This window comes from Nilaparvata lugens, chromosome 7, assembly GCF_014356525.2.
Source record: "Nilaparvata lugens isolate BPH chromosome 7, ASM1435652v1, whole genome shotgun sequence".
Taxonomy (NCBI): Eukaryota; Metazoa; Arthropoda; class Insecta; order Hemiptera; family Delphacidae; genus Nilaparvata; species Nilaparvata lugens.
Window position 1 is genome coordinate 43,951,521 of NC_052510.1, and position 133,827 is coordinate 44,085,347.

Here is a 133,827-nt window from a genome sequence, read left to right on the forward strand (position 1 = left end):
CGTTTCATGGCAGTTAAAAACCTTTTGCTCACTATTGCTGCAATAGAGGATAAATTCCGTATAATATCCATGAGAAAGTATTCAAGGAATATTGTTACAACTTTTCCATCACTGAAGTCAGCTCATGATTCTCTGATGAGTTTGTCTGAGATTCTGAGCTTCCAATTCGGAATGAACAACCTTTTGATGCTTATCATGTCTTCTGTTATACTAACTTCTTTGTATTATCACATCATATACTGTATTTTACTAAGTGATAACTTTGGTCAGCACCTGTATGAAGTGGTCTATTCAATTGTGTGGATTTCATTCTTGACCGCTGATATAATAGTTCTGGTTACAACTTGCTCTTCTACCAGTGATGAGGTGAGAAATTCCATATTTCCTCTTAACTATTATATTCAGTTCTTATTTACTAGTAATCAACTTATAAAACTTATAAAATACTCATCTTACTCACTCACTCACTCACTGATCACGATTTCTGGAAAACTACTGGATGGATTGCAATAAAACTTGGAATATAGCTTCCTTATACGTCCTAGGTGCTCACTAAGAAATCTTTTGGCGATATTTCAAATCTAAGGATGGTTTTTAAGGATTTAAAGTTCGTCTTTTAGCATGTATATTCTTCTTCTCCAAATCTCTCAATTATAATAGAAATGTCCATATCATTATGTTACTATAGAACTATAATCTAGAGAGAGTACCTCTTCGAAACAGTTGTTAACTGGCAACTAAATTAATAATTTTGTCAGGTTGGCATCAAGTTGAGATGACTTCATTAGGTTGGCACCAAGTTGAAGAACTAATTAAAATGCATTTATCGAGAATAAATTGATTGGGCACTGCTGCTTCAATCAGAGCTATTCCTGGGAGTATAGATAATTTTTATTTTTATAAAACTAACTTTTGTGACGGGAGTTGCTTCTATCAATTGATCCTATTCTATCAAGACTAATTTTGATAGTATATCCGACGGATCGCGAAAACTGCTTAAACAATTCCGATGAAATTTTAATAATTCAGTATGATAAATTTTTTAAAATTTTAAATAATAATGTTTGAATATTAAAATATTTTTAAAAATATAAAGTATTTTTAAAACTTCAGAAGTGTCCGTTGTGGACTCTCCAAAGAATGAGGAAATTCGACCAAAATTTAACTTGGGCGAAAGAAAGGGGTTATTTATTAAAACGGCCAAATAGCTGTTATTGCTTTTCCCAATGTAAAAATATCGTCTATAGAAGTAAGGCGCTTTTCCCATGAATCAATTATTCTCAAACATTGATTGTTGAACATTAAGATTCTCAAACATTGAGAAAATAGAAGGTAGCTTTCGAAAAAATATTGGAGTATATGCATAACAGTTCGTTGACTGTCAGTATTCCTCATTAATAGCATCAATGCTCCCCATTCAAACAATGCATATTGATGTGAATCTTACTATAATTTGGTTACTTGAGATCAGATGAAGATAATAATGCCGATGATCGCTACTGTTTCAATTTCAATCATGTTTGACATTTTTACTTTTGATGCCAGCTGTTATTATGTAAAATAAGTTCTCATTGAAGTTAATTATACTAAGAAAGCGATTTCTGTTTGAATATGTGTGTTTGTGGATATGTATGTATGTCGGACGGATCTCGAAAACGGCTCTAACTATTTTGATTAAATCAGGAATATAGTGGGTTTGCGACAAAAAATAATTCTGGAACAGGTCTCAATTCTGGGAAGATTCGCTGAAGTTCCTTGAGAAAGGATTATTGGTCCCTCAAGTAGCAGCTGATCAGAAAAAAGTTGTCCATAGTCTGTTGAAAACGTAAGAGGGTGTGAGCAAATGAAAAATATTATAATAGCTGTAGTTGAGTTACCAAATTTGGCGACCTTATTTTAAAACATTGCAGTATTCATGGAACATCTGGAAGAATAGGTTCAGAAAGTGATCGGATGATAGCAAAAGAAATTTAAAATCGATCTTTCCAAACATATGGTAGTTGAATGTAATGTTCATTGTGAGGTGATAGAAATGCGATTAATTTCTTCAGCTTCTGTTGTATTGGTTCCTCTGTTGATCCATGTTTGTACGCATCCATGGCCTTGAGAGAGCCAGTTGCACTGTCTGTTAATTCATAATCCGGACTGAATACCACGAGAACCAATCAGAGAAGCCTTCTATTAAAAAAAACCCTGCTCTGATTAATTCTCATTAAGTTTAATCCGGATTGAAATTGAACAGGCTTTCGTGCTAATGGGCCTGATATTTTCATGTTTCAAAATCAGCTAAAAACTAAATAAAAAAAACATGACATTCCATCAGCTGCTCCTATTTCCTTTCATGATGTCATTACATGGCACATGACAAATCTATTGATAATAGATCACAAGTAAAAAATAAAGTTGTCAATTTAGATAGAAATTTAATTGAGTTACATGTTAGTTTACATCTAAATTTTCTTCCCTAAGCTTTTGGTTCAAGCTAAGATCAAAGAAAGAAATCATATAATGGTAGTTAATAAACAAAGTGATTGAATAAACTCTATTCAGATTCATGCAAATTCACATTAAATTGATCCCACTTTAATATTTATGATAGTAAAGTTTATTAGGACATGAGAAATCAGCCACAATAAATGTTATACTAACTATTATGAATGGACTCTTATGTATGAATGGAATTCCATGTAAGAAAGAATCAGTGGATTGGCTGTTTTTACACTTTTGGATACGGTAAGTGAAACGAAAAGTGAGCGAAAGGCTATGCCAAAAATTCCAGAATAAGCAAGAGATCCATGGATACCAGAGTCATCAAATTCCGAATCAACTTAATTTGGAATTTATTCTTCAATTGCATCAAGCAAAATCAAAAATAACATGATCACTGCTAATTTGATAACTGTCAACGGGAAATATTAATTGCCAAAAAATAAAGTCGAGGTTGACTTTTAAGCCCCGCCCAATATTCTACAAAATTCGCTGCAATCAGACTAATATTCTACAGAACACTTCCAACACATCAATTAATTATTCGAATGATTTGACTCAATAATTTTCATGCCAAGTTGTGGCCTAATCTCAAAAACTATTATAACAATTTTGATAGAATTTAGATTATAAATGTTTCATAAAAATAATCTTATCTTTCAATTCCCGTAGCGAAGCACGGGTGCCCTGCTATTAACTAATAAGAATGTTGAATACAGCAAAAATTACAGCTGATAGATTAATAACATGATTTATTTATATATAAGGAGACACAGGTAGAACAACCCCATTTTGACTCCTTCACACAGTACAATAATGTTCAACATAATACAATTTTCAACAAAAAGAAAACGCAAAATATGAAAAAATAAATATACAGCCATTTATAAAACTATAAAATTGAAATAAGATGAATAATAGAAGAAATATACAGTCATGAATGAAAGAATAAGAATACAGTGACTGAATTCAAAATGAAAAATGCACAATATTACCTAGTAAAGTATAATAATCACTAGTATATTAAAGACAAAAGAAAGGAATGTCTGTATAATGTACCACCACATTTATATGAGGATAGTTAAAAAAATAAAAATGTAAGCACGAAATGATGGACCACATACTACTCGACCAAATCATATGAAATCCTTCGGAGTTTTGAAGGGGAAAACCAGAAGATGTCCAAGTGCTCCGAACTAGTGAGTTATTGATTTTAGTGTGTGTAGAAAAATATATGTGTATTCTGAGATTCACTGCAAACCATCAGCAGTCAATTCAATTCATACTGACAGTTCTAAGTTAATCTCACTATAGTTCATGTTAAGAGGCACATGAAGGAAACCTTCTGGGTAGTAGATTCTATACAATTTGTTGATTATTTTTAGACTATCTCTTGAATTTTCCAATTTCTATTTTCTTGAGGAACTTCGTATTTCAGAAACAGTATTGGGCTTTTGTAGCATGGTTTTCATACCGGTATTTCACTAAATAAATGAATGGACCTACTACCTATTTTCAAGCTATCTGAAATGATACTTTTCAATAAATTTCATGTTATATCCGAACTACAGATATTTCATCTAGCCTACTTTTACATAGTTTCCATCTTCGTTTCAGGCAAACAATGTATATTCGACAATACACGAAATATTGACTCGTTATGGCGAAATAGAAATCAAGAAAGATGTGAGTAACACTTATAACTCATTAATTCTTCTATAAATTAATATTATTAATTCTTTTAAATCTTAAAACTCGTTAATTTCTATGAATTCTATTATTTTCAATAACGTTTGCAATTTCGAGTACCTAATTCTAATTATACATTCGAATAAGTATGCTTCTCGTTTGTTCTACTCATCTATATATTCAGATTAACTGAATTTGTGTGATAATCTATTTGTGAATATCATGTATTTTAGATTTACATTAGTTCTCTTTGTTTCAGTTGAAGTACTTTTCTTTGCAACTACTTCACCAAAAACTTGTCTTCAAAACTTGTGGTCTGTTTGATTTGGATTATCCTCTTCTCGGATCTGTAAGTATAAAATGATATTATAATCTTATGAAATAATTAAGATTTTTCCTACTAATTCTTGATAAACGGAAAATTCAAATCATTCAATTATCAAAATATGATATCTAGTTTCATTTATAATACTATCCGATCGTAGAGTCTATTAGATACCTACTTATTATTTTAAAACGTGATCATTCTTATTCACAAAAATATATACATTCAATGTCGTTGTTGGTTATCATCTTGTTTTCACTATTATTATTACTATTGTATTTCATAAAACTTTCAAGTGAAAAAACACTCACATTTTTTGACGTGCTGGTATTGCACATTTTCAAGCCAAACAGAAACAGTTTCTGTTTCACAACTGTTTCGTCGCCACATCAAAGAATGTGAGTGTTTTTTCACTTGAAAGTTTTATGAAATACATTCAATGTTTTTCAATGATGAAGTATCAGCTTGAATTTTTTTCAAACTAATACGTCAATGTGAGTATATATTATACATTGAAAACTATCAAGGAATGCTACACTTGAATGCTCTGAATGTTTCAACCTTTGTAACAAATGCAAGTTGAAAATTGAATACCGGTATTGTTCTTTCCAGATTGGTGGAACAATTGCTACCTACTTAGTGATTTTACTACAGTTCAAAACTTCCTAAGTCATGATATATATAGGCCTACTAGCTCATGTTATGCCTTTAGTAGCCTACATGATGTCCATCAAAATTACACTAATAGACTGGTGAGTTTTTCTTAATAAGCAGATTTAAAACACTGCATGGTGCATGGATAATTGAATTGTACCAATTTATTTATTGGCTCCTCTGGTATATAACTGTATTTGAATGTATATGGAAATTCGATATTTCAGCAATTTTCATCTGAATTATTTTCTCTTTTATATCTGGCATGGATGATTCTCCATTTATTTTCTCAAAGAAAATATATTCAGAAAAAGTGAATTATAGAAAAACCTTTGCTTGATGTCCATGTCATATGTTGTCAATTTGACTCTTTAATGTTATTTGGGAGCTTCTTCTCACAACTATGGATTTTCACTAAAAAAATCTAGTCTATATATGCCTTCAAAAATACAGTGAATATGGTAGAGCACATTGTTCTGAATATCACATGCTTTTGATAGTATATTTGATGTAATGTAAATGGATTGAGTATTATTGGTTCAAACTCGAGACATACCGGTATTATTAATCAGTAGACCTATTCAGAGAATATGTCCATGTTGACCTATGAATTGATTTTTATGAATATTATAATAGTGTTAATGATTATTAGAGGGAATGTATTGATGCATTTATTTGATAGTTATTGCATGTATGGCTATAATGGAATAGAGAGATTCAATTCAATCTACCCATTTAAATAACATCAATGACTAATGTCCATTCAACTAATGCTGATAGCTGCTTATGAAGCATTCAATAGTGTAGGCAATATAATACAGTGTAGGCTATATTGTACGAAAACCTATTGTAGTTGCTGTCCTTGATAAAGAAAGTGATATTCTATTCTATGTCAGTTGTAGAATAAATTCTATTGAAATGCCAAAAGGAGGACCTGAAACATTTATCAATCTTATTTTATTAGTTCAGATATTCAATCCCCTTTTTTCCAAGAACTAAAGCATATAAGAACATTCTCTTGAACTGGAATAACTAGAACATTGTAAAAATACTTTTCCTGAAATCGTTTCAAATAAATTCTGTGACCATAATATTATATACACGTCCTAAAAGAAAAATGGTCGGCTTTAAGCTTGGTGGTGATTTCAACGTAGAAAACTTCCCCGAAACTTTCATTTTTATGGAAAAAAATCTCGCGTTCCTGGGTCTTTATGCTTACACCAACCGTGACAAAATTTCTGTTAAAAGCACTGCCAGACAATTGATATTCCTCACCTATGTAACTTTGTTTCTGTCCTTGTTTTTGACAATTATTTCTTCCACTCAAATGTTCTCACCTAGTGAATGGCACGAGAGCGATCTCTACCATATACTGTTGTTTGTATTCGAATCTCTATTCTTTTCCTGTACTATGATCGATTTCTACACCAACTCTAGCTCTGTTAGAAAGTTGTTCAATTTAAATTACGAAGCACATGGTATGCTGTTAAACCTGGGTTTAAACCTCCGTTGTTATGGGTTGAACAAAGTTGTAATCTACTACTATACAATTTTATTTACCCTACATACAACCACATCAATCATAGATTACCTTGTCTGTTTCTATTTCTCCGATAACTCCCCTCAAAACGATATAAATATTACTATCTATGAATGGTTTTTCATCATTGTAGTAACTCTCTACAATCGTCTGTACGTTTTGCATTTTTGTACCCTAATGTTCATGCTGCGTCAAAGATTTGAAACCATCAATGAACAAGTTGTATTTTTGAGTGAAAAAAGCACAAATTTCCTCCAGATCAAATCTATGTCAAACGGGGCTAGACTGAAGAATCTAATAAGGGCGCGTAGGAAGCTGATTCTGTTCTGTAAGGACATAAATAAGCTGGTCAACAAACTTTATTTGATGTTCATTACATACTCGGTGATGATGCTGACTTTTGATCTGTATGTGTTGGTTGGAATAATTGCTGACAGTGCTCTAATTGAAATGCTCTTCACTGTTGTGGAAATCACTACAAATTGTGTAGTGATGATACTTCAATTGAGTGTTTTTATCAACATTCATACTAGACTTGCACAAGAGGTTGGTAAATTGGTATTATTCCTTCAAGTTTGAATAATAAATAGTAAGGTTGATCCTGTACTGAAGTAAAAATTACTTTTAACTGTTGGTATTATATATGTTTGAATGGGAAGTATTGATGTTATTTATAAGGAATTGTTGGATTGATGTTACTGCTGTTGAGTGCTTTTATAAAAAAAATCACAATTCATACTAGACTTGTCACATGAGGTTGATATATTGGTATTATTACTTGAGTTTAAGTAATACCGTGTGTCCCACGAAGAGGCTTGCACGTTTAATTTTATATTACGTGCCCATTCTTGCACCGGCTTTTTTTAAATTTTACACAGTTTACAAAGTAGGAACTGAAAATATTCTGGGAAAATTTCAGCTCCCTAGCCTGCGTAGAAACAAAATGGTGGCATGTTGAAAATTTTACCAATTCGCTTACTACTCTCATGAGCTATTATCTTATTTGTCTACTACGTTGCAGTAGTATTGCCTCATTTGATGGTACCAGAAATGGATCAAGCAATCTTCCAACAAGATAGTGCTCCACCTCATTTCGCAAATCATGTTAAGCATATTACTAAATGACAAACTTCATGGCCGTTGGATTGGTCGTGGAAGTGATTTTTTAGATTGGCCACCCCGATCACCAGATTTAACTGGGGGTACTTGAAGGAAAAAGTTTATACCCATAAATTCAATAATGATGTGGAACTAAAAGGATCAATATAAGAGGAACTTCTCCGGATACCGCGGAGTCTCTTTGTAAGAGCTTACGAATCATTTCTTAAGCTCTGTTATCAGTGTGTTACTGTGGATGGGTTTCAATTTCAATAATTTTGGAGTTGTATTATTCAATAGTTATATTGCCCTAAAGTGCAACAATAAAAATATTTTATAAAACCAAAAACACCTTTTTAATGTTTTTAAAGTATCGTTTTTCAATATGCCGCCATTTTATTTCTACAAAGGTTAGGGAGTTGAAATCCTCCCAGAATATTTTTAGAACCTACTTTGTAACTGTGAAAATTTAAAAAAGCTCGATGCATGAATGGGCACGTAATATAAAATGAAACGTGTAAACCTCTTCGTGGGACACCCGGTATATAGTAAGCCTGTACTGTAGTGAGATTACTTAGAACTGTCAGCATTATATGGTTCAATGGGAAGCATTGATATGGCATTGGGAAGCATTGAACCATTTGTAAATAGGAATGCTGACCGTTTGAAGTGAATCTCATTAAGTATATATTAAGCGTTTCTTATATTTAATAAAATTTTATTTGCCTATCTGGTTATTAAAAGCTCATTACCAAGATAAAAATGACGTAAGATTGTTGTCAAACAAAATAGACTAAATGGTTTTTATAAGTACTCATTAATGAATTGTAATTGTAAAATGCACTATGGCAGTTTACTCAAAGAGAAGTATTAATATGAACTTTCTCTCTATAATATTTAACTTTTCATAATTTATATGTTTTATACAATTTTATAATCTCTATTGATGAGCCACTCTGTGTCACTGTGTGGCATTGAGCCACTCACCGATAAATTATTGTAAAATGTTAGTAAATCTTCTATGACAGTTTCAGTGAAGAAAAGTAATCAGAATGATTATTTCTCCACAATATTTTATTCTTTTTCAGATAAATAAAATGCATGTAATTGTCCATACCGTGCTAAACTCAGATCCCCTAACTGAAACAATTCAATTGGTAAGTATTGCTAACTTAATTTTCAAATTAGAAAAAAATAAGCACCTGAGACAATTGGTAGGTATAAGATTTCGTTGAAAAAGCGCAATAGATTAAATAAATTATCAGTAAAAAGTGAACGGTACTAGGATGTGTATTGTGAGATATACTTTTAGCATTGGTTTCATAAATATATAGAGATTGAGTAATACCGGGTGTCCCACGAAGAGGCTTGCACGTTTAATTTTATATTACGTGCCCATTCTTGCACCGCCTTTTTTTAAATTTTACACAGTTTACAAAGTAGGATCTGAAAATATTCTGGGAAAATTTCAGCTCCCTAACCTGCGTAGAAACAAAATGGCGGCATATTGAAAATTTTACCAATTCGCTTACTACTTTCATGAGTTATTATCTTATTTGTTTACTACGTTGCAGTAGTATTGCCTCATTTGATGGTACCAGAAATGGATCAAGCAATCTTCCAACAAGATGGTGCTCCACCTTATTTCGCAAATCATGTTAAGCATATTACTAAATGACAAACTTCATGGCCTTTGGATTGGTCGTGGAAGTGATTTTTTAGATTGGCCACCCCGATCACCAGATTTAACTGGGGGTACTTGAAGGAAAAAGTTTATACCCATAAATTCAATAATGATGTGGAACTAAAAGGATCAATATAAGAGGAACTTCTCCGGATACCGCGGAGTCTCTTTGTAAGAGCTTACGAATCATTTCTTAAGCTCTGTTATCAGTGTGTTACTGTGGATGGGTTTCAATTTCAATAATTTTGGAGTTGTATTATTCAATAGTTATATTGCCCTAAAGTGCAACAATAAAAATATTTTATAAAACCAAAAACACCTTTTTAATGTTTTTAAAGTATCGTTTTTCAATATGCCGCCATTTTATTTCTACAAAGGTTAGGGAGTTGAAATCCTCCCAGAATATTTTTAGAACCTACTTTGTAACTGTGAAAATTTAAAAAAGCTCGATGCATGAATGGGCACGTAATATAAAATGAAACGTGCAAACCTCTTCGTGGGACACCCGGTATATAGTAAGCCCCCTGTACTGTAGTGAGATTACTTAAAACTGTCAGCATTATATGGTTCAATGGGAAGCATTGATTTGGCATTGGGAAGCATTGAACCATTTGTAAATAGGAATGCTGACCGTTTGAAGTGAATCTCATTAAGTATATATTAAGCGTTTCTTATATTTAATAAAATTTTATTTGCCTATCTGGTTATTAAAAGCTCATTACCAAGATAAAAATGACGTAAGATTGTTGTCAAACAAAATAGACTGAATGGTTTTTATAAGTACTTATTAATGAATTGTAATTGTAAAATGTACTATGGCAGTTCACTTGAAGAAAAGTATTAATATGAACTTTTTCTCTATAATATTTAACTTTTCATAATTTATATGTTTTATAAAATTTTATAATCTCTATTGATGAGCCACTCTGTGTCACTGTGTGGCATTGAGCCACTCACCGATAAATTATTGTAAAATGTTAGTAAATCTTCTATGACAGTTTCAGTGAAGAAAAGTAATCACAATGATTATTTCTCCACAATATTTTATTCTTTTTCAGATAAATAAAATGCATGTAATTGTCCATACCGTGCTCAACTCAGATCCCCTAACTGAAACAATTCAATTGGTAAGTATTGCTAACTTAATTTTCAAATTAGAAAAAAATAAGTACCTGAGACAATTGGTAGGTATAAGATTTCGTTGAAAAAGCGCAATAGATTAAATAAATTATCAGTAAAAAGTGAACGGTACAAGGATGTGTAATATATTGTGAGATATACTTTTAGCATTGGTTTCATAAATATATAGAGATTGAGTAAAATCCTTTCAAATGTTATCATGCTGAAGATTTCATTAAAGGCAACAGAATTGGAATTTGTTAACAGCTAATTTATTTGTCGATGGACGACAAAAAAATGTTTGCAGACAAAGTGTAATTACGTTATCTGTGGGTTCAGTCTCCTTCGATTACTATGAATTCCTCATTCATTTCTACTTAATTCCCTTGAACAAATCTTTTCACCAAAGTAATTTGAATGAAATGATAAGAATATAAATTCATTCGAACCTATACAAAGCTATTGCTGTGAATTAGCTTGGTTTAACTTTCTATTCTTTTCGAAAGTTATTTCATTCTCTGTTTCATTGCTGTTTTCAACAATGGAAACTAAGGTAATATTTTTTTATTCAATATATTTTGTTATAATGCTATTGAAATATTAAAAATATATTAAACAAATTAACAAATCACTATTTGCAGTTGGAGCATTTATCAGTTGAGCTGTTGCACAGTAAATTTTCATTTTCTGCTTGTGGATTTTTCAAAATTGATTACACTCTACTCAAAACGGTAAGTAGTGGAACCAAAATGATTGTGAAACATTACATTTCATACAAATTCAAAAACGTTCCCTCAAACAGCTATTTACATCAACAAAATATTGTATCACCCATTAATAAGCATCACCTTATATTCTCAAATATTAATTGAATTGTTTTTATACTCAGTTTTTCTCCACTATGAAGTAGCTCTTTTTCAATAAATTCTTATGATTGGCTGGCTATTTATCTAATATGTATTCAAAATTAGAAGCGATAACTGTATTTCAAGTAAAATAATCTGCATTAAAATACGATACTATCATCCTATTTTTTGAAATATAATAATTTGTTCATAACATTATCTTGTTTGTATGTTATACTCTCCTCAATGTTTGTTTTATCACATATTTAAAAACGACACTCAAAGCAACACAACTTTAAAAAAAGTAAAATGTCACTAGTAGCCTCAACTCTATATTTTTCAAAATCACTTTTTGCAAGTTGAATTCTGACAAGAAATATTCGAACTATTGTCAATTCACAGTAATTGTAATTCTATTGATTTAAAGTAAATTTACAGTTATAATAATTATATTAATGTATAGTCAATTTACAGTAATTCTAATTATATTAATTGATAGTCAATTTGGATTACTTGTAATTCTGTTAATTTATAGTCAATCTACGGTAATTATTACTCTACAACAGCAGTCAATAATTTATACTAAAACCAATATTATTCTACTTTGTTACAGGCATTCAGTACAGCAGTGACTTATCTTGTGATTCTGTTCCAATTCAGACTTTCTTCGAGTGCAAACGATAGTGGTAACAAGAGAAACTTACAATTACAGTAATTTTATCAAGAAAAGGATAGGGAAAAGTGAAATGTTGAGTGAGAGTAAAAATTTAAAGTTCAATATGTAAGTAAAATCAAGTTAAATGTAAAAAGGACTTTAAAAAAACTTGTTTGAAGCTAATCGTGAACTAATACCTGTAGCCTTTCAACTGTATTTCAATTACATTTTGAAGATAGTACTAGACACTCGATGTATCGACTTGTTAATGAAAGTTGGCTTGAATTAGCGTTAACAATAACAATAAAACTTGATAACTAATTCCTCGTGTGTCTATACAGATGCTTGTCAACACTTGATAGATAGGGTAACGCATTAAATATATTGTTTGTATCTTCAACTGAAGTGTCTCAATGTCATATCAGTTCGTTCTCAACAAGTTCGTTTTTTTAATCTCAGTGAGGACGTTTGTATTAATGTTTTAATGTCATAGATACATTATCAGCGGTAAAAAATTAATTACTTTCCTTTCTTGTCTATTGGCTCAAAGCGAATAATTTGTAGGATTAATCTGAGATATAGCCTATAGATTTCCAAATTCTTTGCTAAATTACACATTGTTCTCAATAAGAATCATAAAACTTTGTTGATGATTAGGATTCTGCAATAACTGAAGTGTAAAATATACGAAGAAAATAGTTATTTTTCAAATTGAGTCGGAGTTTCTAGATCATGAAAAAAACTAGTAAGAAATGATTGAAGATTCTGTAGTTATCTTCTTCTATGCAGTTCCACTCATCAAGAGAAGTTGATTTTTCCTATGACATTGTGTTCTTAAAAAGTGTTGATTTTTCAAATAGTATTGTTTTGTGACATTTTATAGTGGAAGTTTTTGGGTTGTTACCTGTTTTAGCTGTACAAGGTAAGTGAAACCATTAACATTTATATCAACTCATATTTCTAATTTTTCCTTTTTACATTTTTTTCTAAATTTGTTGAGAACTCAAAATAGAAAACAGTTAGTTTCGAATTTTTAATTAGTTCAGAGTCGTATAAATGATGTTCTTGGTATAAATTAATTGAGCCTATTTTTGTGATCACCATAGACTTACTCTTTTGGGTAGGCCTACTGTACATTATCACAATAAATTCTATCCAGATTTATAATTTTATTTAATAAACTTAATAAAGAGAAGGAACCATCAATTAAATTATATCTTATTATTAATGAATCTAGAGTTTCAAAAATATTCATAATCAACAGTCTCTTGAATTGACACTTCAGAAAATATGAAAATGCATTTTGATTGGTTTTTTCATTATAGATTTTATAACTACTATAAAATAATTGCTTCCTTTATCATTCTGTTTACTTCAAACCTATTATTGCTTATAAATGTGTACTTGAACTATCTATTCTGGGCATAAACGCTCCTATAATTTTTGTTGTTTTGCTGACGTTCTCCTTCAAATAAGTAGAAATTAATTTTCCAATACTGAAGGGTTATTCATTTTTATATGATGTTGGGCTGGTATCTTGTAGGATTTGTAAAATGGTTGCACCCATATTTTCTTTACAAAAAATTTGTTTCAAAAAATAGATTCTTTAACTCTAGATGCAAAAACGATTTAATACAGTAGCCTAATATAATTTATATAAATCTAGCAGAGTAGTATTTGTGAAAAAATTATTATTCTGTATTTAATCATATTAACTGAATAGTTTTAATGCAAATTCTGTCATTGTTCGAGAATCAGTTATCGAGTTGGTAAACTTGTAAATTTTGCGAATTAGCGTATGGTTACTTATCAGAAAGTAGAGTGCAAGTGTTTTTAGAGACTTCAATTGGTAAAATTTGATAAATAGAACTTGAAATGAAAGTAGGCCTAATATTTGAAGAGGGAATTGCACTAACGTAATCCACGTTGGATTATCCGGAAGATTTCATTGAGAGGCAACCTTCATTTAGAATTGAACTCTCCTTAAAAGGTGTTTCTAAATTTTCATACAGGCCTATACTGTATGTTCATATAGATAATAATATTATATTATATGTTCATAGAATTTTACTCATTTTAATCAAATACTTTTTCAATTTTCTTCAATGAATTTTTCCAGTAAATCGAACTGACTAAGATTATTATTTAACAACTTGTGAATTCAAGAGCCGCGGAGCCCTATCTCTGATGTTGAGCTACATAAATCAGTTATAAACCTTGAGCAAATTTATCATAAACTTATCATATAACTCAACTTATCGTCTAAGATAGCTTAGAGAATATGTTTCGAAGTATCCAAATAAATTAAGATCTACAAGATCAATCAAATGTTGATTTTGAAGATACAGTAATGCAGTAATTAAATGCTTTGTCACATACTTGTATGATGCCATTTTTCATGCATCCTGTTGAAGACCATAGATTCTACATGAAATTTGCAACAAAAAATAATGTCCTGTAAAATTTTCTTATATCGACCTTAGATACCATATATATATTGATTGTTAGGTTCTTTGAAAAACATCAATGACTAGAAAACTGTATGTCAAAACCGATTTCTCAGGATATGATTGGAAAGAGGAAGAAATTTCCAATAAGATTCACATAATTTTTCTCTTTGTTTGACGTGTTAACATTTTATGAGCGCTCAAAGTTGAAAAAATTACATTCGTTGAGTTCAAAGCCAAATTTTTAACATTTTAACAGATCAAATAGTTTAAAAACGTCAATCAAAGGAACAATTAATTTGAATCTCCTCTTACTCTTTTCTACCATATTCTTAGAATTAAATTTTGACTTACTTTTCTAGTTATTGACGTTTTTCTTTAAATATCGAACAATCGATACAACAGTATATCTCGAAAACTAAGCAAGTCAATATAAGAAAACTTTACAAGACATTATTTTTTGCAAATTTCATGTAGAATCTATATTCTCCGGCTGTTACACAGTTCGTTTGACTCTCTGTATAGATAACTTATTTATTCATTTTACATTCATTGGGATTTTAACTCTGATGTTGTGTAGATGCGTTCAGCACATCTGATACGAGTGCTGACGCGACGCAAGACCGACGACCGATGCGAAGACGCCGGGACGCCAAAGTTAGCACGCGTACTGGGTCTGTTCGACCTATGCGCCCTGGGCGTCGGCTCCACCCTGGGCGTCGGCGTCTATGTGCTGGCGGGCGCCGTCGCTAGGCATGACTCTGGTCCGGCCGTCACGCTTTCATTTCTCGTCGCAGCTATCGCGTCTGCGTTTGCCGGTATCACACCAATAACCACTCTTTATCTGTTATTTTCTATTTTTAATTATTTTTCTGCGCACTCACTCTCTCTCTCTCTCTCTCTTTATCTCTGATATACTTCTCTATCTCTATCTCCCTTTTTCTTTCAGAAAGATACTCTTTCTGAGAATGGACATCTAAAGGTCCAAACTTCACCGTTTCATGAGAAAACATTACAGTAATACCTCAATTTTCGCATATTCCATCATATTTCTCTGTTAAACGTTTTATATTATTGTGAAACGCTTCAGTCTATAATTCATCAAGTTATTTTACTCTTACTGGTAATTATTTTTAACGCTAGAACGTATAAGTTGAATTTTGTTTTGCTAAACACATGAATAAAGGAATCTGAATCTTTTTTAGAAATAGAGTGTAGTGTGTGAAAAATAGAATGATTACTTTAAAATAAGAAAAAGGCAGCATGGAATAATAAAACGTAATCTATAAAGAAATAAATGAAGCTTAAATAATTGGGCTTATTACTCTCCAACAATGCATCGTAAAAATGAATGCTCATCGTACGTTTGTGTAGCGTTAAATTATCTTTAATGCGATATACTTTTTCACTATTTCATTTTTCCCTACATTGTAATAGCAGCTCTAATGTGGGGGGGGGGGTGAAATTCCCAACTCTGCTACAAATGTCATCTTAGCGGTTCCTTACCTTTAACAGATGGGCTGGAGATGCGCACTTTTGCTATGTTTACCTCCTCTAGTCCAAATTGAGCTTCAAAGTCCGAAATTGTGTTCTAGACATTCGCCTCAAATTTAATTGTTGAATGATCAATTAATTGTTGCAAATTTTTTGAAACTATAGAGTTTTTGCAGACCCATGACAAACAGCTAGTTGACAATTCGATTTCGAAATATTTTTGACGACACTACAGTCTAATTTTTGAATAATAATTGAGTTAACTATTATCACTATAGTACTAGTTTTAAATAACTATTTTAAAAATTAGACTGTAGTGTCGTCAAAAATATTTCAAAATCGAACTATATGGGTATAATGTTCACAGACACAGAATAATGTTCAAAACTTGTATTAATTGTTCACTTTTGTTTAGGTGTATGTTATGCTGAGTTTGCAGCACGCGTGCCGAAAGCCGGTTCGGCGTATGTGTACAGCTATGTCAGTGTTGGTGAGCTCATTGCGTTCATCATCGGCTGGAACCTGGTGCTAGAGTACATCATAGGTAAGTAATGCATTCAAATCATTAATTTCAATATCGATATTTGAATAGAGTGTACTTCTAATCTTAGGAACCTGATCGTATAGTAGTAGTGTAATAGTAGTATTCTAGTGTGATCCATTTTAAACTGTCAGTATTAGTTGAGTAGGAATCGTCATTGATAGCTGACAGATAGGAATGAATGAAATAAAAATGATAAAATGAAAAATTTAAAATTAATCCTATTATGATGGATGAAAATTTTAAAATGAAATCAGAAATTTTAGATTGGCTATAAACCAGCAACAAGTGATTTTGGAGCTTTTAGATTTACTATCCAGCAGGCTCGCTTCGCTTGTCTTATCTGTCTAGCCAGGGGGCTCCACCCCCTGGATCTCCGACTGAATTATCCAAAAATAAGACCAACAGTCCGATTTTGGTCGTATCTTTGTCCTCATTTCAAAGTCCTTCAATGCAATATTTTCAATATTTTGTTCATTTATTCTCAAAAAAGTGATAAAAGGCAGAAAAACGCTGAAAACGCAGATTTTGGCCATATTTTTAGAAATTTGTTCAAATCAGTTCTTAGTGCGCGTCTAGAAGGGAAGAGGGCCAACTGAACATACCCTACTGAATAAGAAAGTTTTTGGTTCAATAACTAATTGCAAATTTTCATTCTGTTGTGAGTGTGTAGTTTACCATTTCGCTTTTTACTTTCCTTGCCCTATTACCATAGGTAAGGAAAGTATTGCTTTACAAAAAAAATTAAGGTACCCCAACTTCAAGTTTTCTATACGTTTCAAGGCCCCCTGTGTCCAAAAACATAATGTTTGGGTGTTGGTCTGTGTGTGTGTAGGTGTGTATGTCTGTGAACACAATAACTCCATTGACTCCGATTGACTTGAAATTTTAAACTTAGGTCCTTATACCATGAGGACCCGACAGTAAGAAATTCAAAAAAATTCAATTCAAGATGGCGGAAAAAATGGCGGATAATTACTAAAAAACCATGTTTTTCACGATTTTCTCAAAAACGGCTCTAACGATTTTCTTCAAATTCATACCATGGATAGCTATTTATAATCCCTATAAACTGACATGAGTCTCATTTCTGGGAAAATTGCAGGAGCTACGTAATATTCTTGAGAAAAATGGCGGATAATTACTAAAAAACCATGTTTTTCACGGTTTTCTCGAAAAAGGCTGTAACGATTTACTTCAAATTTATACCATGGATAGCTATTTATAAGCCCTATCAACTGACATGAGTCTCATTTCTGGGAAAATTGCAGGAGCTCTGTAATTTCCTTTAGAAAAATGGCGGATAGTTACTAAAAAACCATGTTTTTCACGATTTTCTCAAAAACGGCTCTAACGATTTTTTCCAAATCCATACCCTGTATAGTTATTTATTAGCTCTATCAACTGACATGAGTCTTTTTCCTGGGGTACTAATGGGGGGTCCACCCAATCCTTGAGAAATGGACTTTGTAACCTCCTTCTCGTGCATGAGGTAGGTAGGTAGAGCAGTTTTAATAATCTGGTGTGGTACACTCACACAACTTTCCTTGCTCATTGAACTATAAGCCTCATTATCAAACGAGAATAATTTAGGGGAATAACATAATGACGATTGACGGCAACATATTAGCAACTACGATCAGACTACTGTATATGTGTATTTATACAATTGTTTTCAGAGTACCGTACTTTTTCCTCTATGTTAATTGTGAAATTCGATGTTTTTTTTTTTGAAATTCGTCAAAAAAGCTGTTCTAAAGATGAAATATCTTGACTATGACTGTGTTCTTTTTATAAACTGCTCTACCTACCTACCTCATGCACGAGAAGGAGGTTACAAAGTCCATTTCTCAAGGATTGGGTGGACCCCCCATTAGTACCCCAGGAAAAAGACTCATGTCAGTTGATAGAGCTGATAAATAACTATACAGGGTATGGATTTGGAAAAAATCGTTAGAGCCGTTTTTGAGAAAATCGTGAAAAACATGGTTTTTTAGTAGTAACTGTCATTTTTCTCAAGAATATTACGGAGCTCCTGCAATTTTCTCAGAAATGAGACTCATGTCAGTTGATAGGGCTTATAAATAGCTATCCATGGTATAATTTGAAGAAAATCGTTAGAGCCGTTTTTGAGAAAACCGTGAAAAACATGGCTTTTTAGTCATTATCCGCCATTTTTGTCAAGAATATTACGGAGCTCCTGAAATTTTCCCAGAAATGAGACTCATGCCAGTTGATAGGGCTTATAGGGCTTAACCGTGAAAAACATGGTTTTTTAGTAATTATCCGCCATTTTTTCCGCCATCTTGAATTAAATTTTATTGAATTTCTTATTGGTATAAGGACCTTAAGTTTAAAATTACAAGTCAATCGGTTAATTAGGAATGGAGTTATTGTGTTCACAGACATACACACACACACACACACCACACACACACACACACACACACACACACACACACACACACACACACACACACACACACAACACACACACACACACACACACACACACAAACACACACAAATATGTTGCTGCCAATCGTCATTATGTTATTCCCCTAAATTATTCTCGTTTAAGAATGAGGCTTACAGTTCAATGAGCAAGGAAAGTTGTGTGAGTGTACCACACCAGATTTTTGGAGCTTGTATATGAAATATTGTTAGTGGAGCTGGCTTGAAGCGATAACCCTTTCATCAAGATAACCTGAAACACGTTGCTTATCCGTAATCTGTGCAATTGAAGACGGCTTTGAATGCTAGGACAATAACTTCCTATATTTTTGATAGAAGTAATGGGAGATTGCTTCAAATTAATGCCAATAGAATGAGGGTGATAAATTATTTTAGCAGTTGAATAATTATTCTCATATCTACGTGAATCTTAACAAAAATTCCAGTTCTAAGCTATAAATTATCATATAATTGAAGCATGTTAAATGATTGACAGGTACAGCCAGCGTAGCACGTGGCTTCAGCAACTATGTTGACAGCATTATGGGGAATGTGATGAGAGACACCCTCACCGAGTATCTTCCGTTGAACATGAGCTTCCTTTCTCCTTATCCGGACTTTCTGTCTTGCACTGTTGTACTGGTTCTATCATGTAAGTATTTTTTCACAAACAAATATCTACCTTTGGAAAGAAAATTTCCACATTGTCACTAGATTCACAATGTTTATTTGGGCTTCTAGTGACCAAAGTGCATATTTTTCTCTCTGAGAAACTGTCAGTCTGTGAGTAGACACATTTTTTTCGCATTTATAATTATATTAGCAGGTACATCGTGCTTTGCACTTCGGAAACTTGACAAACTAAAAACTTGTCGTACTGGAATCTTAAACAATTTAAAATAGGCCTATAACCATCCTCGGTAAATTAAGAATCTATACACAAAATTTCAAGTTAATCAGTCCAGTAGTTCAGACGTGATGATGCGTCATTAGTGAATTTGCTATCCACTACATATATACATCGATTCTTTACTTTATTATATTATATAGATTAAGCTAATGGCTTCATGCTAGTCTGCTTAAAATAAGAATGGCTTTTTAGTCATTTCAGGGTAAAATAACTAGAGAAAGTAATGCTTTATTTTTTTTCTACTCTAGAAGTTCAGATAACTATTACTCCCTAACTTTCATTGTGCTGTATATCGATATTACACGATATCAAATTATAATTTCATTGCATTATCTTTAAGTAATACATTTTATTGTAAACTATAAATATTAATATTGAATATTATTATTGCAGTAGTATTGACAATTTTGAAGCTAAAACGTATTTTTTGTATTTTTTAGTGCTCCTTGCCTGGGGTGTAAAGGAATCAACGTTGATGAATAATATTTTCACAATTGTGAATTTAATAACTGTGGTTACTGTGATAGTCTGTGGATCTATGAAAGGTGAGTGAGTCTATCTAATACTTAGCTAATTTATTTTTGATAAAAGATTGTTGACTTCGTAATGATGCATTTTATAAACTATCAATCAGAAATTGTAATAATGCACCTCTCGAATATTTATTTCATTAAGGTCCTGGCCGTAGAAATTGCGATCTGCCATCCTATAAATATCGACATCTATATCTTAGATATCTATAATATCACCCTAATGAGTTCTGATCGCAGATCGCTCTCTCTGTGGCCACGCCCTTTATTATTTATTTAAATTAAATATCGATTTTGGATTAATAGATATATCTATCATGAGTGTATTTTATATATCGAAATTGTGATGATGCTTATTTATAATTATTATTGTAAATTATTTCCGAACGTGCAGCGGACTTGAAAAACTGGAGTCTTCATGACGTTCCAGCCAAAGCTGGCAGTGGAGGCTTCATGCCTTTCGGCATATCTGGAGTGATGGCGGGCGCTGCCAAGTGTTTCTATGGATTTATTGGTTTTGACTGTGTCGCCACAACAGGTAATATACAAAAATGTTGATTCTACAGTGAAATTCATTCTAAACTTTCATCATTGATTAAATTGGAAGCAGTTATTTCATCCATTGGGAATGCTGAAAGTTTAAAGTGAAATCCACTAAAATATAAAATTATTTTTAGAATTTTACCGTCATAATTGGTTAGATTAGTTTGGAAATTTTGAAAGTAGTTGATTGTAATGAGATATTCAATTACTGAAACATGATTTGTTTACTATTTTGAACCATTTCATTGGAAGTTTACTTCAGTTTTATACTCCAATTTATTGATTTTTACTATATTTGATCTACTTGAATTTGATTTATTATAAATAAATTTCTTCTAATAATAAACTTGATTTCCTATATGTTTTGTGATTAAAGCTTCATTCTGACTTGAAAAGGTTTTTTCATTGAATAATTTATTACTATATCCATCACTAATTATTATTTATTTTTTCAGCTGAAGAAGCAAAAAATCCTCAACGAAATATTCCGTTGTCTATCATATTTTCTCTGATTATCATATTTCTCTCATATTTTGGAATAGCAACTGTACTGACCATGATGTATCCATATTATTTACAGGTATGTATCAAATACATTAATCAATATTGAAGTTTTCAGATGAAAAAAAAAACTTAATTCACTTCATACTACAATTTTTATGACACATATCAAATTGAAAATATCAAGTGCATTCCTCATTAGTCTAATAAATCTTAGTGGAAGAATCTTTTCAATACTTGACGATTAAAAGAAAATTTAAGTAATTGTGCCAAATGTCATCAATCAGGCCTATTTTTTATCATTCAGCTTAGCGTATATTTTTTAATTATGTTAAATAAGTAATTTTTTCAACTGAATTTTCAATGTTAGTCTTTTTTAATTCTTTCAGGATCCATACGCACCCTTACCCTATGCATTTGAGAAGGTTGGAATGCCTGCTGTAAAGGTGATGGTAACAGTTGGAGCCATTTTTGCTCTTTGTGCTAGGTAAGTGAAAATATTTACATTTTCTCAATTTTCTTCTCTATAGTTGTTTCACTTCGTCTATAGTGCCACCTCCATTTAAGTTCAATGCTAATCTAGGATTACATGAAAATATGGTCGCATTCATTTTAATATTTTACATGCAGAGTTCAAACCAACTGCAGATCTATCTCCGTTTAAACTGGGATTTAAATCCTATTTACCATCTGAGACAATGGCAATTAGGGCGAGACCATATTCGCTAGGAGTATTTACAGACGTTAACACAATCAGCCAATTGGAGAGCTTCCTGTCCTGACGAGTCCGAAAACGCCTGTAAAACGCCTAATATGGTCTCACCCTTAAATTTGTTTTATATCTATCAATCTATCTAACTTTACAACTATCTTATCTTAGTGAATACTTAGGCCCGGTTGCACAACAGCCGGTTAAATTTTAACCGTGATTAATTTCACGAGAACCAATCAGAAAAGGCATTTTTGAAAAGACGGCTTTTCTGATTGGTTCTCGTGTGGAATTAATCACGGTTGAAATTTAACCTGCACTTACTATCAAAATCCTTATAGATATAACATGACTTTGTAAAATTTTTATTACAAATCACAGACAAAAAAAAGATAATTCATGGAATTTTGCTAATTACGTACAAATTTGTTTTTAGTTTGCTAGGTTCTTTATTTCCACTGCCCAGAATGATTTATGCAATGGCAATTGATGGACTCCTGTTTCGAAAATTCGCTCTCATTCATCCAAAATGGCTGACTCCCATCAATGCTACATTATTCGCTGGATTTATTGGAGGTAAATTTCACTCTATTCGTATTTCTTCAATTCTCAACATTTTTATCACATACGGTTCTTTGGCTCCTATTGAAGCAAAAATATTAAAGGTACTAAACTAAGGTGTGATGAAAAAGTCCATGTTGATAAATTATGTAGAACTGAATTATGTAGAACTGATAGCATCTCTTTCTTTCATTCACCTTGATATGAGGAAATTCCACAACATCTTTGTCTCTATAGTTCATTTTTTTTTTTTGTTGAAATGTTGGGAATCTATTGAGCTAATTAGGATTTTCAGTAAATTTTGAAAATTTTTGTATTCATTAACAATAATTTTAATTATATGACGATACCGGTTACGAAAGATAGCCGAGACGACTAAGGCGCTGCAACCTTCAGTCTGCAGTTCAACACCAAACTGTCAGCATTGATTGGAGCATTGCAATGTAATTTATAAGGAATATTAATAGTTAAGTGAATCAGTCAGTACTAGGTAGTCTATATTAAAGGAAAGTCATATTTTATTCTCTAAATTTGAAGTGAGTCTCAATATAACTCCTTCAATATTTCTGTATCCCTTTTTCATATCTGTATCAACCTTTATTATATTTAATACCGTTCGGCAATTAATCTAATTAAATATAAGTTGAGAACCGTAAAATATGATTTTTCAAGGATTATGTTCCACTTTTATAGGAATTAAATTATTTTAAATTTGAGCTCACACTCCAGTCAACAGATAGTAACAGAATACACCAATTTCCATGAAAAAACGAGCAATTACTATAGTGAGGTCCACGTTATAATAGCAGTGAAGGAAGATAGGAGAACAACGTTGCCGATTCTCCAGCTTGTCAATGCCTTCTTTCGACGGTAACTGATACAGGTTTATTGATGTAATATTAATAATTGTTCATTCTAGTTTAAAATAATTAATTATATTTTATTAAGCAAAAAATTATATTTTTCAATAATTTCAAAATGAATTTCCATAATTAAGATGAAATATTTTGTTAATTAATTATCAATTATTATACATTGTTAAAATACGATCTGGCAACAGAGCTAAGCGAGAAAGCGCTATCCGCTTTGTTGACTGATATACAAGGATAGCAATACCATTGCTAATCAAACACTGCCATTATAACGTGCACCTCACTATAGATAAATATAAAATATGAACCCATATTTAAATGGAATAAATAAGGATTATTTTATGCTATGTTGATTTGATAAATTGTAGGCTAATTACTGTTACTTGTGTCAATTACAGCTATAATGGCAGCATTATTCAATCTGGAACAATTGATTGACATGATGTCAATAGGAACACTACTTGCATACACCATTGTAGCTATGTGCATCCTAGTTCTCAGGTAAGTTTTATAAACTTACAGAGAATAGAATTTAGTAAAGCTTATAGTGTGATTTATTTTCTAGCCTAATTGAAAAAATATTCAATTTTTTAGATACTTTATTATTCAAGTTTTAATACCCAGCCTATAAGTACTGTATTTTTCCTTATTTAGAATGTTTTTTTACCAGCCTATTAGGTAGATAGGCATTAGCCGGTAAGGTAGGCATTAGATTGATGGTTCAATCATGAGAAGTAAATAATAAATAAAATTTGAGACTATTCCATTGTATCAGCAACAACTATTTTAATTATTTGTCTACACAAAATGCCTATAATAAGATTTAATTTCAACTTACCTTCAGTTGAAAGGGAAGCATTGATTTATTTATCAAGGATAGTTATTGCCAGTTTAAAATTTAAAATGAATCTCATTATATAGGCTACGTATTATGGAAAAATCTCACAAAATTCATTCACATAATCGTTTATTCTTAAAGATGTTGATCTCTATTCTACTCAATGTATGAGAATAATTTCATCATGTTTTTATGTACAGTATTTTTATTATGAAATAAAAATTTCACAATATTCATTCACATCATCGTTAATTCTTAAAGAGGTTGATTTCTATTCTACTCAATGTATGAAAATAATTTCATCATGTTTTTATGTACAGTACTTGTAGATTTTAGAGACACAAGAGTTGGTTTGTTTATATAAATTATCAACGCTATCTTGTTTCAACACTGTTTTCATAAATGAAAATCAATTGTAGTTATTATCTTTACGTTACCGTAATTAAATAAAAAAATAAAATGCTGTATTGGCATTTATTTATTTATTTGTACAATTGGCTTTGAACTGGAATTTTATTATATTAATTAAACTATATTTAACTAGAACCAGGCAATAATTTTTTGTGTATTTATTTAATTATCTAGCTTCAATTCTGTTTGTGTATGATAACTTATCACACTTATAATGTTGATGATTCAAACACAAAATTGGCATAATATCAATATCAAATTATTTGATGAATTGTAATATCGAATGAATTGCAGGTATCGAGATGTAAACCCAACAGGGTCTTTCGAGCACAACCGAAAGGTCAAATCGAATGTGGCGATGGACAAATTTGTGACCTTGTTCAATTTGACATCTTCGAAACATCCGAGCTCGGCTTCCGAGCAAATAGCCAACTGGTCGATCGCCTTACTCAGTAAGTTTCCACTTGAATCTGTCAGCATTCCTCACGAATAGCATTTCCATTTTTCCATTCATTCAATTCTGACTGTTAACAGTCGACATTTAACCAACCTGACAGCATTCCTTATAAATAACACTGACGCTTCATGTTCAACTAATATGCTCAAAGTTTAAAGTGGATATCATAGTAGTTTATTGACGTTATTAACAAGTCAACATATTATTTCATAGTTTATTCCTAATAAATTAATGTTACATTCTATTTAATGTTATTTATTTTGATGATTATGAATGACTAAATCTTATTTCAAGTCATCTATATCCCAAGATTATTACTTATTATCATAAAATTTCATTCTTCCCATTGCACCGATGGGGACATTTCACAGTGAATTTCACCATAGCTGTTATTAAAAAGTGAGCAGATTTTATTTTACCGAACATTCATAAAAAATATTATAGCGTAGCAACCGTACATTCATAATAAATTATTGCGTAGCAGTCTTAGAGATCCCCGGTTAAGACCCGCTCATCACCAAAAGTTTTTGAACAGGTCACTCCCGTGTTAACCGATGGGCACGTCAACTTTCGGTCCCGGCTGAAGTATGACAGTCGTAAGGCCCATTGACGGCTTAAATGATTCAGGCGAGGTGGAACTTCTCACCAATAAAAGCTATACGAATATTATTATCATAATAAATTATTGTAGTTGCATAATTTTTGGTTGTTCAACTTTATGATCAGGCCTACCGTACCGTCATAGTTTCTTGTAATGTGACTCACAAGTAATAATACACTTGACTATAAATGTTATTGAGTAAAATTTTATACAATGGAAACCCCCCCCCCAAAATAGATGTTTCATGAAGTTTTAACACTAGAATGACGATGTGCAGACTATATTATATTAATTTTGAGAAATATGAAATACTGTATTTACTCACTGACTGGAGCATGCTTTCTAATAGCATGGGATTCATTGTCAACATTCATGAAGAAGTTCGTAATGAATAGATATTCAAGAAATATATGTTCTTCTGTGCACTTGATTCAATATGTATTTAGAACTAGCTGGCCCGGCGAACTTCGTACCGCCAAATAGTTAATGCATCTCATGACAAACTTTAGCTTGATAGACACATGAGGAGGCGCGATGCCGCATTTTGCATTCAGGTGCTTCTTGATTATTGGTTTGGATGGAAGAACTCACTCACACTGAATCGGGCATGGCGTGGAACGGTGTGTTAAGGCAATCTCTGTAAGATCAACACTTTGTGTCACTAAGCCGCGCCTCCACAGGTGTGCTTAGCCTTAGCTTAATCTGATGCAGTATATTTTTATGAAAATCATCCAACAATCAGTATTTACATGTATATCTCAATATGGACTTCCTATTTGCTTAGTTAGTTGTTCAGCAGTTTGTATTTTTAGATATAGTTGAATGCAGCTTGCTGGGAAATTGAATGGTATATCTCCTTGCTGCTGATTTTCCCGTGCATATTCTAAATTTACAGCATTTCGAGTTCTACGACCCAAGTTTGGTCGTCGTTCGTACCGCGTCATTATTATTAGAAATTAGAATTTTGCGAATCAGTAGAAAGAATATAGAAAAACAGATCTACCGACGGCTCTTGAATGACGCAATGATTAAAACAGCTGATTTTTATTTCTGTGTGTGACCAGCTTACAAATATTCTCCCATAAGGATTACATGCAAACTTTGAAGGAACGTAAGAAAGAGTCCTAAAATCGGATTATAAATTTGATATGCCATAAACCTGGTCCTAAACATAACGAACACAACTAAAAAAATCATCAAATTCGGTGCACACATAAAAAAGTTATTGAATGTCAAAATTTGAGGCTAGATTTTTATTTATATAGACTAGAAGGTAACCCGTGCTCCACAAGAGTCTAATTAAAAACTTGACAAACTGAAAACTTGACGTACTGAAATCTTGAAGAATTGAAAATAGGCCTATAATCATACTTGGTAAATTAAGAATCTATATTCAAAGTTTCAAGTTTCAATCTATATGCAAATTTCAAAGACTGAGTAGTTCATTCGTGATTATAATATAATATTATTATAATATTTCATCAAGATTTGACACTAAAATGACGACTAGCAGACTATATTAATTTATTATTTGTGAAAAATATAAAATATTTACTCACTGACTGGAGCATGCTTTCAAATCACATCGGATACATTGCAATAGTTGAGATTTAATGATTTTTGACAATAAATCCGATGTGATTCGAAAGCATGCTCTAGTCAGTGAGTGAATATTTTATATTTTTCACAAATAGTATAGTCTGGAAGTCGTCATTTTAGTGTCAAAACTTAATGAAATATATATATATATATAATTAAGTATTTACATGTATATTTCATCAGTATTTACATGTATATCTCAATATGGACTTCCCATATATATATATATATTATATATATATATATATATATATACATACACATATATATATATATATATATATATATATATATATATATATATATATCATTAAGTATTTACATGTATATTTCATCAGGATTTACATGTATATCTCAATATGGACTTCCTATTTGCTTAGTTAGTTGTTCAGCAGTTTGTATTTTTAGATATATGCTCTAGTCAGTGAGTGAATATTTTATATTTTTCACAAATATAAAATATTTTATATATTATATATATATATATATATATATATATATATATATATATATATTTATATTTATTTGGGGGTTTACATTGTAAAATGTAAAACATAATAGCAGTTCGTAATGAGTAGAGAAATTCAATAATATGCCTATATTTGTTCATTCACTAGTGAGTATTTGTGTTGCAGTTGCTTCCCTGGCCGCTGTTTGTCTGTGTCTAATTCACCTGGAGGGGCAAATAGTGGCTGGCAGTTATTGGGCGATCTCACTGCTGTCCATTCTCAGCGCAATCAGTCTCATCGTACTGCTCGTCATCTACAGGCAGCCTCAGAATGACACTGTTCTCTCTTTCAAGGTACCTACATACATTTATTTCAAATTCTACATATTATCAAAATTATTTATTTCAATAGTTTTAATATGAAACATATAACAGTCATGTCACATAGGAAATAGTCATACTGAATATAAATATTGTATATTATTTTATTGATACAAAACTTGAAAACAGGCTACATCGGTCAGAGATAAGAGCAATTTGCAGAAGCACCAAAGTCTGCAAGTTTTTAAATATAAATTAAAAATTAATCACAAGCGTAGTAAAATAACAATTGTTCTTCGAATTTAATCTTCTTCTATACTTATATAAAATTCTTATCTCACTAACTCACTCACTGATCACGATTTCTGGAAAACTACTGGATGGATTGCAACAAAACTTGGAACCTATAGCTTCCTTATACGTCCTAAGTGCTCAATAAGAAATCTTTTGGCGATATTTAAACTCGATATTTAAGGTGGTTTCAAGGGTTTAAAGTTCATCTTTTAGCATGTATATTCTTCTTCTCCCAATATAATTTATTATAATTGGAAATGTTCATATCATATGTTACTATAGAACTATAATCTAGAGAGAGTACCTCTTCGAAGCAGTTGTTAACTGGCAACTAAATTAATAATTTTGTCAGGTTGGCATTAACTTGAGATGACTTCATTAGGTTGGCACAATGTTGAAGAACTAATTACATTTATTATTACATTATTATTACATTCCTTAATCACAACATCAAATTAATGATTGGGAGAGAATCAACAGGATAAACCCAAAACTGTTCCTCTCCCTAATTTTGATAAAAATAGTCCAAATGAGGTTATGAAAACACTTTTATAAAGATCACAAAAATTTACAGTCCAAATATACATTATACTAAAAATTTTGTATCTTGGTTGATCAGAAAGATGAAATAAATTATTATTACACTTGAAAATGCATTAATAAATTGAAAAATATTAAAAAACTTGATAAATTTGAAGCCAGAAAAATCACAAAAACATTTTAGAGAATTATGTTCTGTTACACTTGAAAATGTTATTACACTTGAAAATGCATTAATAAATTGAAAAATATTAAAAAACTTGATAAATTTGAAGCCAGAAAAATCACAAAAACATTTTAGAGAATTATGTTCTGTTTATCAATAAATGCATTTATCGAGAACAAATTGATTGGGCACTGCTGCTTCAATCAGAGCTATTATTCCTGGGAGTAAAGATATTTTTTTTTCATAAAACAAACTTTTATGACGGAGGTTGCTTCTATCAATTGATCCTATTCTATCAAGTCTAATTTTGTTTGTATATCCGACAGACAGAATCAAACAATGCTGACACATTGATGTGAATCTTACTATAATTTGGTTACTTTAGATCAGATGGAGATAATAATGTTGATGATCGCTACTGTTTCAATTTATATCATGTTTGACATTTTTGATTTTGATTTCAGCTGTTATTATTATGTGAAATAAGCTCTCATTGAATGAAATCATAATCATTGAAGTCAATTATACTAAGAAAGCAATTTCTGTTTGAATATGTGTGTTTGTGGATATGTATGTATGGCGGACAGATCTCGAAAACGATTTTGATTAAATCAAGAATATATTGGGTTTGCGACAAAAACATCATATTGAACAGGTTTCAACTCTGGGAAAATTTGCTGAAGTTCCGTGAGAAAGGATTATTGGTCCCTCAAGTAGCAGCTGATCAGAAAAAAGTTTTCCATAGTCTGTTGAAAACATAAGAGAGTGTGAGCGAATGAAAAACATTATAATAGCTGTAGTTGAATTACCAAATTGGCCGACCTTATTTTAAAGTTTTCATGGAACATCTGGAAGAATAGGTTCAGAAAGTGACCGGATGATAGCAAAAGTAATTTAAAATCGATCTCTCCAAACATATGGTAGTTGAATGTAATGTTCATTGTAAGGTGATATAGATGCGACTAATATATCCAGCTTCTGTTGTATTGGTTCCTCTGTTGCTCTATGTTTGTACGCAGCCATGGCCTTAAGAGAGCCAGTTGCACTGTCTGTTAATTCATAATCCGGACTAAATACCACGAGAACTAATCAGAGAAGCCTTCTATTAATAAAAAACCCTGCTCTGATTAATTCTCATGAAATTTAATCCTGATTGAAATTGAATAGGCTATTGTGCTACTGGGCCTGATATTTAAATGTTTCAAAATCAGCTAAAAACTAAATAGAAAAAACATAATATTCCATCAGCTGCTCCTATTTCCTTTCATGATGTCATTACATGACAAAAGACAAACCTATTGATATTTATAGATCACAATACTAAAGTTGTAAATACTTAATTACATGTTAGTTTACATCCAAATTTTCATCCCTAAGCTTTTGGTTTCAAGCTAAGATCAAAGAAACAAATCATAGAATGTTAGTCAATAATCAAAGTGATTGAATAAACTCTATTCAGATTTATGCAAATTCACATTAAAATGATCCCATTCTAATCTTCATGATATTAAAGTTAAGGACATGAGAAATCAGCCACAATAAATGTTATACTAACTAATAACTATTATGAATGGACTCTTATGTATGAATGGACTTCCATGGAAGAAAGAATCACTAGATTGGCTGCTTTTACACTCTTCGATAAGTGAAACAAAAAGTATGAAAAAAATTCCAGAATAAGCAAGAGATCCATGGATACCAGAGTCATCAAATTCCGAATCAACTTAATTTTGAATTTAATTTTCAATTTCAAAAAACAAAAATAACATTAAAATACTAATTTGATTTAATCTCAACGGGAAATATTAATTGCCAATGAATAAAGTTGAGGTCGACCCTTAAGCCCCGCCCAATATTCTACAAAATTAGCTGCAATTAGACTACTATTCTACAGAGCATTTCCAACAAATCAATTTATTAATCGAATGATTTGACTCAATAATTTTCATGCCAAGTTGTGGCCTAATCTCAAAAACGATTTTAACAATTTTGGTAGGATTCAGATTATAAATGTTTCACAAAAATAATGTTATATTTTAATTCCCGTAACGAAGCACGGGTGCCCTGGTAGTAATGTATGAAACTTCATTAATTTCAATGTTCAAGACATCATCATAATATTTGACATTTCGGTTTCAACCTGTCAGTCTCTACATATCTATGTAGGAAAATAAATCATCCTTACACAAAAACATCTGATTAGGTTTTCTTTTAAATTTATGAATTCAGGGCTACTTTCTTGTATTTATGAAATAGTACCCTTTAAAATTAATAAAATATTAAAAAACAAGAATGCAAATTGTAAAGCTGCGTTTACACTGAAGTTATTAACAAAATTTTAATAACCTTATACTTATAGATTCTATTAGATTAAACATAACTTATCATTCACATGATGAACATATGTATTTGTCAAGTTCCATTCAATCTAATAGAATATATAAGGAAGTTTTAAACATTTTGTTAATAACTGTGGTGTAAACCCAGCTTAACGTAACTACTAGTTAGATTCGGTGATCACACCATCTGTCAGGTTATAAAACCTGGTTAGGTTACTACGAAACTAGTAGTTATGTTACAATTTGTATTCTTGTTTTTTAATATTTTATTCATTTTAAAGGGTACTATAATTCTATTTTATAAATCTGATTAGGTACTTTGTGTTCTTCGATGAATGAATGTACTGGAACTGTAGTGTTTCAACTTTGAAAGAATCCCTCCTTGATGTTTTAGAACAAGCCCTGTTAGGGTCAGTAAGGCCAATAATTATCCTACTCTCACAAAATAGTGGAAATAAGAATTCTCAGATAATTTAACTGAAAGAATGAATAACGATTAAATGCTGTATTAATAACTTTTTGTCGTTTACGAGTCATTGAACATTTGAATTTTGATATATGAATTACTATAAATTGTGTAATATTACATTTTTCTTCTCACATTGGAATCGAATCTTCAATTCGAGATCTATGGAACTTTATAGTAAATGTCAGAGTTATCAATAGACGGATAAACTTTTTGACGGAGAATTTATTATCGTAAATGTTTGTTGCATTGTTCCATGGTGTCACCGAGGCAGGGTTAACATATTACTAGTTAAATGGTTTATTTAAATCGAGATATATATAAAAATTTAAAATAACATTTTCAAAATAAAGTTTTATTGAGAACAGATGTAGAATGTGAATTCTAAACTTATAAGTTATAATTTTTTCGTGACGTGTCTGTAATGTTGGAGGCGTTGGCTTCATGACTAGCAACTTATGTTTTTTCCTGTTCGACCTTCTTCTGAAAAATGGCTGGCTACAAGTATTGTCGTGGAGTTTTGCTCTAAATCATTTTCGTTTATTAATGTTTTAAATTGAGTTTTATATAAATTTTTGTGCATAATTTAGCTATTAGTGTAGTAAAGCCAATAGCCACTGTGTTTCAACTGTAAACTAGATAAGTATTTTAGTTCGTAATAACTCTGAAATAATTAGGCTTAATATATATTCTCCTTGTGTATTTGTGTAAATTCATCTGAAGATTATAAGTTAATTTGCTCTGAAAACTGGATTTCTCATTCATAGGCAATAGATCCATTCACAGTTTATCAAGAATCTATTTTATTGGAGCCGACAACTATTCTTAGGTTGATAGGTGTTAAATGCTATTCCAACCGTTTAAGGAAAAATTGGTAGCACGGCAAATGGTACGCCCTGTGGTGGGACCGAATTACAAAATAAATATGTCCCAAATGGTACACCATGAAATCCCTGGTTATAGAAATTATTAGTAGATAGATATCTTGATAGGTTATGAATGGTTTGTTGCTGAGTGGGAAATCGGTTCAAGAGAGATCAAGTCCTAATGAATATATTATCTGTGCAGACCAGCAAAATGGCATACAATATGAAAAATATTAAAATTGATGATGAGTTAATAGCTGCCTTAACACAACTGTTTGATAAGCAAGATGCTAAGTTAGACCAAATGTTTAAAAATCAAAATGCTAGATTTGATGAGTTAAATGCTAGATTTGATGAGCAAAATGCTAAGTTAGACCAAATGTTTAAAAATCAAAATGCTAGGTTTGATGATATGAAGCAAGAATGTACTAGCATTAGACTAGAGCAGGTTAGTATAAACCTTCTATTGAAAAATGCACATGAAACATTGAAAGATGAAAACAAATTGAAGCAGGATGATAGTAGTGTTAAGTTACAAGATCAACTCATTCAAGTTTCTGACAATGTAGGCCTAGTAACTGTTGTTGAAAAAGTCAACCCTAATGAGATAGTAGAATTGAGTAAAGAAGTAGGTAGGGAGTTGTCTTCACTGAAAGTCAACCATCATGAAAGTGATATTGCTACATTGAAGGTTAGGAAAACTATAAACAAAGTGAATGATTACATGAGACAGGTTTCTGTGGAGGTTAGGAATAATGTGAACAAAATGAATGTTGCTTTGAGTCAAGTTGATGAGTTGAACTTTCAACTGAGAATTGAAAAGGTGTATGCAATGCATTCTCAAGTGAACATGACTAACTTATGCAAGCAAAACGGCTTTGTTGAAACAAATGAACCCATGAATAATAAAACTATGTTCTTGAAGAAAACAAAACGCAAAGTCACCATTGATGTGTTAGTATTCAAAGGTTGTTTCAAGTTGCTTACTTACAAGATGATAACTGTGAATCACATGATGGAAGGGTATTCCCCAACACACAATGATTAGGAATCCTGTGTCATGCCGGGATTTCAGAATAGCAATGACCGTAAATACTACGTATGGTAAGAGTCCATAATTGTATCTTTTTTCTTTCCTGTAGCCTATTTTCTTGGCCCTTAATCTTTTCAATTTTCGATTCTTTCCTGTCTTTGTGTAATATTCAGTAAATTTCTTCTATGAAGCATATCTTAACCAATCTTGTCCATAGTCATTTAAATTTGTATTTTTTTTTGAAATAATATTAGAAGTTGAAATAGTAGCTTATTTTCCTAATCTTTAATTTGTTGATAAAACTTAACTTTTCTAAAATCTATCCATTGTAGTGTAAAGAATTGTGTGCTTGTGACATACTTCTTCATCATGTATCACTTATGTGAAGTGTATCAATTTTGTGTGTTGTTTTAGGGAACTTATTACCCATAATTAATCTTTCTCTTCTTTGTATTGTTTTAGGGAATTTATTTACCCAGTTTTTTTTTTCTCTTGTTTGTATTTTTTAGGGAACTTATTTACCCAGTATTCATCTTGATCGTCTTTGTATTATAATCTTGAAATGTTTGTACTTATTATACAGTCTTTAAATTTTAAATTATTTTAAAAAATATATGGTTCAATTTAAAACGTTTTGTTATATTATTAATTGAAATAAGTGTTTTGTAATTGATTTTTTTTTTAAATTTTAAATTTGTTTGTTCTATAAATTTTGATATGATTGATTATCGTTTGAAATGGATGCTGGAGTGTATGTAGAATTTTTAGTGGGTTTGTTGATTAGAATTTTGCTGGTATGTGATTGTTTTTTGAGATGGAAACCCATTATTGCCTAAAGAAGGAATAACAGAGGTTATGACTTGGAGAGGCAGTAATGAGATAATATTTTTTGAGTTGATTAATAATGTTGATTGCCATAGATGCAAAATAATGATTAATAATGTTGATTGCCATAGATGCAGATTACTTATGAATATTGTTTGCCTTTGAAGCAAAATATTATTGATGTTTTGAATGGTTTCTTGTTTAATGATTGATAGTAAAGTTTTGTCATGAAATGTAGTTTGTGTTTAGAACATTGAAAAGTCGAAATAAACTATAGTATCCAACAAACGATGATTAACAATATTAAATAATTTGCTTTTTATACAAATTTTGAACAAAATTAAAACTAAATAATTTTGAAACCCTGAATGATAAATCATAAATGTGAAATGAACTTGCTATAAATGAAATGTTATATTAAATGATAATGAAATGCAGATATATTATGAAATGATTGTGAATAGAAGACCAAATGTCTGAAATTATTGAAATATGTATTGAAATTATTTTTTTTGTTGTGATGATCTGATGTTTTTTACAATTTTGATAATGATACAGGGTGTTATGAAATTATATTTCTATTTTGAAGAATGGATTAAAATTTGATATTTGAACAGTGAATAGATGAAAATGAATGATTTTTTTTTTTTTTAATTTATCATTGATATGTCCATATTTCACAATTTATGTATTGCTGACTGTATAATAAGATGTTAACAAATTTCAATTTCATAGATACTTAAAATAATTTTCATGTGTATTTATTATTTATTATTTATTTATTTTATTATTATAATTTTTACAAGAAGCACTGAATGGGAGAGAAAAACTAAGGATACTCCTTGTACTATTTCTCTCCCAAATTTAGATATATTTTATATATTTTTATTAGATTGTATTGATAGCCTAATCAAGTTTTTCTTCTTAGTTTATAAGCATTTTAAGACAACAGGTACAGCACAGACATTAACATTGAAATAGTTATCATGTGAATCTCGAAATCAGTAACAAGTGAACGCCATGAAGAGTGTTAAGAACATTTGGGTGATTTTCAAACTAGTGTGACATAACTACGCCAATATCTATGCCTAAATCTACGCTGCGGCCTACACTAATAACTACGCCAATAGCTACGCCAATGCCAAGATCTACGCCGATGCCTGTGCTGATGCCAATGCCAATATCTACGCCGATGCCTGTGCTGATATCAATGCTGCGCCAATGCCAATGTCAACACCAATATCAACACCAATAACTACGCCAAAATCAATGCTGATGCCTACACTAATAACTACGCCAATATCAACACTAATAACTACTCCAAAATGCCAAAATCTGCGCCAATGCTGCACCAATGCCAATAGCTACGCCAATACCTGCGCCAATGCTGATGCCAACACCAAAATCAACGCCGATGCCTGTGCTGATATCAATGCCTGCGCCAATGCCAATAGCTATGTCAATGCCTGCGCCAATGCCAAAATCTGCGCCAATGCTGCACCAATGCCAATAGCTACGCCAATGCCTTCGCCTGTGCTGATGCCAACGCCAATATCTACGCCGATGCCTGCGCCGGAGCCAATATCTGCGCCAATGCTGATGCCAAAATCTATGCCAATGCCTGTGCCAATGCCAATATTAACGCCGATGCCAAAGCCGACACCAAAGCATACGCCAATAGCAATGCCAATGCTTATTGCTGACTCTGTATCTCAACCTTCAACACTACTGCATTACCTGGAGGTAATTGCCATCCATGTTCACATTCACAACTTTGAATTCAGAAGAACAGTCACAGTATCATGAAAGAATTGATTCAAAAAATCCTCTCCTAAATTATTCCTGTATGCAGAACTCTAAACCTTGAAAGCTGAAAATATCAAAAAAACCAAACCTTACCTAAATTAATCCTCACCTAAATTAATCCTGTATGCAGCGTCTATCTCTTTTCCAAAAAACGAATTACATTGTCATTTCAAGCCTGAAATGTACATTGTATAATTACAAATATGATACAAAATTTATGTGACTCTGTATTGAATTTGGAATGCAGCCGTCTACTAGAAACATGAAGCAATGCTAACTGAGATGTCACCGGTATCAAGTTTGGAATGCAGCCGTCTACTACAAACATGAAGCAATGCTAACTGAGATGTCACCTGTATCGAGTTTGGTATGCAGCAGTCGACTACAAGTATCAGCCCAACACTACGTGCATCCAGATCAGCCCAACACTTAACGTCATCACATTGGAGTCACACTTAACTGAAAATCATACTGAGTGCCTTAACGGACTGTTTTCCAAAATGTGCATCAATAAAATCAACCGCGTCAATAGTGAAAGAAATGAACATTTTTTGATTTATTGAAATTTTATGTGAAAATTAAATGTAACAATTCATCAATTCATTTAAAAAAAAAAATAAAAATAATAAATTTTTTTATTCAACATACTAAATTTTTTTTTATGCAATAAAAATTAAATTTTTCTATCTATTAAATTTATGTGCAATTTCAAAAAACTATTCTTTACATATTAAACTTTCTGTTGAGATATTTTTCTTTAAATTATAAAGCTAAATCAAAAGTAATATTGATATTCTATATTTTGAAATATTGTTTGGAAACATATAACAAACGCTATTGATGAATTTTTATAATAATTTTCAATATTTTTGGATGACATGTATTGTTTTTCTAGAAAAAATTGTTACTGTTCTCAAAGTTAAATTTCAACAATTTTCATTAGGGTCAATGTAAATTTTTTCTTTAAATTTTTAAACAGTAAAATTTTTTTTATGTCAAGAGGGGGGTATTTGTAATATTACATTTTTCTTCTCACATTGGAATCGAATCTTCAATTCGAGATCTATGGAACTTTATAGTAAATGTCAGAGTTATCAATAGACGGATAAACTTTTTGACGGAGAATTTATTATCGTAAATGTTTGTTGCATTGTTCCATGGTGTCACCGAGGCAGGGTTAACATATTACTAGTTAAATGGTTTATTTAAATCGAGATATATATAAAAATTTAAAATAACATTTTCAAAATAAAGTTTTATTGAGAACAGATGTAGAATGTGAATTCTAAACTTATAAGTTATAATTTTTTCGTGACGTGTCTGTAATGTTGGAGGCGTTGGCTTCATGACTAGCAACTTATGTTTTTTCCTGTTCGACCTTCTTCTGAAAAATGGCTGGCTACAAGTATTGTCGTGGAGTTTTGCTCTAAATCATTTTCGTTTATTAATGTTTTAAATTGAGTTTTATATAAATTTTTGTGCATAATTTAGCTATTAGTGTAGTAAAGCCAATAGCCACTGTGTTTCAACTGTAAACTAGATAAGTATTTTAGTTTGTAATAACTCTGAAATAATTAGGCTTAATATATATTCTCCTTGTGTATTTGTGTAAATTCATCTGAAGATTATAAGTTAATTTGCTCTGAAAACTGGATTTCTCATTCATAGGCAATAGATCCATTCACAGTTTATCAAGAATCTATTTTATTGGAGCCGACAACTATTCTTAGGTTGATAGTGTTAAATGCTATTCCAACCGTTTAAGAAAAATTGGTAGCACGGCAAATGGTACGCCCTGTGGTGGGACAGAATTACAAAATAAATATGTCCCAAATGGTACACCATGAAATCCCTGGTTATAGAAATTATTAGTAGATAGATATCTTGATAGGTTATGAATGGTTTGTTGCTGAGTGGGAAATCGGTTCAAGAGAGATCAAGTCCTAATGAATATATTATCTGTGCAGACCAGCAAAATGGCATACAATATGAAAAATATTAAAATTGATGATGAGTTAATAGCTGCCTTAACACAACTGTTTGATAAGCAAGATGCTAAGTTAGACCAAATGTTTAAAAATCAAAATGCTAGATTTGATGAGTTAAATGCTAGATTTGATGAGCAAAATGCTAAGTTAGACCAAATGTTTAAAAATCAAAATGCTAGGTTTGATGATATGAAGCAAGAATGTACTAGCATTAGACTAGAGCAGGTTAGTATAAACCCTCTATTGAAAAATGCACATGAAACATTGAAAGATGAAAACAAATTGAAGCAGGATGATAGTAGTGTTAAGTTACAAGATCAACTCATTCAAGTTTCTGACAATGTAGGCCTAGTTACTGTTGTTGAAAAAGTCAACCCTAATGAGATAGTAGAATTGAGTAAAGAAGTAGGTAGGGAGTTGTCTTCACTGAAAGTCAACTATCATGAAAGTGATATTGCTACATTGAAGGTTAGGAAAACTATAAACAAAGTGAATGATTACATGAGACAGGTTTCTGTGGAGGTTAGGAATAACGCCACTCTTCATGGCGTTCACTTGTTAATGATTTCGAGATTCACATGATAACTATTTCAATGTTAATGTCTGTGCTGTACCTGTTATCTTAAAATGCTTATAAACTAAGAAGAAAATCTTGATTAGGCTATCAATACAATCTAATACACATGAAAATTATTTTTAAGTATATATAAAATTGAAATTTGTTAACATCCTATTATACAGTCAGCAATACATAAATTGTGAAATATGGACATATCAATGATAAATTTAAAAAAAAAAATCATTCATTTTCATCTATTCACTGTTCAAATATCAAATTTTAATCCATTCTTCAAAATAGAAATATAATTTCATAACACCCTGTATCATTATCAAAATTGTAAAAAACAAACATCATATCATCACAACAAAAATTTAATTTCAATACATATTTCAATAGTTTCAGACATTTGGTCTTCTATTCACAATCATTTCATAATATATATGCATTTCATTATCATTTAATATAACATTTCATTTATAGCAAGTTCATTTCACATTTATGATTTATCATTCAGGGTTTCAAAATTATTTAGTTTTAATTTTGTTCAAAATTTGTATAAAAAGCAAATTATTTAATATTGTTAATCATCGTTTGTTGGATACTATAGTTTATTTCGACTCTTCAATGTTCTAAACACAAACTACATTTCATGACAAAACTTTACTATCAATCATTAAACAAGAAACCATTCAAAACATCAATAATATTTTGCTTCAAAGGCAAACAATATTCATAATTAATCATCATTTTGCATCTATGGCAATCAACATAAGTAATCAACACAAAAAATATTATCTCATTACTGCCTCTCTAAGTCATAACCTCTGTTATTCCTTCTTTAGGCAATAATGGGTTTCCATCTCAAAAACAATCACATACCAGCAAAATTCTAATCAACAAACCCCACTAAAAATTCTACATACACTCCAGCATCCATTTCAAACGATAATCAATCATATCAAAATTTATAGAACAAACAGTTTTAAAATTAAAAAAAAAATCAATTACAAAACACTTATTTCAATTAATAATATAACAAAACGTTTTAAATTAAACCAATTATTTTTTTAAAATAATTTAAAATTTAAAGACTGTATAATAAGTACAAACATTTCAAGATTATAATACAAAGATGATCAAGATGAATACTGGGTAAATAAGTTCCCTAAAAAATACAAACAAGAGAAAAAGAAAACTGGGTAAATAAATTCCCTAAAACAATACACATTTCAAAATAAGTGATACATGATGAAAAAATATGCCACAAGCAAACAATTATTTACACTACAATGGATAGATTTTAGAAAAGTTAAGTTTTATCAACAATTTAAAGATTAGGAAAATAAGCTACTATTTCAACTTCTAATATTATTTCAGAAGAATACAAATTTAAATGACTATGGACAAGATTGGTTAAGATATGCTTCATAGAAGAAATTTACTGAATATTACACAAAGACAGGAAAGAATCGAAAATTGAAAAGATTAAGGGCCAAGAAAATAGGCTACAGGAAAGAAAAAAGACACAATTATGGACTCTTACCATACACTGTGTAGCGATTATGCTATTCTGAATCCCGGCATAACACAGGATTCCTAATCATTGTGTGTTGGGGAATACCATTCCATCATGACGTGATTCACAGTTATCATCTTGTAAGTAAGCAACTTGAAACAACCTTTGAATACTAACACATCAATGGAGACTTTGCGTTTTGTTTTCTTCAAGAGCATGATTTTATTCATGGGTTCATTTGTTTCAACAAAGCCGTTTTGCCTACAAAAGTTAGTCATGTTCACTTGAGAATGCATTGCATACACCTTTTCAATTCTCAGTTGAAAGTTGAACTCATCAACTTGACTCAAAGCAACATTCATTTTGTTTACATTTTTCCTAACCTTCAATGTAGCAATATTACTTTCATGATAGTTGACTTTCATTGAAGACAACTCCCTACCTACTTCTTTACTCAATTCTACTGTCTCACTATGGTTGACTTTTCCAACAACAGTAACTAGGCCTACATTTTCAGAAACTTGAATGAGTTGATCTTGTAACTTAACACTACTATCATCCTGCTTCAATTTGTTTTCATCTTCATCTTCATCTTTCAATGTTTCATGTGCACTTTTCAATAGAAGGTTTATACTAACTCTTGAACTGACTTCCCACTCAGCAACAAACCATTCATAACCTATCAAGATATCTATCTACTAATAATTTCTATAACCAGGGATTTCATGGTGTACCATTTGGGACATATTTATTTTGTAATTCTGTCCCACCACAGGGGTAACATTTGCCGTGCTACCAATTTTTCCTTAAACGGTTGGAATAGCATTTAACACCTATCAACCTAAGGATAGTTCTCGGCTCCAATAAAATAGATTCTTGATAAACTGTGAATGGATCTATTGCCTATGAATGAGAAATCCAGTTTTCAGAGCAAATTAACTTATAATCTTCAGATGAAATTACACAAATACACAAGGAGAAAATATCTATTAAGCCTAAATTATTTCAGAGTTATTACGAACTAAAATACTTATCTAGTTTACAGTTGAAACACAGTGGCTATTGGCTTGACAATACAAACCGCTAATTAATAATAAACTAGTACACAATAAACTTGTATAAAACTCAATTTAAAACATTAATAAACGAAAATGATTTAGAGCAAAACTCCACGACAACACTTGTAGCCAGCCATTTTTCAGAAGAAGGGAGGAAAAGACAGAAGTTGCAAGTCATGAAGCCAACGCCTCTTTCAGTATCAATTTTTACAGACACGTCACGAAAAAATTATAACTTATAAGTTTAGAATTCACATTCTACATCTGTTCTCAATAAAACTTTATTTTAAAATGTTATTTTAAATTTTTATATATATCTCGATTTAAATAAACCATTTATCCAGTAATTTGTTAACCCTGCCTCGGTGACACCATGGAACAATGCAACAAACATTTACGATAATAAATTCTCCGTCAAAAAGTTTATCCGTCTATTGATAACTCTGACATTTACTATAAAGTTCCATAGATCTCGAATTGAAGATTCGATTCAAATGTGAGAAAAAAAATGTAATATTACAATTGTTTTTGTAAAGTAAATCTTGAATTCACTGATATTTTTCTTACAGGCTCCAGGTATTCCACTAGTTCCAGCACTCAGTATATTCATGAATACGTTTCTTATGCTCAAACTGGATATGCATACGTGGATTCGTTTCAGCATCTGGCTGTTTATAGGTAAATACAGATATTATTAATTTTCATTTTTATGCATTGAAATAATTTTTCCAAACTAATAAGAGCCACAATCACCGTTATATTAGGTTTAGTACGGTACCGTATTCCATTTTCAATTCGCATTAATTCAAAATGAAAATTATGGATACACTGCATCTTATATGTGCGGTTTATCTGTATTTTGAAAAACCGGTTTACTCAAATTACACTAGAATGCCAGAAAAAAAGAAGAACGCTGTCACACCCCTCCAATACAAACTATAAATACGAGCCTAAACCTGGATTCCCACACAACTGTGAAAATACAACTCCCTCGAGTTCTAATTGGACTATGCCCCCCCCCATCCACCCTGGCCGAGCGAGTATGTATCATCCAATTTGAACTTATGTTAATTATATTTTCACTGTCACTGTTGTGTGGGAATTCAGCTTCATTAGTAACAACATGAAATAAGTGAATACGGCATCCTGACAGAGCTACTTGAACCCAGCAAGTGCTATAGTGAGGTCCACGTTATAATGACAGTGGATAAAGTTAGGAGAATAGCGATGCCGATTGTCTGCATTAATTAATTATATTTCTACACTGTCAAAAACATAATTGGCATCGTTGTGGACCTAGAAAAGGATAGTACCACCGGCTTTGTCGAATGATAGACAAGGATAGCAATTTCAAAGTTGAGCAAATACTGTCATTATAACGTGGACCTCACTATAGATAAATATTACCTACTAAAAAAGATGGCGGCCAATTTGAGCAAAGAAAATGGTGCATACGCTAGGTACAAAGACTGAATTTTATTTCTTCAATAACTTTCTTGGTATCAATCATTTACCCATTTTCGGAGCTTTTATTATCTCTCTAGAAATATATCAATGAACAATAACTGAGCAGTCTATTTAGAAGTCAGTAGTTAGTTATTAGTTAAAAATATTTATATTTCCTGTGAATTAATAATCAAAGTTCGTGATGGAATCCATTCTGATAAGTTTTATTCTCCTTAGTTCCATTTTTTGAGATAACTAATAATAATTAATGTCCTTTATTGAGGCTATTTATAAGAATTTAGTTATGTCAGTTATATGTGCCCTGGCTCATATAATAAATTCCTCCTTGATATCGGGCCATTTTCCAAACATTTTAAAGGTAGCCAGGGTTTTTCCAATATTTAAGAAGGGTGATGTCAGAGAACCTGCTTGTTATAGGCCAGTATCTATTTTATCAGTATTTTCTAAAATTATTGAACGTGTGGTGTACATGCAGCTAATAGAATATTAGAAACAAATAACATTTTGGACAAAGAACAGCATGGTTTTCGCTCTAAAAGTCCACGATAACGGCTGGAGTCGATTTCATTAACTCTATCGTAAATGCAATCGACAAAGGGGAGAAAATTGTTGGCATATTCTTGGATATGACTCGTGCTTTTGACAGTGTGAGGCATAATGTTTTGATAGATACGTTGAAAACTCTAGGTGTAAATGGAATAGAACAGACATGGTTTGAATCGTACCTGAAGGATAGACAACAATTTGTTGAGATAGAGCATATTGAAGAGACGCATGCGCTGCAATATAAAATCAGATACCGCTCTGACCTGAGGAGTCTGAAATATGGTGTCCCTCAAGGCTCAATATTGGGTCCTTTATTGTTCCTGTGCTACATCAAAGGGTTGCCTAGGGTGGTCCAGGGGAAAGCTGCTGTTTGTCTCTATGCTGATGATGCAAACATCATCTTCTCGGGTGAATCCATTGAAGAGATTGAAGCAGCATCCGCTGTTGGCTTGTATTCCATTAATAAATTTCTAAATAATAGGAATCTTCTTTTAAACGCCAGCAAGTCTATTGTAGTTCCTTTTTCTACAAGGCAAAGAATTAATCATTGGTCCCCAAATGTTGAAATAAATGGCGAAACCTTAGAATTAGTGGATGGCACAAAATTCTTAGGCCTTGATATTGATAGCAGCTTATCATGGGATAAACATGTTTCGCAGGTTGTAAAAAAGATATCCCCCGGCCTTTTTGCTTTGCGGCAATTGACAGATATCTGCAGTATACAGACAATGAAATCCCTGTACCACTCTTTAATACATTCTCATCTGGCATACGGACTTGCTATCTATGGAAGTACAACCAAGAGTAACCTTGATAAGATACTATTACAACAAAAAAGAGCTCTCAGAATAATAATGAAGTTAAAAAGATTAGACTCAGTAAAACTCGTTTTTCCACAGTTTGGAATCTTAACAATCTATGGGCAATATATTTTTGACGTAGTCATGTACTTTAAAAAATGTTCGTCAACAGGATCAAGAAACGAAACACATGGCTACAACACCAGATTTGGAAGGATCGAGGAGAGGCATAGATTGAATTTCTTTAAGAAAAAAACACTTTTTATGGGGAGAAAATTTTTCAATATACTTCCTAGAGAGTTGAAAGAAATAGAGGAGGTTGAATACCTACAAAAAAAATTAAAGGAATATTTGGTGGGACTATCTCTATACTCTTTGCAGGAGTATGTCAATTTGACTGTAAGATTTTAGAATCTTGTTTTTTATCAGAATTTTTGACTTCTGTATGTGTAAAGGATGATTTTGTGACGATATTAATAATTATTTTTGTAATTTGACACTGTTCAGATGTATTTTGTGCATTTTGATGAATAAAGAAATTTTCAATTCAATTCAATTCAATTCAGTGTACTCCTACTGATTGGTTTCTTTTCATTTTCTCAGGCATGATAATCTACATATTCTACAGTATACCGAACAGTGTGGAGGGCTTGAAAGACAGGTTGTATGATAATCATGTGAAATTAGACATAAGAAGTAAGTCTGACAACAAATATGCAAGCCAAACAACAAAACTTTGAAATAAAATTTCGTAAATTCAAACTTACAATAATTTTGCAGTTATTTATTGATCATTCTATAGGTTCTAACATTTTATCATCTGTAACAGCTTTGTATTGTCAATTTTTACATTAAATGTAAAGTAAAATTTTTACTTTTTCACCAAAATGGTCAAATTTCTTGAACTGACTTTACCAGTTATTCCTGAGTTTGTCTCTTCGAGATTTATACCAAGATCAACCAAATCTGAACGTCTGTTAAGAATTATTAACAGTCATGGATTTTTTTTATCGAAAACCAATAGTATCTCAGATTTGGATGAAACTTCCACAATAGTGTTTGACCTGAGAAATGTCGAGGAAAAATTTGCCGCCTTATACTTTATATATGCCTACTATAAACAGTGAGGTTAAGAGCTGTAATTAACCATTTCGTTCAGCCCAATGTCGACAACACCTTTTTCTACAACACTGAGTGAGTTATTGAACATATTAAGATTTTTCCTCTCAGAGGGAAGCTGAACAAGAGAAATATCACACAATTTATTCTGAATAATTATTTATTTATTCCATAGATGTATTACAGGGAAATATATTACGTATCTTAATCGTCAAGTAGATGAAAATTCTAAAATAATTTAAAAAGACATAACAAATTATCACATTTTCATGTTTCAGAATAATATCATCGGTTAACTAACAAAATACTAATAACAGAAAATTTCAAAATGTAATGCTTTCAAATTCATCTTCTAACATCAGATAAATAATATAAATTCAACATTAACATAATTATGCTTTAGCACACATAATAAAGTATCGTCATTTTAGCGAAATTCTAAACAAACATTTCTTAAATAATATTTGGTGAGAATGGATGAGGAACGTGGAGTTAGAAGAATAATATAGCCTGTGCCGAGCAACACCCAACATGCAGCAGAAAAAATGGGTTGGATGATGATGAAGAAGAAGAAGAGGAGAAGAAGTTCTTGGTAGATTATAAGAGAATAAAAACTGCCAATAAGTATCTTACAGATAGAATTCCAAATTCTAAATTCACATATTACCTTTGGAAGTAACATGGGAAGTACATTTGAATATTGTTCTAGATATTATGTGTTATTTCTCCTAAGTTGTTTCAGACAAACGTGAGTTTGATTCTCATTTCGCCTGGCATTCATTGTATCACATCTCACCTCATTACCCACGCACAAGTCACAGACGTATGTGGGCATCATAATCAGCAAGAGAATCATGTAATATGGATGAATAAATTTATTTTTGGAATCAGTTCCCGAAAAGGTGACATTTGTATTTAAACGATCGTTATTCTCAAGAATGTAGTTATGATTATCTGCCAACAAAAGTCTTTGACTTGTGCGTGGCTAATGAGGTAAGGGGATGATGCTAAAAATGCCATGTGGAATGACAATCGAACCCACATTAGTTTGATTGCAATTTTGTAAAGCAAACAGTTTTGAGCACTCAATTAGTCATTTCCAAAGGTAAGATGTTTCTTATGTTTTGGATTTTTCATAAGATAGGTACTTCTTGCCAATTTTCATGAATAATCTACTTCAATTTCAGGTTTTCACTATAAGGTTTCACAACTCTTCAACAATACGTTACATTCATATTTTAATAAACTTCAAAGCTTTAGAATGGGTTTAATCGAGGCAGGCTTTTAGAGTTTAAAGTTTCATTGCCACAAATTACTAAAATTTAGTTTACAGATGGTAAACCACAACAATAGGTTACATTTTGTTACACAAATTGCTAGTTTATTAATGTGGAAGACTCATTAAAACTGCTAAAGATTTCAAATTTGACATCGTTCCAACTTTTTAGAAGTTTCAACTGCTTGTGGATTGGATTTACATATTGGAAACAAAGCTTCACATAATCTAATTTGTAAATTGAAAACTTCCAAATTCTAGAATATTGTAATCTAATCTAAATTATAATGTAATAAGCTAGGTACGGTACTTATAGATCGTTCAACTGGTGAATGTAGCACATTCACACCTAAAGAAACGAGCATTACTGTTCTAGAAATGCTATAGAATATTTAGCATTTAATCTACATTATAAGAGTACTAAACACACATTTCAACTGCTCACTGGAAGACAATCACATTCAAATGAATTCACTAGTGTATTCTAAAACGATCTAGTCGTATTACGTTTCAAAATATTTTTCAACTAGATATACATTAAATGCAATGAGCTATAAATCTTTGAGAGTTCTATAAATTATCAAAATAGTCTTGAATATTTTGTATGTAATCTCCAAAAGATGCGATGAGTTAGAGATTGTTTGGCTAGTTTATGGAAGAAATTCACATTCTGTCAGCTCTATGGTATGGAATGTTGCAGACCATTCTAAGGAGTTCAAAGATCCTATCAAATTTATAAATTAAATGCAACATTTCGGTAATTTAGCTAATAGATGTTTTAGAATATTGATGGAAGCCCCTTAGTTTGTAGCTTCAATGTAGTAGAATGCTTTAGAAATTTTATGTTTAAGATCAGTTTCATATTAAAATATTGAGATCTGGAAGACCAATAGCTTGAAATGTTGCATATTGATTTAGAAACTTTACGAATTTCCTATAATAGTTTCAATTTACATTATAATTTCATTCCAATTTCACAATATTGTGAACTGGTCGTCCATAGTTTTAATATTATAAAATGCTTCAAAGAAATTTTAGAATGTTCTAGAACAGTTTCAAATTATAATATTGTGAGCTGGAAGGCCCTTAGCATTTATGCTTGTGACGCGGAAGAGGCAGCCATCGTTCTCCTCACCTTCGACTGTAGGCTTATCAGCTGAGGCGGTTGTGACGTACAGCTCATCCAAGTTGGTGCCCCCAAACGCCACTGACGTCACGTTCAAAGCCGGAATTACTATTTTGTCCAGCAGATCACCCGATTCGGGGTCGATTTTCAACACCTGTAAACGTACAATATTCATTATTCTATTTAATTTACTTACTACATCATGTCATTCGTAGAAAAGAATAGATGAATAAATATTTTTTGTTGAGGGTGATACCCAAATGAGCTCTAGGTTTGTACGTAAGTAGTGATGTGGATGATAATGAGAGATGAATGGACTTTCAGTTTTAGGTAGTTACTTATTTAAATAAGTAAATTATGTGAACAAAATTGACAAAACACTAAATAAACTGAACCAAACACTAAATTAATGTAAGGACAAATAAATTCTTTACATGATTTATAAAATATAATAATTATAGTACCCTTTTTTGAAATTGATAAAATAATAAATTAAGGCCCGGTTGCCAAAAGCCGGTTTAATTTTTACCGTGATGAATTTCACAAGAACCAATCAGAGAAGGCCTTTTTGATAAAACTGCTTCTCTGATTGGTTCTCGTGGGATTAATCACAATTAAAATTGAACTGGCTTTTGTACAACCGGCACAAAAAATACAAATTATAACAACTAACTTGGTTTCAGTGATCCACCGTCTTCAGGTTTTAATATTATTTTCTTTACATCATAGTTTGTATTCACTTTAAACTGTCAGCGTTCCTTATGAATAACACCAAAGCTTTTTATTCAATCTACACTGACAGTTTGAGGTGAATCTTACTATACAATAACTCACTATAGTATATCATAACGTACTATATTGTGAGGTCCACGATATGACAGTGGAGAAAGATAGGACAACAGCGTTACCGATTCTCTGCCTTGACACTGCCTACTACAGAAGATAGCTGATTCCGGTATATCTGATGTAGTTCATTCTTCTTCAAAAGAATCAATTATATTTTATTCGTCAAGAAAAAATATTTTTCAATTATTGAATAATCAAGCCTGGTCGCACAAAAGCCAGTTAAATTTTAACCGTGATCAACTTTACGAGAACCAATCAGAGAAGGCTTTTTTTAAAAGACGGCTTCTCCGATTGGTTCTCGTGGATTTAATCACGATTAAAATTTAACCGGCTTTTGTGCAACCGGCACTCAGTTTTCATAATTAAGATTGAATATTTTGTTAATTAGTTATATTTCTACATAGTTAAAAAGCAATCTATCTGCTTTGTCCATAGTTACATTTGGTAACCCCCTTTATAATGCTGATGTAGCTATGCATTGTTATTTACTAGCCATTAGTTTAGTTGCTTTTTCGAGTCAGTCTGTTGCCAGAGCTCGTAGAGCGTACATCGCTTATAACCATGTATTAGATGTATTAGTATGTTGAAATAAATAATTCTTTTTAAAAAGCCGGTTGGTTATTCCAGTTCCTTAACTGGCGCCCGAACCACCCTCGCGCAGTTTTCCGATGTTGTTCGTTTGACAATATTAGTTTTCCGATTCGTGTCGCGATCGCTTATTTCGACTTTGAAAAGGAACCTATCGGAGGACTAAGTGAGGTGAACCTTCAACTTCAACGGAACTTCTACACGGGATAACCACGCCACCGGACTCCTTTCATCTTGGCAACCACACTGGCAGACTCCTTCCGGAACGCTTTCATCCAACAACCGGAAGTAAATCCAGTTCTTACCATTGCTGCTACTGTAAGTAACGAATGAATTCTTCTACCTCAGCTTCACTTTCTTCTGCTTCAAATCAACTCATCAAGCCCTCCAAATTAGACTCTTCCACTATGGCAACTATCCCCAAACATCTGTTGGACTTTATTCCCAAGTTCGATGGGACACCTGATAAAATTCCCAAATTTCTCAGATCCATTGAAGAACTTTTCAGACTTTACTGTAATGATGCTATCGAAAAAACTCAACGTGACCAGAACCACTGGCTTTTGTATACCGCTGCACTTCACAACTTAGAAGGCACAGCTGATAGCGTAGTTCAAAATAGTGAGTGCTCCAATGTAATCGAACTTATTCAACTCATAAAGAAACACTTTTCCGATAAACGTACTGTTCCAGACCTCATAGCAGAGATTGCTATCATGAAAACTTTTCAACATGAACATCCCCTTGACTTTCTTGACAGACTAAACGAAAAACGAACCAGGGTAGTTACTCGCTACAAATTAGACGGTGTATCCGGCGACTTACTCAAAAACCTTCTTGAACAACTTGACATGACACTTGTAAGGACACTTATTCACGGTGTTCATCCAACACTCGGAGCTCATCTCCAAGTCTACAAGCTTAAGAACTTGGACGAAGCCCGCGACACCCTTCGCAGTGATTGCAGTATTGTGCTAAATCAATTGAAACTTACGGAATCTGTGTCTGATAATGCAGTTATCAATCCTCAATTTCGGCAGCGTAACTTCTTTCAACCGCGATCAGTGTTTCCCCAATTCAGGCAGTATTCACCTCGAAGTTTCCAACAACCCTTCAAGCAAACTTTTGCTCCTTTTAACCAATATAGGTTTCAACACAACCAATTCCAACAACCTCCACAAATCCAATCTCAACAGCCTCAACAGAATCTAGTACCATTTAACGCAAGATTTCAGCAGTCTCAATTTCAAACTGTCCAACCAAAATCCTTCAACAGTAACTTTCGTAATTTCCAAGGCGGTGCACAAAACGTTCGACAGTCTCCAAATTGGAATTCTCAAAATACTGTCTCAATGCGTACTGTTTCAACCAATCGTAGTAACAACTCTGCACGGAACAATTCGTTCCACGATGTTCATTATATGGAAGGAAATTGCATTGACGAATCTAACGTAAATGTCACTCCACTTGATGAAACTAGTTTCGTTCAATCTATGCAAACTCAAATCGATTCTCTCACTTCAGCTGTAAACGAATTGGCAGACCGTTTTTTAGGATTAGGCCCAGCTCCTTCGGGGGACCCGCCAATCAGTTCGAGTTGAAGATTATCAACAAATCCCTCCCGTACTTTGTCGATGATTCTAATCTAAAATGGCTTGTTGACACTGGATCAGTGAAGAACTATATAAATCCCGCTATTGTACCACCTGATGTGACTAGATTTAAAGAAGAATTTATCGTGAAGACACCTGCTGGTGAAAGAAAAGGAGATGAGTATGAACTCGTCACAAGTGTTTCCAATGTGTGCTAGAATTAAGATGTATTTATTTGAATTTTCTAAGAAGTATGACATTTTATTAGGACATAAAACTCTAAGTGTACTCAATGCCAATGTTAATTTCAAGGATAAGACGTTAGATTATGATAATGGATCGAAAAAAATATTATTTGTAATGAATTCTAGTAGTAACGAAATTGAATTGAAACCAGGTTTTAATGTGATAACTGTCCCAGTTAGGTCTATTCCCAATGTAGGACGAGGATTGCTTAAACCTGTAACAAATGATAAATTTAGTATTGAAGAAGGTATAGTAGATATAGTTAATGATGAATGTACATGTCTAGCGTTTTCTCATGAACTCATGACCATCAGTCCTGAACCCATGGAAATAGATGAGATAGAAACTATTTATGAGCCAACTAATGAATCAGTGACCGAGAGTCCCGAACATTTTGCATTAGTGAAGAATTTGATTTTTGAAACTTTGCGTACAGATCATATGAATGATGAAGAGAAAAGGGAGATATTTGATTTAGTAATTAAATTTCCCGAAATAATCAAACTTGAAAATATCCCTCTAGGGTCGACGAACTTACTCAAACACAAAATCAACACAGTTGATGACAATCCTGTATACACAAGAAATTATAGGTACCCTCAAATTTTCAAGAAAGACGTTCAAATTGAGATAGAAAAGTTGCTAAAGAACAAAATAATTCAACCCTCAAACTCCCCATACAACTCTCCAATATGGGTAGTTCCCAAGAAAATGGATGCTTCTGGTCAAAAGAAAATTAGAATGGTAATCGATTACAGAAAACTCAATGAAAAAACTATAGCTGACAAATATCCTCTACCAAATATTGAAGATCTATTTGGAAAAATAGGACGAGCTACGTATTTCTCGACGATAGATTTATATTCTGGTTTCCATCAGATTGAAATGGACCCAGAGTCTGTCCCAAAAACAGCTTTTCCAACAGAAGACGGCCACTTCGAATTTCTAAGGCTTCCCTTTGGATTGAAAAATGCACCCCCATTTTTTCAGCGTAATATGAACATACTATTTGCTAGAATGCCGAATGTTTTAGTGTATATGGACGACATAATTGTATTCTCTGACAATTTAGAGGAGCATTTGAAACATTTGAGATCCGTTTTCAAAAAATTGAAAGAACACAATCTTAAAATACAGCTCGATAAAACTGAATTTTTCAAAAGAGAATTGTTGTACCTAGGACATGTAATCTCAGAAGAAGGAATTCAACCAAATCCCGCCAAATTGAAAGCAATCAAAGACTTCCCGATTCCCAAAACCGAAAAACAAATAAAACAATTTTTAGGATTAACTGGTTACTACAGAAAAATGATCAAAAACTATGCAAAAATCGCTAAGCCTCTGACTCAAGCTTTGAAAAAAGATGTCAAGGTTGACATTTCTAATAAGGAGTACGTTAATGCATTTGAAAAACTGAAAACAATGCTACAAAACAGTCCAATATTGCAGTTACCCGATTTTTCTAAACAATTCATAGTTACTACTGACGCTAGCAATTTTGCTATTGGAGGAGTGCTTTCACAGATTTTCAATGGTAAAGATCTACCTGTTGCCTATGCTTCAAGGACATTGAACAAAAATGAGATCAATCTTTCAACCATAGAAAAAGAACTATTGGCTATTGTGTGGTGTTGTAAATATTTTAGGCCCTACTTATATGGACGTAAGTTTTTAATTCAGACTGATCACAAACCTCTCCAATGGCTTCATAGTATTAAAGAGCCAAATTCCAAATTGATAAGATGGAAACTTTTGTTAGAAGAATTCGATTTTGACATTACCTACATAAAAGGGAAAACCAACTTTGTAGCGGATGCTTTGTCCCGTCCTTATGACGTCACTATGATGGAAAATGAAGAGAATGGTTTTCGAGGTTTCGAGGATGGTTTTCGAGGTTTTGTGAATGATTTTCAAGGTTTGGAGAATACTAGTGATGACCCCCACGAATATGATGATATAAGTATAGACGATTTGATAAGGTTCAATACTAACACTGACGTACCCTCGATAGATAGTAGTACCTACGAAGATTTTTTTCAACGAATAGGTACATTAGGCGAGCGGAATGATAATACTGGTAATGATAACTTAGTAAATAATGCTAATCAAGGAAACTTTGTAAATAATAATGCTTATGATGACATTGATCGTGAGAATATCGTGAGTAATGATAATAATGATGACGAACAAGAAGCCGAGAACGATAATCGCAGCTTAGCTACGATACACTCGCAAGAAAGCTCAAATGAACAGGTAGTTATAGCTGATGATGATAAGTTGCTTAATATTGAGCATAACCAACTTATTCTTGAAAGAGGTGACCAAGCCCCTCAATTAAGAAAAATTTTTGGTAAAAGACGATTGACCATTTATTTTAGGAACGCTAACGATTATGATGACATGAAAAATAAATGTATTGAGTTTTTGAAACCAAAAACAGTATATGGAGTTTTCTGTTCGCGAGAAGGTGTTTTGTATGATGAGTACGAGAAAATTTTCAACAATTTTAAAAATGTGTTATTAGAAACGTTCGATTCGATAAAACTGAAAAGGTATAAGAAAATGAATTTAGATATAGTGGATACTGATGAACAAAAACAGATAATTTCAAATCACCATGAAGGAAAGACGTACCACAGAGGTATCAATGAAACGTATAATCAGGTAAGAAGAAGATATTACTGGCCATCAATGCTACGAGACGTAACAGATTACATTAACAAGTGTGCTGTATGCCTGAAAGTAAAGTATGATAGACAACCTGTTAGAGTCACATATAAAGTCACTCCTACTCCAGATAAACCATTTGAAAAACTACAAATTGACTGTTTCCAATACGATAAAATAAAGTTTTTGACAATGATTGATTGTTTTTCCAAACGATTAACAGTCCATCCCCTAAAAAGTTTGCACCACATCGATATTGAAGAACGCCTGAATGATTATTTTTCATCTTTTCCCCTACCCAAAATTATACAAATGGACAACGGCCGTGAGTTTGACAATGCAGGTTTACGCGACTTTTTGAGATTGTACGGTGTTGAAGTCACTCCTGGACACCCAGACTCTCAGGGCTTAATTGAAAGAGCTCATTCTACGCTTATCGAAATCCTAAATGCAATTCAATTGGAGAATAAAAACAATTCAACAGAAACAAACATGAAACTAGCAGTTATAGCATTTAATAATACGCTCAACTCAACTCTGAAAATGACTCCCATGGAAATAACTTATGGCATATCAAACAATCCTTTTGTTAACAGAGTTACGGAAAGATTGGTGACAGAACAACAGTCTCACCAATATTTAGAAAGAATGAACTTAGTTCACAAGTTGATAAAGAATAAAATTGAATCCGAAAAACAAACACGCACTGAACAACTGAATGTCAATCGTGAAAAGGATGTAGAAATTGAAAAAGAACCTTACATTAAAACAACTTTTAACAAAAAAACTAAACCGAAATTCTTCAAAGTAAACTACAGTAAAGACGATAAACTAGCTACGAACCCTCGAGCAATTCAGAAACGCCCATTTAAAGTACACCCCAATAGAATGAAACGCCCCAAAAAACTGGTGAAACGAAAGAACTTATGTGTTACAGGACACGATGATACCAATCCTACTTCTCCTGTTGCTGGCCCCAGCAGCACCTTATGAAATGATTGATCTGAGCAAATCCTCCGGTGTTGCTCCCATTAAAATTCAGAACTCCTTTATTGTTAACACGACATACACATATGTTCATAAAATAAGTACTAGCTATTTAAGATTAGAATTAAGTAATATAGAAACATTTATTGATTTTTTAGCTAATAAGGATATTGATAAGAGTCGCCTAAGCATCATGAAATTAAATTTAAAGTATACGAAGAGTAAATTAAATCAAATCCAATCAATTAATTATAGACAAAAACGAGGCCTTTTTAATAGTGTAGGATCTGCACTTTCTTGGCTCACTGGTAATATGGACGCTAACGATAAGGAACGATATGATAAAATTTTACAAACTGTGCAATCAAACGAATACCATCTTAGTAATAATGTAGAAAAACAATTTGCTGTTAATCATAAATTAATGGAGGAATTCAACAATGAAATGAAAACAATACGATCAAATAATATGAAAATCAGTAATTACTTTAATTCATTGTATAATGAATCAAACAGAATCGAACTTAATCAGCAATCCTCATTGTTATTTGACTCTCTCTTGCTTTTAAATAATAAAATTTCTGATATTGTAACAAGCTTAGAATTTTGTAAATTGAATGTACTCCACTCGACTATTATTTCTCACGATGAACTTTTTCTCATGCACCGAAATTCGAATTTTAGCTTCATTTCAAACGATGTCAGTGTAATATGGAAACTCAGCAAAGTCCATTGTGCAATGTTTAAAGACCACATTTCTTATTTCATTGAAGTACCGCTACAGTCGGCAATTTATGAAACATTTTTCCTGTTGTCATATCCTGTCATTCAAGAAAATGAAATTGTAACAACAATTGTACATCCTTCTTTTGTACTCCGTAATGATAAATTATTTTTTGGAACTTGCGAACTTATCAATGATAATTATTATTGTAGTAATATAAGTCGTATTGAAAATTTATGTATTGAACAATTGTTAGATGATAGAGATTTAAATGGATGTAATAAATTAGTTTTAAAAGATGGATCTTCTTTAGTGAAATATATTAACATAATTGATAGTTTTATATTATTTAATGTAAGTTCATGTATAATTTACAGTTCTGCCAAGAAGAAAAATGTTACTCTCTTTCCAAACAGAAAAACTAAATTGTTAAAAATTGATAACTCAGAGACTTTAATTGGATATTACAGACCAAACATATTTTGGGAAAATGAAGTTATTGTGCCAACTAAACTTATAGAAAATAAGAAGATTTCTAATTTTAGTTTTGATGAAGTACATACTGCAAACATAAAATTTCAACAACTTGATATTATTGATGAATTACCTCTACAAGACAATAGAATCATCTATATTGTTGTAATTACTATATTATTTATTTTGGTTGTAATTTTATTGATATTCATTTTTATTAAAATAATTTGGCAAAAACTGTCCATTTCTAACTCAAATAATTGTAATTCTGGCGTGGATAACGATATTGTTAATACCGATTCCCAACAAATGTATCCAAGATTGCCATGTAACAATTTTTGTACTTGGACTTAATACTATTTTATTTTTGAAGCTGAGGGCAGCTTCACACTTGGGGGGGAGGAGTTACATTTGGTAACCCCCTTTATAATGCTGATGTAGCTATGCATTGTTATTTACTAGCCATTAGTTTAGTTGCTTTTTCGAGTCAGTCTGTTGCCAGAGCTCGTAGAGCGTACATCGCTTATAACCATGTATTAGATGTATTAGTATGTTGAAATAAATAATTCTTTTTAAAAAGCCGGTTAGTTATTCCAGTTCCTTAACTCATGATAGACAAGGATGGAAACACAAATGTTAATCAAATACTGCCATTATAACGTGGACCTCACTAGGGTGAGATTCACTCTAAATTGCCAGCATTTCTTTGAAATAACATCAATTGTTCCCATTCAACGAATGCTGACAGTTTGAAGATTGCAGTGAAGAACAAGTAGGCTATTGGTGACCAAATTCAGAAATCCTTTTCCACATGAAAAGAATAACTTTTTGTAGCTTAGTAATGCATGAAATTGAATTTTCAACATGAATGATTCTATTGATATTGCATCTAGCTTACGCTAAATAATAGATTCAATTTATTCAAGAAATTCTTCCAATTACCTGACTTCCTCCATAATTAGCAACATACAGCTTTCCCCTCTGCATCCATAGTCATTCCATCCGGGAATCCAGGAATCTCGTTCTTTGTGAAATCGAATACAACTTTTTCATTTGCTGAAACATTAATTTCAATGTTCAGAATAAACCATCACAGTCAATAACTAGTTCAAGCCATTGTTATAAAACTACAATAAATACTCAAATAGTATTGAAAATATAGACGTATATTATTTGCCCAACAAAGGATAAAATAAAATTGAAAGGCAACCATATTGAGGAAGTGATACACATAGTATAATATTTACTGTGTGGTAAACAGTATCTGTACATGATTTACTTTGATAAATATTTTATTTATTTATCTAATAACACAGTAAAATTTCGAACTATATAATTGAATATCATCAGATATTTTACTATTATACTCAGTACAGCTGAGGACGTGGCAAGTTTTGTCATGAAACGCGGTTCTTTTATTTAATTTGAAAGTAGTAATAAATATAGTGGTATTGACAACATGTGACTAATCTTCTTTGAATTGCTAGGGATAGTAATCCACACATACAAAAAAAATTACAAAAAATAGTAAGTCCCATAAAACGCCATAGCTATAGTGAGATTTACTTTAAATGTCAACGTTTCTCATAAATAACACCAATGCTTCCCATTTACTGAATGGTGACAGCTTAAAGTAAATCTCACTATAGGTTGCACCAAGCTAAGAAGAAGAAGAGAGGCAGAGAAGATGGAGAGACCCCTTGGTCTTGTCATGAAACGTGGTTCTGTTATGTATTTTGAAAGATGGAGAGACCACTTATAAAGATCATTTGTTTATCATTGCTACGAAGCTGATTCAAGATCTGCTATACTATACTTAGAATAGTAACTATAGTGACTATCAACTATAACTATACTAATAATTCTTTATGAATAGTTTCACAGATACCTACACAAATTCCCAGTGTCATCGTCATAGTCATAGCTATCCACCCTCTTCTTCATCGAATCAATGTAGTACATCTTCTTCTTATCAACAGTCCAGGCTAGACCATTGGCAATACCCAGTTTTGTTAATTGTTTCTTAACGGTCTTATCTTTGTACAGAAGGTACAGGGAGCCTTTTTCCAGTTCATAAGTCTTCTCCTGGGTTACTTCATCAATGATCTGTCTCCCCATTGTTCCTGTAAAAAGCAGATAATTTGCATTTTCCCATAAGATACTATAGGTTGATATTATGCATTAGAAAATAATAGGCTTATTTATGTTTTTAATAGTCTATTAATAAAGGAAAGAATTGGCTTGTACACGAACGGATTAGGAAATTCATGAATGACGCATCGTCACGTTTGAACTACTGGACTGATTAACTTGAAATTTTGCATATAGATTCTTAATTTACCGAGGATGATTAAAGGCTTATTTTGAATTATTCTAGATTTCAGTAGGTCAAGTTTTCAGTTTGTCAAGCTTGAGGAGCACGGGTTACCTGCTAGTATGATATATTTTCATACTTATAATATAGATAATTAAAAAGTGCAACAGTACACACACAAGGTGGAGTGATAAAAAATTATCACCCATTAAAATGAAAATGATTCAACTTCACCTTATTTTCACTCACAGGAATTTGCCATTTTTACTCTGTCTTTCCACACACAATACCTAGATATTCCCGTGGCTAATAGACAAGGAAAATCACTTGCAGCCTATACTATGCTATTCATCATGTCGTTCCACCATTTTCAATTCACCAAGAACTGTCTAAGAATGGAAACTGACATAATCATCACGCTTTTCAAATTCAAGGAAGCGAAAAACATCCCAAATATGGAACATGTTATTATATCTATCAAAATTGGAGAGAGGTGCATGTTTGACCTGAGTCTGTTGTTCTTTCAATTCATTATTTTATGAATTCTGCTTGTAATAATAAATGAAAATATTTTATTGATAAATAATATTAAATTTGAAAAAAGTAATTCTATGTATTTAAACTTCAACTAGCTCTATTGAAATAAATGGAAAATATTAATATCAAAAATAATTTTAATGAAAGAAAATCATTAAGATGTTGATAAAATAGATGCTGACCAGCCCACAGTCTTCCCTTAGGATCAGCCTTGCCGTCGTTGAGTCGATTAGTGTTATCGGCAGGCTCCAGGCTGGCGATCACCTCTAGATCTGTGACATCAGTACTAGCTCCATCCCACGTTACTAGCGCCACGTCGTTTTTCACACTTATCATGTATCTGTTACTTTGTCCCTCGACTGGGATTATCAGCGACACTGGTTTCTTGCCTACAATCAAATGTCAATGCTTATTCACAACGAGAAACTTCACAGAAAATGATAAAACATAGAGTAACTTGTGAATTATTTCCCACATAAAATCAGATACTGACAATATTCTAAATCTAAGTTGATACACATGGACTTGAAATTGTGTGTGAATCAAGTTAACATTTCTAAATAGCCTCTCCTCTAGAACACCTATTCAAAATTAACGTTTATAGCAATTTTAGGGAATGCCTATTGTTTTTTACCTGAATTGTATGGATTTGTATATGAATGAATATCACTATGGGTCAAAATGAGATGATCAATTTCGAACTGTTAGGATTTGTTTACATTGGATTCTCATCTAACTAATTCTTACATTATTTCAAAGTAATTCTTACTAAATAAAAGGATTGATTTGAACTAGTTGAAACCTGCCCCTTAGCTGGCAAAGATCAGTCTCTTGTTTGATTGTTCATTCTTGGAAAATGAATATTACTTTCCATTTACGACGACAAATTAATGAAGAAGAGTTGTCTGAATATCAGATTTATAAAAACTAAATGTGGCATGTAAAGAATACTATAAATACTGTGAAAAAATTAAATAGAATAAATATGAAAATATTATAAAATCTATATCTCTATACTTATAAAAGGCTAAGCCCAGACAGACTGAAATCACACCACAGCCCAAACTACTGAGCCTAAAAACTTGAAATTTTGCACAATTGTTTATGGTAGCCTGAAAACATCCACTAAGAAAGGATTTTCAGAAATTTGCCCCCCTGAGGGAGCTGGGGCCCCCCCCAAAATTTTGTACTTTTTAACCGCTCATTGCACAGCAAAGTCATGAGGAACTTTTTTGTTCAGCTACGAAAAAAAAAATAGATCTATGCAGAAAAATTTCGATCAGGAGCACAAGGGGGTCCAGGAGAGGGAATTTATCGAAAATTTTGATGTAAAATCACACTACAGCTCAAACTAATTGTCCTACAGACTTGAAACTTTCCACAAATATTCTTCAAACATACTAGACGCGCACTAAGAACGGATTTTGAGATATTCTGCCTCTAAGGGTTTCAAAGGATGAAAAAGGATCCTATTAAGTAAGGTTATGAACATGGTAAGGTGAGTGCCATATTATGGAAATGAGATAATTTATTTATTGACATGTGATATTCTAACATATGTTGTAATCATTGGAAATAAAACTTCGTTTTCCTGATGCAATGTATAAGCCTACACGTGGCAATGTGGCATGTAGGTATTATTAATTTTTCAGCTAGAACAGTTTTTACTTTCCTTGCCCTACTACCATAGGTAAGGAAAGTATTGCTTTCCAAAAAAAATTAATGTACCCCAATTTCAAGTTTTCTATACGTTTCAAGGTCCCCTGAGTCCAAAAACATGATTTTTGGGTATTGGTCTGTGTGTGTGTATGTGTGTGTGTGTATGTGTGTGTGTGTGTGTGTATGTCTGTGAACACGATAACTCCATTCCTAATTAACCGATCGACTTTAAATTTTAAACTTAAGGTCCCTATACCATGAGGACCCGACAATAAGAAATTCAATAAAATTCAATTCAAGATGGCGGAAAAAATGGCGGATAATTACTAAAAAACCATGTTTTTCACGTTTTTCTCGAAAATGGCTCTAACGATTTTCTTCAAATTTATATCATGGATAGCTATTTATAAGCCCTATCAACTAGCATAAGTCTCATTTCTGGGAAAATTTCAGGAGCTCCGTAATATTCTTGAGAAAAATGGCGGAAAATGACTAAAAAACCATGTTTTTCACGGTTTTCTCGAAAACGGCTCCAACGATTTTCTTTAAATTTATACCATAGATAGCTATTTTTAAGCCCTATCAACTGGCATGAGTTTCATTTCTGGGAAAATTTCAGGAGCTCCGTAATATTCTTGAGAAAAATGGCGGATAATGACTAAAAATCCATGTTTTTCACCGTTTTCTCGAAAACTGCTCTAACGATTTACTTCAAATTCATACCATGGATAGATATTCATAAGCACTATCAACTAGCATGAGTCTCATTTCTGGAAAAATTCCATGAGCTCCGTAATATTCTTGAGAAAAATGGCGGATAATGACCAAAAACCAGGTTTTTCACGGTTTTCTCGAAAACGGCTCTAACGATTTTCTTCAAATTCAAGCCATGGGTAGCTATCCATAAGTCCTATCAAATGACATGAGTTTTTTCCTTGGAAAATTGCAGGAGCTCTGTAATATTCTTGAGAAAAATGGCGGATAATTACTAAAAAACCATGTTTTTCACGATTTTTTCAAAATAACTTGACCGATTTTTTTCAAATTCATACTCTGTATAGTTATTTATCAGCTCTATTAACTGGCATGAGTCTCCTTTCTGGGAAACTAATGGGGGGTCCACCCCATCCTTGAGAAATGGACTTTGTAACCTCCTTCTCGTGCATGAGGTAGGTAGGTAGAGCAGTTCATAAAAAGAACACATAGTCGAGATATTTCATCTGTAGAACAGCTGTTTTGACGACTTTAAAAAAATGACGACTAAAAAAATCATTGAATTTCACAATTTACACAAAGGAAAAAGTACTCTGAAAACAATTATATATACACATATACAAAAGTCTGATCGTAGTTTCGAATATGAGCAAGGAAAGTTGTGTGAGTGTACCACACCAGATTTTTACTTTTTCTTCTTCCATATACCTTCCATTAAAAATGATTTTTTATATATTTCTTTTTTATACTGTATTATGTTTGTTTGTGAAATAAATGAATTGATCGATTGATATACCGTGGGTAGGTAGAGCAGTTTACAAAAAGAACACAGTCATAGTCAAGATATTTCATCTGTAGAAAAGCTGTTTTGACGAATTTCAAAAAATATCATCGAATTTCACAATTTACATAAAGGAAAAAGTACTCTGAAAACAATTGTATATAGGCAAAGTTAATAGACGTCTACTAACGTTGGTTTATAGGTACACATATTCAGTAGTCTGATCGTAGTTGCAAATATGTTGCCGTCAATCGTCATTATGTTATTCCCCTAAATTATTCTCGTTTGATAATGGAGGCTTATAGTTCAATGAGCAAGGAAAGTTGTGTGAGTGTACCACACCAGATTCTTTGAGACTGCTAAATAAACGTCTACAGTTTTATCAATGCTGTATCGGCAATATGAAAACGCATGCAGTTAATATGTCTTTAAATAAAGGTGTTGATATCTACATGATAATACTCTCTACCATTTTTATTTAATTAAAATTTCAAAATTATTCAAGCCTTGATAGAATGATTGACTCACAGTCAGTCGAAAATTTCAATATTGAAATGAGGAGTATTTTGGCAAGCTGAGCAAAAAAGTAAGGTCCTATGCACCTTTTTGATATTATTTCTTCAAATGAAAAATGAGTTCTGTGGGTTGTCAAAACTCCCCCTGAAAGAGAAATTTTATCCTATCTTTTAGTAAAACAACAATGATTTCTGCATTGAATAACATCTATCTTGCCAACAAGAATCGAACTCTTTGTGAATTTAGATATGACCTACATTTTAGATTTATATAATTCTATTAATAAATTCATGGAAATCGAAGAACTTTTTCCAGTTAGTTGATGAAATTGATTATCAATAGAGAAAATGATTATAATCTTATCAATACAGAATTAGTTGAATGAATTGTCTATTGAGTTCTTGGTCAACAATAATTCAATATTGGTATTTATCCAATCATTATTTTTTCAGAAGTTATTTCATTTGAATTAGAAAATATTTATAAGCTCCTATCAATTTATCAATCGTAACAATGAATTCTTCAAAACATGAATTTAATCAAATAAAAAATTGCCGATACTTCTGTATTCATGTTCGCATGTTTTCCACTTATGATGGATAGCAAAAATATTGTGGAGCGAACTGCACGGCGAATTGTAGTCATATGTCTGTAAAATGGATTTATAAATAATTATTATTAGCCCCCCTATTAAAATTTCTGTTCAGAAACCATCCCCAATATTCACACAACATATTCCCAAAGTTTCATGCCGTTATGTCAAGAAGTTTTCAAGTCTACAGGGAACAAACAAACATACAAACAAACACACAAACAGACATTCATTTTTCTATAAATAGATTTCCATTCAGCTCAAACAAAAGCCTCTCTAAATGAAGGTAGAATGATAAGGATTCAGTTCTGTTGTTTTAACATTTTTTCAAATCACTTTCAAAAAGTTCATGTAGTACCTACTATTGTGTTTGAGACACTTCTGGCGCTATCATAGTTTCACCACTATTCTGTTCCACAGTCCTATCTCTTGCAGTCGTTAACTATATCTATAATTATTATATAAAGTAAAGAGCTGGCTTATGCACGTACGGGATAGGAAAATTATGTTTGACGCATCATCACGTCTGAACTAGTGGACTAATTAACTTGAAATTTTGCTTATAGATTCTTAATTAACCAAGGATGGTTATAGGCCTATTCTCAATTCTTCAAAATTTCATTACGTCAAGTTTTCATTTTGTCAAGTTTTAAAATAGATCCTTGCGAAGCATGGGTTCTTGCTAGTATTATATATAAATGCGAAATGGCACTCACTCTCTGACTGACTGACTGACTGAATCACTCACTCACTCACTCACTCACTCACTCGCATAACTAAAAATCTACCGGACCAAAAACGTTCAAATTTGGTAGGTATGTTCAGTTGGCCCTTTAGAGGCGCACTAAGGAATCTTTTGGCAATATTTTAACTCTAAGGGTTGTTTTTAAGGGTTTAAAGATCGTCTTTTAGCATGTATATTCTTCTTCTCCCAATCTCTTAATTATAATTGAAATTTCCATATCATATGTTACTATAGAACTATAATCTAGATAGAGTACCTCTTCGAAACAGTTGTTAACTGGCAACTAAATTAATAATTTTGTCAGGTTGGCATTAAGTTGAGTTGACTTTGTTAGGTTGGCACCAAGTTGAAGATTTAAATGCATTTATCGCGGAAAAATTGATTGGGCACTGCTACTTCAATCCTGGGAATATTATATTACTAGCCGTCAGGCTCGCTTCGCTCGCCATATCCGTTTAGCCAGACGTTTAGTCTGGACCCCCGACTGGATTGTCCTAACATATGATAAAAATGCTCAAATGAAAAATGCAGGCGAGCGAAGCAAGCCTGCTGATATCATTTTTGGACGATCCAGTCGGGGGTCCAGGGGCGGAGCCCCCTGGCTAGACGGATATGGCGAGCGAAGCGAGCCTGACGGCTAGTATTTATATATTCATATGAAATATAATAAGAAAATAGAGAACGTTATTAGATTAAGTTAAACATTAACAATTACTAATAATCAAGATAAACTATACATTGGGTTAAAAAAAGAAAAGTACCTTATTTTTAACTACTAATCCTTTAAATGGTTAATAAATTTGAGTAAAGATGATGAAAAATAAAAATTGTCTTATAGCCTAAATATTCTACGGCTGAGAAGTCTCGATCATTTTTGTCAACAGATTTAGATTTTAAGATATACCTACGACGGACGACGGTACTGCATAGCCTATCTGGATAAAGTATTTTTTCAGAGAGTTGATAAAAGAAATGTAAAAATTGTACAAGGTGGATTCAAAACCAGATAAAATAAACGTCACCTACCTTCACCTACGACGGCTGAATAGTTCTTATTTAATTCCCGATTGTAGCAATGAATTGATCCACTCTTGATATCCACATAATACAAACACTGCGTCTCCACATCCCAGTGTGGTCCTTCACCAAGAGTTAGTGGCTTTGAAATTTTTTCAACCTTATACATCGTAGTCCTGAAATTGGAACAAAATATCAACAGTTTTCATTAATATAAAACAACTTAACTTTGTGTGTAAACTAATTGCCTACGGTAACTTATTTTAGAAATAGACTAGAATGATGGATTGCAATAAACAAATTATTAAATGAAGAAACCGTACTCTTAAAGTTTGTGAAGGTAAAGTAATTGAATTAAGTAACAAAAAGGAAAATCAATTAAGTTGAGCAACGAATAAGTTCTTAACACTACTTACATAACCAATCTTAATGAAAGCATATCATACTATTTTATAAATGAATGGGCATACTAAAACATCTAAATCATGAACGTCTCTTACCGACTCAATAACTGATGAGAAGACAATATTCAAGCTCAATCCGTTTTGAGATAATACCTTTACCGGCAATAACAAGATTGAGGACAGTTATTATTGAAAAGAGCGATTACTTTATCTGTTCAACTATGATAATGAAAGTAATTACTAACTTCGTTCTGTAGTTTGTTGAAAAGATAATCTGTCTTACTGATTTGTTTTATCTTCCTCAGCAATACTGTATCAGTAATTAAAGAAGGAATAAATTATTATTGTGAAGAGAAACAACCAAACCTATTCTAACCTCAACCCTCAACAGAGAAAACGTAAGTCGACTGTTATAGTCGAGATACTAGTTATCAGTGTAGCGAGATATCGACTATCGATTTCGCACTGCTCCGTGGCGCTTTTTTTAAAAAAAATCATAACAGCTATTTTCCTCGATATATTCACACCTCCAATATGATTTATAGTAAATTTTTCATCCACTGATCACTCATAAAATTATACTAAAAAATGTTTTCTTGCAAATAAAAAATAAATGTCGGACTTTTGGTATGATCACAATGGATGCATTTATATGCATGCTCCCATTGTCTTGAACTATTATTCAAGACCAGCGGGTATCCTGTGCTCCGCAAGGGCTAAATAAAAACTATACAAACTTGAAACTTGACCTACTGAAATCTTGAAATTTTAAAAGCGGTCTATAATCATCCTCGGTAAATTGAGAATCTATGAAAAATTTATAGTTTATCAGTACAGTAGTGTAGACGTGATAATATGCGTACCGTACGGTAATTCGTGATTTTCCTATCACGTACGTGTCAAAGACAATTATTCCATGTATTATATATTCATAATCATTATAGATACACCACTTTTCTAGGTTATTTCAATACACAAATAAATTTGAGTAGATACATATTAAGTGCATCTGCAAATTAGAAACAGGCATCTATAATTTTGAAATTACCCGCCGGCCACATTAGTCTTCTGCTTGCTTGTCATCTGCAAATCAGCTGACACTTTCAGAAACAGAAATGACAGAACGTCGTTCACGTTCACAACATAAATTATTATGATGTGGCTCACTTTTTAATTTCATTTGCGGAAGTATTTCGTCTTTCTTTTATTCAATTTAGAATCAAGTGTCCACTTATCAATGAAAGTGCTTGAATACCTATTTATACTTTGTTTCACAGTGACAATTTCGCCAAATTAGGCAAAGTTTAGCACCGGTGAGTTGCCAATCTTGACGATAGAGTATCTGAAAATTTTTAGCTGCAGTTTGATTTATAAATGTGTAAATTGAGTGAGAATTATTTGTTAAATTGACAAATATATTATCTAGTATTTCAATAGCAGTTGATTTAAACACTGCGATAGCACGCAAAAAAGAAGTGTCTTGCAAAACATAACCTTACACGGTATAAATTTAGTTCGTGTGAACGGTCATGGCGTATTTTCGATAAAGTTTTCGTGATTTGTGCTGTTGCTCAACTAGACCTGAGAAATTACTTTGCAGTGATGGGGATTGGCCTACAGGACCTAAGCGCAGTTAATTTTGTGCAACGAATGACTTGTAGTAGGAGTGTTCCACGTCTGCCGCTACATTACTATCTTGAAGGCCATGACTTTTCTTGAGCTGCAAACCTGTTTGTCGTCTGCAGCTGTTGTGTCAAATCAAAACGCGGCCTCACAGTCGTCAGTCGGCAGTCTCACAACAGCTTTCACACTTGGTGCAGCTTTCTTCAACACTCGCCTAACAGCTGTTGGTTGGAGTCAGAAGAAATCAGTTAGTTTTGTTTTTCAACGATGTCAGACATCAACGAAATTAAATCTCTGCTTTTAAAACACGATCAGGCGCATATCCTGCGTTTTTGGGATAGACTCAGTGATCATGAACGCGAGGAGCTGTGTCAAGATGTTAGGGAAACAAACATACCCGAAGTGTGTTCGTATTTTAAACGTGCCAGCGACTCCATGACTGACAGTCAGGAAAAATTGGACGACAGATTAAAGCCGATACCTTCTCATCTATATGGAGCTGTTTCAAGGACTTCTCCGGAACTTCTGGACTTGTACGAGCAAGAAGGTCTTGTCCAGATCTCGGAAGGACGCGTCGGAGTTCTTCTCATGGCTGGTGGACAAGGTACACGTCTAGGCTCATCCAACCCCAAAGGTATGTACGATGTCGGTCTTCCGTCCCACAAATCTCTTTATCAAATACAAGCTGAACGCATCCGTCGACTCACTCGTCTAGCCAAAGATACTACAGGCAAAGAGGGCCGCATCACTTGGATCATTATGACCAGTGAACACACTATGGAGCCCACTCTCAACTTTTTTCAAAAACACAAGTACTTTGGACTGGACAAGAACGACGTGATTTTATTCGAGCAAGGTCTTTTGCCTTGTTTCACTTTTGATGGTAAAATTATACTTGATAAGCAGCACAAAATCTCCAGGGCTCCCGATGGAAATGGAGGACTATACCGGGCTCTCCGCGATAGGAAAATCATGGACGAGATTGAAAACCGGGGCATCCAGTATTTGCATGCACATAGTGTCGATAACATCCTAGTAAAAGTAGCCGATCCTGTTTTTATTGGTTATTGCGTTAAGAAGGGCGCCGATTGCGCTGCTAAAGTTGTACAAAAATCGTCCCCAACTGAAGCATTAGGTGTAGTTTGCAATGTAGACGGCAAATTCCAGGTGGTTGAGTACAGCGAAATCACTCTAAAAACAGCCGAAATGCGTAACAACGACGGAAGTCTGACTTTCAAAGCCGGCAACATTTGTAATCACTTTTTCACAGCCGATTTTCTTAAAAAGATAGCTAACAAACACGAGAAAGAACTTAAACTACATGTTGCCAAAAAGAAGATCCCCTACGTAGATTCAGACGGTAACCTCTGTATCCCCGAAAAACCCAACGGTATTAAGATGGAGAAATTTGTTTTCGATGTGTTCCCCTTCAGTAGCAATCTTGTAGTGTGGGAAGTTAATCGGGAAGATGAGTTTAGTGCTCTGAAAAACGCCGACTCGGCCGGTAAAGATTGCCCGTCGACCGCTAGAAATGATATTTACTCGCTTCATGAAAGATTCATTAGAGAAGCGGGAGGTGATTTTAGTTGTAATGAGTCTATTGTTTGCGAAATATCGCCTCTGGCGTCCTACGCCGGAGAAGGCTTAGAGAAAGTGGTTGGAGGTCAGGTTTACAAGTCGCCGCTGCATTTGAAGTCGGAAGATGAAAACTGTATCACAAATGGTAACTCACACTGATTAGTCTCGCATCCCTACTCTAGATAGGCCCAAATTTGAAGATTTAAGCACCAAATTACATAACTGTTGAAAATATGTAGAAAAAGCAATAATTAATCACATTAAATTGATACAAAATTAATTTTGTTGTAAATTGAGGAAATTGAAAGAAGTCGGTTCATGAAAGAAACTGAGTTTACTACTTTAAAACGGTTTTGAAGAATGATTGTTCAAATTTCTATACAAAAGCTTGTTTAATGTTTCAATTTGTATCTTAATTTTATATTTAAATATTTGAAAAAATATTTTACTGAAATATATGTAGGTTTTATTATATGTTTTATTCTTGTTACATAGAATTGATAAAACATCTAAATTCCAGGAAATTGTATTTGTAAATTGAGATTATCATATTGATAATATAATTTCTTTATTAAATTTTATTAAACAAGTAGTATTTGTTGAAAATACAATGGTATATGGGTCTATTCCACATTGTCATTTTTTTAATTAACAGAAATGGAATTCAATCACTGCCGATAAAAATGTTTTTACTGAGTTATCTGATAAAATAGATGCATTTTTAACAAAATTAAAGATTTTTTTATTGTGGTAGCCTATATTATTAATTTTTTAAGCTGCTATTTATTAAATGTTATCTTTTAGACTATATTTTATGTATTATTTAAGACCACTACTGATTATGAATATTGTTCTTACTTTCTTAAGAAATGTTTTCAAATCAAAACTTTTTCAAATTCTTTGTAGTCCAAACATCATTTTGAGATTTTCCTTTGTTACTGGTATTATTGAAAAACATCATTCATTGTTATTGATTAGTATAATTATATATTTTTTATGCATTCGATTATAATCTTTACACTGTTTTAAATTGAGAACATTTGAAAAATGTATTAAAGTTGGTAAATTTGTTATCAATATTCCAATTATTTTCAATCAACTTTGAAAATACTCAATATTTTCCTGTACCTAAATTTTGTTTGAAATAAATATTTTCAAATATTCACGTTTCTTCACTAATTGACTTGATTAAAATTAATAGGACTATACAATAATATTTTTTCTTGATTCTTGACTTTACAATAATAATTATATTCAATTCATTTGGTTTTAGAAGTACTATGCTGAGGACAGGTCTTTAGGACTTGGTCCTAAGTCTCAACTTGTGTACTAGAATTCAAAATTAAATTGTAATTGTTTCTTGACATAAATTTTCTAAATTAGTGATTTCTATCCTATCAAAGGCAATAATTTATGAATAGATGAATCCACAGAATACAGACAGATGGATCAATTCCATATTTAGTTGATATTTGAGAGGAGGCCTATCTAGTTTTATCAGTTTGATCATGAACTCTTTTAAGTATTAATTTTTAAGACTGTATACCCATTATAAATCATACCTCAATCTTTCTTGCTCTTTAGTTTATGTTCTGATGTGCATTACAGATACATTTTTTGCAATTGAATAAAAATTACTGCAGAGTAGAGTAGATAAATATTATAGAAACCTAGTTTCATACGATATTATTGATAGCAATTCTAAGTAAAATACATTTTTAATTCGTCATTCAATTCGATTTTTATGCAGAACAATTTTCATGAAGCAATATTCAAATAGATTCTATTTTAACTAGGTACCGATTTTGTAATCCAACTTGATTGTTATAGATTTATAATTTCTTATCATGAATCAATCATGTAAAAATATCATCGAATGATTCAAATATTACCCTCATTTACCATATTAGTCAATGCAATATAATATATTTCTCAACCATAGAGAAATATAAAAAAGATATACCTTTGTGAATGCTTTCTCTAGGATTCTACTACTAGTGAAGTATAACTATAGTAGTAAATATGTATCTAAACTTATTTTGCAAATATTAAATTTGAAGATTGATTGATCTTTATCTCTTCAAATCGTTACAATAATGATTCCGGTGTTTTTATGTTACCAATAAAATTATTTTGAGGCATTCCAGAGAGAATTTCCCAAGCTTAGTTAAGGTAATTGATTTTCATAAGAAAATTCGTTACTATTTCAATTGAATTGTCTTCATATTGTACTGATATTATTTTTACTGCTCTATAGAATGGCATATTAAATGGATCTGCATCTTTATTACTTCCGTAATTTGAAATTATCATTTATTTCAAAAATGAATAGGCCTATTCTATTTGGAATGAGGGAGGAAATGCCTGTTCCAACTTAATTTCACTGTACATGCCTGACGTCGCAAAATGATATTGCTAAACTGCTGTTACACTTAATTGTGAGATAAAATGTGACTTTAAATTTTAAATCTGTCGTGTTTAATTTCCCTATTTCTAAATATTTAATGTAATGTACTCTAGCATTATAATGCATATTGTACTCTATGTACTTAAACTGTTATATATCTCGTCTAACTAGATTGTTTTTATGAAAATGCTGTAGTTTGTTTTTATATTTTCTTCATTTAAATTCTATCATTTGTTCTATTTTTGTTGCTTGTATGCTGAAAATACTTTTATTGTAGAACTTAGAGTGGCTATTAGGCTATTGTATGTTGTGTCTATGTCTGTAAAATGTTCAACTTGCAATTTTTTTAGCTCATAAATTAAATAATATATTTTTTTACAAAAAAGTTTTTCATTTCTGTACACACAGTTCTACTCTCATTTTCCAATTGTGTTAATAGCATCCAGTATAGTAGCCTAAGATTCACTGAAAACCGTCAATATTCCTTTAAATAGCAAGAAACTTCCGAATGCAATCAATGCTGCCAGTTCGAAGTGAACCTCAATATAGGTATTATATAGTCCCCAGGATATTTTGTGCCGTAGCCTGCATGGCTTACAAATCATTATGAAAAGATCTTTATAAATCAAGTTTCACTTTCAAGGTCCTCAAGATTTGAATGATCGATCCTTTGTTATAAAGTCATAACGGTTTCATAACTGGTTGAGGTAATTTATCACTCAGTATTGGAGTTCGTTCAACAGTTTCCTTGTTATTCAGATTCAGCTGCAGTATAAATTTTCAACTTTCAATAAATCTGAACTTGTTATTTGCTCAGTCTAAAGTTGATCTAATGCTATTGTTGTTGATCAATCTTTCTCTTACTGATAAATGCATTGGTTTAAATTTGTTGAAGTTGACTCTAAAGTGATGAGTGTTAAGCTGGGTTTACACCAAAGTATTATTAACAAAATGTTAATAACTTAATCCTCATAGATTCTATTAGATTGAACGGAACTTGACAAACACATATGTTCATCATGTGTATGTTAAGATATGGTCAATCTAATAGAATCTAAGGATTAAGTTAATAACAAAATGTTGGTGTAAGCGCAGCATTAACACTTCAACACTTTTCATTTTTAAATTTATTTCAACAAAATTTGGTATTCTCTATTTGCTAATAAATCATAGTGATACAGTAATAGGTCTAATCAATCATAATAAATATAGTGAATTTTAATCACAATAATTATTCTTAAACAAATATTTCATAGACAAATTGATTTTGAAGATTTTCAATTATTTACTGGTTCTGTATAGCCTATATATATTGTTTTTCATCTTCAATTTACTTACATACAATAAACTAACAATGCTGTAGTAAATTATTCAATAAAATAACACAAAAAATGTATGAATACAGTAATAGTTCTAATCAATCATACTATGATAAATTATACTAGGAATTTTATAATAATCATCCTCTAAAGTAAAAAATACTTTTCAAATGTAATTTTAATTTCTCAAATCGAGATAAAGCTTTTAATTGAAATTATATTGATTAATAATGAGCTCGTGTTACTGATTACACTTGGAAGGATTGCATACTGATATTAAAAACAAATTAGACTAATTCTATCACAAAAATAATAGTTTTAATTTTTGAACTACTAAGTAAGTTGAAGACAAAGAGATAGATTTGTTCAAGTTGAAATAATTTGCAAATTTTGATTTGGGACATGAATAATAAACGGATACGGGTTTTCAATTGGACTATCAATTAAATTGAAAGTGACTTATGTAACTCACTAGTGCTTCCCATTAATTTAATCAATGCTGACGGTTTAAAATGAATTTCTCTATTACGATGCGGCATCATCCAGATAAGATGCAAGTGCGATTTTTTGAAAGCAATGAAAATCAATTGTCTTGTCACAGAGTAGCTGTCAATCAATATCTTGATCTATTACCAAGTGCCTTATTATACTTTCGGTTTTCCTCACAATAGTTCAGTGTTTTGTCACCTAGCACTATATTCTATACACATTTATACTCTTATCTTTCTGAAAATACTTCATGGCATTACTTAAATGTAAGTTGACTGATAGAAATGGGAATAACGTTCCATTATGGCACCGAAAATTTGCATCTTCTCTTATACCTTCAATATGACTTTTCTTTTTTTCGATTCAATTCAAAAATAAAATTGAATTTATTCTACCGATGAAATAAGAGTAAGAGCATATTTTAATTTGGATTTTCTCTTAGTGATTCTTACTGTATATTGAATTCATTTTAAAGGTTGATAGTATACCTACCGTATTTTTGTGGTTCTATAACTCAATATTAGTATCTTTAGTGCCGGTTGCACAAAAGCCGGTTAAATTTTAATCGTGATTAATCCCAAGAGAACAAATCAGAGAAGCTGTCTTATCAAAAAGTCCTTCTATGGTTGGTTCTCTAGAAATTAATCACGGTTAAAATTTAACCGGCTTTTGTGCAACCGGGCCGTTACAATATCAAGACTGACAAGTGGAAAAAAGCACTTGGGAATTTATCAATTTTTTAAAATAAAGTTGTGATATCATATTATCTACAACAATGGCGATGATAATTTGGAGTCATAAAAATATACCGGCATTTGGTAATACTGTAATAAAATAAATAATAGATTGAAGAAGTAGAAGATATTGAAAGCAATTCAGCGATTTGTCTACTCAAGATTGGTATGTATGGCGTTGTAAGTATTTTATTGATGAAGTTCTATTCATTCTATTATAGTCACTAAAATCTAAAAATACCTAGTGTAGTTTGAAAAACCTTAAAATATGTTCACGTATTGTACCTTATTATAAGTTAATTCAATGCGCAATGAAATATAAAATAATTCCGGAATAAATTAGATACAATAAAAAATGAGAATCAATTTATTATTTCCATTGAATTCACATTTTTCAGATGACTTAGTTGGCAATCATTGGGGTGGGGGAGGGGGCTAGTTAAGGTGCAATAGAATAATTGTAAAAAAATGTTGTAAGAATTAAATGAGAATATAAAGCACTTGGCCTAATTTATTATCATTAAATTTACTTCAATATAATGATATAATAGCTGCCAACAAGAAAATGATTTAAATCAAGAATGTGCAAGCCTAAACGATTTTTATAGCTCATTTGGATACACACGTTTCTTGTTTGTGATGTTAGTTGGAAATGAAATGAAAAGAGGCCTTCAACCCGCCGCAGAGTATAATGTCACGGCCAACCGCCTCTAGAATAATAATCAGACACCAACAAAACTTTCTATAGTCAAATTCACTACACACTGTCAGCATTGATTGAATGGGAAACGTTTATGGTATTTGTAAGGAATGCTGACTGTGTGAAGTGAATCTGACTACGAATTCCTTCTTATTATTACATTAAACGCGCACCCATCACCCATCTGCGGTGTTTATCACTTCTGGTTTTATTATTATGCACTACAAAATGTATCTTAGTACAAATCAATAATAATGTTAGAAAAGTGGAGTACCGTAGCTTAGCGTGCATTACTACGATAATAAGCCAATCAATTTTAACCACTGTATAACATCAGGGCTTACTAATTTCAGCCGGAACGTTAACGTAGTTGCAGCTAAAAATATCAAAACTCGATTTAATTTGATCAAATCTGTATTTGTTTCACGTTAAACTTAATTGAAAACAGACTTAAAACTGGGTTTTAAAGGCTAAATTTAGAAACATTTTCCGAGGCCCCTTCCCATGTGGGGTATTCCATACCCCCGGTAGTCGGGCCAGCTAGAGTTTCGGCACCAGAAAATTTACAAATTAAGCACTGTCAGTGAAACTCTTCATTTTTAAAGAATATACGTTTTTGTGCCTTTATTTTTTGTTACTTGGGTATAATTTGTATGAATTGTGAGCAGCAGTACCGTGATAATGAAATTCAAAACAATACCTGTTTGGTTATTTCACATTGGGTACGGTATCTTACTTTTGATTTTTTTCTGCATTTTAAACCTTTTTGGTATCGACACCACACTATTATCGCTTATCCTTCATTGCCTACACATTCCTAGTTCTCCTACATCCATTAATGAGTTCATCTACATCTCATTAATGAGATTATTGAGTTCCGAGTTGAGAACAATTTCCAAACTGCCTTAATCAAGCCCACACTTTGTTTGCTCATCAACCAATAAAAATTATAAATAGTTGAACAAACGACTAGAATCGTTCTGATTGGTTCACCAATGAGTGCTTCGCTAAAAACGGTCATAAAATAATTTATAAATAGAGCCCTAGAATCTACTAAACATTAACTGTCCTACATTACCATTTGAATAAAACATTTAATACGGTATCCCTTTATTATCATTTATTATGAAATTAAATACCGTGTTTATTTTCATTCAAAATGAGATTGACGATAAGAATAAAATATTCTAAAAAAAACAACTTTCAAATTCAGAAATTTGAGATTTAAGAACACTTCTATTAGGCTACCTACTGTTAGGTGATTCCAGTACATTGGAATCATGGTTTGTAGCTTTTCAAATCAGTTGCATGCTATATTGCATACAAGTAAGACAGCAGGGTATAAAATCGCACAATGACGAGATTCATTTTGAACTTTCAGAATTGGTTGAATGGGAAGCATACCGGGTACTGATGTTATTCATATATGGAATACTGACAGTATGAAGTGAATTCCACCAATATTTCGGTCGGTCTCTTTATCTTAGCTGCAGAACTGTTTCTCTATGAACAAGTTATTGCCTAATACCGAAAGGTGAAGTGATTGTACAGGTAATGCAAAGTGAAAGTACAACAGATCTTGTAACGACGCTTGAATTCCTACAGTAAATTGTTATTATCAAACTTACTATCCATCTTATTCTTGTATTTCAAAAAGAAATATAGCATTTTCTGAACGATTTAGAGATTTAAAATTAATAATTATTCCTTATCAGCGAGAGATTCGTTCAATTTTATATCCAAAATTTACATTATTATGGTATTGGGTTATTTGTGTTAGCAAAAGACTCAACTTCTTGTACGGTACCGTATATTTAAAAGAAATAACTGCAAATAAAAATATTTTTTGTACCTATTTTAATAAAGTACATAGATAACTTTATTTGTAGTAGTAGTAATAGTAGTAGTTGATATATAATAATTATTATTTATAATATGATAATGATGTAGGTATTAATTAGGGTGAGTAATCAGGGCCCATGAAAAAAATAAATCAAAGCCCCATTTTTTCAGATATTGTTTTGAATACGGTAATTATTTCAGTAATCGAGCGTTGATTGAAAATTAAATTGTTTTATATATTACATAATTTGCTACATTTGAATACAGGTACTGCTTTTACTTTACTATTATATAGTGAGATTCACTTTTAAAAAACTGTCAACATTCTTAATAAATAAAATCAAAGCTTTCCATCTAAACAATGCTGAAAATTTAAAAAAGATCTCACTAAATGCTATAATTATTTCAGTTTCATTCCTTTGTGCTGAATTATTGACAATAGGTACACTATTGAATTTACTTATTGGGCATGGGATTTTATAAAAAAACAGTAATAAATGCATTATTTTGTAACCAATATATTTTCCCATCACAATGTGCAATAAGGAAACAATAAACTCAAAGTGCATGTAGACATAAAATAAGTTTTTGTCGACTGCAGTTTAAATTCTACTCTCCATTATTATTCCCTTATCTTGACATGGGTGGGACCGAAACCGATATTAACCTTGAATGAAATCAAAAAGACAACCTTGACAACCACATTCCCGCTGGATTAAAGTCACAACCAGTTGCTATTGCGAGTCTAGACGATTGTTTTTCTTCCATTCTTGTTACTTTTTATCTTAGCATAATGTACCGTACCGTTACAATGAACTCTGGCACCGTTCTTTTCTCTTTCACTAGACTGTTATATGGCATTCACTGGATGAAAATTGCATTACAGTATGGTATATAGGCCTACCTACATTACACATAGGCTATATCATAAATAATATGTACAACTTGTATTTCATGTTCCTACATATATACGGTACAGCATTGTAACTATTATTACTGCATGCTGTGATAAAATATATAGAATCGTGGGAGTTGACAAAAGTAAGAAATATTTCTAAAACTATGTTTTGAAATCGATTCTATAATTTTCAGCATATCTGTAATACAATGAAACATATTTTCAATTTGAGTTTTAAAGAAAAAATAGTTTTCCTTTGCTGGCGCTTGTAGTCTACGGTATATATTTTTGAAAGTCCAACTATACATTAGTACTATTTTTAATGACAGATTCAATATATAGACGATTTTCAAATCATTTCCTGTTTCCCTTTCTTGAGTATCTTATTGATTTCCTTGATCAATAAATATTGTAAATATAATATCTAAATCGAACGTTATTTTCCATATTACGGAACATATTATTTCTCTCGTATAAGTTATATTAAGAGATCACTAATAAGTAAAAAAGCTCAGTATCAAACTATTCTATTCAAGTGGTTTTTTGAAAATAAAAAAATATCATGGAAGTATACAATATTCTATGTGCAGCCGGGATGCGGGAGTTGAGAGTCGATATTTCAATTCACAAAATGCTACAACATTTAATACGGTACGGTACATAAAACTAATCCCAGTGGGAGCAACTGGTAGAGTTTTAAATAGTGCTTCATTCAAATCAATTAAAGATCAATAATTATTTGTTGGAAATAAATATTATTGGGAAAGAGGATAGAAAGCTAAAAAAAATTCCGAGCATTTATTGTTTCTTATATACTTATATATTATGAGAAATAATATTTCCGATCTGTTGGTCTATGGGAGGAATAACGTAATCAATGTGAGAAATTCATCAGAATTGTATAAAATAGTTTATTGTATGATTTGTAATGTTATTACGGTATGCATTGTACTATAATCTTGTTAACTTGTTAAATGATTTGAATACTGAAGCTGTCATTTAAATTTCCGCGCTCTTGGCAAATTAATCGATATCTTGCCACTTATCGATCCATAACTCAATATAAATTTTCAATGAATTTATTTTGCTGCAGATAGAAAAAGCTATATTATTACGATGAATAAAATTATTTTATTTCAAAAAATAATCCTAACAACAAAAATGATAATAAAATAATAGAATGTTACGAAATATTCAGTAGGTTGTGTGTCAAGTCAAGACCTGTAGAATATCTTCGCCGTTCATCGACAGCAGACTGAGCAGAAACACGCAAAGGAACACAGGATATTTCAATCATTTCGTAGGATAAATTGCATGCAAAATACAAGATTGCTGACAATTTGTTTATTGTGGGATGTGATTAGTTTACTAGGTTATTGAATTCAATTCTTTATTTTATCCTAAGGTAATACTTTAGTTATTTTTATTATTCTAATACACTATTCTGATAAAATTGTTCAAAATACCAACATTTTATTGATTGACAGATTTAAACGATTCTTGATGGAGTTTTGAAAGTTTTTACTTATTAATTGTTTAATTTTGTAATATACCAATACCAAAATTTTTAAATGACTATCTGAACAAATTCATTGCTATCCCGTTTATTCATTTTTAGTTGCCATAAATGAATGGTTGAATCAACCTACTTTTCTCATAACCTAAAATTTCAAAAATTAAAATAAACAAAGCTATAATTTGACTAATATACACGCATTGTAATTTAAATTAAAACTTACTGCATTTTAATTTTATTATTCTTTTTTTATCTTTTACAGAATATTTGGTGTCTAGGCTACATGATTTTTATGATGTCTAGATTATTGATCCATAGCTTACTATAACCTAATCATAACCTAAAATACCAAACATTGAAATAAACAAATCAGTAATTTGATCTACATATTATACGCATTGTCAATTATATTAAAATCTACTTCATAATATTTTTTTCATTCTTATTTTATCCTTTACAGAATTTTTGGTATCTACATATTATGAGATAATTGATATAGATGCGATCGGACATGGAAGCTTCTAACGGCTTGTTTCAACAGCAGAATCAAACCCAAATGGCTGTTGACAACGATATAACTATGTTTACTGTGAGTAAATTGTATTTCCCATAGTTATATAAGATGCACAGCACCTAGGTTATTCTTCTATACTCTCGAATTTCTATTTTTTGCTTTAAAAGTTTGCTCACTAAAAACATAAACAAAAGTAGCTTCCACTACTTGTAACAGTGACGCGGAATTGGCAATGTCTAAAAATAATAATTATGTAGGCTGCATGATATTCCAATTCCACGTTTTTGCGGCAGATAGAAGAAGCTATCACTTATTTTTCCTGTGAGCACCAAGTTTTTAGGTGCTCTATTTCATGGTGTCCTCAAGTTTTTTACCCTTTAGTATTGACTTCTTTTCTAGTAGGCTCACCATTCCATGGAAAATATATTAAAACATGAACATTAAATACAGAATATCTCAGCACAAAGTTCTGCTTGCTTTCTTCATGGTATCGTACACATGCTTGAGCTTGCCCTTTTGAGAAAGAAGTTTCAAATGTTTTATTTCGTTGAATAATTTCATTATTGCAGTGTATATTGTATAGTTAATTTAGTTTTTTTTTTGTAATTTATGAGGCATAAACGAATAAAATGAATAAACCACTGATTGTACAAGTACATGTCATTCACAAGTTTCAATATCGATTTTTTTTGTGTAACACTAAATTACAAAGGTTGCGTCAAAGTATTTTATGACACTATTACTTACATTAAATCAATCAGTTATAGTTGCTGCCATTCAGCTTTCTGAAGTATAATATTCAAGTACTTGAACTAGGATATCACCGTATACAATGTAGCTATAATCTATTCCACTTGCAATTAATAATTTTAATCTTATTAAAAATGTAAGTGTAACAAATAATAGTAGGCTATCATGGCTGAATTATTGTATGATGCAATACCGGTATCAATCTTCTATAAACTGCAAGTGGAAGAGATGTGGGTTCGAATCCCACAAACTCATTTTAGTGTTTATTCATGTCTTTATCTCATCCCATTTACAGAGGCACATGTACAAAAGCTTATATGGCCATAACCCAGCTATTCAGTTAGTTATTTTATTGCTTAGCAAAATATTATTATACAATTGATCTTGAACTATCTGTTGGCAGTAAGTAAATCTTACCATAGATCTCTATTAGAGACCTATAGATCATTAGATCATAGATCACTAGATCTCACTACAGTGAGATTAATTTGAAAATGTTAAAATTCTTTTTTAACATCATAATTAACATCTTATTATTCATTTAACCAACGCTTATAGTTGAACCTCAATACCATAAACCTCTAGCAGTCTAGATCCAGACAAAAGTATTACTCTACTTTAATTCACGGAAATTCAGTTTTGAAACAGCATCAGAATTGTTACTACATATAGCTACTACAGACATATGTCCGATGTATTTATGATCAGCTATTATGTTTTTTTATCATTTCAGCAAACCACCCACATTCAACCGACCAACAACAACAACATTGCCACAAACACAACCACGCAAACACTGGTCAACAACAACGAAACACCAACACAAGTTGTGACAACATCGGTGGGCGGTGTTGCTGCTACCTTGCCCACCACATCCAACATGGTTGTCAGCCATGACGTCATCACGCCCTCACGTGTCGCCCATGACGTCATCACACCCTCACGTGTTACCCATGACGTCATCACCCCGACACGTGACGTCATCACGCCGGTTAGCAGGCTGCATAGTGTGCTGAGCAACAGCAGTGGCACGATGACGCAGACAGCTGCGCAGACGCAGGCAGCTTCGTCGTCTTCTGCGCATGTCAAGACAAATCACACACAGGCCAGTGCGCCCGCCACCGTCGATCCCCACAGTCACACCAAGGTCAGTTTTCATTATTTACTGTCCAAAGTTTAGCACAGTCATTGATGCCCAACAAATTTGGGGAAAGCTGAATTTTCGCAGGATGTCAGTAATGTATTCATAGTTCATAGCTTAGAACCACAAAGTCCCTGCTTGCCTCCCCCCCCCTGGCCTCTTGGCTTGTACTATAGAGAGAGGATACATTTATCAAATCTTCGGCTTCTCAAAACTCACGTAATTAACTTCAAAACAATTCATTTTTAATCAAATTTAGTGGTAGTGAGAAAAAGAATCCTGGTCCACAATTTGAGACCAAATTCAATTACAAATTCAAATACAATTTAATTACCTATTGTCAAGGGCCTCCGAGGTGGATATCATTGAGAACAGGAGAAATAGTTTCCTCGAAACCATCTACCCCATCTGTTGGGGTAGTATTACCCATGGTTTGGTAGGAATCGTAGTATTACCTGAATAACTTGAAATCAAGCATGGAAAAACATACATTATGCAGATTAAGGGCCGAAACTCCCGAGGCTTTCTTCATTTGACAGAACAGGTTTGGTGTATCGAGACTTTGGTTATGGGGACTGGCTCCAGGCTGACACCCTGAAAAATTCTGCTTCTCCCCAATTTTTTGCACAAAACCTTGCTGATTCGTCTTCATTGACTGGGCTATTTTGTATAATCCAAAGTCTGAATAAGACAAGTTGAGACTAAACTTGAACTAGAGTTGGTTCCCCCTAGAGAAGAGCCCTGCCTGCCATTTGAAAACCATTGTCAACAATGAAAACCAGTGTAATAAGGGCCTTGGAGCTAATAACATGAAGTTCTAGTGTTCTTAATGAAATGACAATCAGCTAGATTTGTTATATTTTTCTTTAAAAATGGAAATACTTCCCTGCTACTGTACTTATATTTTTGTAGACACGAGATGTTTTGGGCATAGTGTCATTATCAAATTATTATTTGTATGAAGATGTCACTATGCTTGTGTGGACATTTGAAAATTTTGTGCAATGTTGTAAATTTCATTTTTTATACATATACAATCTAGCTGTACCCTGCCACGCTTCGCAGTGGCACATTGTGATTGAATGTTTATTTTTTTTTTCTGTGGCCCCCACTATATATAAAATATGTGTTGGGAAACCACAAATATTATGCTTGTTAAATAATTATGAACATCTGTGTTATGTGTAATATATTATTGTAAATATATATGTAAAAATATTATTGTATAACACGATTATTTGCACTGAACACGAATTTATTATCGAAAAAAAGCATCGGTATGCTTTCTTTGTTCTGAATTGCGAAAGTAATTGAAATCCAATAATTGTACCGGAAAACATACGGTAATCAAGAGTGTAGTTTACCGGTACTCTATATCTCACGAACCTGTTGAAGCTGCGTTTTGAAACATGCGCGCTATCTAGCGGTCAGATTTTGCACTTTGATTGCAGCAGCGCTCAGCTCAAATCTGGCCAAAAATGGCCAAAGTTTCACCCCCTCCCCCCGGGCCACCCTGCGAGCCCGGTCAATTTTTTTTTTTTTATCGACTTATTTTCGCGAGCTGACCCCGAATGTGAAGTCAAAAATCGGAAAAATCCATAAATAAAAAAGTTAAAAATTTTCGGGCGAGCGTAGCGCCCCTGAAAATTGTAAAAAGTAGATAAAAACCATCCTTGATGCGGATTTTATATCATGTTAAAATTTTAACTCAATCGGTCCAGTACTTTTGGAGTTTTTGCATTACACACAAACCAACATAACATTTTTATATATATAGATATGATGTATACAAAAAATTAAAGTACGTAATATAAAATCAAAAGTGGCCTAACCATTTTTATATTTATGTTTTATTTTTCACATCTTTCAACTTTCAAGTCATTTTAGTATTAGCAGTAGTAGTAAATGATTCACTCGAAAATAACTTTAAAGTTGATACATGTTGTGAAATTAAAAAATAAAGGTTAAAAAAGGGTACTTTGATTTCAAATTTATGTAAGTAGCTCTAAACAATAAAGTGAAAATAGGCTATGTAATATAAATAGATTAATATGTTTTATCATCATGAACAAAATGGTTTACCTCAAGGATCGGTTCTTTCACCAATTTTGTTCAATGTTTACACTGCAGACCTGCCTGTTACTCAATCACGCAAGTTTATTTATGCCGATGACATTGGGCTTGTTACTCAAGGACGAAATTTTGAACAGCTCCAAATTGTGTTGAATGAGGATTTAGAGATAATGGCAGAATACTTCCAGCAGTGGTTCTTGAAGCCAAACCCGTCCAAAACTGTCTCAACAATATTCCATCTCAGTAACCAGCATGCAAAAAAGACAATTGATCTCAGGTTATGTGGCAAAAGAATATCTCATAAGGAAGCTCCCCGTTACCTAGGAGACAGACTCGATAGATCCCTCACATATCGACAACATCTGCAGGGGCTGAGAGATAAACTGAAGACAAGGCTAAATATCATCAGCAAACTTGCGGGAACAACCTGGGGTTGTGACATGAATGTCCTTCGAACATCAAGTCTTTCACTTCTGTACAGTACAGGGGAGTACTGCTCTTCTGTCTGGGCTCGCAGCAGACATGTTGAGAGAATTTATACAGTTTTCAATGAAACTATGAGGAAGATTAGTGGGACATTGAGACCAACAGAGACTGAGTGGTTGCCTGTGCTTAGTAACATCATGCCTCCAGATCTCAGAAAGTTGGAGAAGAAGAACAAGTTCATTTCCCAGTTGCAACACATTCATGAGGATCTCCCAGTCTCTAGAGATTTGGCTAACCCTCCACCAAAGCGCCTCAAGTCAAGAAGATACTTGAGACTTGACGAGCCTGAGGAAATTAGAAGTGCGAGGGAGTTATGGAGACTGAGATGGTTGCAGGGAGAGGTCAGGAACAAAGGCCTTGTGGATGACCCTAATGACATTGTTCCGGGCACCCAGCTGGGACGTAGAGAGTGGTGTGGCCTTAACCGGTTCAGGACGCAGGTGGGAAGGTGTGCTGAGCTGATGACAGCATGGGGATACACCTCTGATCCTCTGTGCCAATGTGGACAAATTCAATCAATGAATCACCTGATATCTGAGTGTCCACAACACTCCTATCATGGAGGGCTGACACAAGTTCATGATGCTGGAGAAGAGGCATGTCAGTGGCTCCACAACTTACTAGACTCTATTAGTATTTAACATATTAAGTGTAAAATTATTTTTTTCTCTAACTTTGGCCTATGAATGCATATGCGCATATATATACTACATATATCATGTATACTGTATATATCATGAAGAATTGAATTTTGAGAGGACTTATGAGAGGAATATTAAGCAATCTGAGTGCTTTTGAAATTATTTCCCGCAAAAAACATCTCAATAATAATAAAAATATTTCTTCTGATTTATGTAAATATATTATTCGATGAGAGAAATAAATATTTCAATCTTCAATTTGATTTGATTTTGATTTAAGATACGGTATTCAAGATGAATGAAGTAGGTTGGCAGCACTGATGGCTGCATGAAGACTGCACTTAGAGACTGTTCGTGTTATATTACTCATTTATTACTAATTTCGGGATTCTAGTTTCATCTAAAGTACATGTGAACTTTCATCTGTGATCATGATTGAAGGCAGCGATCAATCAGAGTGAGTTTTTGGCCCTCCATCTATTTTCGAGCGTGTTTTTAGTGATGTAACCCATTAAATGACAAGGACCAGAAACTGTGGAAAGTATCGTTGAAACACCAATTCTGGACTTTGACCCGACTTGACTAAATCTCAACAGACAAAAAATTACCTCAATAATTCTCAACCCTGCGAGAGAATATTAGTGCTGTAAAATAGACTTCCAAACAATTTCGGAAGCTCCCTTACGCTTGATACTTGCTGCTTCACCCAATTGTATCTGCTGTTGCGCGTTCTCACCCTTTTTTGAATGAAATGATGATACAAAGCTTACAATTCCAACTGAGTATCACATTGCACAGGTGCTTCCTGTCCATTTGTGTCATTCAAATCAAATCAAATCAAATTTTATTCTCACAATTTACAAATAATACAGTACAGTTACAGTACATTTATATATACCCTTACGTTATGAGAGACTCACATGTAGGCAAAAGCCTGTGTTTGTGAGGGCCTGGCGTAATTCGCTGAATTTAAAATCGACGAACTAAATTATGAAAATTGATATTATATTAAACTAAATTGAGAAAAAATACAGATTGAAAAAAAAAGATATGAGTAAATGTTGATATTATAGGTAGAAAAACAAATAATTGGCTGCAGAAACAGCCAGTTATAATTAATGACTAAAAGTTAGTGAAACTAAAAGGTAGATACACTATAGCAATGCAATTAAATACCAAGTTATAAAGAAATTTTCAAACTTAGAATGAAAGATGGTGATGACGATGGACAATCCAATCAAAAACATGTAATACTATAACAGTAAACTACACTGGCTAAAAAAAAAATAATAATTATAATAATAAGCACTGTGGGACTTGGATTTCGAAAGACCACAGACAAGATCACCAAGTTCCACATTCCCTACCTATATACAGAGAGCAGCACGCGTTCAGACTCCTCTTGGTCACTTATAATTAACCACTTCTCAACAAGTCGCTTATACTGGCCTGATCTGTAATTTTGAAAAGTTTTAAGATAGTCAGGTATGTTTCTAAGTAGTATTATTGGGTGACAGGTACTGAATATTAGTTGTTGAATATGTTTTATTTAATCTTGGAGTCTGTATATTGTTTATATGTGATGCTCTGGTGGGGTATCTATGACCTATTGTATTGTTAAAAATTTGGTTATGGTAAGAGTGCATGTAGATTAAGGCAGATCTCACAAATAGCTGCCTTACATTGAACACTTTAAAGTCTTCATATAATTCTTTAGTGGGACATCTGGGACCTCTCTGCAATGCGACCCTCAAGATAGAATTTTGAGAAACTTTTAAAGGCTCAAGAACAGTTTTATAGCATCCCCCCACGCAATTATTCCCCACTGTAACATTGATTGTACATATGCAAAATAGACATTCCTAAGCTCCTGTACATTAAGTATATTCTTAAGCCCATGAAACAGAAATATTGCTTTACGAATTTTGCTTTTAATGTATGAAATGTGAGAGGACCAATTCATTCTGTCATCAAATATTACCCCAAGATATTTATATGTGCCTACTTTTTCAATAGATGGACAGTTGCAAGAACCCCCCTGTTGAATATTGCAACAATGTAATACAATACTATTTGAGCCATCATCTGTCCTATTCCTCAATTTTAAGTCCATAAACTTTGTTTTATTAACATAAAGGGTCATTATATTTTTATCGAACCAATCTTTTAGTTTCTCAAGGTCACTACGAGCCTTATTGTAAACCTCTTCAACATTTCTATCCGACAGCAACAATGCAGTATCGTCAGCAAACATATACAGGCTACCTTGTAATGTTATTCTCGACAGATCATTTATGTACAACAAAAATAGGAGAGGCCCCAATGTGCTTCCTTCAACTACTCCATACCTGATTGTTTCAGGCTACTATACACATCATCAATTTGGATAAACTGTTTCCTATTGCTCAGGTATGACTTGAACCAATCATGAGACTCACCGCAAATTCCATATGAATACAACTTCCTAAGCAATATTGTCCTATCAACCGTGTCAAATGCCTTAGCAAGGTCCATGAAAATTAGTAAGCTTCGCTGGTTACATTCAAAGTTCATATTGATCTCCTCATTCAACCTAAAAAAGGCTTCCGACACATTCCTATCCGTTCTAAACCCAAACTGTCTATCTGACAAAATTGCCTCCTCCATTAAGAATTTGGTAAGCTGGTTTTTGAATATTTTTTCCAATATTTTTGAAAATACACTGAGCAAAGAGATTGGCCTGAAGTTGCCCAATTCAGATTTATTACCTCCCTTGTATAGTGGGAAACCTCAATTTACTTTCGCCATTATTACTACTGATCAAAAAACTGCGTAATAGTGGTGTCTTATCTTGACCGTTATCGTCGAGCTTAGCTGTGATTCTTATCAGAACTCTAATGTCAATAGTGCCGAAGACAATACTAGCCTATTTTCGTGGAATATAATACCGTACTATCTGATAGCCTAACTGCTGTATAGCTGTAATTAAAAAAAAAAATAATAATAATATGTCAGTCACTACTTACAAAACTCCATGAAATACCATAGGCATATATCATGAAAAACAATGTTATAGAAGAAGCCATCCTCTAATCAACGGCGATATAGTGTGGAGATGTATTCATAAGGGCTGTTCAGGTACAATTACGACTGATTCAACATTAGGAAAAATAAAAATTTCTACTGTGAAGGATGTCAATCATCCGATACCTCTTACTCCAACGAATATTATGAATAATGATAAGAACTATGACAAAGGAAATGAGAAAATTGAGAAAGTTAAGAGCACGGCTACCCTTCAAAGATTGTCACTCGACTCAAGAATAATTAATAACCGGAAAGTTCAAGTATGTAGCACAGGATGTCAAACAGATGATTTAATATTGAAGGAGAAAGATGAATTAGTCACTCGTGTTAATGAGCTGCTAATTCACCGGAACGCACTTATTCAAGAGATACAGAATCTTAAAGATGATCAACCGAGTGTTTCACAAAGCAAGCAATCGGAAAAAGATAACTTTTCTGAGAACTCTGCGTTAAAGAAGATAGCGGACCTAAAAGAGGAAATACGGAAGCAAGATACTATTATCAAGGAAATCAATGAACTTAATGACTCTATAACCAACAAATACGAATCTCTGCAACTCCAAGTAAAAATGCTCACATAAATCACCTCTAAGAATCGCTCAACCTCTTTCAATCCAACTAGATAAACTTCGACTCCAACCGACCAAGTGAACTCACTCTCAACCAATACACATGTTCCCTATAGGAAAATCCACTTCTATGGTGATAGTCATAGCAGAGATCTCGCTATTATAACCAATAATCGTCTTACTGGAACTGAAGTATTTAGAATCTGCAAAGCCAACGCCGGTTTACTGGACATTGTGAACTGCGGCTCTATTGGGAACGGTTTGGGGAAGGAAGACTGCTTAATCATAGTGGCCGGTGCGAATGATGTAGCTGGAGGCAGAGTCGATACTATCTACAAACACCTACAACAAGAACTTTCAAATCTCAATCTACTAACGTTGTCTTTGTAAGCATTCCTCTGCGACGTGATATACCACTTTCTCACACATACTACAAAAATATTGAAGCGGCTAATGCATATATTTCCGAAGTGGCAATTGGATTAAGTCACGTTGAATTCTTCGACATAAATGAAATCATGCACCGTAGACATTTTACGAAACACGGATTCCACTTGAACAGTAAAGGGAAACAGATGCTTGTCTCATCACTGATAGAGAGACTTCTCTCAAGATCAACTTCATGGCGGAGGCCACCAGTAATACACCACTTTGAAGCTCCTAACAGAATCAATACTACCCCTACATCTCAGTGTGCAGCCACAAATAATGCGACAGATGAAGAAGAGAGGATGAATCGCGACTTGGTTGCTGTTGTTCTCGATAGTGCAGAGTGCCGGGATACGAGAGAGAGAGTGAATCTTTACAATTGGACACAAACTATCAGTCATCTGCTGAGTTCATTCATACCGGTGGTGATGATAATGACTCTAGTGTTGTTTTTGTGAATGGGAACAATTTTTTAGAAGCAAGAGAGATGTAACTCATTCAGATTCACATACCAATGATAATAGTCATAACAATAGCAATAATAATGAAAACGATGGTAATAATAGTGTTAATGATATCAATAACGATGATAGTAATAATAATGATAATAATAATGATGAAGGTAAAAGTAATTATAATAATGATGATGAAAATAATAATAATAGTAATTGTAATAATGATAATGATAGCAGTAATAATCATAATAACGGCTATAATAGTGATGGTAATAATAATGATAGTAGTGATTATCATAGGTATGATAATAATGATGGTGCCAATAATAATAGTACTAATAATATGCTCAATTCTCAGGATATGATAGAGGTTTCATTCAGTGATTTCAAGGTATCATACAGAATAACAAGTTAGACGAGATTAATTTGTTCAATGCCAGTTTGCAAAAAAGCCTACCATTATTTGTTTAACCGAGCACTGGGTAGGAGAAAACAACCTCTTCCTTCTACATAGATTTCACGAATATAACCTAAGTTCGTACAATTTCAGACAACAAAAAATAAGAGGAGGGTCGTGTATCCTATCGATAGATAGTCTATCTTGTGAAGCTATAACTTACCTGATTTTCAGAATTTTTACATTGAACAGTACTTTGAGTGCTGCGGAGTTAAGATTAACGAGCATTTTAATCTAATTGTAATTTGCATATATAGATCTCCTAACAATCCCAGGCATCCCTTGAACATATTTTTTGAAAGATTGAATAATTTGTTAGAATTCTGTTTCAAAAAGTATCCCAAATACAAAAGACTTCTCTCAGGTGACTTCAATATAGATATAATGAAGGAATCAATAGCACGATCCAGATTCCTAGATTTATTACAATCTTATAACTTGTTCCTGCACTACACTGATGATCCGACTAGACTTACACCGGGCTCTAGAACATGTATCGACAACGTAGCTTCCGATTTTGACCTACGACAGTGTAATAGTACAATCATTGACAATGATTTATCTGATCACACAGCACAACTGGTTGACATTCCAAATAAACTGCTTACTTCTTGCAACCGAAACAGATCAAATACAAATAAAAAAAGAGAAACCTTTAAAACAATAAGAATATTTTCGAAAAATAATATTAATCTCTTCAACACCATTTTATCAAGTGAGAGCTGGGAATCGCTTTTTCAATTGAGTGATACTATCTCCGACCCTAATATTTTGTACAATAAGTTTCACACAATGGTAATCTTATATTTTGAACAATCTTTCCCGCGAAAACCTCATACAAAAGAAAGATTACTCAACTGTGATAAGGGATGGATTACATCTGGAATACGTAGATCATGTGCCAGGGCCAGGGAGCTACACATGCAAGGCAGATCACGTGACTGCTCTGAATTCAGAGAATATATGAAACAGTATAAAAAAATATTAAACTGATGTATTAGACAGGCGAAAATAATGTACAACAGCAATAGAATAAAAAATTCTGACAATAAGACAAAAATGGCGTGGAAAATTGTTAAGCAAGAAACAGGCATGAAAACAAAAGAATTGAATCTATCTAAAGTATTTGAAAAAACTCCTATAGAATCCACACTGAACTCATTCAACAACTTCTTTGCTAATATTTGCCAAACACTCAATCTAAATATCAACATGCATGCAGCTCTTGATTATTGTAGAGAGCAACCAGAAACAAATAATATTCTCATTTCATTTAATCCAGTCACAGAGCATGAAGTAATTAATCTAATAAAAAAATGAAGGCATCAAAGGCACCTGGATGAGATGAGTTCCCTCCTTTCCTCTTAAAGAAATGTATTCTAAACTTGGCTAAACCCTTAACCTTCCTAGTCAACCAGTCTTTTAGGTATGGAGTGTTTCCCGATCTCTTAAAGTACAGCAGTGTGCTACCCTTTCTGAAAAAGGGAGACCCACAGGACTTTGGAAATTTTCGACCCATAGCAATACTATCTGTATTTTCAAAAGTATATGAAATGGCTGTCGCAAGCAGGTTGACTGCTCATCTTGAAAATAATGGATTATTTAATGAGAATCAGTTCGGTTTCCGTAGGAGCAAGGACATTGTAGGTGCAATTTATGAATTTGTCAAGGTTATGTCGCATGCGATTGACAGGTCGCAACATGCTGCTAGCATCTTCTGTGACCTGTCAAAAGCTTTTGATTGTGTGAATCACGAGATATTACTGGAAAAGTTAAGCTATTATGGAATACATGGCACCGCTCTAAAATGGTTCAGCTCATACCTTTATAATAGGCAACAATGTGTGAGAGATAAATTGTCCGCTAAATCTTCTTCATATGCTTTAGTCCCAAATGGAGTCCCTCAAGGATCCGTTCTAGGACCTTTGCTTTTCCTAGTATATATTAATGATCTGACAAGTGCTGCACCTGATATAAGATTAATTATCTATGCAGATGACACAACTGCTCTGGCAACAAGCCCCGATCACATCACTCTTGCAAGTAAATTGAAAAGTGCACTGTCAGCAATGTCAAAGTGGTTTGAAGCAAACGGTCTATCGTTGAACTATAATAAAAGCCATCTTATTCAATTTAGCTCTGCTCGTAATCAAACAGCAGTGAACAGAGTACATCTTCCAATAATTGAAGACAGTGTTAAAGTGTCCTCTTCAACAAAATTCCTGGGACTTATAATAGATCAGAGTTTTACTTGGAAGGAGCATATTCAGGTCCTTGCAAAAAAACTAAATCAAGCTTATTTTGTAATTCTCACCCTCTCTCACTCACTAGACAAAAGCACCCTATTGGCCGTCTACTACGCATATGTCTAAAAAAATTAGACATCTAATCTAATCTAATATCTAAGCTATGGAACCATTTTCTGGGGAAATTCTGTTGATAGCGGTAAAATTTTTATAATCCAGAAAAAAATAATAAGAGTCATTTGTGGATTGAGATCAAGAGATTCTTGCAAAGCATTCTTCAAAACCCTAAACATTCTAACGCTACCATCTATTTTTATCTATCAATTGTTGGTTTTTGTTAAACAGAATTTAGATAAATTTCAATTCTGCACAGATAATCACGGGTATAATACACGTAATAGTAGTCTCATTGCTTTTCCAGTACATAGGCACACAGCTCTAGAAAAAACTCCATTCTACTCTGGAATACGTTATTTTAATAAATTACCTGCAGCCATCAGAAATCTAGATTCAATAAACAAATTCAAACTAACAGTCAGAAAAATGCTAGTAGAGAAAGCCCTATACTCTGCTGCCGAATTTTAATTTGTGAAAAGGGGCTGTAGAGTGTAACTTAACTTTTTGTGACTTTTATTTCCATGTGAATTTGATGGGATACATCATAGAGTGTATTTATTTTTTTTACTTTCAAGAAGTTAGAACTAAGTCTTTTAAATATAATTTTGTTCTAGTATTGACATGTCACCAGTCAAATGAGTGTTACTCAAAAATTGATGTAATGTGACGATAAATAAATGAAATGAAATGAAATAAGTATCAACAGCTACTGCATTTAACAATCTTTTTGTAAATCAAGACGACTGGAGTCCGTAGTTCAGTTGTTATAACAGGAATTTGACAACATTGCATCAAATTAAAAAAAATTCTGACATGATATCCAGATATAAAAACATATTTAACAAAATTCTGACTTGAATATCCAAATACAAAAATTATTATTTTCTATCCTTGTTCAAAGCCAGGTCATTGAAGGAAACGATATGCTTGTTTGAGAATTTGTTGTAAATAGAATGTTACTCTGTTTGCAGATTCTGAGCAAAACGCGACTGCAGGAGCTGGTGCGGGAGGTGGATGCAACGGAGCAGCTGGACGACGACGTGGAGGAGATTCTGTTGCAGCTGGCTGACGACTTTGTGGAGACCACGGTGACCGCCGCCTGTCTGATGGCCAAGCATCGCAAGGCCAGCACTGTCGAGGTCAAGGATGTGCAGCTGCATCTCGGTTAGTACATCAGTCTCTCTCTTACAATAAGGGCGGTTGCAGACGAACCTCAATCGCATGTGGGATGTGGGACCGACATACCACAGAAAAATACGACCAACTCAGAGAGATTTTCATACTACATCCGATAAAACGCTCATTAGTGCATAATTACAGTAAAGTTATGTAATGTTCAGGTGATTTCATAATAGTGTTTTCATAGTGTTAAAATTTGTAGAACCGGTATTGATATTGTGGAATCTTTCTATAATTGAAAAAAACTATTTGAAATTGTCAAACTTATCAATAACTTATCCTGAAAGTTACAGTATTATATCCAAAACAGTCTTCCACTTATTGAGGGGTTCCCGTACATATGACTCACTCTGTATAATATAATTTATATTATTTTATGGCCTACTAATGATTTGCCAACTGTGTGGAACTAGAAAAGGATAGAGCTATCTGCTTTGTCTAATGACAGACAGATGTAACAGTCAGGTGCTGACTTTATTTATAATGTGCATCTCACAATAAAGTACTGAAAAGTATGGAATCCCTTTTTTTAAGATTGAAATTTTTTGTTACAATAATTGTTGAATTTGTTTGAATTTCAGAACGAAACTGGAACATGTGGATACCGGGCTTCGGAACGGACGAGCTGAGGCCGTACAAGCGGTCGGCGGTCACCGAGGCTCACAAGCAGCGACTCGCGCTCATCAGAAAAACGCTGAAAAAATACTGAACAAAGTACAACCAAACTGTGGAGATTTATTTTTGCACCACCCCAGGTATATCAGTGTAACAACTAACATTCAACGTTGTCAATGTATAATTTCCTATAATATGTTTAACCAACAATTTAATCGTTCTCGAAAATATATTCTATTATTTCATAATAATTTATTCTACTTTGATAATTATCCTAATCAAGATTATCATTATAATGATAAATGGTAAATTATGTAATTGATTACTACAGTGAGGTCCACGTTATAATTTTATTAGAATAGATATTTGTTTTCCACATTCTGGAATGAACAGTACAATTTTTAAAAAAATTAGGTTTCTCAAAATATTTCATCTTTAATTAAATATTTTGTTCATCATTAATGGAAGTGGAGAAAAATAGCAGAACGTTGCCGATCCTCTGTCTTGCCAATGCCTTCTATAGACTATAGGTAGCTGATACAGGTTTATTGATGTGATATTAACTGTTCATTCTCGTTTAAAATAATCAATTATATTTTATTAAGCAATAGATTATATTTTTCAATAATTTCATAATGAATTTTCATGATTCATGATTAAAGATGAAATATTTTGTTAATCAATTATTAATTCTACATTGTTAAAGACGATCTGGCAACAGAGCAAAGCGAGAAAGAGATAGCGCTATTTGCTTTGTTGAATGATAGACAAGGATAGCAATTTATACCATTGCTACTCAAACACTGCCATTAAAACGTGGACCTCACCTCACTATAGTTTATGAGTATACTCAAGTTATTTACTAGTTTAATAGTCGAATCAAGTTATTCACTTTAGGCTAGTTTCACACTCATTCGGTTCGTTTTGTTTTCTGTTCGTTTTCGGCAAATTCCGACAAGTGTGAAACGGTAATTCGGTTTGAATTCGGAACCGAATAGAAACCGCATAGAACCGAACGCTCACTTGACTCTAATAAATTCCATCAGGTTTCAATTCGTTGCTAGCGAGAGGCTACTTTCACACACTTTCGGTTCGGTTCGTTTCGTTTTCGGCAAATGCCGATAAGTGTGAAACGATGATTTGGTTTGAATTCGGTACCGAATAGCAACCGCATAGCACCGAACGCCCCCTTGACACGAATAGGTTTCATCATATTCGAATTCGTTGCTAGGGAAACAGGAAAAAACAAAGTCTTTTACACACGCTTGCCTTTTTATGTTTTTATTTTAACCTGATATCGTGATTATCAGTTTCAAAATTTTCCAAGTCAAAATCATATGGTCGATTCATTTCTGTTAGTTCACAGAAACATTTTTCTCAATGAATAGTTTGCTAAAAAAATAAAAGATATAAATATTAAAACTCAGGGAGAATTTTTTTTCATTTTCCCACGAATATTAAATGATTTCATCAATGGTGAGAAGAGATGAAGTTTATATAGCCTACCATGTGTTAAAACAAGGAGCAAATTTTCAATTTAAAAAAATAATCTCTCTGAACATCCAAAATTAACATAATCAAAAAGAAACTGTTCAAATAATTCACAATTTTTAACTAACTTTAAAATTTTGTTGTTCAAGAAATAACACCTTACTTTCAACACCAGCTGTTATATTCAAATATACCAGCATGAACTGTAAAAATCCAAACACAACTGTGTTTGAGAAGAAAATACCTAATTAGAACCTGACATGTATGAAAGCCTCATTAATTTTCGGTAACGAACCGAACCGAATGCGTGTGAAGCTAGCCTAACTCAAGTAGAGTCTATTCGGTACAAGTAAAGGTCGGATTCCCAAATATCAGTGAACGTGTCTCGTATAGCAAGAATATTTTTCCCATAAGTTCCAATGGGACTATTCATGGATACTCTCTCAGCTGAGCTGAGTGGGAATACGAGTATTCCCATTAGAGTATATGACTATGCCCATGTTGCATGCGCAACATATTTTAACTGTTCTGGACACATACACTGATACTGATTGATATGTTTGAATCTACTTTTAAGTCGAACGCACACAGCAGCAACAGACGGAGTAAAAAATCAAACGTGAGCATATGATGCTGACAGACGGTCTGTGTGCGTTGCAACATTCAAACACGAATTGTTCCTCCATCTGTCTGTTACTGTGTGCGGTCGCCTTAACTAGAAAAAAAGGTTAATTTGACGTCAGGTGCCTATTTTGAAACAATGATTTAAACCTTTGAAAAGCTAAAATAGCTGACAGTAGGCTGGTATTCAGACACTAGACAAGCTTATAATCACGCCTCGTAGAAGTTAGCAGATTTCATACCGTCTACTTCCATAAGATCATAGATCGATCCGATGTGTGTGTAAAGAAAAGTGAGTGTTTTAGTCTGAGTGCATATCCTATTATCATCTATCTATTCCTGTTTTGTTCAAGACTCCTAGAACAATTTTCCTGAAGCTTATGGGTTTCTATTATAAAACGTATAAGAATATACAGAGAAGCTAATATTACTTATTGGAGCTTGTCATGAAATATTAGTGAATTTCTCTACTTAGTCTCTGCTCTTTGATAGAAGACATACGTTAATGAAACTCTATCTACTAGCTATGACTATGAAAACAAACATATTGTTATGTTTTATTTTGAATATCCTTATTTTTATGACATTCATTTAGTTGAGACTGAGGCGATATTTAAAAACCATTCCTGAGAACGTTCTCCACCAAGTATGCTTTGATTACCCAGCAACCATCTATTATAATCTGTCTGGTTCCTGCTATTGTTTTTCAAGTTGTCATACGAACAAACGAAATGGCCGCTCCGACCGAGTGGGAAGGCTTGAGCATTGGATTAGGTGAGACCATGTCACACCAGACACATCCCCACATTTTCTATATGCATTTTTCCCAATTGTGTCATGGGGCCTATTTCACAAAGGTACAAGCATTGTTATCAACCATAGTTACGGACAAGTACTTGTAGTTACAAGTTTACAAGTACTCACGTTTCACAAAAATATATGATCTTCAAGTTTACAATTTTACAAGTGCTCCAATAGTAAACATAACCTATATTGATGATAATTTCCTTTTTCATGATTTAAAAAGATTACTTGTTCTTTTTTAATAATTACTCTGAAATTATTTGAAAGCAATATACTTAATTTTTCTGTAAAGTCTACTTCATTGATTGCTGGATTTGTTACCTACACAGTAGGTGATCACGGAGCCGCCATTTTTAATAATCTCTTCAACTAAGAACGCACGATGTTGTCCCGACCAAGCCATTGCTCACACTAAAACTGCATGTCATGGCGCGTCTAATGACACCATCCCCACCCTTCTACTCCTTTCCTTCTTCGTGCAACGACCTTCCAAAACCGGAAAGTTCAATATGACTCACCCTGTATTTCCAAAATAATGAATTATAGAGGGATATAGGGCATTTTTTATATTATAAATAATCATAGAATATTTTAAATAATTGTAATGATCACTTTTAAAACCTCTACGTAGCTTTCCACTTCGGTAAAAATTTCATAGTTACGAACAAGTAATTTTGACAAAAATTGTTGGCTATAATGAAAATCTTTGTGAAACAGTCAAAATCACTTGTTCGTAACAAGCAATTCACTTGTAAACTTGTAGAAATTCATTGTAACTACAAGTTTACAATTCTGCTTTTGTGAAACGCTTGTAATCAGCTGTTCTCCAAAACCATGTTTGGAAACAAGATTTGTAACCTACTTGTACCTTTGTGAAACAGGCCCCTGGTTTGATGTTGCCCGAAGGAACCAAATCTTGCTTGGCTAAGAACTGCTCAAGAATAATTCATTGTAATCTAGTTCAGTTAGAAATGGAAAGTCTCAAGGACAATAATTTGTAACAAATTAAATTCTATGATGACTTTATTTTGTGATGAATGAGTACAGTATTCAATGAAATGACAAGATGACACCTACAGATTCGTACTAACTTATTCATTACTGCTTATTGACCAATTCTTGGATTATTGTAATGATTGACTAGGAATGTAATGATAATAGTAGATTATTATACTCAGTCATGAATTGCATAAAATCTCTACTAATTTTGAACAGATATATAAACATGTTGTGCGAATTCTTCATATCAATCGAAATACCAAGACAATCACCCTCAGCGGAGTTTCTAATAAATTAATTTCCACTCCTTATAATCAGTTCAATGTTCATATCTAGATTGAGTGGCATGAAATCCTCATCATCTATATAATACTAATATGTTTACTATAGCTTATTTGGAAGTAATAGCTGATTACATATGATAAGTATTAGTAATAATTTATTGTAGTATTTATAGTTTTGATAGAATGTTGTATCAAAAAACACACACACATATCGTTGAAGGGAAAAAGTTCAATCTAAAGTTCGTCTCTCCTTTCAATTTTCACAAGATCCACCTCAAAAATCAGCACTGAGTCACCTGGGATTTTGGGAGGGGCTCCTGAAGACCCGTACCCTAAATCAGGGGGGATCACTAGTTTCCGTTTCTCGCCTTCGCACATACTGAAAACAAAATTGAAACGTATTAGTCTTTCGAGAGCAAATATTCAAAAAAGGATGATGAATTGTTCATAAATGTTAGAATAATGGATATTCACTACGTGAATTTCAGATTTGTAAAAGAACAATATTATTGTTTCATCTCCATAGTAAAAAGTGAAATTCTCTTCAGTCAGCATTCTTTGAATGAGAAGCATGAATATTATTAATTTATAAGGGATGCTGATAGTTCAAAGTGAATCTCTTTAGAGAGTAAAACTCACTCCAAGAAGTTGATCCCTATACTCCGTACAAAATTACTTTTCACTTGGAGGGACATGCGCAGCAGAGAAGGCAAACAGTGGTAAGGATACAGCGGCGGCGATGTTAACGTTCTGAACCGGTCAGAATTCTCTCATTTTTAGTGAGTATTCAAGCACTCATCTTATGAAGTTTCCTCTCTGAAAGCATCAAGTCGACTGAGTCAAATCGATAAATTGGCAACTGCGCTTCTACCTATGACTTTAGTTGGCTGACCTCCCTCCATTTCTCGGCACCGCATATTCCTACAAGTCAAAAGTAATAATTTTGTTCGGAGTATAGGTTGATGGATTTAACCATAGCCATCTCTAATATAAGGCCCCGGCCTACGATATTGCAACGTCGCAGCGTAGGCCTAGATAATAGATGTACTAGATTCTAGGCCTACACTGCGACGTTGCAATATCGTAGGCCGGGGCCTTGTATTAGAGGTGGCTATGATTTAACCCTTCCACAGCTTCAAGGCGCTTCTTTACTACTTCATAGCAATAAATAACTGTATTGGTATTACGGTCTAGCAAGCCGTAATTTGTAATTAGGAATACAAAAGGTGAGGCATCGCCGTTGGCTTCCTTTTACCTGCCGCACCACCATGGGCCCCCAAACCAAAAGACTAGGGATCAACATCAACTTGACTGTATCTGTAGCCTTTCAGACCGACTGTCTACCTAGGGTGACTAGTTTTGCGCCCAACAAAATTGCGAAGTAGCACCCAACAAAATGCAGTCATTGATATAAGAACAGAATTTATAAATACGTACAGGATTGGGTAATTTATGATTTGGTCAACCTAGAGATCTAGACTCAATTCAATCTTATACCTAATACAATATAATATATTGTAATTTAAATATTATTTAGTAGGCTACAGTACTCACCCCATAAGCCCTTGATCCCAGCCCCTTATCACTTGTCCTGACCCAATAGTAAATGTTAATGGCTGATCTCTCTTGTAGCTGTTATCAAATTCTGTGCCATCTTCTAGCTTACCCTGAAATGAAGAAGATGGTTGTAAGCCAATTTCAAGGTAATTATAAAAATAAGTTCAAGTAACTGAGTAAACTTTAGATATTGTATTGGAACTGTCGGTTCTTTGACCATGAAAATTATTTTAATCATATTTATTTATGGACATTTTTAAATATCAAGTGACCTGGCTGGCTCATGTCTAGTGTCTAAGAGTTTTCAGGTTGCAACCGATCAATTTCAGCGCCTCTGACATGACCTAACGACTGCTTTTTAGCCGGGACCTACGAAAAACGTGTCCATCCAAAACACAGGAGTGGCCAGAGAAAAATATATTGCATTAATATTTATGGAAAATAAGTTATGGCTTAAGGCCGGTACCACAGAATAAGTACAGAATGGAAACTTGTAATCAAAAGCCTATCTAACCAATGCCTTTTACATGACGCAAATACTAGACACGTCACGTGACCTTGGGAAGTTCCAATCCTGGTCTTCTGATTGGCTCGTGGCAGTGAACGAGATCAATTCATGTGGATCATTAAAGTGATCCAAACCTACCATCAATAGGTACTTTTTTACAATGCGGCGCTTCAAATTAATTAATTACATGAGTCAACGGCTTAATAATTGTGGGTAGAACTTTTTTTATTATCGCCATTGGAATGTCATCAGGTCCAGAAGAGAATTTACTTTCAAAAGTCATTATAATTTTTGCTAATTCATGTGATGAAATCTGTATGAATCTGAATCTTGAGGAGAAATGATTATTATTTTGTATATTGAGTGTACTTAACAGACTAGAGCTGTTTGGAATATTTGGTACTACAAGGGTTTCAACTGCCCTTGTAAAAAAGTTATTGAAAACATTACATATGTTGTAGGGGTCGGTTACAAGATCTCCTTCATTCAGAATACTACTAATATTAGAAAAATTAGTTGTGTTTTTGCCAACCTCAGCATTAATCATACTCCAAGTTACTTTACTTTTATTACTGGCTTGTGACTTTTTTATCGAAAAATCTCTGTTTATTTACGTTAATAAGGTGTCTCAGAGCATTTTTCTTATTAATAATTTGAAGTTTAACATCCTCGCTCTTAGTAATTCTATATTCTGTCTCAAGTTTGACCAGTTCATCTCTTCTGTCTACAACATCAGTGCATGACACTCCTTTATGACATTTCACATCTCTGAAGCGTTTTGGGAAATTAATATCAAAAAAGTATTTAAAAATAGAAATATAAGTATCATATTTCTCATTCACTACCGATTGGTAAACCTCTATCCAATTACGTTCCTGTAAATCTCTTATAAGAATTTTCAAATTGCAATCATCAAACTTACGGCTAAGTTTTCTTAATTTTTTATTTTTTGGTCTGTTGATATTCCTAATTTCAAATAGCTGAGCGTCATGATCAGAAATGTGAGTAATAATACCAGACACTTTTATATTATTATCATCGATATTTGTTATACAATTGTCTATTGCAGTTTCAGAGGTTTCAGTAATTCTTGTGGCAAAATCAATCTTATAGGTCATATTGAAAATTTTCAGCACGTTATTCAACTTATGATAAGTAGTAATTTTTTCCAAAACATTGATATTTAAATCACCTACCAATACAACATTTTTAAACTTCCTGCATAATATTTCTAGTAAAATTTCCAACTTATCTAAAAAAGGATCTAAAAAGCAGTGCTGTGGCGTCCTATACAAGCATGCCAAAACAAAGGAGAAATTATTATCAATAGAAAATTCTGAAACACAGCACTCAAACTCTTTTTCCTTAGCGATTAAGTTAATTGCTGGTAGATTTAAACTTTTACTTTTTAAATCTCTCTCTTTATTCACAAGAATCATGACTCCACCCCCCACCTTATTACATCTACAATATTTAGAGATAATCTTATAATTGGGTATATTCAACAATGCTGATTCACCTTCTGACATCTTATGTTCAGACATACCTAGAATATCCGGTCTTATCTCTTCTAAATTAATTTTCAACAGATCTAACCGTGATGGCAAATGCTGGACATTTTGATGCATGATTGCAATTTTTCCGTTCATTCCTTCAAGATGGCGCTTGTACGCTTCCTAACAAGATGACGGATTTTTGCGTCAGGGTACTAGCCAAGTTTCCATACTGTATGTATACTGTGCAAGTACCATACCGCCAATTGATGATTATGGATGCCGAAAATGTTTTGCTTTCAAACTTGGTAACCAAAAAATTAATGGATCAATGGATATTGCTTGAGTTACATTTCTAAAATATGCCATTAATTTTTGTGATTTTGTTCTCAAAATAACACACTAAATCGATCCCAACCAAAAATTTGATGACAGGTATTTTGGCACTAAACGTACACTTATACTAAAATTATAAAAGGAAAACATATTGTTAGGCTACCGGTATAAAACTTACAACATAGTGCATATGCAAAAAGTCCCCCTTCTTGGTCTTGGCACTCTGTGAACAGTCTACTCTTTTCTTGATCCCAATTTGTAGTTTCTTTTTCGCAGCACTTGCACTATTATCTTTGCAATCAAATGTTTTGATCACGCAGAGAACTACCAAGATAAAAAATATTGATGAGCACTTCATGATTCAAAAGCCTAGTTGAATTTCAATGAACTTTTGAACTGTACTGTTGCTTGTCAATAGGTGAATCAATTTAGAGACATCTAATTATGATTAAACAGTTGAAATTAATTCATTTCTTGCTTGACGTGTTCAAAATAACTAATAATCCAAAATGTAAACAAGATAACCAATAAAATTCGTTTACGTGCTGCTGACTGCTGATTGTTCCGTACAGAATCAGTGCCTTTTGAATATTTATATCCACTGTCCAATGATAATATGGATGGCGGCTACATATTTTTGAAAAATATCCATCAAATTCCAAATCTAGCATCGATTTCTAAATTTCAATATTAGAACCAAAACAACAATTGAAAAAAAAACTAATTAAATTATCAACTATATTACAAAAAGGTTATAAAATAGCGGTGATTTTTTTTACAACTGCCAGCCAAAATAAAAAAAGGGAGGTCACTTTTTTTTATCTCCCTTGCAAATATTTTTTATAGTAGCAAAATCGATATATCGGCCTTATAATCTGTATCGATAGTGGATATATCGGTATCTAACAATCGTTACAAGAACATCGATATTTAAAAAATGTCCTCTTGTTTTGGAATACTGACGTTTCAAGTAACAAGTACCTAAATAATATTGCAATTTTAGTTACTCATTATTGCCATTTAATAGTACAGTATACTTCAAAATATTAACGGCAATCAATATTTTCAGTGCTAGCAGTTTTAACAAGTCGTAATTTGTGAGTGATAAGTTATTATTAAAGTTACCAGTGGTGTTATGACAATTAGGTTAGGCAGCGATTCAAAATAATATACTTGGGTTGGAATTTACATTATTTAAAAAGTGAACTAAATTATTTCACATCTTAAATCATCTATTAGTTAACTAACATCTACTTCCAGTGATCGGATTAGAATTGAAATTTTTGTCAATTGTGTTTGCAAAAGTTTCTCTTTATAATATTGAAATTGAACTTACCTGTTGACTATTGTCATTGTTTTTTCTGTCTTGTTAATTGATATCATAGAAAAAATTCAAATTAAATCATGGGTAACAGTGCATTGAAAAGTCATTTTGAACATGGCCAAAAAACGGGAGTTTTAAATCTTTCTAAACAAAAGTTGGATGAATTTCCATCTGGAATGAAGAGTCTGAGCAATAATTTGAGAAGCTTAGACATGTCTGATAATAAATTCACTGTCATACCAACGGAGATTCATACCTATCAAAAACTGAAAGTGTTAATATTGAATAGAAACCGTTTAACAAATTTACCGGATGAATTGGGTAGCTTAGCAAAACTTGAGTCGTTTTCGGCAACGGATAATAAACTTACAACGTTACCTACTTCTTTTGCCAATCTTACTGCTTTAAAAAAGGTTCACCTCAGCGGCAATTTAATAAAAGAGTTTCCTGTAATGTTGTGTGGACTGTCGCACTTAGATTTCATTGATTTATCGAAAAATAAGCTAACTACCGTACCAAAAGGAGTAGCAAAGCTACAGTGCATCGAGTTGAATCTAAATCAAAATCAGATATCTAGTATTCATTTAGATTTGGCTTCCTGTCCACGTTTAAAGACGCTGAGAATCGAGGAGAACTGTTTGCCTCTTGAAGGATTCCCCAGTGAGATATTTTACTTATCCAACGTATCCTTGATATGTGCCGAAGGTAATTTGTTTGAAATGAAATCTTTCATGGATTTGGATGGCTACGAGAAATATATGGAGCGGTACACGGCGGTCAAAAATAAGTTGCTTTAGATAAGATTTTTCTGTGGACAATTTCAGTTTCTTATCAATTTTTGTGGATCAATGTGCTGAGAGAATATAATATTTTGCTTGTTAATTGATGAGGATATAAGTAAATTAGTTCAGTAAATTTATTTGAACATTATAAAAACTAGTTTTCATCAATCCTGAGGCTGTGATTAATCCAGAGGACCAACTGAGTGACATACTTTGAACAAATTAGGTGAGACATTTCAATTTAGTTCAAATATATCAATGAAATAAACTACAGTATTTTTGTGAACTCAATTTTCATTCAAAACTTGTTGATGCTATCAAAATAACATTTTTAATGAATGGATTCCTGTAATACGGTACTTGACATTTTCAAGATAAAATACGTTAGATATGATTATGCGCATTAAATTCTAGGTGGTTCAAATAGACTATATTTTAAAATATATAGGCTATCATGAAAATATTTTTATTCCAGATAAGTATCTATTCATAAGAGTATCTATTGTAATATTATTACAATATGTATATGCGTATTATAATTCTATAAAACCTCAGATCATATTGTTCTCTACCAAAATTGTTTAACCTCTAATTGATTTTTGATTCATACCACAATATCAGTCATCACTATAGGATATTCCTCCTAAATAGTACACTCTATTACTAATCAATATCTTGAATCCTTCTATCAAGAATTGCTGACGATTATCAAATTAATAAAAATATTATATATACTAATAAAACTACTCTTTAAGGCTGCTCCACATGCATAGTTTAATCCGAAGGCAGGCATCAAGGAAACAGTGGATTGAGAAATCTCTGGGATTTGATTTATGTGGACTGTCAATGAGTCGCTTTCAATTAATTACTTGAGGTACTATAACATTTATAAAGCATAAATTTACTATTGATAGTGTTTTTAATTGAATATTACGCATTCATATCCTATGTTTCATAGTTTATATTATAGTCCAAGAAGACTGGAAAACAAGGAAAGCTTATAGTAACGTGCTCTCAAGATTGCCCTTTGAAGGGTGACCTTCTAATTAATGTTTAAATGTATCGAAAAACTGGTTCCTAGTGTAGGCTATGTCAGTTACTGTAATTATGTAGCTGTGAGGAATTTGTCCTTGTAACGATATTCACCTTATCTTTTTGTTTCAGGGCAATTATAAATTATCGTAGATGACATAGCATGGGACTAAAGCTTTACATGACACCACTGAAAAATATTATCATTTATCTTGGAATGATTAAACTATCACATTACTGAAGTTTGAAAAATTCAGGAGACTCAACAATAATATTTATCGAGAGTGCATTTTAAGCTTCATTCAAATTAAAAAAATAAGGTAATTTTCACTTAAAATAGAAAATTGCTTAGAATTCTACTCATCTGTTTTTTTTAAAGGAAAATATTATTTTTGAAGGTTCAATCTATCGAGGCAATTTATATCCTGTATAACATTACAAATAGAAATTAGAGATTGCATGTGTTAAAATGCTAATAAATATAAATAATCATCGAATAAAAATCCAAATTAAATGCTGTCAGTATTTGGAGCTGTTCAATGTTTTGAACATCTATCTATTAACATTGCTTGAGAAACTAGTTTCGGTGGCTATACCATAATCAATCTCTAGTGAACTGAAAACTAATATTGAACAGGGAATATAAAGTGCTGCTGTTATGTAATATAAATAATACAAAAATAAAATTATTTTCTGCTGGTCTATGTTTAAGTTTTCAGTTCACTTCAGATTGGTAACAATGTAACAGCTGAAACCATTTTTTACAGAAGGATTAATAAGAAATTATTGAGATAATAATTTAGGAGATTCAGGGAAGGAACAGTTTTGGGCTGTGCCTGTTGGTCCTTCCCCAATCATTTTAATTATTTGTGATTTGTATATTAATTTTAAATTCATTGAGTACCTGTTCTATAAATGGAACAGTTTTGAGCATGAGTCTGGTGTGCCTTTCCTCATGTCAAGTATTTGTACACAATGTGATAAATAAATCAATGAATTCTATTGTATTTCCAGTATATTTAGAAATTAGCTCAATATTCAGCTTGATTTAATCATACAGTGTTTGCTTGATGCTCACGTTCTTCATTTAATCCTATTAGTAGGTAAATGTTTTACTCAATAAATAAATGTATATTGAAATTAAATATTCGCAATGGATTATAGTAAAACGTTTATTGCTGTTTCATGTTGAATTTATATTCCATACAAAACATAACAACAGCTATTATCCGTTTCATTCATTCACAGTAACAATCAATCTGTAACAACTTGTGCTTGGTTTCCCACTGCAACCTTGGATTTATTGATTTTCATAAGCTTGTCTTCTTCTGTCATTCTTTGTGTTGAATTCTTGTTCTAGCCTTGAAAAATTGATATCAAATGCTCCCTCTATTTTTCAGGTAGACAATTATTTTTCTTGATACATGAACGCCTTGTTGGAGGCTCAACAATGAACCTGTATGAGGCTAGAGCGCAGTCAAGGATACTCACTGTACGAGGCTCGGAGATTCCCTGTTAAAGGGTAGGGGTTGCCCTGTACGAGAGTAAGGTATTCCTTGTACGAGGCTAGGACACCGTTTGAGACTACAGAATCGCAACATCTATAATGGAAAATTTAAAACAAGCGTTGTATCAATGGTGAGATTTATTTCTAATTATACAATTTTTTCTATTAGATTTTGATGGATTCCTCACTTGGGTATGAGAATTGTGCGAGAAATATTGAATTCCACCGTTTTAGGTGGGCTCCAAACCAATGATAGCTGACAAACTCTTTTCTTACCTTGGTAAAGATATTATAATTTTTACCTGAATTACAACTTGAATCACAGCTATCTATTACCATGTATTATTATATGATATTAGGACATTTTTTTTATAAAAGTGAACTAGTTTATGGCAAACCATCTTTTCAACACACAAATCACATCTAGTCATCATCAGTGCACCACGTTATATAGTCAACATTACTTTTATTTATTTCTATATATTTTACATTTCTTTATTATTTATCAATAATCTATTATAATTTTAAATAATCGCTCACAGAGAACATTGCTTTAAGTTTCAACGTGATAATTATTAGCAGTACCTAATGTCTATTCTATTTTCATCTATGATTTTTATTTTCCAATACTACTTTATTTATGAACTGTATTTATTTCCAATGTATTTTTAATTAGTTCACTAAGGATAAGCTCAATTATTCACTTCAATAGATATTATCACAGTTATAATTTTAGTTATAATTTTATTCCATTTAAAAGTTTTAAATCCAGTAAATGAGAAAAATATAATTGATTCAATGTAAAAACAACTGAATGATATTATTATTGCATAGTTCTTTTTGAACTAAGTGAATGTTGAAATTAGAATGATTGTGATTTTTAATGAAACTACAGAATGATGTAGGCGGCCTCTACATAAACCCGACTATATTTAATACACGTATAATTGAAAAGTCAGCAATTAAGGCGAGTCAAAGTTCAATTATTGCAACTAACTAGTTCTATTGAATATATTTCACCTTCATTACTAACTTATATAAAATGTGCTTTACAATGCACACGAGCACATTATCTTTGAAGTTGAATTTGGCACAAAGCTACAAAATAAGAGTGAATGTCCTCCACCGCTATTGATGTTATCTTTGTTGTGGATTCAATGCTTTCACCGCTTATTTCCACTAGCCTAGTTGATATTAAATCAAATATAAAATTGAAAGTTTTAAGTCAAATTATATTAAAGGTGTATGCTTTTTGAGAATATACAAGTATGAAAAAATGAGATAATTAAAAAAAAATTCAAGTCATTTTTTAAATTCCTGTTCAAGTGGTTTGAAACCCCCGTCTTCAAACTTTATATTGTGCCTACACTCAAATTATTGATGTGATTTGAAATTGAAAATTGTGTTTGACTGTCATTTGTTCTTGAAATATCTGTATTTTATTGTGTGTAAGTTAGTAATAAATCTTTCACAGATTAGTCTATTATGTATGATTCCACATTGATTTCTGCCTATCCTATCTCTATAACACTAATTTAAACAAGTTAAAAAACTATATATAACGTGATAAATCATATTCATGACACAAAATGGTGTCAAATTGGTTAATAGTGCTCTAAAGAAGGATTTTTAATATTTAAAGAAACTTTGAATATGAAATAATTTTCTAGATTTAAATAGGTATTTACATTTTATTTAATACAAAGTGAATGTTGTTCCCATATGCCTGCTTTACAAATGAATTGTTCAAGTGATTATTTGTAATGAGATTGACTAGGCCTCTGGTTCTTGCTCTTGTTCCTCTGGAATAACTTCTTCCTCGTCGAACTCCACATCATCTTCAGCTGATGCTTCCTGTTCAAAATAACAATAAATGTTTCAATAAACAACATTGAACTAAAACGGTCATCACTCCAAAAATAAAAGGGTACTAGCATGGCTGACTATAGTGTTGAATACTACGTAATGGTAATAGTAATTCTATAAAAAAAACTATCGAGTAGCACTGTATGAATAAATTTTAAAAATATTGAATTTATTTAATATTTTACTATTTTAAAAAATCTTCAATTCACTTTTGCACACTATTTTAAATCTCTAGTAACTTAGTACCATTTTCTAATTACAGTAGATGTTAGTGTGTAGGTCCAACTTGCAGAGGAGTTCTGAAACCTTGTGAATCAACGTTGAATGAAAATACACCATAATATCCATCCCACTCATAATATAATAATCTTGGTCAATTAAAAGTAAAAGTCATCTTCAATCTTTTCTACAAGTTGATTGCATATCAATCACTCTTTTCTCTTAGCCTAAGGTATGAAAGCATTAAAATATTATGAGCTTTTGATAGAAGTTGTGTTGTTTCACATGCAAATCTACAAATTTCGCTTTACGCTTCACAGAGTCTATCTACTAGTTTTCCTGATATTTTCAGTTCTATGTAGGCTATACCTTCTAGAGGTGAAGATAAGATTATCGTTAAAGCTGTAGACCGAAATCAACTTGAAGATTTTTTAATAGATAGATTAAGAAGCATCCACTGCCCACCCAAACAGGGGGATCTTGTCAAAAAATCGAAATCTCTTAGAGACTCAGTTATTTAATTATTAATACTCGTACTGGAATTTATCTGTGAGCCTTTCTATGCTTGTATCGAATTAATAAAATAAAAAATATAAAAATGAAATAGGTCACGATAGAGAAGACTAGTTTGATCATTCATAATGTAATAATGATACTCTTTTTTTGAATAGAAAGCATTCTCTAAGAAATCAATTTCCAGTTGAGATCTAAACTCGCATTCATTCATATCTTCAATGAAATCAGGTCGAATTTTGAATAATAGGATACCAGAACTCCTGACGCCACGCTTATAGAAATTGGAGCGATGCATTTCATCTCTTAGCAAATGTGTATTTCTCGTTTATGTGAATATATATTTTCCACCCCAAAAAACATTGATTTTTCTTTACAAATCTTATCAAAGCGATCTTTGATTAACTTTGATTAAAGTTAAATTTGGTTGTGGTTGGACTTGCCTGGTATTGTTGATATTCGGAGACCAGATCGTTCATGTTGGATTCGGCCTCGGTGAACTCCATCTCGTCCATGCCCTCTCCGGTATACCAATGCAAGAACGCCTTCCTCCGGAACATGGCTGTGAACTGTTCCGATATTCTCTTGAAAATCTCCTGGATTGCTGTTGTGTTCCCGATGAAAGTGGCCGACATTGTCAGTCCCCTCGGCGCGATGTCGCATACGGCTACTTTCACGTTGTTCGGAATCCATTCCACAAAGTACCTTGGCATTGCAATAGAACAGATTAATACTGTATAATGATTATTTCGAATATCTTATGAACGTTGCATAAATAGAACCAAAGTATTCTGCTAATGCAAGTATTGACCAAAGAACTGAATAGCAGAAGGAAATTTAAAGAATGAAACTGTCCAAAAATGGAATAGATGAACCTAGGATTTCTAAGAAAAACACATGTGGTGGACTGAGATTGAGGGACAGAATAGATTAACCTAAGGTTTCGAAGCAAATGAAGAAACCAAATGTGATGAACTGAGACTAAGGGACTCTTGGTAATAGAATTTCAAATTTCAGTCAAGTTATTTACTAGTCAACTTGACTTAGTTGAGTTACTTACTTTTTAACTAATTAAGTTGAAAACTAAATATTTCCAAGAAATATCCAAGTACTTCGAAAAAGTTCAAAATTAAATTTCAGACCGAAGATGTTATTTATCGAATGTACAGTACTGGCAAATTATCATGAAAACATCAACTAAGTTGATGAAACTAAAGTTGAAAATGAAATAATGAAGTGGAAAAATAAGAGTTGAAAAAATTATCTTGCATAGGTCCTTATCCATGATGAGCCATCCTACAGTATAGTATTACAAATTAATTTGCAGGTTTTAGATAAATTTGAAAGATTGGTTGATGCTAAAACTTTAATTCGTGGTAATTAATAATATTTTATTTTTTGGATATCAATAAAATTTAGACATGGAATGTCACGGAAGTTGATATCTCTAAACTTAGAAATTTTTATCAGGCGAATATTGACGACGCATCAACAACAATAGAGTGTGGAGAAGAAGATCAAACATCAAATAAATGATATTATTGAAGGTGGAGATGTTGTCTGTTTCATTAAATCTCAAAGATTGCGCTGGGCTGGTCATGTTGAGTGAATAGCAGAACATCGAAATCAAAATCAAATAATTTATAAGGCCAGGATGGAGGCAGAAGATGACAGGGGAGACCACGCAACCGATGGAGCGATGGAATGGAGATGATCTCTGGAAGATGGGAATTATGGCATGGAGACGAAATGCATTGAATTAAATTGCTGTCTTCATTTAAATCCTAGGAGGGCGAAGTGACCGTGTTGTGTGGAGGGCTCTTGTGCGAGAGGCTAAAGCTCACATTGAGCTGTAAAGCCAGAAGAAGAAGGATGTCAATAGAATGGTATCAAATAATACTATTATATGGTGCTTCCATTGAATAGTGTTAACTCTTTCAATGTGATGAAATTGTTATGCCATTATACTAAAACATACTTCACAGTATAGCAGCATTTACTCTATGAAACATCTAATGTTCAGAACTACGTTTACATGGTATACCAATGCTATTTCTGCATTTATTAGTGTACTAGCCATCAGGCTCGCTTCGCTCGCCATATCCGTCTAGCCAGGGTGCTCCGCCCCCTGGACCCCCGACTGGATCGTCCAAGAATGAGATCAGCAGGCTCGCTTCGCTCGCCTGCATTTTTCATTTGTAGGACGATCCAGACTAAACGTCTGGCTAAACGGATATGGCAAGCGAAGCGAGCCTGACGGCTAGTAATATAATATTCCCAGGAATAGCTCTGATTGAAGTAACAGTGCCCAATCAATTTTTCCGCGATAAATGCATTTCAATCTTCAACTTGGTGCCAACCTAACAAAGTCAATTCAACTTAATGCCAACCCTTAAAATTATTAATTTAGTTACCAGTTAACAACTGTTTCGAAGAGGTACTCTCTCTAGATTATAGTTCTATATTATCATATGGTATGGACATTTAAATTTATTATAATTAAGAGATTGGAATAAGAAGAATATACATGCTAAAAGACGAACTTTAAACCCTTAAAAACCACCCTTAGAGTTAAAATTTTTCCAAACCCGTTCTTAGTGCGCCTCTAAAGGGCCAACTGAACATACCTACCAAATTTGAAAGTTTTTGGTCCGGTAGATTTTTAGTTCTGCGAGTGAGTCAGTCAGTCAGTGAGTGAGTGCCATTTCGCTTTTTTATTTATAGATATACCTGCAATACATTTCTTAATCCATCAACAAAGCATATTTGAGCTGAATTTTCAATGGAGTATCAAGAAAACTTGTGTTTGCCTTACCCGGAATTTTTGTTCTGCACATTCAACATTTGCTCGTCGACCTCCTTCATGGACATCATTCCTCTGAATATGGCGGCCACCGTCAGGTATCGGCCGTGCCGCGGATCGCAGGCTGTCATCATGTTCTTGGCGTCGAACATCTGCTGCGTCAACTCGGACACAGAGAGCGCCCTGTACTGCTGGCTCCCCCTGGCGGTGAGAGGGGCGAATCCCGGCATGAAGAAGTGCAGCCGCGGGAAGGGGACCATGTTCACTGCCAGTTTGCGCAGATCCGCATTCAACTGGCCAGGAAACCTCAGGCATGTTGTCACTCCAGACATTGTTACCTGCATCCACATTATCGATTCAAGTTCTATTCTATTCAACTTTATTCTAATTCATCTCATTAAATTTCAATTCATTTTCTCATGTTTTTTGTAGAATAATTGGGCAACATATAGGCCTATCCCACAGTAAGTAGCATTCTCACAATTGAAAAAATCTAGAAGGTAGATACTGTTGTTGGTTAGATGTAGTAATATTTATCCATAATGCTACACTAGAATTTTGTCTAGAAATATTACGAATTTATTGAAAAATTACATACATGTTGCAACACGTATGATGACACTGAGCCGAGTTGCTGAGTGAGTGGAGATGGTTGGTGACACTGAAGTTGACACCATAGGTGTTGACACCATAGGAACATGTATGTGATTTTTCAATAAATTCGTAATATTTCTAAAAATTCTAGTGTTTCATTACTAAAAGTTAATTCTGATAGGAATACTGTACGGAATTGTCCACTTTAACAGGGAGCGGTATTTATTCAGTGTTTCCGCTGATAGAAAGCTATCGCTTAGATAAGTTGAGAATCATGCGTCCGCTACTCCCGTTGGAAGGGTGACCACTTGAGTCAACTCCTCCGAATATGATTCATGAGTTGAAAAATTGCTTCCTGGTGGTTCGGAATCCACCTAAAACTGTAGGTCCACTCATATCTAAGAGTATCATCCACCTCATTATCCACGCACAAGCCTTGAAATCATGTGCGCATCATCCTCAGCAAAAAAGTATATCATTTTACCAATAAATAAATAGGCTACTGTTGGTGATAGGCCTACACACAAAATATAAAATATCTGAGATATAAATGAATAAACCTTATAAATAAAATAATGTAGAATTAAATAGTTCATTGTGTATGACAGTATACTTTAAATACAATGCTTCCTACAAGGCTGGGCTCTCAATAAATTTAGGAATAGAGTGTTCTACACAAGGTGGACCTAGCTTGCTTAGGTCATAACTGTGCGTAAATGCATTCTGCCGTCCCTGGAAAAAATATACCGTACTTGAAATGATGTAAGTAATGAACATCTTGAATAAAAGAAATGCCTTATTGCATAATAAGGGTGGACACACACTAGTTACTCAAGACAAGACTAGTCACGATTAGTCACAATACTTCACATAGTTGCTTATGAAGCAACACACACCGATTAATCATTGCAATTAGACATGTCTTCATAAGCAACTATGTGAAGTATTGTGACTAAACGTTGTCTTGACTAACTGGTGTGTGCCTAGCCTTAGCGTGGCTCGTTGGAGTAAGTGATAACGCACCGGTCTAATAATCAAGATAACCCGAGTTCGAATCTCGACCGGGGCAAAAGTTTTTGACCACAGCACAATAACATAGATACGGCCACCGGTCTTTCGGATGACACTATAATTCGTCGGTCCCGACTACCTGAAAAGTAGTCGTCATCTCTCATCATCATCCCTCTCACTCATTATCCACGCACAAGCCTATGAGCTTATGTGGGCATCACCCTCAGTATTATTATTATTATAAAAAAATCTGGTGTGGTGCACTCACACAACTTTCCTTGCTGCCGTTATGAAAATTGATCACCTGACGCTAGTGTTCCCGCGCCTCTCAAGTCTACTATTCAAAGATTTGAGCCAGTTGGTGACAGGGCAATAACGCTGGAGACACACTTGAGGTCTGCTATCTCTTCATAGTGAATGATTTAATAGAATCGACAATAATTTGCAATTGAATAATCACATTTTCTAGAATTTAAAGCTTATTTCCAATTTTAGGTGAAAATGTTACTGAACATTAATTGTAGAGATTTTCATGCTCAATCTACTCCACTGGATTTTTTTTTTGTTTCAATTGTATCTGAAGCCTGATAATTGGGAATCTATCTGCATTGATGGGGCAGAGCTCCTGAAATTTTTACAGATATGGGACTTGTGGCAGTTGATAGAGCTTATCGATGACTATTTTAGGTATGAATTTGATCAAAATCGTTGGAGCCGTTTCCGAGAAAATCACGAAAAACCCTGTTTTTGACAACATTTTTGCCATTTTAGCCGCCATCTTGAATTGCATTTGATCGAAATTGTTCGTGTCGGATCCTTATAGTGAAAGGACCTTAAGTTCCAAATTTCAAGTCATTCCGTTAATTGGGAGATGAGATATCGTGTACACAGACGCACATACACTCATACACACACACACACACACACCACACACACACACAACACACACACACACACACACACACACACACACACACACACACACATACAGACCAATACCCAAAAACCAGTTTTTTGGACTCAGGGGACCTTGAAACGTATAGAAATTTAGAAATTGGGGTACCTTAATTTTTTTCGGAAAGCAATACTTTCCTTACCTATGGTAATAGGACAAGGAAAGTAAAAAATATATTCATATGCTAATGAATAGGTAATAAATTAACGAAAATCTAAATAATTAGTTATCAAATTCTGTAAAGACTTCTGCTAATGCAAATAATGACAACAGGGAGAACAGCTAGAATAGCAAAAACTATTTGCCCATGTGGGAATGGAATCCAGCACCTCTTGTGGGAAAAAATGAAAGCAGTCATTCTATTGTTGTTTGCCGGACAGTCATGTGCCCCAGACAGTAGTCTGAAACAGTTTTGATGTTGAACTACTCACAGATACAAGGTGGTTGAGATCTCCGTAGGTGGGTGACGTCAGCTTCAACGTCCTGAAGCAGATGTCGTACAGAGCCTCGTTATCGATGCAGAAAGTCTCATCCGTGTTCTCCACCAGCTGGTGAACCGACAGTGTTGCATTGTACGGCTCCACAACTGTATCCGATACCTCAACAAGCAAGCATAGCATTAACACATCAGCATACATACAAATGTATCTGACAATATTCAAAAAAGACTTTCCATAAATCAACAATAATTTCCAACAGTTCTCCATATAATGGAAGAATTATCACAGTAAACTAACTTCTGGGATATAATAATAATAATTTATTCAAATATTCAATGAAAGTTATATAAATAAAACCAAGAACTTGTTGTGTACGGTAGTTGAGAAGTTGATATTGTGGTATTATTCATATTAAATGAAAATACTAAGAAATTGTCAAAAACACAATTTATTGATACTTAGAAAGACCGGTTTCGGCTGTTACACCGATAAACAGAGAGATTATCAGAAATTGGCAATGGTGTAACAACCGAAACAGGTCTTTTTAAGTATCAATAAATTGTGGTTTTTGACAATTTCTTAGTATTTTCATTTAATATGAATAATTACCACAATATCAACTTCTCACCTTCCGTACACCTTGGTTTTATTTATATAACTTTCATTGAATATTTGAATAAATTATTATAATTTCTTAGTAATTTCATTTAATAGAACTAAGGACTTCTGCTACTGCAAATATTTACCAAAGAATGACATAACAGAAGGAAATTTGTTAAAAATGATATTGTCCAAAAACTATGTATAGACCGGGAATCAAACCGGGTACCTCTCCGTAGCTGCCGGAGCGACTTTAACCCATTGCCCATCACGCACTCTCCATATAATTTTATAATTAAAGAGAATACAATGATTCCATGCAACTGCTACAATGATAGGCTACTTATTGTTGGCTGCTAGGAAACCAAATCATATAGGAATGTTCTCGATTGTTCACAATTATTCGCATGTACCGTAATTGGATTTTCAATAAATAAGGCACTGCCGTTGAAATAATAATGTAGAGTGACATATACCTTGGGAGAAGGCACAACACTGAATGTGTTCATGATGCGATCGGGATACTCCTCCCTGATTTTGGAGATAAGGAGGGTTCCCATGCCGGAGCCAGTGCCCCCGCCCAGGGAGTGGGCCAGCTGGAAGCCCTGCAGGCAGTCGCAGTTCTCGGCCTCGCGACGCAGGACGTCCAACACTGCGTCCACCAACTCGGCGCCCTCTGTGTAGTGCCCTTTCGCCCAGTTGTTACCTTCACAAACAAAAGCATTCCAATTTAATGTTACAAAATAATTTATCTAAATAGAATTAGAATGATATTGAGAGAGGGCCAAATTACAAGTAATAAAGTCATTTAAGTTTGATGTAATAAACGATTGATTTAAACAAAACTAGACTATATGATGAGAGTAATGTTGAGAAGGAATAGGGAATTAAAAATCGTTTATCTGATATTGTGTAATAGTTTTCGAAGTAGACTTGATGTTATAAGAAAATTGATTCAAATATTTATTTATTTATTTATTTATTTATTTATTTATTTATGGAGACAACAGGTTACCCCTAATGTGTCTCCTTCACAAATACAACAATACAAGATACAATACGTGAAATACAACAATACAATGAAAAAAATGAACAAAGTAACTTACAATTGCAATATTGTTAAAAGAAAAAAAAAACTATAGAAAAACAAGAGAAGGAAAAAATAGATGTATACAATAAAATCATTATAAAACGGAATATAGAAATGAAAAGGTTCTAAAATTAAAATAAAAATGTTACAAAGAATGGATAAAACTAACAAATGAATGTCAGAGGACTGATACCTGCCAATGAAGCAACAGAATGAGTAAGATGTACGAGTACATAGTGCAATAGATACACACCTATATACAGCAACAAATAATCGACAACACGACTGAGCAAGGATATCTCACAATAGACTGTTTAATATTCTATAAAATTTTTCACGAGAGAACCAGAAGATGTCCAGTTGCCCAGATAAACAGTTGAAAAGTCTTTGAATTCTGTTGACTGGAGAATTATAGTGACTCACAGTTCTGGACCGGGGCACAAAAAAAGAGAAAGTGGAGCGACGTGATATGGTAGATATATAAATATTTACATATGAAAGCAAATATGGGGAATCTATTTTATTATTTAATAAGCTATGAAGAAAAATTAAAGACTTAACATCTCGTCTTGTTTTTAATGATTTCAATTGAAACATATTTCTCAGAGTGTCAGAGGGAAAGTCAAACGGACAATTGAAATTGAATTTCCTGAAGTAAATGTACCTTAAAAATTTATTTTGTAAACGCTCCAAAAGTAGCACTTGATCATTACAATAAGGGTTCCAAATTTCAGACGCATACTCAAGAATACTTCGGACAAGAGATTTATACAGAAATATTATGGGTGAGACATCATTGAAAGGTGAACATGTTCTCAGGATAAACCCCATCTGCTGATTGGCCCTACTACACAAAAGGTCTATATGTTTATTGAATGTAAAATCAGAGCTGTAAATCACACCCAGGTCCTTAAAAGACTCTACCTCCTCCAACGGTATACCATCAATACTATAGATGCATCTGTGTGAAGCTACCTGCCGGGAAAATGATAAAGTTTTGCATTTAGCTATATTTATTCTAAGGCCATTATTCATACTCCATACACTTAGTTTATCAACATCCATTTGAAGGCTCAGGCAGTCATCAGGGCTCAAAATCGCTTTGTACAGCTTCACATCATCTGCATACATCAGACAGGATGAACCATCAAAGACAGCAGGGAGATCGTTAATGAATAGAAGGAAGAGAAGTGGTCCAAGGTTAGAACCCTGAGGCACCCCATGAATAAAAATATGAATAAAAGTGATGTTGAGAGAAGAAATAGAAAATGTAAACTATAGTTTATTAACCCTATGGTAGTAGAGAAACAATAGCGTAAGTAGATATCCCATGGTATAGGGCGTTCATGTCGCAACTTTGACTTTTTTCTGAAGCCGATTATTGTCGATTTTTACTGTTTTGACCGGGTAAGAGTGTATGAACGGCACAATATGAGAGACTACCAGCGTCATAAATCTTCACAGGAAAGAACTACGTGGACTATCAGCTTGAGATAACAGTAAAAGTTGCTACATAAACGCCCTATACCATGGGATATCTACTTATGCTACTACTTATAATACTATAAGAAGTAGACGTATACTTCAAAATTAAGATTTAAGATGGACTTCTTATTTTGATGTCCATCTTAGAATACCATCTCACTTAGAAGTAGAGCTACTCCGAAATAGTTTTAAAAATGGTTGGCTAACAAGGAAATAGATTTCTAACTTTGGCTTTATCTTTACCTTCAAACCAAGTGATAGTGTGGTGCTGATGATGTGAGAAGGAGTTGAAATTTCAAACTCCGACCTAGCTGTTACCAGCTTGAAATAAATTGAGAAAATAATGATTGAGAGAGGGGCTATGAAAGACGAAATGTGAAGTCCAAATTCGAAATGGAAACTTCTAACAAATTCGGAAAATAATAATAGTAATAAGGATTCGAATTAAAAACTCATTGGCTAAATTGTTGATTTCGAAACAATTTGTAGAATGATTATAAGGAAAAATGGTAATTTGAGGCTTCCAAACCCGTTGCCCATTTGTTACCGCTTCAAAACAAACTGTGAATTAATTATAGAAAAATTGATAGAAACTTTCAAACCCTTTTGTTCAGCTCTTATCTTCCAAATAATTCAAAAAACATGATTGTAAGAAAGGCAATGAGAGTTTAAACTTTAAAACATTTAGCTGCTATAATTTCTATTTCCTCTATAGTTTGACAACTTTATCCTGAGAATCATAAAATATCAATATAATAATTAGCAGAAATATTATTGACCGAACAAAGTGAGGTTTAAGATTAAAGTCGACGGTTTGGCATTTCTCTTAATGTTTAAATGTTTATATATTTATATGTTGCGCATTTACGGGAAACGCGGTAATAGATTTTCAGGAAATTTGACAGGTATGTTCCTTTTTAAATTGCGCGTCGACGTATATACAAGGTTTTTTTTGGAAATTTTGCATTTCAAGGATAATATAAAAGGAAAAAGGAGCCTAAAAATCAGACTATAGAATTATTCATCATAAATCAGCTGACAAGTGATTACACAGATGTGTGGAAAAGCCAGTCTATTACTGTATTTGTATATAAGGTCTATAGTTTCAATCAAAGACATTAAAGAGGTATGCATCTTTAAGCTGGGTTTACACCAAAGTTATTAACAAAATGGTTATAACTTAATCCTTATAGATTCTATTAGATTGAACGGAAGTTGACAAACACATATGTTCATCATGTGTATGATAAGTTATGTTCAATCTAATATAATCTAAAAGGATTGAGTTATTGACATTTTTTTAATGAATTTGGTCTAATCGCAGCTTTAAGGTCTTTGGTTTCAATATTTTGTTTTGCAGTCATGGTATTATTATGCGTGCCCATCAGTATCAATATTCTCACATTCGAAAAAACTAATTTAATAGGTGAATATAAAAATAAACAAATGAACTAAATAATGCTGGAGAAGTTATAATATTTTTGATTCTAAAAAAATAATTTTCATCTGATAGAAAGATCATCACGGAACTGGATGAATTATATCATATGGAATACAAATTCAAACGTGAACTGAGTTTGTTAACATTTAAAACAGATGACATCTGGTACTTGTGGATGAGAATACAGCATGAGGTCTACTGTTCACAGAACTACTAGTTTTATCGAATGTCGTAAGGTATCAGGGTTTAAGAAACTAATAAATTTTCAAAAATTGTTTGATTGTTTTTTACATAATATCATACAACATAGGACCTATATAATTGAGTTCTCAAAGTCCGTAATACAATCATCATGAATACAACGATACAAAAAATAATTATAAATAATTTGTATAATATATAGGCTGATTGAATAAAGCTATAATGATGTTTGATGTACCTGCTCCACTCTGTCCGAAGACATAGTTGTCAGGCCTGAACAGCAGCCCAAATGGTCCAAAACAGATGACATCTGGTACTTGTGGATGAGAATACAGCGTTGAGGTCTACTGTTCACAGAACTACTAGTTTTATCGAATGTCGTAAGGTATCAGGGTTTAAGAAACTAATAAATTTTCAAAAATTGTTTGATTGTTTTTTACATAATATCATACAACATAGGACCTATAATATATAATTGAGTTCTCAAAGTCCGTAATACAATCATCATGAATACAACGATACAAAAAATAATTATAAATAATTTGTATAATATATAGGCTGATTGAATAAAGCTATAATGATGTTTGATGTACCTGCTCCACTCTGTCCGAAGACATAGTTGTCAGGCCTGAACAGCAGCCCAAATGGTCCCGATCGCACAGAGTCCATTGTGCCAGGCTCAAGGTCCACCAAAATCGCTCGAGGAACATATTTTCCTCCTGCAACAAACAATCACAGTATTATAATGTGAATAGCAATTTTAATATTTTTCATTAAGATGAGGAATAAGGAGATAAGAAGCAGAATAGGGAAACTGGAACAACAGTGGAGCAGATTGAAAAGAAGCGCCTTGTATGGTTAGGACATGCACAGAGGATGAGAGATGAGAGGTGGCCCAAAAAGATACTGAATTGGGATCCACCTGGAAAAAGAAGGAGAGGTAATGAATAGAAATCTGGTCCAGGGAGACTGTAATAATCGCAATAAATGACAGATGGGATGCGAGAAACGGCTGGAGCTGTAAAATACGAAAAAAATATTAAAAAACGAAAAATCAAATAGGGCTTCTCAATATTATAATTATTATCATTAAAGTCATTATCATTATTAGTCATGCTTATAATCTCTAATATTATCATCTAAAAAATAATCATTCTTAGATAAATTTAAAATAAATTGATAAATTTAAGTTTTTGATGGAACCCAAAACGGGAGTAAAATTAGTTTTCTGATTATTTTTTAATAATAAAGTTATAAAGTGGAGATAAATGTTGGGGATGTATGGGTTGAAGTTTATGGGAAAAGGTTCAAGATTATTATTGTATGGGCTTACTTAGACCATTGTGTGCTGTTTATATTACAACGAATATCAGCCCAATACATTTTTTTACAGATGGAAATTACTGAGATATTGCAATTATTCAAATGCTAATGAATTAATTATTATTATTCAACGAAAATCCAAATTAAATGCTGTAATTCACCCCGAAGACTTCTGCTGCCGCAAATATTACATGATAGAAGTCTTCGGGGTGAATTACAGCATTTAATTTGTATTTTCGTTTAATAATAATAAGCATTTTTTTTATTTCAATTGATTTTATTTATCAAAAACATGAGAATTTTCCTAGTGAATTGTTGAATGTCTCATATTCCTTTAGAAATCATGGTATATACTGTAGTATGTAAAATTTATTTAAAGCAAAGAAACATTTTTCTGCATAAAATTAAGGAGGCATTCATTCTTACTGCAGTATGCCTAACCCAATCAACAGATCAAAGTTTTATATGTTATAGAAGTGAAGTAAAAAAAACTAAATTTCGAATAGCAGTAGGCCTATAGAGTCGTACTCTGCTACTCATCCTTGACTTTTCACATGTCTTGAACAATATCCCATTGTTATTGTGCTCGTAATATATGCATTGTAATACATTTATGTGGAATTCATTATCGGTTCTGTTCTCAAGTTCAAACTTCTGTTTTGTATGATCCTTTCTAATGTAATAATTCTGTTAGTTTTATAATCCTTGTATGGTACAGTATTAATCTTTGTGCTTCTAAGATACATTTCATATGTCCAATTCGTAAAATTTTCACTTAAATAAACTCTCATTAGTATATCATGTAATTGACTTTCTCATGATTTACTTAGTATTTCACATAGTTTTTTTCTTATTTATCATAAAGTATTTATCAAATTCTTCGTTAGTATTCTTGCAGTTCAAGTACTCAAATATTCTTGCAGTTAAAATGCTCAAGTACTGTATTATTCTTAAAAGATGATTTGTTGAAGATTTTTACAAGATATTTACAACTGAAACTGTTTTTTTTTTTTGGGGGAAAATATGGAATTCTATACGGTACTTGAAAGTGAGTTACAGTATAATCTCCCAGTGACATCTTATTACTTCCACAATTTCTATTACAATTAAGGCTTGATTTTCAGATATCACAGGAAGAGAATATTCAAATTAGAAGTGAGAAAGAGGCACTTACTGGCAGCTTCATTATAATAGACATCGATTCTTTCCAATTGAAGTTCATTATCCCCGTGGTAGACTCCAGTTGGATCTATGCCATGCTCATCGGATATTATCTCCCAGAACTGTTGGCACCAACAAATAGCTATCGTCAGTCATTCCAACAGGAGGGAATCACTATAGACAAACAAATTGGCATCTAACGTTGGATTGCTATTTTGCAATCCGCCGTCTTGTAACCTTTCGAGATCGTTCAACTCTAGGTACATTAGTACACGTTAACACTTTACAAGCAGTAGTAGTTCCAAAAAAGGAAAAGTAATTACCCCTCAGAAAAATTATTAAACGATGATAAAATAATACAATAAGCTTATCCCATTGATTCATATTTGGGAAAAAACTAAATTAATTCATGTCATCCAGCAGAGGATATCGTTTTCCGAAGAGTCACAATAACAAAACTAGATGGAACTAATAATCCCCTCTCCAACAACCATCAAAGTTGAAAAAAATAGTTATTTCATTTTATTATTTGTTATACAAATAAGTTCTATATTACAGACACTGATGTCAGAACAGGTGCCTTGTTATAACCATGAAAAATAAAATAACTTGGTTTCATCAATCATATTAGAAAGAGTTCAAATTAAAATACAATACATATTTTGTTCATTTTATGAAATAGTATTGTTGACCTAAAATCCTGTTCATCAAAGTCCATCATCATCAACATCAGTTTCAGGTTGAGCTTAAATAAACTTTATCAAATTAAACAATTTCGGTAGAATAAAAGGTAATATTTTTTTAGTTTTCATTATTTTATAATGGAAAAATTCTACATATCTGATATACGTGCAGTAGTATTCAGTATTTAACTTATAAAAATAATAATTCATTTATTTGATATTGATTCATAGATTTATAAACATGAATATAATATCATGTCAAACATAAATTTACAAGAGAAAGAGTTGATTCTGTTCGATATGTATCCGAATAATATGTAAAAAATATGAAGGATGAAAAGTTTAAAATTGTAAGAACCGTATGTCTCAACTGACTTTTATTTGAATATAATAAAAGTATACTGTATTCAGAGACGTAAATTTTTCCTTACATAAAATAAAACATCAAGTAGGAATGACAACATATTGTGCACTTTTCGTCATAATAAAATTTCTTGAAATACATTAAGTGAATATAAATGTACAGCATATCGAAGATCCTATAGAATATTGTCAGGTTTAGGAAAAAAATTTCAATTTTACAGATTACCATTACAGCCACACATATTATTTATTGTTCTCTACAGGAAATTTTTATAACTTTCCATGATGTAATAAGAAGCAAGTCTACCAATAACTTCAACAATAAATTGATGGATTATTCTCAAGGTGCCTGTACCGTTTTACTAAAAGACATGGACCTCCATAGAAATAAATCCATATTCTCGATATAATTGGATAATTAGGACATTCTCCCAAAATCATTAGAAGGAATAACCTCATAACTAGATTGCAGTTTTTCGTCCATTTCAAGACAGAATAAAGATGGAAATACATGTCTAAGAAAAAGAAACATAATTTGCATTATTTATTCAAAAATGAATTTTGTTGAGAGTAATATTTTATACCACAACATGTAAGGGGAAAAACTTGAATCAACCCATTTATTAATGAAGAACGTTTTATCAGCACAGATTGTAGTATAACGTTCAATAACAATTCTCTGTATTTTTGTGTTTTGAGATGAAACTGTGTTAGTTCAGTTATGCAATGTTATCAGTATTTCAACAGAGCTTTCAATTAGCCTACATAGAGAACAATATAAGCGATAACAAGAGGTGTCATTATCATTACAGTCATTCACTTTCGTGTTGTTTTAAACGTTTTAAAATTAGTTTTGTGACATTTTTGAAACTCGTCAATAATTGTACTCACTTTTGAGCCGATTTGGTTGCCGCACTGTCCGGCTTGTAAGTGGACAATTTCTCTCATTTTTCGCGTTCAGCGTTCGTCTAAAAATGTTGAAAACTGAAAGCTGACCTAAAAATAGAGTAGTATCGTTTGTTGACAGAGTAGCGGCCGAACTACGACTGTTGTGTCCCCTGCACTGCACTCTTCACTGCTCGCCCAGTCGCCTAGCAAACGATGACTGCCGTCATCTCACTTCTGTCGCTCTGCGTGCGTGTGCTAGTGTGTCATACACACATTTAAAAATACTTCTTTATAATTAGCACTCAGTCACTGCTTAGAAGATCTACCAACCATTGGAGAGAGATTGCTCTTCTCTTATATTTTCTCCATTTCAATACAACATAGCCTACCTATTATCTTGAAAATATTCATGTCCTCCCAAACAGAATTTGACACAAGCAAAAAACCAGCATCAAAATCTATAATTTGAAAATCAGACTCGTTTTCCTTCTACTCACTTCTCATACACTAGTAAGGATTCTCTTCGAAGCTTTGGACAGTTGAAAGTGGGAGCGGGTGTATCATTCTTATTTGAATAAGGCAGCCGTACAAATGCGACACGGTCTCTCCACCATAGTTTCAGATGTCGTATTACCAATGATAGTTAACAAGGAGTTATTATGTAACAATTTATAAATAAATGGTTGGCTATAAACTTTTAATACGAAAACATGAAATTGGGGAACCTTACATTTTTTTGGAAAGCCATACTTTCCTTACCGTACTTCTTATGATAGTAGATAGCGCAAGGAAAGTAAATATTAAAATGTAATTTGTAAATAATCAATCGAAGTATCATATTTTTATAATTAGTAGCAGAATGAAAGGAAATGGTAGAAATGATTTATATTTAATATGGGTTAGAATACTTGAAAAAAACAATGTTTTAATTTATTTAACGTTTAATTATTAGTTTTGATTATAGTTCATTAGAGGTTCAACTTATTCATGTTTTATATGTATTTTCATTCTATTCGTGGGCCACAGAACATCATCATGAGACATGAGGCACCAGAAAAATGGGCTCCCAATAATATAGGTACGGTGTAATTAATAATCAAGTAAGTGTTAGAAAGATGTAAATATTTTACTTATTTGTTTTAAACGAGGAAATGAAAAAATGAATGATGGTAGCACCTACTTGAACTTCAATTGAAAAACTTATTTCGAATACGGTAATATATTGCTTTAAAACTATCTTTAGAATTGGAACCGTTTTGGGCGTAAGCCTCTGGTACTCTTCTGAAAGCTAAGTTGCATGTGATTAATTCTTGTTTTTAGTTTCTCCTAAAGTTTTCATCCTAACTTGAACTATATTGGTTCAATTTACAACTTGAACTAATTTAATTTGAATCTGCTATTGTAACAATGTAAGGAAAACATGAAATAGTGAAATAATACATCAAATTGAAGAGAAATCAATGCTCTACAAAACTACGATAAGCATTAATTTTTACGATGCATTGTTGGAGGGTTATAAGCCCTGAAAGAGCAAAATATTGGGTAAAAACCTGTTATTTCAAAAATTGCACACCTTCAAGAGCGTCTCGAAAACTGTTGGTAATAACACAAAACTCTACCAAAAAACATTAAATTGTAGAGTATTTATCAAGCTTCATTTTTGAACGTTTAGACATGTCGGATGAACGCATTTTTCTCAAGATATGAGCGTGTAAGCAAAACATTTAAAATGCAACTTTTAAACCACCCTCATCCCTTTAGCACAAGGGGTAGGGATGGGGACTTTTGATATGTTCACCCCCCTACTGGTCCCAACAAAGCTGCAAAGTCAAAAATTGTGTTCAAAATATTCCCTCCAAATTCCTTTTTCAATTGATCTATCGTTGTAAAACTGAAGATTTCACACACAATACTAAAGCTTCTGCAATAGGGGAAATGCGTAAACTTGTAAAATTTTACATAAAGTTGAAGAGAATTTGATGCTCTATAAGCTCATAATCAGCATGAATTTTTCCCACTGATATTCAAAAGTTATAAGAGCAAAAATAGCAAAATGTGTTTTTTTTAAATATGTCACACCTTTGAGAGTGGATATCTCGAAAAGTAGAAGAGATATTAGAAAAAATGTTGGGATCGATATTGTAGGAAAATGTAAGCTTCAATTTTTGTATGAAATAATAATGTCGGTAAGATTTATTGTTTTCGAGTTGTATGCGAGAAATCAATAAATGGAACCTTTGAACCACCCCACCTCCTTAGCATAGGGTGTAGGGGTGGGTACTTTTAATAATAATGTTTGCCTCCTTACTACCCTAAACAGAACTGCGGGGTCAAAAATTGTCTTCCAAACTTTTCCCTCTTTAACCCTTCATTGACTGGACTGAAGGTCTTCCACACTCGTTGCAGTGTGTCATCAGTGATCCACTTCACCTCAGTAAGTATCGCCGCTTCCAAAGTCATCCAAAGTGATATTCATTTTTGGGGACATTTGAAAGAGCATGTTTATCGACATAAACCCCGTAGATGACTTGAAAGCTGCGATACGTACTGAGGTGGTGTTGATCACTGCAAGTATATCGTCCAGTATATACTGGAACGAGTGTGGAAGAGCTTCTTGGACAGAATAGAAAATTGCCTCAAAGAAGAAGGACGTCACCTTCCTGACATAATTTTCTCTACTTAAAGTAATAATGGCATATGCTCACAAATATTTTACTCAAGTTGAATAAATAGTGCCTATCTTGAAAAATAAATATTGCTTTTTAATTTCTAAAATGTAAATGTTTCTTGTGGTCACTCTGTACAAGGAATGTTGGAAACATTACCTTCCAATGCACCGGTCAAAAAGTTTGAACAGTCACCAGCATACACAGGATAGTCCAGTCACTATATACATTGGTGCATGTAATTTATATTTTAGTTCTGATTTTCTAATATATTATTTGGGTACATAAGAGAAGTCCAGAACCAATTTCTTCATGCAAAATTTCCTTGTGCTAGATACAGAGTGGCCCAATATTAAAATACCTCGTATTTTCGGCTCATTTTCCAGTTTTCAGCTATCTCTGCCAAATCTCGTAATCGGACAGAAAAATTTGCTCTCGCCTTTTTTTAGATCATGAAATTCTGTATGAAATGAGATCATTCGGAACTCTCTATCTCCAATGAGTTCTGAGTTATGATTTTTCAAAAATGAGTGAAATTTAGAGAAAAAATAAATTATTATGAATTTTAGTTTTTGATCAACAATATCTTCCGATTGTTACCATTTAGATGTATAATTCACAATCTCTCTGGGCGTATTTATGTGCTCTACAATCTGAGATCAGGTAGAGCGCTCCATCTAATATAAATTTCCAGGTACACCTGACAACAATGCTCCTTGTATTGTGAAAAACACCTAATTTTCAGCATCAACCATCATCACCAACTACATTGTCCTCACATTGATATTTCGCACAATGACATAGGTTCATGAGATTATGTTCTATGAGAATCACCCGTTAGAGGCACTTCATTTCAGTATTTCCTAGTGGAGAGGCGCGCTTAAGGACACCTCAAGGATCAAAATTTCAAACACTAATAACTTTTGACATAATGCTTGGATTTCATCGTACTACACTTCATTCTTCTTGGCTCGTAAAGGCGGTCCAAAATCATGCATCATGAGTCAAATTCGGTCGAAAAATGGTAAATTTATTGTTGAGTGATTTTACTGTTGATCAAGAGTTTCTAAAACGAGTCTGATACATCATAGAAACTCAGGAATGATTCCAAATTGTATAGATAAATAAATCCTCTACGAGCTCAGTTGCCTAAAATCCATTTTGAATCACTTTTCCCTATCATAGAACTGCCAAAACCGTTAATATGCGAAAATATCTACAATTTCCGGATTTTTTTCAACAATCAAATCTCACTTTACGAACATATTTTTTCATGAATCGTTTACAGCAAATGAAAGAGGAAATTTCATTGTACATTTCAAGATCAAGTAATGATTTTTATAATAAGGGGTTACCTAGATACATAGCTTTGAATATAGAAATTGGTAATTTTTTGTGTATTGGAATATGGGCTTGTGTATGGAATAAGTACACTCAACAATAAATTTACCATTTTTCGACCGAATTTGACTCATGATGCATGATTTTGGACCGCCTTGACGAGCCAAGAAGAATGAAGTGTAGTACGATGAAATCCAAGCATTATGTCAAAAGTTATTAGTGTTTGAAATTTTGATCCTTGAGGTGTCCTTAAGCGCGCCTCTCCACTAGGAAATACTGAAATGAAGTGCCTCTAACGGGTGATTCTCATAGAACATAATCTCATGAACCTATGTCATTGTGCGAAATATCAATGTGAGGACAATGTAGTTGGTGATGATGGTTGATGCTGAAAATTAGGTGTTTTTCACAATACAAGGAGCATTGTTGTCAGGTGTACCTGGAAATTTATATTAGATGGAGCGCTCTACCTGATCTCAGATTGTAGAGCACATAAATACGCCCAGAGAGATTGTGAATTATACATCTAAATGGTAACAATCGGAAGATATTGTTGATCAAAAACTAAAATTCATAATAATTTATTTTTTCTTTAAATTTCACTCATTTTTGAAAAATCATAACTCAGAACTTATTGGAGATAGAGAGTTCCGAATCATCTCATTTTATTCAGAATTTCATGATCTAAAAAAAAGACGAGAGCAAATTTTTCTGTCCGATTACAAGATTTGGCAGAGATAGCTGAAAACTGGAAAATGAGCCGAAAATACGAGGTATTTTAATATTGGGCCACTCTGTATCTAGCACAAGGAAATTTTGCATGAAGAAATTGGTTCTGGACTTCTCTTATGTACCCAAATAATATATTAGAAAATCAGAACTACAATATAAATTCCAAGCACACCCCCTTTTTTATGTCTATATTGACTGGACTAGGAGTCTACTTTCAACCTATTGCCAAAAACCCTGAAAGCACTGGACACTGGAGTTTAACAGGCGGGTTGCCTCTGCACTATATAGCAGTAGGCTATCTGATAGCCCGACCTTACTACGTATATACGCTCCCACAGAATATATCCAAAACCACACTTACCAGCACTTTACGAGACGACAAACTGACGCAAATCCCCGCCGAAGGGAGGACATTTTGACGATTCCTCCCCCGACATGGAACTGCAGAGAAGACGAATTCTAAGTAAGAGAAGTCTAAGTAAGTATGTTCGACGATAACTCTTGATTCAAATAATCGACATCCGATAACGGATAAACTTATCAAATCACATATGTAAAACTGGTTGTAAATTGGGCTTTTATTCAAAGAAATTGAGCCATGTTGGTTGGAAATTTATATCATACGATAATTCATAATTATTATGAAGATTAATAATCTGACTATCATAGGATTCTTAGGTGGTCCAATGACAGAAATTTAGTAATTAATAAGAAAAAACAATTTTAATGCATTTTAAATCACCACATATGAGATGAAATGAAACTCCAAAAATTATCAGTCATGACTGCCTCTGTCTTTCTAGATCATTTCAAACCTGTAGTTGCCCATCACTAACCCATGTTGACGGTACCCGATATCTAGGTGTGATAGTTGACAGTAGAATGAGATGGCATCCACACATCAACTACATCTCGAAAAAACTTCAAGCATTAAGCGCAAAAATATTTTACATGCATAAAACTATTCCGGTCGACTGTCTTCAACCTAATTTATAAATCTCTCGTAGAGTCTATCATCAGGTATTGTATAGATTCATGGGGCTGTGCAGCTGACTATTTGTTGCACAGAGTAGAAATAATTCAATTAAGAACCCAGAAGTGCATAACATCTCGATTGCCTCTTATCAACTTCAATAATCTTTCTAATGTATCATTTTCTACCATATCCCAACTCCAAAGAACTTCTATATTTACAAAATTATATTTCTCAAAAATAATATTCAATACAGATCCTTTGCTCCACCATCTCCTTACAATTTAAGATCACCAGTTATATATCAGTTACCTCGATTTAGAAATATATATGGAAAAAGATCACTCCTCTACATACTTCCTAAATTATTTAATAAATTGCCTCTGAATATTTGAGATTATTCAAAAAGTGATGTTCTTAGCTATGTAATAAATAACAATAACCTCATTTATAAAGAAACAGCTAGCAGAGATTTTGCTGGTACATTAATTTTATTGAGTCACTGTCACCAGCCAGAGCGACCATAATTATTTCTTGAAATTTGACTTTCATTTCTCAATTTTTTCCCCATGTATGTGTATTACATTTTTTGTTTTCATAAATAGTGAATACTCATTTTTCATTATTTATGATTTGATTTAATTGATATTTTTCTTCTACTTGAGTAGTTTATCTAATTTATCTTCTTAAATTTTATTATTCTAGTTCCTAGATAAGTTTACCTTCCTTTACATCCTCTTCTTACTTCCCAACTTCCCTTTGCATGCAAAAAAATTTTTCTCTCTTCCTCTTATCATATTTGTTAATTTTATTTCTTTGTAATGTATGATTTACTATGCATACTTATATAGGCGGCACCTACTGAAAAACCTTCGGGTTCAGTGGGACCTCCAATGTAAATATTATTTGTTCAATAAAACTTGATTGATTGATTAATATTGCTAATAACAGGAGTCTGCCTTTGAAACTTTGAAATAATTTTAAATTTTTGGTGCTGTTACTGAATGAATCTTATGTCGATATATTAATTTCTCGACATAGCAGTAGTCTATATAAAGTGAAATCGATTGTTAGATTTTGAGGTTATGTTGTGTAAATGTCAAATTTTGTTTTGCGCCTTTCTTAACCTTATAAAAGTTCAATGATCTTAACGAGAGAGAAAACGCAAATAGACCAGACGTAACCAGCTTGAACAACATAACGGTTTAAAAATTCTACTGATCATTTTTACTTTCCTTGCCCTACTACCATAGGTAAGGAAAGTATTGCTTTTCAAAAAAAATTAAGGTACCCCAATTTCAAGTTTTCTATACGTTTCAAGGTCCCCTGAGTCCAAAAACCAAAAACATGATTTTTGGGTGTTGGTCTGTGTGTTTGTGTCTGTGATCACGATAACTCCATTCCTAATCAACCGATTGACTTGAAATTTTAAACTTTAGGTCCTTATACCATGAGGATCTGACAATAAGAAATTCAATAAGATTGAATTCAAAATGGCGAGTAATTACTAAAAAACCATGTTTTTCACGGTTTTCTCGAAAACGGCTCTAACGATTTTCTTCAAATTTATACGATGGATAGCTATTTATAAGCCCTATCAACTGACATGAGTCTCATTTCTGGGAAAATTGCAGGAGCTCCGTAATATTCTTGTGAAAAATGGCGGATAATCACTAAAAAACCATGTTATTCACGGTTTTCTCGAAAACGGCTCCAACGATTTCCTTTAAATTTATACCATGGATAGCTATTTATAAGCCCTATCAACTGACATGAGTCTCATTACTGGGAAAATTGCAGGAGCTCCGTAATATACTTGAGAAAAATGGCGGATAATTACTAAAAAAAACCATGTTTTTCACGATTTTCTCAAAATAACTTGACCGATTTTTTTCAAATTCATACTCTGTATAGTTATTTATTAGCTCTATTAACTGGCATGAGTCTTCTTTCTGGGAAACTAATGGGGGGTCCACCCCATCCTTGAGAAATGGACTTTGTAACCTCGTTCTCGTGCATGAGGTACGGTAGGTAAGTAGAGCAGTTCATAAAAAGAACACATAGTAGAGATATTTCATCTGTAGAACAGCTGTTTTGACGACTTTTAAAAAAATCATCGAATTTCACAATTCAAACAAAGGAAAATGTACTCTGAACACAATCACAATAGTATAATCGTAGTTTTAATTATTTAGCCGCCAATCGGCATAATGTTATTCTCTAAATTATCCTCGTTAATGAGGCTCCACTAAAAGTTCAATCAATACTCCAGGGAAGGTACAGCAGAATTTTGCTCAAACCTCTTCTCAAATATGATTGGAGAATAAAATTCTCTCCTATCAATTTCGTCGTTTCCTTCCGAGAATTCTTGAATGATTTTGGATTTTCTGTTGTGAGGATTGAAAATTGATTTTTTCAGAAATCAGAATGTATTGCCAGGTTATGCCAGGGTGACACCCAGATGTGTACCAGTTCTAAACCACATAACTTAATTATTCATGAACAATTTATCACCCATCCTCACTCCTTCAATTTCATAAACACAAACTTGAGGCTCATGTGGGAATTATCCTCAACATTTTATTTTTGATTGAATGATAGGATGTCTTATAAAAAAGTCTGAAACAATTAAATAGGACAATATTATATTTTCGTTACATACAATTAATTTTGTGGAAACATGATTTTATTTCATGCTATTTACAAACAGATTAGAAATCACTAGACGCACAGTTTAACATACGTGTTTACTCATCTTCCAATTCTTCTTCAGGTGGGGCATTGATACTTCCGTTGTAATACTTCAAGTTAGCGATAACATATCCAGGAATGATCAAAGCGCTTCCACACATTGACCCACCGACCAACAGTTTTACCTGGAACAAAAATTACATTAAATCAGTTTTAAATGAATAGACAGAAATATATTATTGAAATTTAATGAGGATCTAATTCTAAACATGGGCAAACATAATGAAATTTTTTGGTGCAGAAAAATAGCAAACTTAGGGATGATTTTTTTTCAAAATTTGACCACCAATCTTGATAATGGTTTTTGAACTGCCTTGACAATCTGAAAAGAATGAGCTATCGGATAAGAAATATTAGATAATTTCTTTATCTAACTATCAAAAGCTTTAGTTGGTTATATACTAAGTTTATATTACGCCGGGTCCAGATGCTCAAGTTTACCATCAGTCTTTTGCTCAAGCAAAAGACGGATCGTTTGGTTCAAGAAAAAAAATTGCATCCAGACGCATCAGTCTTATGTCGTCCGATTTCCTATTTAGCGCAGCTCCACTGCGTTGATATTTCACAATTTTCATCAATTCTTTTCGATAGATTATACGCATAGAGTTTATTTTTCTTGCTACAAAGTCCCTATATAGTAGCAGTGGGGTCAACCTCCTTGAATTTATTCACTAGTATGTCATTATTTTACTAGTATGTCGTTTCTCTTTTTATCTCTATCACTATACTCTTTCGATTTTATTTTCAAAAGACATAGATGAGCTTTGTAGAGTTCAATGAATTCAATAATGAATTCGCGTGGGTATGTGCGTAAATCTGACATAATAAGAATAACTATATAAACCAACTAACTGATAAATAAAATGAAATAACTAATAATAAGACTGCTATATAAATACTGAAAATATATTAATACTGATTCACTACAGACAATTGTTTATGATAATAGCCCGGACACTTGACAGCTCAGTATTCACTCACTCATCGAGAAGTTCATGAATACTGCAATCTGCAATAGAAACCAAGTGAAGTAGGCTACTGTATGTCCTGCGCATGTCATATTATTAAACATTGGCAACAAGCCAAGGGTATTGTACTTTTACAATACAAGGGTATTGAGTGAAATGATTTGCATAATTTCATGGTTGGTATGCCTGTCATCGCCTTGACAATGATGTTTGACTTCTGTCAATGACCAATGGAAATTGGGCTTGATATGGTTTTGAATTGTATATGGTTGACATATATCAGGTAGATGAGTAATAATTTATATCGTTTTTTTTGCTGATTCAACTGGTTAATACTATATTTAACAACATAATGACAAGAATATTACTATTAATCGCTAAATGGCTTTGTTTACAAGTCATATCTCGAGACACAGTGATTGTAAATGGATTGAAATTTGTAAATAAGTATTCTTATCAACAATATAGTACATCTTATTATAAATCATGATAGTAGATCATAATATCAACTTCAAATCCTGAGAGTATCGTGAGAATCAAAAAAGGGTTATGGCGTTATATACAATTGATAAAAAGAACTTGCTTATTTTCAAGTACTTGCAACGCATTTTATTAATTTGAGGGCGCTGAATCCGATCCGAAATCACAA

General features: G+C 32.8%; 7 protein-coding genes across 7 annotated transcripts; 4 read left to right on the forward strand and 3 right to left on the reverse strand.

Annotated features, from left to right (window-relative positions):
* Nucleotides 1–12,415: 12,415 nt before the first annotated feature.
* Nucleotides 12,416–45,493, forward strand: LOC111048024 (high affinity cationic amino acid transporter 1). The gene is made up of 14 exons (XM_039432839.1): nucleotides 12,416–13,018; nucleotides 15,124–15,361; nucleotides 16,453–16,581; nucleotides 19,529–19,684; nucleotides 20,383–20,487; nucleotides 20,867–21,010; nucleotides 21,471–21,595; nucleotides 21,906–22,003; nucleotides 22,662–22,801; nucleotides 24,057–24,159; nucleotides 25,202–25,359; nucleotides 28,200–28,366; nucleotides 42,362–42,470; nucleotides 45,209–45,493. Exons 2-14 carry the CDS (start codon nucleotides 15,124–15,126, stop codon nucleotides 45,343–45,345), a joined length of 1,809 nt encoding a protein of 602 aa, XP_039288773.1. The 5' UTR covers nucleotides 12,416–13,018; the 3' UTR covers nucleotides 45,346–45,493.
* Nucleotides 45,494–46,210: 717 nt separating this feature from the next.
* Nucleotides 46,211–65,914, reverse strand: LOC111048025 (regucalcin). The gene is given in 7 exon segments (XM_022333867.2): nucleotides 46,211–48,280; nucleotides 57,193–57,228; nucleotides 57,230–57,306; nucleotides 58,143–58,373; nucleotides 59,284–59,490; nucleotides 65,135–65,301; nucleotides 65,542–65,914. Coding segments are annotated over 7 exon segments (966 nt in total). The 5' UTR covers nucleotides 65,565–65,914; the 3' UTR covers nucleotides 46,211–48,055.
* A 698-nt stretch (nucleotides 65,915–66,612) lies between these two features.
* On the forward strand, nucleotides 66,613–70,488 carry LOC111048029 (UDP-N-acetylhexosamine pyrophosphorylase-like). The gene has a single exon (XM_022333871.2). The coding sequence runs from the start codon at nucleotides 67,420–67,422 to the stop codon at nucleotides 68,887–68,889; it is 1,470 nt and encodes a 489-aa protein (XP_022189563.1). The 5' UTR covers nucleotides 66,613–67,419; the 3' UTR covers nucleotides 68,890–70,488.
* Nucleotides 70,489–78,349: 7,861 nt separating this feature from the next.
* Nucleotides 78,350–93,624, forward strand: LOC111048030 (transcription initiation factor TFIID subunit 12). The gene is made up of 5 exons (XM_022333872.2): nucleotides 78,350–78,524; nucleotides 79,096–79,224; nucleotides 80,633–81,046; nucleotides 92,551–92,743; nucleotides 93,340–93,624. Exons 2-5 carry the CDS (start codon nucleotides 79,135–79,137, stop codon nucleotides 93,465–93,467), a joined length of 825 nt encoding a protein of 274 aa, XP_022189564.1. The 5' UTR covers nucleotides 78,350–78,524; nucleotides 79,096–79,134; the 3' UTR covers nucleotides 93,468–93,624.
* A 3,670-nt stretch (nucleotides 93,625–97,294) lies between these two features.
* LOC111048031 (peptidyl-prolyl cis-trans isomerase FKBP2) lies at nucleotides 97,295–102,293 on the reverse strand. Its single transcript, XM_022333874.2, has 3 exons — nucleotides 101,645–102,293; nucleotides 99,127–99,239; nucleotides 97,295–97,951 (listed from the first exon to the last, which is right to left on the reverse strand). The coding sequence occupies exons 1-3, from the start codon at nucleotides 101,822–101,824 to the stop codon at nucleotides 97,807–97,809; spliced, it is 438 nt and encodes a 145-aa protein (XP_022189566.2). The 5' UTR covers nucleotides 101,825–102,293; the 3' UTR covers nucleotides 97,295–97,806.
* A 544-nt stretch (nucleotides 102,294–102,837) lies between these two features.
* Nucleotides 102,838–107,597, forward strand: LOC111048032 (leucine-rich repeat-containing protein 57). The gene is made up of 3 exons (XM_022333875.2): nucleotides 102,838–103,798; nucleotides 104,737–104,924; nucleotides 106,005–107,597. Exon 1 carries the CDS (start codon nucleotides 102,871–102,873, stop codon nucleotides 103,585–103,587), a length of 717 nt encoding a protein of 238 aa, XP_022189567.1. The 5' UTR covers nucleotides 102,838–102,870; the 3' UTR covers nucleotides 103,588–103,798; nucleotides 104,737–104,924; nucleotides 106,005–107,597.
* A 173-nt stretch (nucleotides 107,598–107,770) lies between these two features.
* On the reverse strand, nucleotides 107,771–124,222 carry LOC111048033 (tubulin beta chain). Its single transcript, XM_022333876.2, has 8 exons — nucleotides 123,751–124,222; nucleotides 121,827–121,935; nucleotides 119,923–120,048; nucleotides 115,589–115,818; nucleotides 114,504–114,671; nucleotides 111,525–111,850; nucleotides 109,153–109,414; nucleotides 107,771–107,965 (listed from the first exon to the last, which is right to left on the reverse strand). Exons 1-8 carry the CDS (start codon nucleotides 123,805–123,807, stop codon nucleotides 107,885–107,887), a joined length of 1,359 nt encoding a protein of 452 aa, XP_022189568.1. The 5' UTR covers nucleotides 123,808–124,222; the 3' UTR covers nucleotides 107,771–107,884.
* Nucleotides 124,223–133,827: the final 9,605 nt, after the last annotated feature.

Coding starts and splice junctions, on each gene's coding strand:
- LOC111048029 (XM_022333871.2), top strand. CDS start 67,420: ATGTCAGACATCAACGAAATTAAATCTCTGCTTTTAAAACACGATCAG.
- LOC111048030 (XM_022333872.2), top strand. CDS start 79,135: ATGCGATCGGACATGGAAGCTTCTAACGGCTTGTTTCAACAGCAGAAT. Junction 79,225..80,632: donor ACGATATAACTATGTTTACT/GTGAGTAAATTG, acceptor TTATCATTTCAG/CAAACCACCCACATTCAACC. Junction 92,744..93,339: donor GGATGTGCAGCTGCATCTCG/GTTAGTACATCA, acceptor TTTGAATTTCAG/AACGAAACTGGAACATGTGG.
- LOC111048024 (XM_039432839.1), top strand. CDS start 15,124: ATGCGTTCAGCACATCTGATACGAGTGCTGACGCGACGCAAGACCGAC. Junction 21,596..21,905: donor TGTATCCATATTATTTACAG/GTATGTATCAAA, acceptor TAATTCTTTCAG/GATCCATACGCACCCTTACC. Junction 22,004..22,661: donor ATTTTTGCTCTTTGTGCTAG/GTAAGTGAAAAT, acceptor ATTTGTTTTTAG/TTTGCTAGGTTCTTTATTTC.
- LOC111048031 (XM_022333874.2), bottom strand. CDS start 101,824: ATGAAGTGCTCATCAATATTTTTTATCTTGGTAGTTCTCTGCGTGATC. Junction 99,240..101,644: donor TTTTGCATATGCACTATGTT/GTAAGTTTTATA, acceptor TCTTCATTTCAG/GGTAAGCTAGAAGATGGCAC. Junction 97,952..99,126: donor TGGGATCAAGGGCTTATGGG/GTGAGTACTGTA, acceptor TTTTGTTTTCAG/TATGTGCGAAGGCGAGAAAC.
- LOC111048033 (XM_022333876.2), bottom strand. CDS start 123,807: ATGAGAGAAATTGTCCACTTACAAGCCGGACAGTGCGGCAACCAAATC. Junction 120,049..121,826: donor CTATTATAATGAAGCTGCCA/GTAAGTGCCTCT, acceptor TGTTTGTTGCAG/GAGGAAAATATGTTCCTCGA. Junction 107,966..109,152: donor CCGAATATCAACAATACCAG/GCAAGTCCAACC, acceptor TATTTTGAACAG/GAAGCATCAGCTGAAGATGA.
- LOC111048032 (XM_022333875.2), top strand. CDS start 102,871: ATGGGTAACAGTGCATTGAAAAGTCATTTTGAACATGGCCAAAAAACG.